The sequence below is a fragment of the Schistosoma haematobium genome, chromosome 3 (genome assembly GCF_000699445.3).
Source record: "Schistosoma haematobium chromosome 3, whole genome shotgun sequence".
Taxonomy (NCBI): Eukaryota; Metazoa; Platyhelminthes; class Trematoda; order Strigeidida; family Schistosomatidae; genus Schistosoma; species Schistosoma haematobium.
This window is the reverse complement of record NC_067198.1, coordinates 32,240,492-32,384,670: the sequence shown is the minus strand read 5'-3', so window position 1 is coordinate 32,384,670 and position 144,179 is coordinate 32,240,492. Positions and strand designations below refer to the sequence as shown.

The following is a 144,179-nucleotide window of genomic DNA, read 5'->3' as shown; positions in this document are numbered from 1 at the left end:
GTGAAAAATTAGCAAGACGTAATAAGGAGGGATGAATGCGAAGTGAGTAGATCATGTACTGGTGAGATTAATAATGGTGTTTAACCAGTAATAATAATAATAATAATAATAATAATAATAATAATAATAATAATAGATAATAATAATAATAATAAAGGTTAAGCGTTCGCGCGCGAGACTAATAGGACCTGTGTTCGAATCTCGCGGGGCGTGATCGTGGATGCGCAGTGCTGAGGAGTCTTATACTAGGATGAAATAGCCGTCCAGTGCTTAAAGTGGCTCATGACTTTAATTATTAAATAAGAATAATAATACAAAGATATGTGAATAAAGATAACAAATGGATTTATGTTTGACTAAGAAAGGTTATTAGCATATTAGTCAAATTAGATCATTCAACAGTTAAGATTATCATTGATTAATTGGCCCTGAGGTTGGCCAATATAAGAGAAGCGGGCAAAGATGTTTCTTTTGTATACATAACTCCGGCTTTTTTATCCGAAAGGCTAATGCTTCTGTCATTTGAAGGACTTTGAGTTTGATAGACTTTGGCAGAAAATTACTGATCCGATAAATAAATGAAAAAGATCGGCATATACTGGCACTTTGACCACTATGGAGTAAATGGTTCAATATTCTGTTGTTCACTTTCTTCTCTAGACCTTTTCTTAATCACTCTAGGAGGTATCCACCAGTAAGAAAATGTAAATTCCTAGAACTTCGACCAATATAACATGATTCACAAGAATAGTTGAATTGATAAATACAATATGAGGTGGTCATTGCAGGTAAATCATCTTTTAGCGTCAGTGTCACTAATGGGAGCGTAGGAAACACTAACCGTAGTTTTCCGGAGTTAAGTGTTTTCTGGATTGTTCTGTATAATTTCTGGATTAATATTTCGCCAGCTGCATTCCTTCCGAATTGTAGGCGGATGAACAGGGATTTCTTATTCACTGTTTGTATTTCGTCTATTCTAACCTTCGTGACCACATATTTGTTTGCAAACCTCCTGAGGTATCCGTTCTCCCTAAGTGTAATACGCAAGACGTTCATCTCTTCTTCAACTATATCCGTAAAACATATAATACTCATTCGATAACTAAGTTCTGATCAGGTTTCTTTTGTACTGTAGGGGTATAAATCTAAAGAAGTGTGTGTATTACCCTGTCCAGGTACCTTTCCTGTTTAAATTCCTTCTTATTGATCCACCAGCTTCATTCTCACTTCTTTCTTCAGAAGTGAACGTAGTGGCTGCATGTACCTCACTTAATTACCTAAGAGCCTCTAGTCATGATATACTATCTTTGCAGGGAGTGAACGTGTCATCCATGTATCGGCAATAAAATATGAATTTGTAAATAAACTTTTCAAATGAACCATTTTACAGTTTGTCTCGAAAAATGTCAACTAGAATGGAGCTTAATGGTGATCCGGTTGCAACTCTATCTGCTTATCTATAGATTTCTCCATTAAACTTGAAATTCATATTCATGATTCATTATAGTAATAACTTTCGTATAACTTTATACACAATATAGTCTTCCACTAGACATTGGATCAAATTTATAATTACACTCTTATTTCTCTCACCCTATTTGGTCCATATTTGTTCTGTTCAATAATCATTGACTGAAATTCAATGAAAACTATATTTCAATTTAATAAGTTATTAATATTTAACTGAAAGTCTTTCTCTAAATAGTGACTTATGGACACATATATCAGTGTTTCTTTTTAATGATATCCTTCGTATATGTTCATCTGACGATTAACAATGTGAATATCAAAGCATATTATGTAAATTATAGCAGATAGATTAACTTAGAAATGTTTACCGAAAAAAAATATCCCACTTGAAGTATAGTATAACGGTATGATATCGAAGTTGATTTTCTCATAATTTACAGAGTTCAGTATGTGTGTAATCTGTGGTTAACACATAGAAGAAGAGAAAGAGATAGTGTATCTAAGTCTATGAAATTACATAAACTGGAGAAAATTTGTTTGAACAGTTCGTCATGAAGGTAAAGAAACAGATCGTCGAAACTTCAACTGACTACTAGAAATTTTAAAATAAACTGGATTACAGTTCTATGTTTAACTGAAATACGTCATAAAATTAACTTTGACTGAATTAAAAACTTTTTCAGTCATGTGAAGTAAGGCCGAGAGCCAAACTTCTTCATACTTAGGCAGATCTCAATCGACACGATGGATAGTAATAATCAGTTGATATTTGATAATTACTATTTGGTAAATCGGAACAAAACGACAGGACTGGATCTTCATCTCCCTCCCTACCTTAAATTTCATTATCATCTAAGTGAATATGTGTAAATCAGTGGACACCTATTTCATGGTCAACATGGTAACTTACTCATCTCAACATGAAAGTACTAGGTTCCACCACTGGTGTTGTTAGTATCCACTGTGGATAAGTCGCTTATAAAGGCAGAATAATGATTCAGAGCCCCATGGTTTTTCTGGTTAAAGGCGATTCATAATATAAATTATCTCCATATCAAATAATCCCCGCATATTTTTAATCTGAAGACTATTTTGTTACCAATTTATATTGATTTAATCAGTATCCGTAGTTTCCTAACACTGAAGCCCTAATACCTCCAAATAAAAATGCTGACTAAACTGTTTTATTTCGAACCAAGATTATTTACATAGAACGATTAATATGAGGTAAACAACCAATATATATGAATTAAAAAGGTTAATACGACCGTTTAAACCTTAGTATCATTTGTAACAATGTACTTCAATTAATTTATTCCGATTTTGTGTGTTTAATTTGGTTTGACGAATCCAGACATGCAAAAGGTCATTTAACGGAGAACTATCACAGGCACAATCCATTTTATTATGTTTATGTCTCCTATATTCAATGAAGTCAGACAAGAGTAACACAATGAATATGTATTTACTATCATATGATCATAATAAGAAAGGAATGACCCACTAAGAAGGTGGAATTATTTATTTTCAAGTACTTTTAAAGTCAATGATTGTCATTATTCTTTATTGTTATGTTACTGTTATTCACTTATCTTCACAGTGATATGTTAAATTATATTAAAGTTCAAACCCATAAGAATGTTTCAAGAGTATAAAATCCTTACTAACACACTACTTAATTCATAAATATTACCTTTTCACTAAATAACGAATAATCAGTGATTTAATCGATTCTAGGAAAATCGATCTTTATTATTTGTCTGAAGTATTAACTGTAAATAACTCAATCTTATACACAAAATTCATTCATTTCCACATGATCCACATATCGCTGATTCATGTTATCCTACTTGCCAAAGTCAACATCTAAATATGATTGGATAAACACAATATAGATTTGATTTGACTGCTAAGCATTATATATTCAAAGACTAACATTTGAACGAAGAATATTCTTTTCGATAAATTCTCTCCAGGTTCTACAATTATTTATCTAAATTAGTAATCCAAAAAAATGGCCAGGTTAAGGGCAAAGTGCATCGTTTAAATCATGTGAATTTAGGATTGTCAAACAAAATAGGATAAGATTGTTAATTTTGATGTGACTCACATAGAATGCTAACTTGAATCTATATATATGTTGAGTGAAAATTTTGGATCCATGATCAGAATAAATATGGGCCAGATAGAGTGAGAGAAATAATAGTGAAGAAGACATGGACCTCAATGAAATTTTGATTAGTTTCAATAACTTTCATCCCTTAATTCAATTCACCTTAGAAACAGAGGCAAACAATAAATTTCATTTTCTTGATATCCGGTTGTGTTAGCGGGACATAGACTGGATTAAAGCATGCTCAATGCACGATTGCTTTGGTGCACGCTGATTGGCTAATTCTTATCCAATCAGCACTAGTTAATACTTGGAGAATACTCTAGAATCTTCTCATGTAAAAACTATAAATATACTAACGTTTTCCCTATTGTGCTTCTTACTTGCATCTTACTTCCATCTAACCTTGTTATTTGGAATATAATCTCTTTCCTGTTCAACCGTGTTCTGATTTGGGGACTTATCGAGTGAATCGGTGTCCGAGAATACTAAGCAATAGGAATAGCTGAGTCATAACCGTAAGAAAGAGATTATATCAGGTTGTGAAAAGGATGCCGGATGGTTCTTTACAGAGATCTATATATAGAAAATCTACGTGGAATGGGCAGCACACGAATTTCCATAGCTGGGTCCCACTGAGTAGAAAGAGGAACTTAATTCACTTCTTATCCTCAAGGATCACAATAGATGAGGAACTATTTCAACTTCGATAGACTCTCATCAGAAATGATTATCCAACTAGATTCGTCGATAGCAACTTAACACCTAGACTCTATCATGAAAAAGCATCGGCAGTACAAAAGAAAACCCTGTTTATGAATATGGAATTTAAAGGAGACACGGCTGCTGAAATCTTAAATAAACGGGTTTCAAAATCGTTGAATGAAACGTTTTACGCAGCTAAGCTCCGAATTGTTTTCTCAAGCCGGCCTACCATTCATGGATGTGTTAAGAATAAACTTCCGCTTTGGGCCACATCAATAAATTTACTTGCTCATATGGAGCAGGTTACATTAGCCACACAAAGCAATCACTTTCCAAACGCATCTCAGAACACTATCAGGCTGGCATTTTAAAAGGAGAATGTAAAACAATTACTATTTCTATACAGGAGCATTTAATCAACTGTGGACACATCGCTCCAAAGGATTTTTCTTTTAAAGAAATGTATTGAGGCACTGGCAATCCACGAACTCAAGCTCGAACTTTGCGTGTAGAAACGATTCGTTCAACCTCTCATCCTTCCTTGTCTCTAATTCCCTTTATTGGTATGTTTTGGGGTTTTTTCGTTCCTTACTTTGATTTGATTATTATTGAAATTTTTTAAATTGTCTTTTCGATTTTAAACTCTAATCAGTCATTATTAGTTTGCTTGACTACCATTCAGTTTATTATGACCTTTATGCTTGTCTTTTTTCTTCATATCTGTCAATTGGACTATTATATATTATCAGTACGTAACCTCATTTGATATTTAGTCTCCAATCCATTTATGATGCAATCTTTTCCATCCTCCTATAGACATATATCTTCCATGTAACTATATATACGAATGTACAACTTAAGTAAATGATTCCATCGAAAAGAAAATTTTTCTGCGCTGAATTCTCTCTTTTCTTAAATAATAGTGCAATTATAATTCGGTCAAATGTTTAGTGGGAGACTATATTCTGCAAAAAATTATTAGTAAAACTTAATAAGGTAGGATGAATGAGAAGTAAATAAATCATGTATTGGGGAGGTTGGTACTGATGTTTAATCAATAGAAACAGTAATAAGAATGCTAATAATAATACAAAGATTTGTGAATAAAGATAACAGAGATAATTACATTTGACTACGAAACGTAAGTACAATAGTCAAATTAGGTCATTCAATAGCTATATTACTATTGATTAATTGGCCTTGAGGTTGGCCAGGGGAGGAGGAGTGGTCGGATATATTTCTTTTGTACGCATAGCTCCGGTTTTTCATCCGAACGGCTAGCATTTCAGCCGTTTGAAGGACTTTAAGTCCGACAAGCTTTTGAAAAAATTTACTGACCCTATATATAATTGAAAATGATTGGTTTATACTGGAACTATGACCAGTTTGTACTAAATGGGTCAATATCGAGCTGTTCACCTTCTTCACCAAACCTTTGTTTGACCATGCTGGGAGGTGTTCGCGAGCACGAAAATGTAAATACCTAGAACTTCGACCAATATATCCTAAATTTACAAGCTTTAGACGATGCATTTTGCCCTTAGCCGGGCCATTTTTCGGATTATTAATTTGGATATATAATTGTAGAACCTGAAGGGAATTTATCGAAAAGAATATTCTTCGTTCAAATATTAATCTTTCATATATATATATATATATATATATATATATATATATATATATATATATATATATATATATATATATACCTTAAAGAAGTTCAGACAAGTTTGCTGGACGAAACGTTGGAATTATTAAAATTCCAATTGCTAAGATTATTTCAAATATATGATTTTCACAAATTATATTCCAATGTAGTTCTACAAAGGATAGAGGAAAACAGTTAGGGTTCTATCCTTGAATTTTTAACTGATTCTGATTACTCTAGTGCTCCAAACGTTGATTTTAAGATTGTTTATGGTATATGTCTCAGTCAGTCAGTCAGCTACAACGTAGGACCAGGCACATATATGCCTCGGTTCAAGTCACCATACCTCATTAGCGCAACAAGATGAACACCGAATTCATAAAAATAGTTACTTCAATGGTAGTAATATATAAAAGAAAGATTGTGTATAAGGACATAGTACAGGAAGAAAGGTATAAAGTAATTTTAATCTTACGATTTAAGGGAAGACAAAGAGTGTATACACCTACGCCATTGTGACCGATTCTGGGCCACGTCACCCCGAGTCTCCAACGATTGATTACGATAGTCACGCGGACCCCAACCAAGTAGTCTGCATCTACCAACATGACTCAGACTAGAAGTTAGTGACTTCAAGCACTGATGCCACGTTTTGGTTTGGCCGCCCCTAACTTTCTTCCAACCATCTCCAACACTAGTTAGCATTACGCGTCGTGGTAATCGGTGTTCAGGAATGTGTAACACGTGGTCCGACCATCTCAGTCGATAAAGATTCACAACCTAATCGACTTATTTGCCATCATTCCATAATACCCTGTGTCTAACCTCACTATTACTTACCCAGTGATCCTGGCAGATGCTGACAATATTTCTAAGACATCTGTTATCGAATACCAGCAACTTACAAGTATCTTCTACTCTTAATGGCCACGTTTCGCAGACATAAAATAGAACAGAACGAACTACTGTGCAGCATACTCGTCCTTTAATTGATAGACGGATATCTCGCCTTCACCATAGGTGACGTAAGTTGGTAAAAGTCAAACGAGCTTTTCGAATCCGTGCTGAAATTTCGTTAGACACTAACCCATTGTGGTTGGTCAGACTTCCAAGATAAGTGAAGTTGTCAACGCGTTCGACTACTTCACTCCCTATCCTTAGTTCAGGTGTTGACGCAAACCAGTCCAGAAGCAACAACTTGCATTAAGAGGGAGAAAAGCGCATTCCAAACATTCTGGCATTGTTGCTTAGTGCTACCAAAGGACTTTGCATTTTATCAGCGTCTTCACTAAACATGACTATAGCATCTGCGTATTCTAAGTCGATAAGTGGACTTCCTGGTAGGAGATCAATATCCGAAAATTCAGTCGACGAGAGCGTTGTTTCCATCATAGGTCTATGATGAAGTTAAACAGAAATGGAGAAAGTGGACAGCCTTGACGGACATCACTTGAGGTTGCAAAAGTAGATGACAGTTCGCCATAAGCTCTGACTCGACTGGTAGTGTTCGAATAAAGAGCCTTCACAAGGTTTATGTACTTCTGAGGTACGCCTTTCAATGATAGACACTGCCACAGAACCTCTTGGTCTACAGAGTCAAGCCATCATTGTTGGACACCGACGAATATGGGGTCGATGCAGCCACGACCAGATCTGAAGCCAGCTTGATTTTATCATGTTCGCAGTTCACGTGTCTTAGTTAGGCGTCCGATAATTATTAAGGCTAGTATTTTAGATGCTATGTTAGTCAAACTAATCCCTATATGGTTATTACAAGATGATTTTGACCAGTCAGATAGGATGAAGTCCAACTCCCAGATTTTAGCTAAAATACTAGTCAACCTAATCGCTAAAATTGGACCACCATCCTTGAAGACCTCTGGAGCCAATCCATTTGGACCAGCTGCCCTTCCTTGTTTCAGATTAGCTATAGCCTTATGAACTTCAGCTAGAGTAGGGGGACCTACTTCAATGTTCCATTTAGGCTGTCTAGGAATGGTAGGTGGATGTAGAGTGGCTGAAGGCCAGCTGAACTGCTCCTTAAAGTGCTCCGACCATCGTTCTAAACGTCTGGGCTTAGAACAGATAAGACTGTCATCTTTTTCCGAGATAGTCTCACATAAGGTGTGTACGTTGAAGGCCCCAATGTGTAGTGTGGAACGAGGTTTCAGTAGACCTGAGGCAGTGTTTCACGTACCAGAATCATTGGCCACGGTAACACTTGAGGAGGAAGCCAAAAAAGAAGCTTAGAGTTGAAAGTCGAAGTAGGAGGAATAAGAGGAATTGAAGAGGGAGATTGAATATGAATGCAGTGATCTTGATTGCCGTTAGAGGTATGAGGGCGATTATCACTTACAGGTTGCCCACACTGTGGAAGGGTTCTTCTGGAGGTACCTGAAAAGGAAATTAGGTTAGGGATGGTATTAATGACCTGAAGGCGTCACCGCAGTGCCTAAGGGACAACTGCTTGAGGTCGGTCACACACGACCTTTTTGTGAGTAATTTTCGTGCTTGCTCTGTACTTATTGGAACCTTACCACCGGAGATGGAAATCCGTGGGATAAGGCGAGGTGCACAATTTTAGGGTCAACCTTTTCTAACTTCACCTCTCCTTTGTGAGAAGGCAGCATCGCAAGTTGTCTGAAGGAAACACCTTACTGCCGTCACACCTCTGTACAGTCAGCAGTATGAATTCGGACCTTGGGTTTGCTGCGTTTAGTCTTACCGTTCTTCAAACGACCTGTCTGACATGGTAGGACCTTGAGGGACTGGCTCATCACGATAGGCAAGCCCGACCACCGCGTCAAGGTAGCAGCAACGGTTGGGATAAGTCTAATTTTACCGAGATTTTTTCGTATTCGACTCCTTAAAACAGAAGCTTTTAACGTTCATGAAATAAAGTCTCAACTGAATGTGCAAAATAATTACGTCTTATATTTGTCTTCATGATGATTTTAAACTATCATTTATCTTTATTTCAACAGTTTCGCATTGGATGCATTAAAAGTATCAATATACTATTCTGAGTGGTTTTAAAAACATATGAACACCATTTCACAAACTGGATGTGCGGAGGAAGATGAGCCTACGGAGAAAAGCCTTATATCCAAAACACAAAGCAATCTAAAAAAATAGTAGGGCAATCGTTGAGTAGAATTGACTAGTGAGTGATACCTCTAAGCCTCATATACTATGGAAATTTGTTTCTTCACGGAAGAATTAGTGACCTGTGAGCTGGTCAGCAGAACTCAAGAGATAAGCTTCCAAAGTCCTGTAGTTCATAAACATGTCCTCCAGTACTAGAAATCTGTAGAGCGAGGGGTGTAAGATATATGTGAATTTTTCTATCCTTTAACTGATGACGAAGCAGGTTCTCAAGAGTAGATGATTATCAGTGAAAAGTAGCTTAGTGTTACCGAATTTCGACTCCGTCAATTGTATAGTTTCGATTTTTTGCCCGAAATTTGTTACTAACATGCCGAAAGGTCGAATATCTTGACAAATGAAAATTCCACTTGTTACAGCTTGATTTCATTTTCAAAATAAGAGAGCTCGATTACCACGTCAAAATAGTAGTCGATCTTGTATTGTCAGAAATATTGAGACAAACAAATAATACTTTATTTACAACAGTTGATACTACTCATTTGTAGCTTAGTACCTTAACACAATCTCTAAAAAAAATATTGGCTTTCATATGTGCTTATCATTTCCAATTTTTCGAAGCATTTGTTACCACAAAGTTTGTATTCGACCAATGTTTTGTGATCTACAAACAGGTTTATTGTAATAGGCAGAAATTCCGTTTCATCTACACAGCTTTTGTCAATCATAAGCACTGATTTTTTATTCATTTATTTTAATAACTTCTATGCAGAATTAAATTGCTCCTAATTAGTTCATCTGTATAATCATATAAAAATGGCTAGATTGATAAAAGTATTTCTCCAGGTTATTTGTGCAGCTTTCTTCTGGAATTTCGTGATATTTACTTCCAAACAAAGCTAATAGTGATCACTGCATTACTGATCAACTAATTTTAAATTTGGTAAATTAAAAACAGTAAAATTATTACGACCTATTATTGGCTTCAGATGGAGTCCTCACAACCAAAACTGATAAGCTATATTAAGTTTATCAAGATAATGGAGGGACACCACAGTCACCCTGTGTCGTAAAGAAGATTCTACATCAGTATGACGCAAGAGTTCATCCCCATGCTTGTTAGTTAAATCTAAGGTTAGGTTACAGATAGAACACTGTCTGTGAAATAATGTGCCATGAGTGTAATGTAGTATATTTGGAAGAGATTTCCTGACGGCTGAATGTGAAGTTGAAGGAAAACAAAAAGTGTTTTAAACATATTACTGATTCCTCAGTAAACTTTGAGCTCAATAATAGATTTGTAATAGAACAACATTCATTAGAAACAAAGCAAAAGATCAGTTTCGAAAGGACCGAAACACTGCAGAAAGGTTTTGACTGACAAAAAAAGATTAACGGTAGAAGCACTGTATATATGTACAGAACAGAACGGAAAAGACGGAGTACAATTAGCCACACCTAAGCAACTGCTAATTAACAAATATTTGGACCTTATTATTACCTACCCTGTTTATATCAACCGGAGCAGGTTTCCGACAAAATTATTATTTTTAATGTTTCATATCATAACTGTCAACCTAACTTTAATTTGACAGGAGAGCAAATTAATAACTTATGCACTGTATGGACGCTAGCGAACCATCTTTTGAAACCTGAACTCTGTAACTAAAGGGACACGAACAAGGCATTATTCTTCCATGACCCTGATAATTTTTATACACGATAATTCGGTTTATAATATGTTCTAATGTTTTTAATTTTTCGTTATAATCACCACATTTATCCTTCACCCTTTTCATAATCATCCATCGAACAATTATCTCATCCACACATTTGATTTGATCATATTATGTCTTCAATTCTCGATTAAGTAATTTTCTTGGCCACCTGATAAAATGTAATCGTCCTATTTTTCGACAGACTTATTTGCAAATTAACTATAAATACAATTGTACAGCCTGAATAAATAATACAGTTGAAAAGATTTCATATGCTTATTATGCGAAGTTTTGACAATACGCTCAAAAATATACCATTTATTCGAAGTTTCATGGATGGTAGTGACCAACAGAAAGATATGCCCATGCTAATGGAAACTACAAAATACCTTGTCGTATTGTACACTTTAGCCACAAAACTGTAATGAATTCATTGATATGTTCCTTTCCCTAGTAATAGTTTATTTTGCGAACGATCTTTTAACAAATATTATAACATGCTGATTTTCACCGACTTGTGAATCATCTTTACCACCTGTCGTGTACTACTGAACCTAAATGGAAATTATCTACTATCAGTCTAATTTCCAGTTAGAGATATTTGGGGATATTGATCCTATGACTGAACTGAATATTATTTTGAAAGAAATTCAATTTGAATAGCATTTATGAGATGAAAACGAATAACTTGAGGTTTCGCTTTAATCTGTACCATACCTTGTTGAGTATTCTTCGTGGCAGATAACTCGAGATTCACAGTGATTTGAGAAACCCTTATTCCAGACTAATAGATTAGAGACCGTAAAATGTAAACGATATGCTTCGTTGAGAAAAACGCAACAACACTAATAGCCCAAGTAAATAATAACTGACTAATGAATTTCACGTAATATATCTATAGTTAAAGTTAATCTGAGCAATGGTCTAACAGCGATGTTGAGATAGCTAACGTATTAATGGCTAACCACTACTTACCCCGATGTGGCATGCTAACTGAAATAGGACTGCATTGAAAGAATCTAAAGGTTAGCAAACCAAGAACATAGCCTCAGTCCACGAAGTTACTGAGTGTCAGTTAGGATCTTTCTATTAAGGTGTAGACTACCCGAGTGAGGTCAACGTAGTACCCATGGTCAATGGCTCGAGATATCATATGAAATGGTGCAAAATCGTCGCGAGTGGAATAGCTTAATTCATTCCCTAAATTTTAATTCATATATCCTTTCCAATTTCCCGTCTTTCGAATGCATTTGTTCCTGCTTTAGTGTACTATTTTTAATGTTAAGATTCCCACTACTTTCGATACTCATTCACATCCTGTTTCTCGTCTGGTTGATTTTTTGTCGATGTGCTGTGGTGACCGATGGACAGCTATACTGGGTTCTACACTGATTATAACCGATTGACCACTCATGTTATTCGTATATATAGTTTGTAAGACAATTTAGATATATATGTTGAATTCTACAATGAAATCCCAAAATGAATGTGGAATTTTTAGCAGGACAAAATCCTGGTAATTTCATGTCCAATGCAAACCCAATCGGAAAATAAAGATTGGTCCTCTTTCAGCCAATCAGTGCCAGAGTGAAATATGGATATACAAGAAGCTCCTATTTTACTAATGCAATATCTTATTGCCCATTTACTTGGAATATATAATGTTTTGATTTAGGGCTTACTGAGTGAAGTACAATGGCCAAGGAACACAAGTTTCAATAAATTTGTTTCATGGAAGGTGTCTAAATCGACATATTGCTTTAAACTAACCTTTTCGCGTAACATATACAATTGGCGTAGTAATTTAGTAGTACTGTAGGGGCTGGTACTATGTCAAACCCACATAGGTTATTCTAGCCTCTGAACAGATTAGTCTATCCATTCTTCGCAAGCTACATCCTAACCTTGTCACTTATTCGTTTACCAACCTTGATTATATTATATAAGCGTATGTGTGTGCATTTCTTATCGTACTCATCACATGTCTGTAACTTATTTTTGTCTGACTATAAATATCGATTCATGCTTGGCTAAATCGAGTTGGCTTACATACGTTCTCCACCGCGCGTCGTTTCGCTTCGTTGTTTGTTTGATCGTTTGTCAGGATCGGTGATTGTATGAAATATCCGTATTCGAAATCCATTCTCGTATTCCGTTATTCACTGACGCGATCTAAGTCGATGATTATATACGAGAAAAGCCGACATGTATATTTCGATAGCAAGCAGCAAACGATCTACCTGGAGTAAGATCTAAGGCCACTAAAGTACTACACAAACTATCGAGAAGTGATCACCAAGTACAAGACTGAAAAAGATGTTTCTGATTATTTGTGAAATACAGAATGGATGAAACAGGAATGTTGAATGTATTCCACTAGAGAAATGGCATCTTACTCATCATTATATAGGACGAAGTGCACAATTTCCATCATGTTTACAACTTATCTGAAATGTAATAGCAACCTTACGAAATAGTTCACCGGGAAGAGCAATTAGTACATAATTAGTGTCAAAAATGATTTTCAGAGAAAATGGTGTTCTATAAAGTCCTTTTACGCAGACTGCGAAATTAAAACTATAATTTAAGTTCGGCACTTATATTCGATCACAAACAAACCTTTACACATTGATAACAAAACCAAACCTAAAAGCAACGTTTATAGTTCATCCACAGAAACACGAATATCGTCAATTTTCAATATCATTTTGCAAAGTTGAACAGCTAGCATGATTTGAGCGCGCTTGGAACTTAACGTTTCGAGGACGTTTTGATGATACATATCATTAGTACCAATATTCAGACAGTCTACTCCAAGACGAGGATTATGGTCGCACAGTTGCCGTGCTTTTAGTTCAGAAACTGTAACAATTGGTGGCAAACCTGAATTCTCAGCTAAAGCCATTGGAATCGCCTCTAAAGCATCAGCAAACGCTCGCATAGCATATTGCTCAAGACCTTCAACTTTGTCAGCTTCAGCAGCAACTGACAAGGAACACGCAATTTCGCAGGCACCACCTCCGGCAATAACTCGAGAGTCGCGAACCTGTGCACAGAAAAGTAATTGGTCACATAAAGAAATAAGTGACTATAAACCAATTTTAAGCGTGACATAAGGTAAGAACATGAACACTAGGGATGTCACAAAATAACTATTATTTACTTAAGTAATATGGGAATATCACACAACTGATGCTCATTTTTAATAACTACTCTAGTGAACACTTGTAAATCTTGCTATAATGTTTACTTGTCTTGATTAATTGTTTGCTGGTAGTACCTGATTTGAGTCACATGCAACTGAAGTAAAAAGTACATAGTCATAAAAAGTGGGACATATAAATTGTAAATAATAAACTAACTGTAATACAACTTGAGATTCTTGTACTTTTTTCTATTACACAAAACGTTTTTGGCAAAATAAAGGATCAAGAAACCTTACAACATTAGAGTACTCAGGTAATAAAGTTAATTAGTTGATGAGGTTACGAATCTTTATTAAACGATTTAGTTGAGAAATGTGTTGCGTATACTAAGTTAACGCTTATGTCGAAGGGAAATCCTGGCTGACGAAGGGGTAGATTAGAAGGAAGCTAGGGACATCCAAATTAGGACTAGCCACGGGTCCATGAAACTAAAAGATACTAAACTGGGCTGCTTAAAGAGGCACGAAATAAACGGAGTTGATGCAATAAAAGTGCTCAATGACTAAAAAACTATGGGTGATGAGCTTTAAAATTGTTTCGAGAGACTAGGTACATGTATCCTCTAGCTCTTCTTAAATACTGAATCTCAACATCATCTTACTTTCCTTAATCGTCGATTGTATTCTTCCTTCTGAAATCATCATTAATACGTTCGATCTTTTTACAACTATAAACAGTAGTATCTCTTCCATAGGTCAATATTCGTCGACGTATTCTAGATGTGGTTTATTATTTTGGAGCAAACAATTTAATAATTCTAAGGATCAAACACACCGTTACAACTAAGTGAAAAATACATTCTTATAAATTTGCTAGACCAAAGATAATATATACTGCTTACCAAATTGCGAACAACACAAAGAGCATCATGTAAAGAACGTTTTGCTTCGTCCACAATCATTCGAGAACTGCCGCGTATAAAACAGGTCACTGCTTTTGAGTTTTCACACTGCTCAATTACAAGCATACGTTCTTTGGTAGTGCCAAATGAAAGTTCACGTACCACACCCGCCTTCCCAAGTTTTTCCTTGGTTAACTCCTCAAATCTGGGGACAATTCTTCCACCGGTGGCAATGGCAATCAACTCGATTTCAGGACCACCAACCCAGCGAACAGCAGGTAGCTTCTCACGTAAAAGTAAATGATTAGCTTCATCATCGAAACCCCATTGACAAATAACCAAATTAGCACCAGTGTCCTTGACCCTGATAAATATAAATGTGACCAGAAACTTAAATATTACTGGAAATGTTTTTATTCTGTGGAAAGGTTGAATTTACTCAATTAAGTAATATTGCTTTCCAAGACATGACATAAAAGACATAAATATACTCTAAGTTTAATATGGTGCTACCAATGGTTGAGCGTGAATGTACAAATGAAACAGAAATCTCGAGATAAAAGAAACAACTTGGAATTAGTGAATTTTTCTCAGCAAGCACTTTAAAGAATATAAAAACAGAAAAGACGCGAAAATAATCGAATCGACAAGAAATTAGATAATTTGAGGGGTTTCAGTAGTTTTATTTCGCTACCTGGTGATTTGTTGTGCCTGAACTCAAGCTAATGGCCTTACAAATAGATGCTATGTGGAAGTCCACAAATGATAGTTTTTACTAACCGTCAAAAACAGAATTTTGTCCTAACTGAAAACAATATAAGATACTACGGTCGAATTTGTTATACTAGAATAAATGTTACCAATTTTGATTAAAAAAACAAACTTGACACATATGCGAAGAGGCCGATGCCTCTTCTATTGTACGTTTTTTGACAGGTGACTGGAGTTTATCCCAGTAGCACCCTTGGTGCATCTATAGACCTGGTAGGAACAAACACTATAGATAGTCACTTAGATTCTGAATATCTACAATAAACAGAAATATTACAGGACCCTAGGCCAATGTGAGTTGGCTCAAGCTGTTACACATTATATCAACAGTAAAGGAAGTTCAATAGAAAATTAACGACTTTTTAACACTGACAAAATAAACTAAGCATTTATATTTGAAAGCAAGCGATCGTCGTAATTTATGGTAGTCACATTCGTATTTACAAGTACGTGACTAGTCAATCAAGTAAATTTTTTTACTTGGATTCGAACATAATCTGTAAAGGAAAGAGGTACTATTCAGCTGCCCAAGCTGTAGTAGGCGCATCAAAGTTGAAAACTGTATTTTAGTCACATAACCAAGAAGAAACCAATTAAAACGGAACATAAAGGTGTTTATCATCTTCAAGATTTGAATCAACACTAAGTGATTAGGTTTTCATATACAACCGATTTAATGGTAACCCAGCTTTATTGGTCACCAACTTTAATTTTCTTATAAATATAACTCAAAATGACCACCATTTTTTGTATAATTTTGGCCAAAAACTAATGACTACTGGATTGACCATCTATTTCTGATTATCGGTCACTCAATAGGTAACCAATTTCCAAGGTTGGAAAACAATTGTGCCTGGACCTTTGTCAATGTTATATCCTAACTTTAACACGGAAAACGAAGTTACTGAAAAGGTGAACTGCTGTACTTATCATTTGAGTCTTCAGTCTTAGTGGGCTGATGAAGTCATATAAGCCGTAAAAGAAGACTAAATTCCATTTATTCAACTAGAATCGTCAGTTGAAGACGGGACATTGTGACAAACCATGGCAGCCAAACATGTTCCCCCAAATTCTAATCGTTTGAATTCATGTCCTTTTTTAAAATTTATTTCACTGGGTTATACTCTTTTAATAACACCTTCAAACCCTAATCTTTCCGATTACTGCTTATACTCTTATTACCTCTACCACTATGGGATTTGAATTGACAATTACATCTGTATGCTAATGTGGTATGGCAACTCGAACTGATGTACGTACGAAGTTCTACGTTATTGATGATTGACTGAAGTAATAAGAATGTTTATATGTATCAAACCATCGGAACACTTGAAGGACTGTTCAAATAAACCTAAAACTTTAGGTGATCAATTCCGATGTAAAACACTACCTGATGATGGTCAGTTATCTGAGGATGCGAACTGTACATCGGAATGGTTGAGGCATGTTAAGCAAACTCAGTCCCTGCTTATGTTATGCCGTTCTCGGGAGTAAAAGCAGATTAGAAAACAAAAAATGCCCAAATGCCCTGGCACGGCCGAGAGTGGGGAGAGTCCGCTCTCCCTCTCGAAATGCTCTCACACGGCCACGCGTATACAGACTCTGCTAGGGAAGTCCTACTCACTGCCTTCTCGTGGTGGGGGTGTTGTTTACGAAAATGAGAGGACGAAAAGCGAATGTCAGGCGCTTTAACCGGATTCCAAACCAATGGTGCACATGGGCTCCAGTATCCTGAGGGAACAAATGGCGTATGAACCGATTTTCGGTCACCGGCTTCCATGGGACTGCATCTCCTTACGATGCTTCACTGCCTTGTGGATCAGACCTTCAGGTCGAAGGCTCGGGGTGTGGCCCCCTAAGAAAACCACCTGCTTCGGTTTGGGAACCCGGGCAGTATCACAGCCCTCACACATATCGGATGATATTTGTGTGGCGCATATGTATTTGGTGCCTCTTTGTACCATTATCTATGTGTTGAAATAAATAAATAATAGAAAACAAAAACTGGTTTGGTTTAGTATGTTTGACAATAGGGGTTGGTTTCAGCTTATAACAGGTATGTTGGAGGATAATAAGGTACCGACAGACAGCTGTAGTAATACATTAGCAAGTACTGATCCGTCAAAACTTTCTACAATATGTCAACAATACAAGTAGTCTAGGACACAGTTTAAGAATATACTAAACCTAAGGACCTAACTCGACTGAAAAAATTGGAACCGCATGGAGTCTCTAAGTACTTTCAGTAATTCACAAGCACCAGTTGCCACTTTTAAATAACAATTAAGTAAGATGGGGGTAGAAAATACGTTTAAAAACCAATGAGTAGCACTAAAGATGAAAAATTTGAGATGATACAATTAAACCGGAGAGCACTAACCTTTTTACCATTTCCTCGAACTTCTTTTGTTCGTAATCTCGTAACTTATGGTAGTCCTCGGTGGAGCTTACAAACAAATTATGTTTTGTTTTTGGTTTAGGTGGTTCAAAAGGGCACGTAAGAATTGCCAGTCTGGCATTTTCTACTGAACGCGGCATTTGAGGATGAGAAAAATCCTTGTCAACAATTACGCCTTTCACCAACAATGAGTCTTCAAGTCTACCACCAACTTTTCCCTCAACTTTGATGAGTTCAAAATCCACATCACGACGTTGCAAGTCAGCAACTGATAAAACGGCATCGACTGCCATTTCGGCAAACATTCTTTGACAACGGTTGACGCTAAATACTTAGTTTTATTATGAGAGACTTACATTTTTGACCCAAGAGTAGTCATAGCAGTTTTGATGAGAGGTTCTCGATTTTCGATAGAAAATTCGAATTGAACACTGATCTCTTCTAGGGTGGAAAGGCAATGTTTTGCAGCTAATTCGTAGCCATCTGCTATGCGAATCGGATGAAGACCTTTGTCAAGCAATTGTTCAGCTTGTTCTAAAAGTGCACCCGCGAGGACAACAACACCCGTAGTACCATCTCCTATCTCATCATCTTGAGACCTACTAAGTTGAACAAGTAATTTTGCAATTTCATGCTCCACATCCATTTTGTCAAGAATTGTTCGTCCATCGTTAGTAACAGTTACATCTCCATCCGGACTAACAAGAAGTTTGTCTAAACCCTTAGGACCCAAAGATGTTCTTAGAGTCCCTGCTACTGTCTTCGCTGCCATTATGTGCGACTAATTTTGCAATCATTGAATATTAATAATACCTACTTTGTGTGCCTGTATGCCACATAGGCGCTTCTTTTTCTCTTGGTCTCTTAATATGATAAAGGGTCTTCCGTATTCATCGAAAGCTAGCTGTCCTTGTGCTCTACCTGGGAATGTTGCCATGCCGCCAAAGCGAGACTCAGAATTCGAACAGGGAACTAAAGTCTTTGTTCAATACATTGAGACTGAAGTGACGATAGAGTTCAATAATTTTCATTTTTTTTATTCGAATACTGTATCTTCAGTTTTTTGTGATGATGTATGTGCATATATATGTTCATACAATATACTTCGTCAAAATGCATTAGTTGTATTATCTATCGCTTGTCAAGTTTACTGATTTCTGTGGTAACCTGCAAAGCACAAAATACATTGTGCCTTATAACCTTTCCTTTCTTCTTCCATGGTCATGGTGTTAGTCGTATATAACCAAATTCATGTACAAATTATGAGCTTGTTACTGCTCATTTGAGAGTTATGAATACTGTTGAATTAAAATTCTTACGTCCTTCATCTAACAATATGAAATGTGACTTTGTTTGCAGTGATGAATAGATACATTACACCTTATATTTTTGGTGGCGAAATCTTGAAACCATTAACTAGATACGTCTGTTATCTCTAGTGGAGTGTAGGTCACTGTCGGAAATCTTCAATTTATTCTGTCCTGAGCTTTTCTTGATAGTTTCCGCCACGTCCTATTCTGTAGCTTTCGATTTTGCCTTCTGGAATCCAAAGTAGAGCTTGATTTGTGATGCAGCTTGGTGATTTTCACAACGTGTGCTCTATCCATCTCTATCGCCTGTTCCTGACTGCCCCCCTCCGTGTGTTCGGGCACAGAGACGATAATCCGATTGGTGTCACCATCTTGAAACACCGAAATCGGTGGCTTGGACATGTTCTACGAATGTCGTCTCAGAGAATTCCACATCGTGCATTATTTGCCGACTCTGGGACTAGTTGGAAGGAGCGGAGAGGTAGTCAGTATATGACATGGTGTCTTGGTATGGAAGAAATCTGCAAAGGGTTGGCTTCCGTTGGTCCTTCACGAATCCTTGGCGAGGGTCCGAGGGATGGTGCTACACAGTGGCTAGAGACGTTATCAGATATGGCTCAGAATAGAAGCCAGTGGCGATCCTGCTGTAACCTTCTTTTACCTTCTCCATAAAAAAATGGTTGTTTCTTCCTTAACTGAAAGATTTCTTCTGATTGTGCCTTTCTGTTTCCCCCATTATTATTATTATGCTACCTTACCTTATTCTGTTCGTTATTTCTTTTTTAACGCTCCTCATCTTTTTTCCTTCTCCTCCTCAAATTCTCATTGTTTTGTGTGGTGCATATATATTTGGTGCCCTCTAGTACCAATATTTATGTGTTCAAATGAATAGATGGATAAATCCCTCCTCGTTGGAGTTTGGTTTGTTCTGTGTCCCAGTAGGTTGTTGCCGATGTTGTCTGGCTAACGGATTTAGAGTATCTTATTAAGGAAGTTAGAGGGCTGTCCTTAAAAGAGGAGATCTAATTGATACCTATACCGAAAACCGGACTGCTTTCACAGATGAGGGGAGGTTTCAGACAAATAGTTGACAACGGTTTATCCAGAAAGCACTTCACTCCAGAAATCCCGAAACAACAGCAATAAAGGAACTAACTACACAAGCTAATAGAATTTTGAAGGTCTAGGAAACCATATATATATTGTGATATACATGCAGCCCCGAATGAAATTGAGGATCACCGCAACACCCTCATTTAAAGATGGGATATCAAAACACATAGCTCTAACTTTGTTTTATCGAATTTCACCTGTTTAGCATCTGTGCGTTGGGTTTAGTTTGCATTTACGTTTTGGTTTTGATTGACGCTAGAGTACTTACTGAGGAGAAGCGAGAATGTAGTGTGTGAACCATACAAATGGGAGCGAAAAGTTGACCATCTAATTTATTATTTCGCGGACAATTGTTTGATCTAACTATCAACTTTTGTCGGCAGTCGGTACTGCTGTCGAAACAAATTTCCTGATTGACCAACTAAGATGTATCATAACGTTAGTATGGATTATACATAATTATCCTACTCAATGTATTAGGCACTTGTTGTGTTTCTCAATACACCTGCGACTTATACGATTTTTAAATTACAAACTTAATTACGAGCGGCCAAGAACTCCAAAAGAAACTCGACTTAAACTATCCCCCTGATTACACGAGAAAGTAAAACCTGACTGATGTTGATACCACAATACGTACAGAAAAGTGTCATCAACGTGCGAAAATTCCTATAGTTAGCTAAAGTCAGACCTTCTGCTACTAATCCACCAGAAAACGACCATGGCAACTGTAGCTGATCTATATCGCTGTCTATTATGCACCACCAATATCATCATAGAGGTCCTAGCAGTACTGATGTGAAATGTAACATCATTCCAGACAATGTGACAGATGGTAGATGAGGAAAGTTGTTCAGTCAACAAATGGGTAAAGTCGATCAGCACTCGCGGGTAAAGGTATTTTTATCGCAACGTCTGCCTAAGTAACCCCATTCTGTAAAAGAATAATATACTGAAAGCCTTGAGCCACTCAATCACATTGCAGGTGGGTTGTTGAAGGTAGGAGCAGATATTTTGATGGAAAAGTTGACGTGCACTCATCTTACCGATGATTTTAATTGTAATGTCATTCCCGAACGTTTAGTGGAGACCGGATCGCTCAGAAGTACCTTAATGTGTTATCTTAGCAATTAGGTGGGTTTAAAGGGATCGAGATGAAGGTTGAATCAGTTTTACGGTCTCAATCTTGCTGGAATAAGACGTCAGCTAAAATCAGTTCATTTTTTAACGTTTTAGGATTATACTGAGACAAATCATGCTAAGTGCTATCCAGTGGATTACAGTATCACCAGTGTCCCAATTAGCTGCCTGACTGATATAACAAAAGCCATACCAGTACAGTAGTATCTATAGTGTGGAGATACTTGTTCCAAAATGCTATCGAACCTGAACTTGTGTTTTAGAGGTATTGGCAAGTTCGTCGAAATTGATAAGTTTCCTGTTCTGAAGAGAAAATACAATAGGTGCACATGTGTAAATACGGATTGAATAAAAAATAGTTTTCTCAATCTTAGTAGTAGGTTTTCAGAATTGTGGATAAACTACCTAAAAAAGATGCTTTCATAAGATGCTTTCGTAACACAAAGACTTTACCTCTCCAGGAAACCATTAAATAGTATGTACAACCAGGAACAACAGTCTATACAGATAGCTGTAGAGTGCATCATTGTCTTCATAGACACGAATGTATTCACTGTACACAAGAAACATTTTGTAGACCCAACAACCGATGCCATCGATTCAGAGAAGCCGAGGTTAGTAGGGAGAAAAACCCAAACATATATTTGCACAGCATCATTTCCTGGGAGATTATCCGCAGTTTGAGTCAGGCAGAAAGATGGCTCGTAATTTCATCCGATAGTCGATTAGTGTCCTGAACTTTGCAAACCATAGTCGAAACTACTATCCGTCTTCTCACAAGCATTCTAACTATTTCCCTAAAAACTAAGGAAGGTGAAGATCGAATTGAACTACAGGCAGGAACTGGCAATATTCCAGTCTTGTCCATTAAAAAGTCAGCAGTAGCCGGTGTCCTACCGACGGTTTTCAGCAAATTTCACCCTAAAACCACTCCAGACTGCTGTCAGCTAACTTATGTTTACAATTTGACGGCCACCAACAACGATTACCATTTTTTTAAAGTTGACTGGGTTAAAGTATCTAACCGAATTCCTATGGTCAGTGTCAACGCCTCTTAAACGGTCATTATCATCTCTTCTAGCTCAACAAAATAAGAAACGCTGTGAGAAATTTCCAGAATTTTAGTGATGTGGTCTCCGCTCGGTATGCGCAAAGGTAACAACCGTCTAATCTCAGGCGACAGCAGAGAAACACATATCCAGTATCTGAACCTTATATCAAGATAAATCTATTAACACTTCAGTAAATAAGCAGTAATGATAGTGGCTAAAAGTGGAATCCACAGCGCGCATGCCTTCCTACTTGGGTCTCGCCAGCCGGATATACATTCATCCCAGAATTGATGTTGGATGAGGGGCTCAAACACAGCACTGGATCGGACATTAACTCTGAGATGCAGGTACATCCAGCCGACAAGTCCAGAGTAGGACGAAACACGCGTCCTGGACTCTACTGATAGTTACCATCATCTCTGTCTATAATGCCTATAACTTAAGGTCATGTCAAGGCGATCTAAAAAGGATGCGTACGTGCCAATAGGAGACTGGTTAGTTTCAATCCTGAAGTCAATGATAAGTTTGTAGTGGCATTTGACCATAACCACACAATCTTCAAAGTTGAACACAAGACTACTCGGAAAATAGATATTCAATATTTAACGCGGAGAAATACCTAACGATGGAGAAGGCGCGAACAATGAATTGAATGGACTGGAGTTGATCGGATGGCATGGCTCGACCATGCAAGCGTGGTCCATCTGAATGTTACCTTATATCTTCTATTCATATTAAATATATTGTTCCTTCACTAGCCTAACCTTGTTCTACATCATGTATTGGTAATTGATACGATACAGTAAGTTGGTGTAGTCGATGGTGTGACTTCTACGTAAGATCTTATAGATTAGGCAGTTATATCATGACAAATCTACAATTTTAGGATTAGGTCTATTATTAGAGCAGTACTAATATAATAGTAGACCATAATTCTTTCGTGCCTTGAAGTAACCCTCGTGCTATTGATAGAAGAAACCAGAGAAGTAGTGAATAGGTCTTTATTTCGATCTTAGCGCGGTGACAGTGGAGCATAGGATTATCTGTTCAGACAAACAAAGGCTTTCAACATTCAATATAAGATAATAGGGAATATAACGCTTATACAAAATAAGGAAGTGAATGAATACTTGAACAATACTGTTTTGACATATGCTTGGTTGTTTGGGGTCAACTCTTAACCAACCAACCTAAGCTGTTACATTAGCTTCCCCCTAGAATCGACTTCCGTAGGAACGTCGGTTGGATTAACCTAACTATCGAAAACGCCTTAGTTCTATTTCTCATCCCAAGGGAAAATTATCAACTCGCTCACTGTTTGATTTACAACCAGTGACGACTGACGCTGTCAACGATAGTCCATGGATGTCTCTTCATTTACTAGCTTGTCATCTCATTTTGTAGCATGTGATTTCTTTTACAACTACCGCCGATGGTTTGCTGCGTGCTTTCAAGAGAAAGTTTGAGAATGTGGAATAAGAATATCTGAGTAAGTGCCGCGAGCGGGCTACCCAACACCATGTTGGTGAGGTACGATTTTTCCGTGCTCAGACCGGCTATCAGGTGTTTACTCACCTGCCTCTTGAGTCGCCCTCAAGTAAAAAGTAAAGAAGAATCTACTTCAAAGGTAATGGTGAAAATCAAGCAAACCTGAAGAACTGCTCCACTGCCTGCATAAAATAATAAGATACAAAATGGAAATACATAAATGTAATTGATAGTTGTTCGGTTCCATGTAAGTGCTTGGTCTCCAAAACGGATTGGTATTCTGGAAGAGAATAGACATAGTGTAGATATCTTGTGCACGAAAAACCATGAAAACAAAAAAATACTCTTTTGTAATGCATATATGTAAAAGGGTAAACTTACTAGAAGTTGGACTCTTTAACAAAATCGATCAAACGCGTGACCTTGAGCCTGTGACGACCGCGTTTTACAACTAGGTGCGTAACCAAGGGTGCATCAGAATACTCCACGAAAAGGAAAGGAATATACGGTTAAGAAGCAAAAAAAAATTGTGTAGAGTATGCGGATCAAGTACAGTTGTGTCAAATACCCTTTTCTTGTTTGATTTAGGTATGCATGATATATTGAAGCAATATATCGTCAATTCATCCAAGTAACGAATTGGTTTGCACCTCAGAAGTGTGTAAGTCCTATTACTCATTAGTATTATGAGTGATTAATTGGTGTAAGGAAACATTGAAGTGAATGAATACTTGAACAATACTGTTTTGACATATGCTTGGTTGTTTGGGGTCAACTCTTAACCAACCAACCTAAGCTGTTACAATTCTACATTGGTGAGCCCAACTAAAGAAACGCAACCTATTATCGTTATTCTTTACTTCCACTTCAAATTTCTCGATCGATTTTGTATTTATGTTAACCCAGTATACTAATAGTCCTCTGAATAATGCTCACATGCAGCAAACGCTCTACGAGTCTACTTTATAACAACTATAAAATTAATAAGTTAGAAAGCATGCTGTGCGCCAACAAATGTTGTGATTTGAAGATCGTGCCTGAAAAAATGGAGTGTACCTGCTCATGCAGAAATATATTATTATTATAGGTCAAATAATTTATTGTACGCTGACTGTGATTTGATTGATTATTATGTGAGATTTGATTACATATGTCGTGCGAATAGATACGTCGCTGCAAAAGGAAAGATATTGACACTTGTAGGATACACCTAGGAATTTTTATTATTTCGTTAAGAGAACTTGTTTTCTAAAAAATAAATTTTTTTATATCCAAATGAGCAGAAAAATTGTATTTCTGACCATTCGTGACTTAATATAAAACATTTTTCCAGAGTAAATAAATAGCCGAAATTAAATTGACACAAGTTTAAATAGTACAAAGCAATAATTGCAAAACATTTTTAGCACAATCAAAACCATAATAAGTCTGAATATGTCAATGCCAAGTAATGTTTGGTCAAGGAGAATTTGTATGGCCTTTCACTACATTAATTGACACCAAAAATATCAAAATAACTCATAAAAGCTTTTCCCACTACAAAGAGAAGCGAGCAGTCGAAGCGTTTCACATAGTTCTAAATTCTGCTGCCCCGAATAGGATAGAAGGTCGAATGTCCATTGGAACTAGACTGCTTTTCCAAACAACCACATTTAACCTTATTATTCATACACACACATACGGACATGCAACCTCAACCCACTACTTCGTGTTGTAAATGCGTCCACTTTTCATCCCCACATTCTGACACACAAATTAATACATTATACTAGATGGGACAAGTGAACTGTTAACAACTTTGTATTTTCTACATGGACAACAAAAATCTTAATATTCAAGTTCCAATAATAATACAGTGAAGTCACATCCGCCCTGTTTATGATGTCTCTAGGTTTGCCTGTCATATTGCTTGGGAAATGAAATACCCTAATGAAAAACAAATAGAGGTTGATATTTATCAATAAAATGATATAGAAGAAACGGCCTTCACAGACTAAGTAATATATTCGTAAGAAATTATCCTTGGTCAACTTTGATTTCAAGGTGTTGCTAATGGTACATCGAGAAATCGTCTAGAGAGGTAAATTGAAAAGATATTCAAGTAATAAGCCTTCATATTATTGATTATGTTCCCTCGCGTATGTCTCCATGTGAAAACTAATTTGTCACAGGTGAACAACTCAGTGTGTATATTCCCACCCATCAGCACCTGTACAGTCAGTTATGTAGATCATTCGACTAAGCATCTTATTCATCACATTTCGGAGGATCTGTAAGTGTAGTTTAACAAAGGCGACTGTCGGTCAGTGACGTCACTTGCTCTTTAACTTTAGATAGATACAGAACATCCCCGTTCATCCATTGACTTTTGAGTGGCCCGTAATCTGACTCCAATTTCAATGAATATATGAATGTCATGAATATAAATCTACCGTTTGAACTCCATATATTACACCTGGGATAACCTTGTTTGTGCAACGGAGGTAATGGAAAGCCAAATAAGGGCTGGGTTGAATGAATTTACTTCAAGCACTCGTTTATCCAGACAGGCAGTAAGAGTGAGAAGTGGGAAAGTAAATCGAGGTGAAACGTAGAAGGCAAGTATGCAACTCATTTTGATAAAGCGTGACTCAATATCTATAACCAAACAAAATAAGCCAAAGATACTTGATAAACAGACTAAGCGAAATACACACATACCCTCATATAAGAACAGTCAAAGTTGATAAGCAAAAAATTAACAAGCCAATATTTGACTCAAGGAGAATGAATTGATCTTTCCGGAAGCTAGAATAACCCATATGGACTTGACAGTAATAGAATCAACATCGTCTAAATAAGCGGACTACGGATGTCAAGGTATGTGTCCGTAAAACTTTTGTATATTGCAGAAGCTTCGGTCATCAGCAATTTTTTGGCTGCACATAAAGCCTCTGGAATCTTTTCCATATCAGTGGATCAACGTCAAGATATTCAACTCCATAATAGCCGGCTACCAAGGTCAGATATATACACGACTTGTTCTATAGGGATCTTGAAGCCTGTATGCACTATTTGTTTAGAATAGGCTCTCAACTCCATATAAATCAACCCAATTTAAGTACAGGACGTTCGGTTTTCCTGCTCTCACTTCCGTAAACAACACTCTGTAGAAAGGTAGTGAGTAGGACTTCCCTGACAATGACTGTAAAGAATGCTTTATGAGGGCACTTTGAGCCGAGCGAACGTCCCACCTTCTTTCGTGCCAGGATATTCTGGCCTCATTTGTGGTGAAGATGCCACAGGTATTTGGAGTTTGACAACGCTTTAGCCAGTAACACCTAATATGAATCGCATCCACCAAGTGAAATCAAGAGACAGGAGCGAGGAGGTTCAAAGATATATTTGATAGGCTATCAATATATCAAGGATCGACTGATCTAATCTGGCAAGCGATTGCAGGGGATGTCGAGCACGACGTTCCCACTCGTGACGTGGTGTGGATGCATGACCGAGCGCCTTCAGCTAGGCGAGTCGATTAAAACTAATGTGGTCAGCATCCAATGTCGAAGACTTAGAGAGCTATTTATTTTTGGGATTTATTTACTGCTTCAGTGGGTTCTTTCTTATTCTTTTAACACTTGATTTCTACGTCTGCAAAAATGGTTCTATTTTCACCTAGTTCCCTTACCATTATTGAGGCATGTTTGTTTCATATGAATGATACTCATAATTGCTCTATTTACTCTTCTGATCATACTGAAGATGACACAGGTATTCAGTGTTTGATAGCGCTTTTACCAGTAACACCTTCTAATAAAACTCGTAAACATCAAGATAAATCAAAAGACAGAATCGAGGAGATCAGAAGTTGTATTTGAAGATTGTCAATATATCAGAATTCTCTGATCTAATCTGGCTAGCGATTGCGGTAGATGTTGAGCACGGCGTTACCACACGTGATCTGGTGCGGATGCCTGACCGAGCGCCTTCAGCTAGGTGAGTCCACTAAAACATATGGTCAGCATCCAATGTCGAAAACTTACAGGGCTATTTATCTTGGGGATTTATTTACCGCTACAGATCACTCCCCCCCTAGTGGGGTAGTGATGACCCTAGGACGTGGCCAGCCAGAAGTTTAAATCCAACGAGTTTGTCGTTGGTAAACACTCTTCTGATAGCTTGCTAGGTTTAGCAGCATCTGGTCGTCTTTCCTTACTATATGAGACCGAGGTGCAACATAGTAAAAAAAGAAAAAATTACAATGAAAATTTCGACTCCTCGTAAACTGTATCGTTCTTTTCCAGCCGTCCTGGAAAAGAAAAAAGGAAATGTAAGTGCATGTCGAAATACACTCGTATGTGCGTAAAAACACAATGTCGGCTAAAAAAAAGTGGAAAGTAAACTCAAGCACACGTAATAGCGTTAAAAAAATTTATATTGTTTTTTTTGTTTTTGAAATAAAAATATAAATGTATAAGCATACTAAAATTTTTTCAATGTTATAAATCGTAAAAAGAAAGATCGAGATAATATAAAATGTCGAGTAGTGCCTTACGTGCAATAGTCGTTTAAATGTTCTGGAAATCTCACCCTTCTTCCAGAACGCGTCGTTTTAAGTTTATTTTCAGATACATTCGGAGTATCATCACTAGTGTTGGTTGTCGGTTGAGGAATTATGAGTGTAGGAGTCGTGTTGTGCGATTGTACCGAAGGAAAATCGACGTGGATAGGATTTCCTTCTAAATACGCTGCTTTTAAGCGATCGATGCTGATGCTATCGTTTGTTCCGTTCTTATCGACTATATAGTACTTAGATTCACGTTGAAGAACTTTGAAGGGTCCTTCGTATGCTGATTCGAATGGTCGTCGATGCGAGTCTCGACGAACGAAAACGTGTGTACTATATCGTAAGCCAGGTTGAACGAAAACATCGGTAGATTGTGATCGAGTGGAGGCAGGTTTAACTGAACGCATTGAGTTTGTAAGCCTGTTCGTGTAGGGGGTTAGATCCGTGTTCATTGAAGAAGATGAAGGATCCACGAATTCTCCTGGAAGTCGAAGTGTCGTTCCATAAACGAGTTGAGACGCAGTGTATCCAATGTCAGCTTTCACTGCATTGCGAATACCTAGTAAGACGAGTGGAAGAGCGTCGGTCCACTGTGAAACGTTTGCAGCTGATAGTGAAGCTTTTAGTTGTCGGTGAGAACGTTCTACCAACCCGTTTGCTTGTGGGTGGTAGGCGGTCGTTCGGAAGCGAGTGATTCCTAAAAGTGTGGTCAGACGACGGAAAAGATCAGATTCAAACTGACGTCCGCGGTCTGTAGTGATGGTTGAAGGGCAACCGAAGTTTGCTACCCATCGTTCGACGAAGGTGCGGGCCACTGTTTCAGCAGTGATGTCCTTAATAGGTACTGCTTCTGGCCATCGAGTGAAACGGCTAACGCAGGTTAAGAGTATCCATTTGAATCTGGTAAAGGTCCTACCAAATCCAAATGAACATGGTCGAAACGAGCGTCGGGAGTTTTAAATGAGCCTAAGGGACATTTATTGTGTCTGATAACCTTAGATTTTTGGCAGCTTACACAGGAGCGTGCCCACTCCCTCACGTCTTTATTCATTCCAGGCCAGCGAAACCGTTCTGCTATAAGCTTGATGGTTGCACGAACGCCTGGATGAGAAAGTTTGTGCAATGTATTGAAGACGTCGCATCGATAATGTTTCGGCACGATTGGGCGATCCCTACCTGTAGATGTGTCACACAGTAAAGTTTCTTTACCTGTTCCCATCTGTTTGATGCGTAGTTTAAGTGTTGTGGACGATAACTCGTGCTGAAGATCACTGTCTTCTTTTTGAAGCTGCGCGAGTTTAAGAAGGTCAATTCCTTGGAGGCTGTTCAAGGAAGTTATGCGAGATAAGGTGTCTGCAACTACATTGTTTGCTCCAGAGATGTGTTGAATGTCTGAAGTAGTCCAGTTGTCGAGACCTGTAGTGGCATTAGACCATAACCACACAATCTTCAAAGTTGAACACAAGACTACTCGGAAAATAGATATTCAATATTTAACGCGGAGAAATACCTAACGATGGAGAAGGCGCGAACAATGAATTGAATGGACTGGAGTTGATCGGATGGCATGGCTCGACCATGCAAGCGTGGTCCATCTGAATGTTACCTTATATCTTCTATTCATATTAAATATATTGTTCCTTCACTAGCCTAACCTTGTTCTACATCATGTATTGGTAATTGATACGATACAGTAAGTTGGTGTAGTCGATGGTGTGACTTCTACGTAAGATCTTATAGATTAGGCAGTTATATCATGACAAATCTACAATTTTAGGATTAGGTCTATTATTAGAGCAGTACTAATATAATAGTAGACCATAATTCTACAGACTCATGGGGAGGGTAATTGTCTGAAGGAGAGCTTAACGAGAAAGTGAGCGGTTTATGGTCCGTGAAAAGAGTGAATTCACGACCTTCGATGTAGTGTTGGAAATGCCGTACAGCACAATACATAGCTAGGAGTTCCCTACCGAATGTGCTGTACCTCGATTCGGTGTCTAGCAACCGTCTAGAGAAGAATGCCAAGGGTTGCCAGGAGTTGCTAACCCATTGTTGTAAGACTCCTCCGATTGCTGAGTCGGATGCATCTTCTGCGTTGCTAATGGGTGCTTGAGTGTCCTGATGTGCAAGCATTGTTGCTTTAGCAATCAGTTCCTTAACTGTGGAGAATGCTTTCCGTGCGGTGTCGTCCAAAACAATGGATTTCGCATTTCCACGAAGTTGATTGGTTAGCGGTTTCATGAGTAAAGCGCATTTAGCTATGAATCGTCTATAGAAACTTACAAGGCCGTTAAACTTTCGTAGTTGCTTGACGGTGGTCGGTTCTGGGTAATCCAGAATTGCCGCCACTTTGGTCTTAAGGGGTCGAACGCCTTGAGCATCGATAGTGTGTCCCAGAAAGTCTAACAAGTCGGTTCCGAATTGGCATTTCTGAACGTTTACAGTAATGCCATGTTTTTGAAGTCGTTCGAAAACAAGATCCAGATGCTTGAGATGTGTTTCTCTGTCCGGACTTGCGACTAGGCAGTCGTCAACATACGCATGTACGAAGTTGAGACCTCGAAAAACGTCGTCTATGAACCTTTGGAATGTTTGAGCAGCATTTCTTAGACCGAAAGGCATTCACAAAAATTCATAGAGTCCGAAGGGAGTTATGATAGCTGTTTTCGGTATGTCGTCAGTAGCCATAGGGATTTGGTTATACGCTTTAACCAAGTCGATTTTCGAAAAGACAGTTGTACCTTTCAAGGTAGCTGTCAAATCGTGAATGTGAGGCAACGGGTAACGATCGGGAATGGTTTGGGCATTCAATCGCCGATAGTCACCAGTTGGACGCCAATCGTTGCTGTCCTTTTTAGGGACCATGTGCAACGGAGATGCATATGGGCTATTTGACGGTCGTATGATTCCTAAGTCTATCATGTGATCGAATTCGTTTTTCGCTAACCTTAGCTTTTCAGGAGCTAGTCGTCGTGCTTTAGAGAATACAGGTGGTCCTGTAGTCGTGATGTGATGTGTAACGTTGATGGTTACGCACGGTAGTTTCGGTTGAGTTTGTTGTATCCCAGGGTACTTATCGAGTAGTGGTTGATAGAGTGGGTCTATCATATGTTTAACTGTGTCTGGGGATACTCTACAACCAGTAAAAGAAGTTACGCAAACGGACAAATTAGTGTTCCCGTCTACTAGCCTCCGTTTGCGCGTATCGATGATCAGATTGTGGTGTTGTAGAAGATCCATAACAATGATTGGTACAGAAACATCTGCAACAACGAAAATCCAGTGTATGGGTTTGCGTAAACCCACGTTAAGGTAAACGTACCTTTTGCCATACGTAGCGATCGGTTTTCCGTTTGACGCCTGTAAGTTTAGAGCCGATTCGTTAAGCCGGTCGTTGGTATTTGCTGGGAGAACGCTAACTTCTGCGCCAGTGTCGACGAGGTAACGAACTCTCGTTGTCACATCTGTGACGTATAACAGACGGCTTTGTTCGCCGGCTATGGTTGTCGTTAACGCGTGCCGGCTTGGAAGTTTCCCGAGTTGTTTTTCGAGTCAGTCGGTTTTGAGTTGGGAAAATTGTAGGGTTTTCTGCAATTTCTGGAAGACTTTCCATACTGGTTATGATACCAGCAGCAGTCGGGATTATCCGTCTCTCGCGGTCTAGAGACAGATCGCTTACGTGAAGTGCTTCTACGTGTGGTGTGTTAGCGCTTACGGTCGTTACGAAGATTAAGATAACACATGAGTGTATGACATAACTCGGTAATGTCGTTCTGAGACGTTTGAGGCTTTTCTCTGACTGAAAAATCCTCGGCAGTAGAGGATTTCGTAATCTCCAAGATACGATCGGCAGATGCAGCTAGCTCGCCTAAGGCGTTGTTCTGGAACGAGACCAGAACCGCTTGCACCTGTTGGGGAAGTTTAGACAAGAAAAGCTGTTTGAATAGGCCTTCGTCGAAAGTTCTTAGGCCTATAATCTCTCTCATCCTTTGCGACATGTCCGTCGCAGAACCGTGCTGTAGGTCTATGTTATTAAAGAGTTGATCTAACCTTTGTCGATCGGTTAGGTCTCCTTGTTTAAGAATCGAATGTTTCAAGGTTTCGTAAGGTTCAGAAACATCACTAGTTAACATACTAGGTGTTACGTACCTGTTGAATTCCCGCTGTAGTGCCTTGACTACTGCGAGGAATTGTTCACGTGTGTCGTTCACGTCGTGCTCGTGAAAGTCGGCTTCTGCGCAGCAGAACCAGGCTTCGATATTGTCGGGCCAGAAGGGCATGAGTTGGAACGAGGTTGGGGGCATGGTCTTAATCTTAAATACCTTAGGAGTCTGTTCGGTCATAGGGGAATATTAAGTACGAGACTACGAGGGAAAAATATATAGATATCCTGAAACACGGGAAAAAATATCACAATGTATAAAAAATGAAAAATAAGGCAATAATATATAAAAAATTCCCAAAAAGGAACAGACTCTCAGTTGCATTTCAATGTACCAGACCACGTCGGTCTCACCAATGAAGAAGACACATGTATTCAGTGTTTGATAGCGCTTTTACCAGTAACACCTTCTAATATAATTTGTACCCACCGAGAGAAATCAAAAGACAGAGTCGAGGAGATCGAAGAGTGTATATATCGGAATTCTCTGATCTAATCTGGCTAGCGATTGCGGTAGATGTTGAGCACGGCGTTACCACACGTGATCTGGTGCGGATGCCTGACCGAGCGCCTTCAGCTAGGTGAGTCCACTAAAACATATGGTCAGCATCCAATGTCAAAAACTTACAGGGCTATTTGTTTTGGGGATTTATTTACCGCTATAATATCTTTCTTATATTTCATATATTCTCCCCAGCAGCTTTTTGCTTAGTTAATAATAACGAGACGGATTTCATGTAACTAAACAAGTCTTATAGAACATTATTCGTCAAACCATAATTTATTGTGTATATACAATTTTAGTGTTGAATATGAACTTTTTGATCATAATCTACTTTATCCTTGAGATTTACATCACAGACATTGTGACTTTTTAATATGCGTATCTTGATGTTCTGAAAAATTGTAAGTAATGAACGCTTGTCTACAGAGCTAAGCACAGAATGATACAGCAAATATCTCAGTGTACTATTGAACTAAAGTATGTCAGTTACACCATACAACACTTAAAATTAGGCGATACTAGGTATGACCTTGGAGTTTTCAGACTGACTTTTGACCAATGAGAACGGCCAAAATCAGGAGTTTCTCTTTTAAATAACATAAGAATCAAATGTTTATGTTTAGAAGTTTTCTAAAGGGGCGTAAACCCTTGGTTGCTTTATTTCTTGAAGTCTGGGATTTTTTCACACAACCGTTTGGAATAGTCGCTGAAATGACCAACTGAGACAATTGTTTCGGTATTAATGCTCTTAAAACAAAATAGTAAATTATTGGTGCCCTTCGTCGACTCGTATGACACCATCAAGTTGTCTATTCTGAATATAAAAAACGTGATGAAATTTTACAAAATTTTGTTTCATGTAAAATTTGCAATGAAGGGAATAAGCGTTGTGTTGTTTTCCTTTTACATTATGTCCCCACCGTACAATGCCACAAAAAGCCTCCAATTTTTAATCTGAGGGGACTTAAGGTCGAACAAAGTAGTTTGAAAACTACTGGTCAGTGCTTAAATGATATTCAACATTATCGTCTAAAGTTTGTTTGACCCGGCAGTTTAGTAATTAGACACACTTGTCAGGCCTATTACTGAAGGGTTAAATTGACTATGATACTACTATGTAATCGAAATACCTAACGACTGAATAATGTTAAATACCGGTACTTAAGATGGACTATGGCCATAGTCCATTTTCATAGATGCAGTCAAGTGGATGAAAAATATGCACTGAGATCTAACAAGGAAGTGTTAGTAAGAAACTATGCGTAATTTATCCGTTTGAAGGCTCTCCTGCAAGCCTAAGTTCTGTTCGCTTTCGTATGACTGTTGACTACGGAGTGTACACAAATAAGTATGATTTACCTTGCTAATCGAACCTTTAAACAACATTTCGAGAAGACATTTTTATCGTTAAGTTAGTTTTATAACCTGAAAGCTATGATAACTGGGCGAGTGGGAATCTTTCACTTAGAGCATCTCATAATAACAATACAGAATCTCTGTTGCTTATATTCAAGCCTATTTGAGTGCAAAATTGACGTACAAAGTAAAGGTTAAGGGGTGTGATCCGTAAAGTACTATCACTTCAGTAGAGAATAAGACTTATTAGGTAATCTAAAACAACTCACCATACAACATTTTTGAATGGTAAGATATATATTTTTCGAAATTCATTGTTAGGTTGGAGGTGGATACATTACATTATGGTTTATTTCTTAAGTAGTTGATTCTAAGTACTGCTTTGCAAAGTAACACGGTCGTGTCAGCCGTTTATAAGCAATTTTGTGAAATGTCTTCAACCCTTGATGTATTTCAATTATTTCTAGCACGATGACAGAAAATTAGAATAAGCTCAATAGAGGCTAATTAAAAAATCTGAGTCTCTTGCTTTCAGTTAACGGTAAAAGATATATTCTTAAAGTCAGACTCTGACTTGGCTTCGGAGGTTACGCTCAACTTCCAATACTATATATGGGGTTTATACAGCATACAACTAGCCAAGCCAAATAGGGCCTCGGTTTGTGCTCTAATCAAATAAGTAGGATCAATTAAACACAAACTGTGCCACTTTTGTTTTGTCAAAAATGTTCAATCTTCTTTTAAAACTATTCAAACTGCAGTAAGATTATTATTATATCTGTAGGAACCCAATACTTCCTAAATAATGAAGATTGTGATTATCAGTCTGTTAGTGATAACTAGCCGTTTATCCCAATATTTTTCTTCATCTACCACGTTGAAGTACTTATTATTGCTCAGATTTCCTTTTTAGACAAACCTTAAATCTTAGCGATTTATAATCCGAATGTCTGAAATTGCAACGCATCGAACGCCAATCAGCATTTTACAAGAAGTGTGCGTAAAGAAAGGAATAACTCCGATCTACGAACTTGTGTCAAGTGAAGGACCGATCCATGAGCCACTTTATGTATTTTTGTGCACAGCCGGTCCATTCAGTGCCACTTCTAAAGGTAACTGGTTTACTTAGCCGTTCAGTTTTCTAATCAGGAGCGAGTAAGAAGAGAGCCAAACATCAAGCATCATATTTAATTTTACTAAAGATGCTGAACAGCAGGCTTTTGACAGAGTCGGAAAAATATACTCTGCGGGATATACATATTGCCGCGGTCAACGTTCTAGGATCTGACTTTATGGACTCACTTGATGATATAGAACTGGATGGCCTACCAAATAAAATAAAACAGGAAGAGGAAGGTAACTTTGTTGGACAGCTACAAGATTTGTGTCAGAAAAATACCTGGCCACCGCCATCCTATGAATTCTTAACCATACCGCAGTCTACCCCATCGGGTAATGAATACAGTTGCAAAGTCAGGTTGTGGAAATGGACTCATACAGGTAAAATTAACATTTTTGTGGGAATATTACAGGATTTGGAAATTCCAAAAAATCTGCAAAGCGACGCGCAGCCCTAGGACTTTTAGATAATATTATCAAAAATAATCTGACTATACCTCAAGAGGCTTTGGATGATATGGAAGAAGAAACCCTTTCTTTAGTAAGTTATCGATGTCCTAATTTAGCAAAAACTAGCTTGACAAACAGGACCAGTCTGATCTGAAGGAAAATAAATTAGAAAATGAGGCAACTGCTCGTATTTCTTCCAAAGCTCTTCGTGGTTTATGGAATAGAAAAGGTGGTAAAATACGTGTTCCACCCATAGATAACCCTGATAAGGTGGATAACGCATGTGAATATCTCCAGGAGATTTGTGATTGTGCAAAAATTACTGTTGTATATACATACGTTCCTGCAAACAGTCAGGGTATGCCATTCATTCGTTTACTTTTCAAAATTGTTTGTATCTAATCAAACTTCAGTAAGTTTCGTTACAGAATAGTCTTCACTGACTTGACAAATTATGTAGTGACGATCTATGAGTCAAGATATGGGTCGCCGTTTTAAGCGAAGGGTGATGATGGTAGGCAGCCTTTGTAGCCCTTAAGTTCCAAACATAAGACCTAATAGAAAAGCGAGTTTCCACACCAGTTAGAGCAGCATAAAGGTTAAATGTCCTGATTTTGACTGCCAATATTGTTATCCAGTCTCCATCAATGAGTTCTTTTATATTAATGACCTGACACTACGACTATTTTAAAATGGGATATACTAGACTGTACTTTCTAAAAGGTCGGATTTTAGATGTCTTGAGCATTATTACAATTTGACTACATTAACGATATTTTTTCTAAACCAATACATTGGAATGTACACAGGTGTCAGCAAAATGGTTACAATTAATTAGTATGTTTTCTAAAAGTATATCGATTTGGAACGTTATTTGTGTAACGTTTGGAGTTACGCTATAAATATCCACTATTATTTTACGCTTTTTAAATTTCAAGTGGCGTTTAGCACAATGTCCGATTTATGAATGTTAAGATGTATTGATTATTCTACTTTACGAAATTCTTCAATTAATACTGAACTATTTATATACTTTTTAGGGATGATCTGCTGCTTTGCGGAACTTTCCACTCTACCACCACATGTAATCAAAAGTCAATTGTCACCAAACCTGGCAAGTGCACGTAAAGATGCTGCTCGCAGATGTATACTATTTCTAAAGGCTATGTCATCTACAACACCTTGTCTTAACTACAGTGAATGGTTTTCTGCTTCTCCTGATAATTATTTGAAATAGATTTAAGTAATTAATTCTATATATATGTACATACATTTGCCCATCTTGTTTTCGATTACGCTCGTGAGGATCAAATTCAAGATAATCTAGGGCAATGAAAAAAGTATATCTCTTGTAGCAGAAATATTTGATGACCCTTACAGTATAACCTCCCTAAAATGTTGTTTCACGGTGCACTCTGAAAATTCAAATGGTAAGATAAGGGATATTTATGAATATATATTTGCAAGGATAAATCTTAGCAAGCTGAAAAAAATAAATACAACATTTTACTTTACAATTTTAATGTTAGAATTCGGTCGGTGTGCCATTTTGGTTACTTTGGCCATGGCCATTTGCTGTTCATCTACTTTCCCCTTCTTCGGGGGATTAAGTTGTTTCGATCTTATCCTCATTAGTTTTCGACGATGTCGCCGACGGTCAGCAAGAGTGCGCTCATTTTTACCAATAAGTATTTCACCTCTTGGTGGGCAAATCTCTTCTGGAGCTAGAAGATTGGCTGTTGAGACGACTGTGGGTCCAGGTTCTTCTAATTTTGATGCTGCATCATTCTTAGCAGACGTGGAAGCGGGTATGTACTAAATTCAGAATTAAGGTAGAAAGGCAAGTAATAAAATAAGCATTTCATCATATTTGTTAAAGTGGAAGAACCGCAACATAGAAAGTATGGTTAAAAAATATTCCTTATCAGCGTGTTTCATAAGTTTTCAGTCTATCAGTTCATCTGTAATAAATTTAATATTACTAAATGCTCACGCACATACTTGAACGTCTGTTAAAAAACGTTACTATCAAGACCATTTCCGTTAACGAAAGTTGGAAAATATAATCATATGTGATTACATTTCAAATTGGAAGGTCTGTATATGTTGAAGGTAATTAGCCATCAGATATCTACCAAGCATTACTTGCGTAATGTATAACTGCTTAATAAACAAAGATGGTGTTAGGCATAAAGTACTAAGGTAATAAGTTATTAAATTCTATTCTTTACCAGATGGTCTGAGTGAATACTCTTCTGACAACCTTTATTTGGATGGAAACAAGAGGGTACTAAGTTAACCTTTCTATGTTATGTGTGAGACACAAAGATTCTGGCCAACCAGGTCAGCAATAATTGTTTGTCCAAAAACATGAAAAAGGATAAACAATGTGGAGATCAACGCTAATGTTTATTAGTCTTAATTATCACATTACATCAGCAGAGCGAGAGCATGTGTAAATAATATCAACTGTAGTGGTAAAATACTTCATGAGGAATAAGTCAAATCAAGGAGTAAGATGTGTGAAATAACTTAGCTCAGGATTTACAAGATGTAAAATGCATGTATCTGTACCACTCCGACTATAGACTATGCCACGTGACGTCTCCAGATGAGAAGTCTGAACTTTTTGATATATATATATATAGCGATTTTCTGGGTTGGTGTCATTTCTTTGCCTGGCCGTTACTTTCCAATTATCTTATATGATACCCGGTAACCCACCACGAGATACTCAATAGCAGGTCGTCTTGTGACTAGCTTAGTCGATGAAGGTTCTCAACGGATTTACCACTAGTACCCTACACATAGTATTGCCATTAATCACCTCGTTCTAAAACTATGCAGGAGCTGTTATGAATGCAATATTAACTGACATCTATAGTAGATCCCCCAATCAAAATCCCACTTGTACTATCTGGTCTATAGCCTAACGTCTTAAGCTCTAACCAAACATACTCTTCGACTGGCAAGGTTAGTCTTGAGTTGCGGTTGAGGTAATGTTAGCTTTCATTCGGAAGCCGATACGCACTTCTTTTTCCATCTCATCCTAAGTTCCAATGAGAGAACACTGCAGACGAACTTCTATTACCAAATTTCAGACACCCAATCTTTTTAATTCGAACACTCGGCTTGTATACGTAAATTATCATACCCAACACATTCTAGATAAGAGAGCATCCTTCACAAAATCAAGACATAAATCCCCGAGAACGGAGCAAACGATAAATAACTAATTAACAACAAAGAATGGCAAGATATATTATGTTAGTTAATTTGTTGAACGGGACGTAGAAATACAATAATCTGTTTGATAAGTGCGATAAAAACAAACAATATTAGTCTATAAGATGGTTCCGAAAGTTATAATATTCCAAGCATTCACTTCATCACAATAGGTAAGATCTATATGAACAATTAGTAGCAACATACATGTCCTTAATATTTATAGACAATACTTCACACTTGTAACGCACTAGAGGCTAAAATATAGCACATCATATGTACTCTGACAAACAGAACATCTTGCCTGCACAACATATCTCAAGACCTCTAAATTATTAAGTTAGTTTCCATATTGAGATGGACAAGATACTAAACATTTTGGAAACCATGATAATTGAAGTAATCCTTTTATCGTCAAAAAGTACACCCAGAGGTCATTTTAGGCTACCACAAGGAGTTTTACGTGGGTCTTTAAACAAAGAGCAGAACAGTCCTGTTATTTAGCTGAGATCAAGTGAGTGATCGCACATGTCCTCTGTATCTGCGTTTCGGGCACCATACAATAATGGGACGAGGCTTCAAAATCTTGAACAATAAGACTTACTTCTACAACTGATAGAATTTAAGCATTTTGAAGTAACATCAAGTAATGTGTAGAGTAGTTCTAAGAAATCACTAGTGACGTATCGTAAGGATGAGTTGTTAGAACCAGTGAGACATAAGGAATATAAAAATACGTAGGAAAGTTTGGTGATAGAAAAATAAGGAGGCAAAGAAGAGGTCTCAGAGTCAACAAGAACTTTAGCGCTCCTGAGGATATGATGGTGGTTGGTTTTCTCAGGTTTTTAACAAGGAAAGGTATTTATCGATAGGGAACAATCAGATCAAAAGGTGGTACTGTTACACATAACTTATCTATGTTAATAAACAACAGTGACGTCGATCTTGCTTAATCCGAGTTTACAATTTGAAATGAGAGAATAGTCAGACACACCTTATGTGGCACAAAATGCAGACTAGAAAGTCTATCTAACTTGTCGAAGAGCTCCAACATTTCAGCTTGGATTGCATTCTTTTGAGGGTCTCCTTGGTCTTCTTCAAGAATCTAGAAATAAGATGTCAAATGTAGTTTCTACCTGATTTCTCTTGAGAAAACTTTCATACTCCTCTACCAGTGACTTCTGAACAACATTTTGTAATGGGATTTCCTTAGAAGGCCCTTTAACTTCCTTAACTTTGAAAACAGGACTGTCAAACATCTGGAAAGAAAATCACTATTTGTATTTCACTAACTCTTTCTTTGATGGCTTTTATAATGTAGTCATTTATAGCAGCTTCGTCATGAACATCTGGCTCTAAAGAAATCTTAGAATGTATAGCATTAAACTTACTGAAAAGACCGTGGCGTTGTACGTCAAAGTGTTCTTCAAGCAAGGTATTCTCATTTCGTCTAGTAGCTGCAACTTCACCTTGTAAATACCACGGCTTTACATCTAACATTTTACGTTCCAATGCATCCGTCTGTTTATCAAGCTGTTTAGTGTGCATTTAACTAAAAAAAGCCACCATACCTTCTCTTGAAGAAGTTCGAAATTATGTCTGCTGTTTGCTTTTACCATCCTCATTAAGTGAATTAAATGAAAAATATCTAAGTATTTCGTCAACGACAAGGTTGAACTTCTGAAAGGTAAATGAATGCTTCATTTGAAACGTGTTGCGTCATAACGAGTTCATGAAATCGATTAAAACCTTGCATCACTTGGTTTAACAAGGAATTATTAGAAGATACATTTGGTTTACTTTGTTTTCTGGATCTTGTTCGCAATTAGAGGATGATGACTATTTGGAAATCGGGAGTGATAAACAATATTTTACCAAAGCTATACATGATTTCTCAGTAACTAACCTACATATGTCCTTAGAAACTCGTCTCCATTCAGTTAAAAGGCTTAGATTCATATGATACTGGGATATATAAGGTAGGCTACACAATCCAAACAACTATCGCAGGACTTCGAGTGATTTTGTTATATTATGAACGGGGCTCTTAAAATTATAAGTTGGGCAGCTCTGGTATGAGACGTTACAAAGCGGAGTCCAGGATATAAATCAGTTTCAATTCTATCAGAGTTTTGTACTATCTTCGGAGACAATCGAATTCTTTTTCTAACAGAACAAGATATTTCTTGATCATACTAGTACTTAAACTATATCGTTTAATAAGCACTACCGTTGTTTTATACGATTGTTTTATTTCCCACTGAGTACTTTGTTATATAGTCATATCGTTTCTTATTATATTTCTAGATGATGTGAGACCAGCTATTCGGTTGGAAACAAGACTTAAATATTTAAAATTCCAACTCAATTTGAAGACAGGATTTATGAGATGATGGAACACGTTTCGTAAACTAGTGTTTAACACTGGTCTCATGCAGGAAATAAAGCTATTACCAGAAAAGATGATACCGTAAAGCACCAAAGCATGGGAGGACACGGAAGTCTTTGGTAATAATCAAAATGTGGACAGTCAGATTGTTTCTTCCCTGTGGGGGAAGGAATGCTATGTGACGAGTGCAAAAAGTGGTTCCAAAAGATGAGTACCCGTTTAAATCCTATCGCATGCAAAAGATGCTCGAAGCCCAACTCCCGTAGGTCTTGCATGTTTTGTTTTTAAAGTAAGACATTACCGATCCAAGAGGCAAGTAGTCTTCTGGAATTAGCCAGCAAGAAAGTTTATGAGGGCTGGACCGGTAACATGGGTACTGTCAGCGAATGTATTAGTGTAGTAAATAATGTTACGGGACGAGTCAAACATCCGACTGAGAAACACGCAAAGTGGAAATCTCTTTTGAAATAAAGAGTGAAATGCCAATGGATATTGGTGGTCACGATTCTACAGTAGTACCTGATAACCCAGATAAAACTCTCACCGTCATAAGTAGTCCTGGCTGACAGGAAATGGGGGCTAGTACGAAAACACAGAAGAGAAAGAAACATAGTCACAAACAGCACTTAATTGGTTGATAAGTCTTTGGTAGACTCACACTGAGTCACAAAATAATCCGTTAAAGTCCCAAAGTAAGACAATACTTAACCCTAGCGTTGTTGGAAAAAGTGTGATCTCATCGAATATTGAGAGTAATTCGCTCAAATCAAATGACTCTAACCGAAGAACAACTAAAGAAAAGTTCCTAGTAGTTAACAACAAGAAATGGCAACACAATCGAAAGTTGTGAACATGACTTTAAATAAGACAAATCCGTTCCTATTTTACTTAATTGGAATCTGGAGGAGTCAAAAAGAAATGATCGTGCTATAAGGCATGTACACGATTTGGAGTTTGCAGAATTTGTCATCAGAAATGTACTGTCTGAAGAGGTTTTGGGATTACATATTACTTGAGTAATAAGACTGGGTAAGTGGGTTGGAGGCGAGACCCAACCAAGAAGAATCTTGAAGTTATTACTCGAAAAGGGAAGTTATACTAAGTAACGCATACAAAACTCGTTATTCGAATACGACCAGATTGGCTACTTGAGGATTGAATAACGTCGAAGAATGCCCTTACTGAGTTCAAAACTTGAAAGTAAAGTGGAAAAAAGAACCTTAATATCCAGAGTTTTTGGGTAGCCAGGTCTTGGAAGCCAATGCTTTCGAAACCAGTATGGGTAGAACGAGCTATTCTCAAAACACCTTAAATGTATGCTACATAAACGCTCGTAGTCTCAGAAATAAAACGCCCGAGCTAAACTCGATGAATTAGGTCCCGATATAATTGTTACCAAAGAAACGTGACTCATCGTAGATATAGACTGTCCTCCAAGCATTGCGGGATACATTTGCATTATAAGTGATAGGGTTATAAATCGCACTAAAGACTATTATACGTTGGATCACTTTCGTGTACAATCGAGCACATCAGAAGCACATGATAATGGTGTATGTGAGATAGCTTGTTATACAATTGAATCTAGACACGGGTTAATGACTATAAGAGGAATATACTGTAGTACACATTGTCTTGCTGACGAATTTGTCTTAAGTCATATCTGTTCTTGGGGTAAGGCCGACTGCTATCTCAGCGTTGAAGATTTCAACGCGCTGCATATCAAGTAGATAGAGCTTACAGCTTCAGATGGATGTTCTGATAGCAGCATACTGTCAACCATTATTCGGTGTGCATTTATACAATGTATTGCGAAACCGACATATTGACTTGGAACACGAACCGTCACTACCGGACCTTGTATTTACACACCACTGTGATGACGTCACTGACATTCAGTATGGTAGGTAAGCCTAACCGCCAAATAAAAGTGGCACTAACGTACATTATTCTCGAAGACAGAAAATAGTACCACATTATTTCTCCTTAGGTTAGAAATGTCTGGCTTCTATAGGCAGTTATGAAATCCTGAGAAAAAACTTAAGTGATTAGTTAACAACGACTAATCTTACCCAAAATAGTACTCAGATCATTATAGCAAAGTTAGATATTTGGAAGGAGACATATCACAAATTTACTAGTTATTCACGCGGTTATACATGTTATGCAAGAAATGGAAGCTTTTCTTTGATTTCCCTAAGTTTAGGTGTCTTTGTAGAGATATTTTAGTATAGGCCTAGGCAAATAAACTGAAGTACAAACGGAAGACATTTTGTGGAAACAAAAACACTTTTCTAAGGTGACTAGGAAATCCTGGAAAAAGTAACGAGGACAGGTACCTATGAAATTCCAGAATTTCCAGGTTTATTATAAACAGGACGGCTTGATAATTGGGACCTCTTTATTTCGTTTTACAGTAGATGTTTTCAATATATGAAATACTCAGAAATGCTTTTGGACCTAAAATGCTTTCTTTATCCTTCCAGATCACAACAATTTGAGAAACATACTAGGCGAGTTCAAAAGTAAAGCACTAACAGAATATCAATGACATACAGGTTCCCACATTAAGTCATCAACTTTTGGAACATTTATTTAACTTACTCAAGCGAAGACTAAACAGTGACAGAAGATTACCAGAAAAGAGCAAACACAGGCCGTCAGTCTTCTATCCTCAATACAGAGATAGTTGTCATATCGTTATGTCAAACTAACGGTTCAGGCTCACCTACGAACCAGTAATATGCAATATCACCTACATATACGTATAGAATGTGAATATTTTAGTTCAAAAGGGACTTTAGTACAAAGACATTACTGAACTAACTCATATGTGACTAATCCAAAGACTAATATTATAAGCAAGAACCTTAGATACATGACAAAAATCGCATTCCAAGCTTCTACATTATAAACTAGTTGGCCTTCAATGAAATCAGTACAAATTAAAAGAAGGAAACTAATGTGATTCTAACGATCTAGTCGCTAACATCACACACAGCTACGTTATTAATCAATTTTATCAAAGAATTGTTATATGTTAACATTTTTATTAAGAAAATTCAGAGGTTCATAAGTGCATTTAATTTTGGTTAGCTTTCAAGACCTTAATGTTGTTTCACAGAAACCTGACTCGACTGTGTAGTAGTTAAGTCAGAGCAGGAAAACATGTAATCCCGGTAGCGTATTATTGATACTTTGCGCCTTCCAGTTGTACCCGAAAGGCAATTAAAATGGTTCAATCAGTTGTGGACGTAATAGAAGAAGCTTTCATTTAACGGGCTCTCGTATCTAGTAGAGGTGGATCACCAATACCTCCAGGCAGGAACCTTGGTATATTAACGATAATAGAGGAAAAAGAAATTGGTGAATCATAGTAAGATATTATCCTTAGTCCTTAAGAATATGTCAAGTTGCCTTTTGAAGGACTCCTAGGAAGTCTCTTGGACTAGAGGAGCTAGCAGAGAATTTCAGCAGTTGAATCCCCTTAAGGAGTGGAATTTGTCTACAGTCCGTTCTACTGTGTTGTGTCTCTAGTTTCTGGGTGTTACTCCTAAGTTTTGTGTTTGAGCTAAACCTAAGTAAGCGTTTGAAGGGATGTCCAGAAGTGTTAAGGATATTGTAAGCCATAAGTAGGTCACATCTAAGACGCTTACACTCTAATGAGTAAAGTTTTAGTGAATGGAGGTGCTCTTCATAAGGCGTGAATTTGAGTCCCCGGACTGATCTCATGGCTCGCCGTTGGGTACGTTACAGTGTCTTTATCCTCTTAGAGAGAGGGAGGAAATACTGTGTTTCCGCATTTTAAGTAAGTACAAATGAAACTGTTGAGGATTACGTGAAAAGTTCTACCGTCAAACTGGCCAAAAATGCGCTTCAATGTTACCAGTGCAAGGTTCGTTTGAAAGGCATTTATCGTATTGATGATGTCACAGGTATTCAGTGTTTGACAACGCTTCTACCAGTAACACCTTCTAATATATTGCGTTCCCACCAAGAGAAATCAAAAGACAGAGTCGAGGAGATCGGAAGAGTATATTTGGCGATGACCAATATATCGGAATTCTCTGATCTAATCTGGCTAGCGATTGCGGTAGATGTTGGGCACGGCGTTACCACACGTGATCTGGTGCGGATGCCTGACCGAGCGCCTTCAGCTAGGTGAGTCCACTAAAACATATGGTCAGCATCCAATGTCGAAAACTTAGTGCTATTTATTTTGAGGATTTATTTACCGCTACAGATCACTCCCCCCCCTAGTGGGGCAGTGATGACCCTAGGACGTGGCCAGCCAGAAGTTTAAATCCAACGAGTTTGTCGTTGGTAAACACTCTTCTGATAGCTTGCTAGGTTTAGCAGCATCTGGTCGTCTTTCCTTACTATATGAGACCGAGGTGCAACATAGTAAAAAAAGAAAAAATTACAATGAAAATTTCGACTCCTCGTAAACTGTATCGTTCTTTTCCAGCCGTCCTGGAAAAGAAAAAAGGAAATGTAAGTGCATGTCGAAATACACTCGTATGTGTGTAAAAGCACAATGTCAGAGAAAAAAATGGAAAATAAACTCATGAACACGTAATAGCGTTAAAAAAATTGTTTTTTTGTTTTGTTTTTTTTAAATAGAAATAAAAATATATAAGCATATTAAAATTGTTTTTTTTAAAAAAAAATAATATACAATGTCGAGAAGTGCCTTACGTGCAATAGTCGTTTAAATGTTCTGGAAATCTCACCCTTCTTCCAGAACGCGTCGTTTTAAGTTTATTTTCAGATACATTCGGAGTATCATCACTAGTGTTGGTTGTCGGTTGAGGAATTATGAGTGTAGGAGTCGTGTTGTGCGATTGTACCGAAGGAAAATCGACGTGGATAGGATTTCCTTCTAAATACGCTGCTTTTAAGCGATCGATGCTGATGCTATCGTTTGTTCCGTTCTTATCGACTATATAGTACTTAGATTCACGTTGAAGAACTTTGAAGGGTCCTTCGTATGCTGATTCGAATGGTCGTCGATGCGAGTCTCGACGAATGAAAACGTGTGTACTATATCGTAAGCCAGGTTGAACGAAAACATCAGTTGATTGAGGTCGAGTGGAAGCAGGTTTAACTGAACGCATTGAGTTTGTAAGCCTGTTCGTGTAGGGGGTTAGATCCATGTTCATTGAAGAAGATGAAGGATCCACGAATTCTCCTGGAAGTCGAAGTGTCGTTCCATAAACGAGTTGAGACGCAGTGTATCCAATGTCAGCTTTCACTGCATTGCGAATACCTAGTAAGACGAGTGGAAGAGCGTCGGTCCACTGTGAAACGTTTGCAGCTGATAGTGAAGCTTTTAGTTGTCGGTGAGAACGTTCTACCAACCCGTTTGCTTGTGGGTGGTAGGCGGTCGTTCGGAAGCGAGTGATTCCTAAAAGTGTGGTCAGACGACGGAAAAGATCAGATTCAAACTGACGTCCGCGGTCTGTAGTGATGGTTGAAGGGCAACCGAAGTTTGCTACCCATCGTTCGACGAAGGTGCGGGCCACTGTTTCAGCAGTGATGTCCTTAATAGGTACTGCTTCTGGCCATCGAGTGAAACGGCTAACGCAGGTTAAGAGTATCCATTTGAATCTGGTAAAGGTCCTACCAAATCCAAATGAACATGGTCGAAACGAGCGTCGGGAGTTTTAAATGAGCCTAAGGGACATTTATTGTGTCTGATAACCTTAGATTTTTGGCAGCTTACACAGGAGCGTGCCCACTCCCTCACGTCTTTATTCATTCCAGGCCAGCAAAACCGTTCTGCTATAAGCTTGATGGTTGCACGAACGCCTGGATGAGAAAGTTTGTGCAATGTATTGAAGACGTCGCATCGATAATGTTTCGGCACGATTGGGCGATCCCTACCTGTAGATGTGTCACACAGTAAAGTTTCTTTACCTGTTCCCATCTGTTTGATGCGTAGTTTAAGTGTTGTGGACGATAACTCGTGCTGAAGATCACTGTCTTCTTTTTGAAGCTGGGCGAGTTTAAGAAGGTCGATTCCTTGGAAACTGTTCAAGGAAGTTATACGAGATAAAGCGTCTGCAACTACATTGTTTGCTCCAGAGATGTGTTGAATATCTGAAGTAAACTGCGAAATGTAGTCCGGTTGTCGAGACTCACGGGGAGAGTACTTGTCAGAAGGAGAGCTTAACGAGAAAGTGAGCGGTTTATGGTCCGTGAAAAGAGTGAATTCACGACCTTCGATGTAGTGTTGGAAATGCCGTACAGCACAATACATAGCTAGGAGTTCCCTACCGAATGTGCTGTACCTCGATTCGGTGTCTAGCAACCTTCTAGAGAAAAATGCCAAGGGTTGCCAGGAGTTGTTAACCCATTGTTGTAAGACTCCTCCGATTGCTGAGTCGGATGCGTCTACTGCGATGCCAATGGTTTCTCGGGTGTCCTGATGTGCAAGCATTGTTGCTTTAGCAATCAGTTCCTTAACTGTGGAGAATGCTTTTCGTGCGGTGTCGTCCAAATTAATGGATTTCGCATTTCCACGAAGTTGGTCGGTCAGAGGTTTCATAAGTAATGCGCATTTGGGTATGAAACGTCTATAGAAACTTACAAGGCCGTTAAACTTTCGTAGTTGCTTGACGGTGGTCGGTTCTGGGTAATCCAGAATGGCCGCCACTTTGGTCCTAAGAGGTCGAACGCCTTGAGCATCGATAGTGTGTCCCAGAAAGTCTAACAAGTCGGTTCCGAATTGGCATTTCTGAACGTTTACAGTAATGCTATGTTTTTGAAGTCGTTCGAAAACAAGATCCAGATGCTTGAGATGTGTTTCTCTGTCCGGACTTGCGATTAGGCAGTCGTCAACATACGCATGTACGAAGTTGAGACCTCGAAAAACGTCGTCTATGAACCTTTGGAATGTTTGAGCAGCATTTCTTAGACCGAAAGGCATTCACAAAAATTCATAGAGTCCGAAGGGAGTTATGATAGCTGTTTTCGGTATGTCGTCAGTAGCCATAGGGATTTGGTTATACGCTTTAACCAAGTCGATTTTCGAAAAGACAGTTGTACCTTTCAAGGTAGCTGTCAAATCGTGAATGTGAGGCAACGGGTAACGATCGGGAATGGTTTGGGCATTCAATCGCCGATAGTCACCAGTTGGACGCCAATCGTTGCTGTCCTTTTTAGGGACCATGTGCAACGGAGATGCATATGGGCTATTTGACGGTCGTATGATTCCTAAGTCTATCATGTGATCGAATTCGTTTTTCGCTAACCTTAGCTTTTCAGGAGCTAGTCGTCGTGCTTTAGAGAATACAGGTGGTCCTGTAGTCGTGATGTGATGTGTAACGTTGATGGTTACACACGGTAGTTTCGGTTGAGTTTGTTGTATCCCAGGGTACTTATCGAGTAGTGGTTGATAGAGTGGGTCTATCATATGTTTAACTGTGTCTGGGGATACTCTACAACCAGTAAAAGAAGTTACGCAAACGGACAAATTAGTGTTCCCGTCTACTAGCCTCCGTTTGCGCGTATCGATGATCAGATTGTGGTGTTGTAGAAGATCCATAACAATGATTGGTACAGAAACATCTGCAACAACGAAAATCCAGTGTATGGGTTTGCGTAAACCCACGTTAAGGTAAACGTACCTTTTGCCATACGTAGCGATCGGTTTTCCGTTTGACGCCTGTAAGTTTAGAGCCGATTCGTTAAGCCGGTCGTTGGTATTTGCTGGGAGAACGCTAACTTCTGCGCCAGTGTCGACGAGGTAACGAACTCTCGTTGTCGCATCTGTGACGAATAACAGACGGCTTTGTTCGCCGGCTACGGTTGCCGTTAACGCGTGCCGGCCTGGAAGTTTCCTGAATTGTTTTTCGAATCAGTCGGTTTCGTGTTGGGAAAATTGCAGGGTTTTCTGCAATTTCTGGAAGACTTTCCATACTGGTTATGATACCAGCACCAGTCGGGGTTATCTGTCTCTCGTGGTCTAGAGACAGATCGCTTACGAGAAATGCTTCTACGTGGTGTGCGCGATCTCTTACGGTCGGTACGAAGACTAGGATAACGCGTGAGTGTGTGACATAAGTCGGTTATATCATTCTGAGTCGTGTGAGGCTTTTCTTTGACTGAAAATACCTCGGTAGTAGAAGGTTTCGTACTTTCTAGAATGCGGTCGGCAGATGCAGCTAGTTCGTCTAAGGCGTTGTTCTGGAACGAGACCAGAACCGCTTGCACCTGTTGGGGAAGTTTTGACAAGAAGAGTTGTTTGAATAGACCTTCGTCGAAAGTTCTTGGGCCTATTACCTCTCTCATCCGTTGCAACATGTCCGTCGCAGAACCGTGTTGCAGGTCGATGTTGTTGAAGAGTTGATCTAACCTTTGTCGATCGGTTAGGTCTCCTCGTTTAAGAATCGAGCGTTTCAAGATTTCGTAAGGATCGGAAACATCACTAGTAAACATACTAGGTGTTACGTACCTGTTGAATTCGCGCGGTAGTGCCTTGACTACTGCGATTAATCGTGCACGTGTGTCGACCACGCCGTGCTCGGAGAAGTCGGCTTCTGCGTGGCAAAACCAGGCTTCGATGTTGTCGGGCCAGAAAGGCATCAGTTGAAACGAAGGCGGGGACAAAGTCTTAAGCTTGAGTACTTTAGGTGTCTGTTCAGTCATGATGAAGTATGAAGTACGATAATGAACGAGGGGAAAAAATATATATATCCAAGAAAAAACACGAAAAAAAATCACAATGTTTAAAAAAAATAAAAAATAAGGCAATGATATATAAAAATCCCAAAAAGGAACAGACTCACAGTTGCAATTAGGTGTACCAGATCACGTCGGGTTCACCAATGATGATGTCACAGGTATTCAGTGTTTGACAACGCTTCTACCAGTAACACCTTCTAATATATTGCGTTCCCACCAAGAGAAATCAAAAGACAGAGTCGAGGAGATCGGAAGAGTATATTTGGCGATGACCAATATACCGGAATTCTCTGATCTAATCTGGCTAGCGATTGCGGTAGATGTTGAGCACGGCGTTACCACACGTGATCTGGTGCGGATGCCTGACCGAGCGCCTTCAGCTAGGTGAGTCCACTAAAACATATGGTCAGCATCCAATGTCGAAAACTTAGTGCTATTTATTTTGGGGATTTATTTACCGCTACAGTATCGTAGGACACGAGGTGACCTTATACTGGCATTTCGTATCCTTAATTATGATTTGGGTGTTAATATGTCTTATCTTTTTGCTCCCTCCAGCACTAATAATCTCCGTGGTCATAGCAAGAAGGTTCATAAACCAAAATCTAATAAACTTAAATTGGGGTCCCGTTTTTCTCATCGAGTAGTCAATCATTAGAACGCCTTAACCGAACAAGTGGTATCAGCCCCATCAGTGAATACTTTCAAGGAGAAGCTGGACCTTCACTGGAAAGCAGTGTGTCAGGATTAATACAGATTCATCAACCTAAGACTAAAGACTAATAATTTTGTCAAATTTGGCGTAAGACTTCAAATTGTAAGGTACCAGCACTCCTAAAACATTTTTACCTTGCGATACTTCTAGAGAGGAATTTTTTAAGTCGTAACTGTAGTCCGCAACATGTCTCAGACTGATTACTTCACACTTTGAAGTGTTAAAGGTGAGTCCGTCATCGTCTGCCTAACTTTAAAGTCGAGTCCGATCCTCCTGAAGTGCCAGTTTATCCTCTCGGTTGCGTATCTCTCTTTTCAAAGTTTCACATCACCAGCAAAAAGTAATTAGTCAGATGACACCTGTTGTGGGAGACCTTTTATAAAGATCAAGAGAAGAAGAGGTCGTAGTACTGAACCCTGGAGTACCACACTAGCGAAGTTAACCCTGACCCCGTAATGTCAATATTTTAGATGTAAACTGAGCCGATCAATCAGAGGTGATCTGATACCCAATCGTTTGAGCTTATTGATAAGACATATATGATTGACCTTATCAAAAGGTTTTGAGAAATCAATGCAAATGACGTCAACCATCCCCTTGCGATCAAAGATGTTTGTCCATCTGTCCACCGCAGTCAGCAGGTTGGTTATTATTCGAGTGACCCCTCCTCAGACCATGCTGTTGGGGTGAAAATAAGTTCAGGAATAATAAACAACCGCGTATACCGTCGCATATCAGGGACTCCATAATTTCGAAGGTATAGAGAGAAGGGCCACAAGTCGGTAGCTTTAATGTTCGCCACATCGATCTCCTTTGAAAATTGGTGTGATGTGAGCCAACTTACAAATTTCCGGTAGTTTGTCTCGGATTAGTGAGTGCGAGAACATCACGCTAAGCGGTGTTGCCGCGATCGAAGATGAAGAATGATCCATATCCGGGCTAGTAGTGTCTTTTCTTAGATGCTGCAGTTTCTGGAACACCAAGTCAGCGCTCAAGTTCACTTCGAAAATTCCTGTTCAGTTGCAGATGAAGCGTTCATAAATATAGTTAATGTGGGTCAGCCGAGATGCCCGAAAGTATTGTTCAGCCGAAAATTTACTGGCGTCACCGTCGCTATTGGTCGAGCCATTAGGACCTATCAGTTCGGAAACTCCAGTTTTTGCTTGCCGAAAAGAGGCTGCGTAAATGAATAGGCTGTTCGGATTGGAAACAAACTGGTCGATAAGCTTTATCTGATACTGAAGCCTGTCTTTTCTAATGCCTTTGTGCATATGCTCCTTATATGTTTGTATTGTATGTACGCGCTCTTGTTATCATTTCGGTTGTATTCTTCCCAACAGTAACTTCTGAGGCTTACCAAACGAAGAGTGCGGTTCTTGATGTTTGTAGGTTGCCTGTACATTTTGTGGGGCATGTTTTTAAGCTTCAAGTATTGCTTTATGAATTTCCATTACCTAATATCAAAGTTTGTGTGACCAGGGTCCCTACACCTTGCACAATGATATTTCTTCCGCGGAGAAACTTCTCGCGAGGTTCCTTAGGGATGTTTTGGATGAGATCGGGCTAAGAATACGGTATGTTAGGCTGTATTATTACGTTCCTATCAGATTTCAGAAATTGACTAACTAGTAAGATATCCTGTGTGACAAAATCACCAGTTGGTTTTCCTACAATTCTTGAGACGTTCAACTTCTTAGACAACGACGGCTGGTCCTTTTCAACTTTTGTAACGTAGTCCAATCATCTTCAGAGCTTTTGGGAACCACCGTTGCATCTAGGGACCCTGTGCTGGGAGACCCAAGTCTGCTTAGGAAGCCTATTACCGTCGACGTTTTGATGGTGCTGAGTTTCACCATGTCATCATTAGTGTTATGGATGCTAGCAAAAGCCTAAGCCCGCAAAGTAACAGCACACTAAAAACGGGTTACGATAAACCAAATTTAGCGTTCACGTGAAAAAACGGAAAAAAACCGAATAGTAAGCTGAGGCAAAACCATAGATAACTATTAGGTTGTATAAAACTCAAAAAAGTAATCTGTCAAACGTATTACTCAGAACAGATTCTTCAGATCAGAACTTGTACTCTTTTGTGTAAGAACACAGCAAAAGTTTGAGAAATGCAAATCACGTTAGGTCTAAACTTCCTGTTCGAACCAACCAATGAACCTTAACACATTAGAGTACAGGCGTCTTAGAGGTGACCTTCTAATAGCTTACGGCAACCTGAATACTTATGGTTACCCCTTTAAACACCTACTTGAGCTTAGTTCCAACACGAACCTTAGGGGCAACACCCAGAAACTAGAGATACAACACAGTAGAACGGACTGTAGACAAATTCCACTCCTTAAGGGGATTCAACTGCTGAAATTCTCTGCTAGCTCCTCTAGTCCAAGAGACTTCCTAGGAGTCTTTCAAAAGGCAACTTGACATATTCTTAAGGACTAAGGATAATATCTTACTATGATTCACCAATTTCTTTTTCCTCTATTATCGTTAATATACCAAGGTTCCTGCCTGGAGGTATTGGTGATCCACCTCTACTAGATACGAGAGCCCATCAAATTCTTCTATTGCGTTGAAAACCGTTTGAGTCGTTTGAATTTTTGGTTACACGACGCTCAAAAGCTATTCAATATAATATGAGTGATCGATTAATATATAAACAATTCAGCTTGAACAGTTCGTTCAAAGCTGTGTGACAGTTCACTGGCTGTACCCAACTGCAGTTCTATATTGTCACATACCTGGAACTGTACCGAAACAACGAGAAGCGATGGCAAAGAAATCAGTTGGTCATACAAACTTTTGATAAAGATATTGGGGATTGAGTGAAAAGCGGGTGTTTTGTGGCTTGCGTTATATGTAAGCATTGTTTGTTCAGTTTGTCAGATTAAAAAGAATTTTAATGAGCGACGACCTGTGATGTGAATGTGATTAAGGGACAAAACAGAGTTGTTGTTAGTCATGATCGTCTTTCGACTGCTATATTTTTCTACTTGGTGTTTTGATCTAATTCTTGGGCCCTGTTACCCGAAGCAGTGGTGTCCGCACCATCAATCGACTCATTCAAGAAGAGACCAGACACTAACAAAATCACACTAAAAAAAGGAATAACATATGTTGTAACCCTTTTCTTCCTGACGCGTTAGTCTAAATGTGATTTGTATCATCACAATCCCCTGATTTTGGGGAGGACGCATTAGAGATTTTTGGGAAAATGTGACTACTCTAAAATTTGCATAAACACCTGGGAAAGACAAGAATTTTCGTATCATGATTTCAGTTTCAGTTTGGGAAGGACAGGAGGCCTGATGGCCTGTGTTAGTCCTGGCAATGGTGGTCTCTCAGTTGATCCAACTTTCTTTTGAAAGAATCGACGGATGGAGCCTCAACCACGTGTTGAGGTAATGAGTTCCACTCGTTGATGATTCGATGGGAAAGTCGATAGTCAGCTGACAAGTAATTTGTTCTTGGCTTGTGAACTTTTTTGGAGTGTCCTCGTAAATTCTCTGTTTTGGAAGACAAGAAAAATGAGGGCATATCAGGTGCGAATTCGGCAATAAGCAATTTGAAAACTGTAATCAAGTCGCGACTAGTTCTACGATATGACAACGGGAAAAGGTTCAGCTTGGCCAGTCGAGCTTCATATGGAAGCTTCGCTATTCCGGGAATCAGCTTAGTTGCCATTCTCTGAACCTTTTCCAGAAGCTCACTGTTTTTTTAAGCAGGGGCTGGCCGCTTGTATGCAGTACTCAAGTTTAGGACGTACGAACACTGTATATAAAGTCAAAAACGTCTTAACGTCGACATGACTAGAAAGCCCTACGTATTGACCATAACGTTCTAAAACCTTTGGCGGCTATTGCACGGCAGTGTGCAGTAGTCTTTAAGTCTTGACTAACGATGACTCCTAAGTCATTATATGTCTGGACGACAGGTAGCTCAGTGTCATTCATCGTGTATGTATCTTTAACTTGATGACCGATATGCATCACAACACACTTGGAAGTATTTATCGGCAACTACCAGGTTTGAGACCGTTCAGATAACTTCTTCAGGTAATTTTGAAGTTCTAAGCTATCACCCTCACATCGTATCGTTCTCCATATCTAGACATCGTCAGCATATAGCAAGACCGATGATGATAGGAGACGAGGAAGGTCATTTACATACAAGAGGAATAGCACTGGCCCCAAAACTGTACCCTGAGGCACTCCACTAAGCACAGTTCCCCAGCTAGATAACTTTGAATTCACCCGAACTCTTTGTTGACGCCCAACTAAGAAGTCTTTTATCCACATAAATAGATTGCCTCCAATCCCTAAATTTCTTAACTTATATAACAACCGGTTGTGCGGAACCTTGTCAAAAGCTTTACTGAAATCAATGAAGGCTACGTCTACAGGTGACTTTTGGTCCTTAAGAGCGCACCAGCTTTCACGAGCCACTAATAAGTTAGTGAGACAAGAGTAACATATTCTGAAACCGTGCTGCTTCTCCGAAAGGATCCGGTTTTCATCGAGGTACTTAAACAGCTCCTTCCAAATAATCTTTTCTAAGATTTTAACAACCACACTAGTTAGGCTAACGGGGCGGTAATTCTCAGGTTTGTGTTTCGTACCTGTTTTGAAGACAGGACTTACTATGGCGTTTTTCCAGTCTTTGGGTAAACGACCCTGCGTTACGGATAGGTTAAAGCATATACTTAAAGGGTTCGCAACGAAGTTAGATAATTCCTTCAGTAGCCTAGGATGTAATTCATCGGGCCCCGTGGATTTACCTATGTCGAGCTTATTTAGTAGACCAAAGACATCGAGTTCTTTAATGGTCACGCTATCCAGTGTATGTGTGGGTGGGGATCTGTATGCGCTGATGGAAAGGGTGCTTCTATAGTGTATACATTGCTGAAGTAGTTAGAACACTTGAGCCTTACCAAAGTCGTCCTCCACTAGCGACGCGGCAGTGTTGTCTCCCCATAGAGCAGGAATATTTCCTCTTCTCTTTGTCCTTTGGTTTATATAAGAATACAAGCGTTTAGGACATTCTATGGATTCCTTAACAGTATTTTCTTCGTACAACTTTCTAGACTTACGGAGGGTCGAGGCACAGGTATTCCGGACTTTTCTATACTGGGATTTAGTTTCATCAGTTCCCAGTAACCTAAATCTATCCCACATTTTTCTTCTCTTACGGAGAAGGATGCGAACCTCCCTACTGAACCATGGTGGGGAGTTTCTCGGCCCCCTTGGTATAGTCCAAGGGATGTGGGGTGTGGTAACTTTTAAGTATGAATTTCGAAATGCGTCCCAGGCCGTTTCAACTGAGGACTCTGGGTCTATTGTCCAATCTACTAACGATGCTGAGTGCGTGATACCTGGTATATTTGCTTTCCAGACGTTAGGTCTAGATTGGGCTGACGTGTGCTCGTGACTGACAGTTATATGGAAGTCGAAAATTAAAACTGCGTGATCACTTTTACCTAGGGGTGGCATATAATGAAGGTTAGCAACGTCATCCACATAGTGAGTGAGTATCAGATCTAGTAAGGATGATTCAGTGTCCGGGTCGTACCTAGTCGCTTCTTTCACATGTTGCACTAAACCACATGTGATAACCGCATCAACTAGTTCCTGCTCGAAGGAATTTTCTGACGATTCAGTTTGCAGATTTTCCCAGTCTACCACAAGTGCATTAAAGTCCCTTAGGATTAGACATCGACCACTTTGGGACCAAGTATTGAGACTGCTTAACAGGATCACCTGGCCCAGATGACTTACCTCCGGTTCTTTTTAAAGATGGTGGTGACTTTTTGACTAAGGAATTGACGACGTTGTTTACAAAGGTTTGGGAACTAGAGAGTGTGCCAACGTCATGGAATGAGTCGATAGTTGTCCCTATCTTTAAAAAGGGTTCACGTCGTTCCTGTAACAACTATCGGGGGATAAGTCTACTTCCGATTGCGTCCAAGCTATTGGCTTCCGTCATACTTCGTAGGTTGTTCAAAACCCGAGAAAGATTGACTCGCGAGGAGCAGGCTGGGTTTCGTTCTGGTCGAGGATGTATTGATCATATATTCACCCTCCGCCAAATGTTAGAACACCGCCATACTTATCAAAGGCCAACAATCGTAGTGTTTCTTGACATCAGGGCTGCCTTCGATTCGTTGGACAGAACTGTTCTCTGGGATTGTCTATTGAAGAAGGGTGTGCCTGAGAAGTTTATTAACATCCTAAAAGCCCTATATAAAAACACCTCAGGCAGAGTGAGGGCATACAACCACCTTTCTCCATTGTTCCATTCGAGTAGTGGGGTTAGGCAGGGTTGCCCAATCTCACCATTCCTCTTCAACTTTGCCATCGATGACATTCTCGAAACAGCTCTGATGGATGTAAGTAATGGTGGTGTGGATCTGTTGCCTGGAGAAAGACTTCTCGACCTTGAGTATGCGGACGATATTGTCTTACTGTGCGATAATGCCCAAGCCATGCAATCCGCACTTAATCAGTTGGCAATCAGTGTCCGTAGGTATGGTATGTGCTTTGCACCTTCTAAGTGCAAAGTACTCCTACAAGACTGGCAGGATTCCAATCCTGTACTCACCCTGGATGGTGAACAGATAGACGTAGTCGAAAAGTTCGTGTATCTGGGTAGCTGCATAAGTGCTGGTGGGGGTGTGAGTGATGAGGTCAATGCACGTATAGTGAAAGCCAGAGCGGCTTATGCCAATCTGGGCCATCTATGGCGCCTTCGTGATGTTAGTCTGGCCGTAAAGGTCGGATCTACAACGCGTCGGTGAGAGCAGTTTTGCTCTATGCTTGTGAAACCTGGCCTCTCCGAGTTGAGGATGTTAGACGACTCTCTGTGTTCGATCATCGCTGTCTCCGAAGGATTGCTGACATTCAGTGGCAACACCATGTCAGTAATGCAGAGGTTCGGCATCGTGTGTTCGGGCACAGAGATGATAATTCAATTGGTGTCACCATCTTGAAACACCGACTTCGGTGGCTTGGACATGTTCTCCGAATGTCGTCCCAGAGAATTCCACGTCGTGCATTATTTGCCGACTCTGGGACTGGTTGGAAGAAGCGGAGAGGTGGTCAGTGCATGACATGGTGTCGTGGCATGAAAGAAAGCTGCAAAGGACTGGCTTGTGTTGGTCCTTCACGACTCCCTGGTTGGGGTCTGAGAGATGGTGCTACACAGTGGCTAGAGACGTTATCAGATATGGCTCAGAATAGAAGCCAGTGGCGATCCTGCTGTAACCTTCTTTTACTTTCTTCATAAAAAGTGGTTCTGTCTCCCTTACCTGAAAGATTTCTTCCGATTGTACCTTTGCGTTCCCTGATTACTAGCACATTACCTTACACCAATATCTTCGTTATTGTTCTCTTTTTTTTTGTTGCGCTCCTTAGCTTTTTTTTTCTTTCTTTGTATTCCTCTCGAATTTTCATTGTTTTGTGTGGCGCATATATATTGGCGCTCTCTTGTACCAATATTCATGTGTCCAAATAAATAAATTCCCCCTCCTTTACGCTTTTGTATTCTGTCGGCCCTTACTAACGTAAAACCCCCGAAAACAAGTTCCATACTATCTATAGCCTGTGTCAGCCAGGTTTCTGTAACTGCGATTATGTCTGGCTTTGTAGAGTCAATCTGTACACCTAGTTCCGATCGCTTATTAAGTAAGCTCCGGGCATTTGTGTAGCAGATCCGAAGCCTATTTAATTGGCTTCGAGCTTCACCCAGAGTGGCTTCGGCATCATTCCCTGTCGAAGCCTCACAACCCGAAAATTTACAATTTTTAGGTCTTTTTCGCCAGCGTCTAACCTAAGTTGTAGTTCTTTTTCGGCTTCCTGTCTTTTTACACGGTCTGCCAACGGTAAGTCCTTTCGTATAAAGACTCCTGAACCCTTTAATTTGTGTCTATTCTGTAAAATTAGGTCACGTTCGTTCGAAGAGTTGAATACTACTTTAAGCAGTCTGGAATGATTTAGTTTCAAGTCTGCTAGACTCCCTAGTCTGTACACCTTTAGCAAGGTGACCCCGGTGATATTTTGAGGCATGAGTTGATTGAGCAGCTGCTTAGTCAGCACAATGTCATGCTCAAAACGAGCTTTAGGTTCAGAGCTCTCGCTCTCCTTGATTCTATGAAAAATAGCTGATCTGTCGCTATGATCAGCCTTCGATTTTACGACTACTTTCGCGGGGGTAGGATTACCTTTTATATCGCTACTTTTTTTCTTCCTTACAACCTGTACCCACTCATCAACCGTGCTGGGAGAAGCAACAACAGTTGCATCAAACCTAGTGTTGGATTCTGGGGGGTTGTCGACGACCTGAGAGGTCAGGTTATGTTTACCGCTTGAAACTGACCGAGCCTTGTGATCGCGGCTTCTAGGCGTTTCCGGCGGGATCCCATCTGGGAGACGGGGAACAGAAGAACCTACTTTCCTTGATCTTTTGTTTAAGACAGGCCCCTTTGGAGACTGCTTTTCCTTCTTTAACCGGCGTGAGTCATCTACCATCGAAGTAACCTTAGTTTGCCTCATGTCGATTTGTGTGTCGACAGATCGAGTGCTGTTTGACGTGTTCCGACTACGCTTGCTAAAACACTTCTTTGCAGCATCAACCAGTGAGATGGCCTCGGTTAACAGGCTGTTTGCATCCGAACAGCACTGTTGACAAAGCCATACGCAACCTTTCTTACTGAACCGTCTGAAAGCCGCAGGCGCTAAGTTCGTGCAAACTTCGTGGTACCAGCTTTTGCACTCGTCGCACTGCATGCCGCTTTCAACGGGATAACGACAACCCGGACGTTGGCAACTGCTTTTTTTACACTGTCGGTCATTTTAGAAAAAGTCCTTTTCAAAAAGGAACGAGATGCGATGATACTTAGAAACAAAAAAATAATCAATGACCAAAAAGTGAAGAACTGTAGATTGTTAGGACCAAAAGTACTAACAGATACAATTGAAAATGAGGTACTTAAGAGTACCAACGACAAAACTAATTGAGAGAACGGTAAAAACGGTACTCTAGTCGAATACTTTAACTGAAATGAATTCAATTAAAGTGAAAACAGTAGTCTTGATACGTAATAAACGATCAAAACAATGAAATTTACTCAACGAGGAAAAATACCACTGTATTTTTTAAAAAAAAAAATGCTTTTTGGGGGAAAATCTCAAAATAACCCTAAAATCGGGCATATATCTCTCAATTGATATGTCTCTCACATAGGGTCTATTTTATATAATCGTAAATCTATTTTAAGCTGTTTTTTGTGTGGATCGGGATTTTTTCCGCAACAGTCATTGCCTCCATTTCTAACTTCATCGTATTCCATACATATATATGTATGGAATACGCATGTGTGGCTACACATATGTGTATCTATCCAAGGGCAACCAATGTCAATAATTTAGTGGACATACGTCGTACTGTTCCCTTTTTCGCTAACTTGCAGAAGTGTAAACTCAACCTGTAGTTGCCAAGATGACGCACGGATGTTACTATGCACGTATTAGAATAAGCTCTTCTGGTTATTAGTATACAAAGATAGGTTTCAGATGTCAGTGCTAACGCTCACGCTACCCAAATTTACAAATTCAGTTGTGATTGATGATTCATCACTGGGAAATAATGCAAATGAAACAGTAATTTAATTAACATTAACTATGTGACATTTTGGTCAATTAAGGCTTGTCGTTAAGGCTCCTAAACCCTAGGTAGGTTTTGTTTATGTTTTCTAAAAATAGTACTCTTAGTAAGTCAAAAGAAATCAACAGATCTCGAAAGCCATTTGAAATGCAATATGTCCTAATTAGATACTTTAAAAGTAGCGTGCGACTTGCCTCACCATTAAATTACTTATTCAAAGGCATTTTCCTATTCCACAATTTTCTTGTCTTTATTCTGGAGGATTCAGATTATGACTAATCTTTGAACTTAGAAGTGACGTTCGCAATACCTAGGTCTTAGTTATTGGTAAATTATTCTGTTCTTAGGTCTGTAGAGGAGTCCCTGATAGTACAGACTGGTTTTCAAATTTACCGCTTGTCATGTAGTGATGGGGCCTTATAACGAACGATCCATTTCGCCAGTTTCAACTTATCTCTCTTTAGTCGTGGTAATATGGTGCAGTTCCATAATATGTCAACCGCCTGATTGTTTAGACATGTTGAATCTCGTATAAGGTCTGGAATTGTGATGTTTGTTCTCAGTAGTTAGTCTTTGTCATATTTGAGTCAAAATGATCCAGTCAGTCAACATTGTTAACGAAGAGTGCGTTTGTAATAGAAATAATGACATTTGTAAAATTTCAATCAGTAAAACATTGTATTTGTGACGTCCTCCAACCTAGTTGGTTCTTCAGAAAATAAATCAAGTTAAACTGACTCAAGTCCAAATAGAACAGAGTAAACAAGGCAGAGTATTTGTATTACAATCAAAGTTAAGACTTATCCAAGCATGTTACGGTTATGTAGTTTCAGGCACGGTAATTCTTCGTGAGAATTACTTGTATGTACATTAATTAGCGGGGAAAATGTGAAACTTGTTATGTGAAAGTATGCTCACTTTTTAACTGCTCGTTTTCAGCAATTTCTTCATGAAAAGTAAGCTTAATAATTTATTTTTGTGAATAAGTCATTACAAGCTGCTCTATAATTCTAGGGATTTATCATATCTGGAGTTGTAACGCGTATAGTTTACAGTTGACATTAACTATACATGCCCATTCAATTTTTATCACTACATTCCAAGAACTATTTGTCTAACAATTATTCAAACTCTTAAATCTTCGTGCCATAGTATTTATCTTGGTCAAAAATAAACGTCAAGCTGTGAAGACATTAAATGTTGAGTTGAGCCGCTTAAGGATATTAAGATATCTATGCGAATCAGCTACTGTTATTGCTTAATATTCTCCGGACACTGCTTCACCAGACAAGTTTTCAAATCAGAACACGGTTGAATAGGAACGAGATTATATTCCACATAACGAAGTTAAGTATAAGTGACAGTCATACTGTGAAAACGTTTAGTAATTTTATAATTTATATAATTTATATACCTTTTAACTCTGGTCGGCCAAAAACAGGTCAATCAGCGTGTCGTAACATCGTTCTGCTTGGAACATGCATTAATCCAAACTATGGTCTGCGGACGGGGAATGTATAAATTCCTTAGTTATTTTTGGAAGCATAAATATTATCAATAGTGAAAAATGTAAATTAGTGCAAGTGGCTAAGATATACGGGTTATCCTTTGGTTAATTTTGAACTTTATGCTTATCCATGCTTTCCTCTTATTTCTTCTGAACTACTATTCTTATTTTTAGTTTTGATTTGCCGTTAGTATCATTTTTATTGTTTGCACCTTTTTCGCAATCTGTTAGTTTCTTCTCACTCCATTGATATGTGATAACTTTAATTGATAAACATTTGCATCAGTTCATGCATTTATGCTTGCTCATCTGTTCGTTGATCTTCACCAATTGCGTAACAATTTGAATAGTCTCACATTTGTGTTTCAAGACGGAGTTTCTTCTCAGCAATATTCGTTATTCAGAATTAAAGTTAATATTTGTACTATTTTCGCCGTTTGCTTTTTCACTAACCGCCTTCATCATTTATGTTTTTCAGGACGTCATATTAGTCACCAGTAGTTCTTTATCTATCACCAATGTATTGTTTATTTTTTCTTGTTCCAGATTCCTTGATATTCAAACTTATCATATTAAAGTGTTGTTCAAGATTCCCTGAGACAAGAATATTCCAACTATCCTATTTAGTTAATTTATTCGATTGTAATTAAGTAGAACTATGGGTTGTGTTTAAAGTTTGTTGATTGTAATTGCCATTTACAATAAATTAATTTCTTTGTATGAATTATCCAATTAAGATTATTCTTATATAAAACTATCATCCTTTTGTTTGTAAGACATGAGACTTCCGTTTGCTTAAAAAGTACCTTAGTTACTGTCGATTAGCTGAACTTAGTCCTCAGTTCCGCCTATGTCAACTGTCAGCAGAAGTTAGACGAACTATGTTTGTGTCGCGGTTAGCACTTGTATCAAAGGGAGTGCCCAAAATTATTCGTCTATGTGGCAAGAAATTTGCGTACAAAATAAATACAAAAGAACAACAGTGTTATAAAGCATTACTTTCCGAAACCTGGGAATCGGTTTCTCATCAGCACTTTCCAAATGCAGAATCCTCAACAGTTTTAGAAGACAGAAATGTAGATGATCTTCCTGTTCAGAGTTCCAGGAGTAAAACTACGGACTTTACAAGGACCCTTGCCCCAGAGGATTTGAACAAAATTTATTCTGACGAAGATCCATCATTGCCACCTTTGTCTATTACATGCTCAGGATGTGGATCACCGTTACATAGTAAAGCTGCAGGATATCCAGGTTTCATACCCTCGACTGAATATAAAAGCATTATGTCCAGTACGGGGCGGTCACTTTCTCGTTCTAAATACAGAAAACCTGTGCTCACTCTTTGTGTACGTTGTAATCTACTTCAAAAACACACTGAAGCGTCGAAAGTATATACTTTTGCATATTAATCCTAAATAGAATTTAGGAAACAATAAATGAGTCATCTTTTCTGACTAAAGTAACCCAGGAAATACAAAAATACGAAGATGCGGTTTTAATCGTTATTGCCGATGTGGTTAACCTTCCACATTCTTTGATTCCGGAATTACATACAGAATTAAAGGGCAAAAGGTTAGTTCTAGCTAATTATTGTTTTCAATCCTAGGTATGTGCTCGTTGGTAACAAGGCTGACCAGTTACCAGGTGATGGACCGCATTTCATAGAGAGGTGGTGTTCAGCGTTGTTGGAAGCAGCGATTTCGAGGAGCAAAATACCAGAAGAGAATATTAATCACATCTCCATCATTAGTGCATTGACTGGTTATGGTATACCAGAACTAATCGACTTCCTGTTATCTAAACGTTTTCATTGTAAAAGTGAGCAGTATTTACGACTTACTTTTATTATTAATATTAGTGATATTTGTTGATAGGTCTTTGATAATTGTGCTTATCCACTGCATTCAGAGTAAACAATAAACCGATCTCCACCAAATATTTAAACAGTATCTGAGTAATCCTTAGATACACTAGTCCTTTACATTGAATACAGTTTTTGTCATAACTTCTATGACAGTATACCCTGGAAACAATACTTCATTCAACTAGTCCCAAACCAGTATACGGATTAGAGTCGAGCGAAAATACACACCAAACGGCGAAAGATAATCTGGCAAAACGTGGAGATTTATATAAAATTTATGCGGAAGTTCTCTAGTATCTTCTCAATCCATCCGCTAGCGCTTATTTGTTGAAGATGAATCAATCTACGTGCTTTAACCTGATATTCACTAAAGCGTAGGTGTTTTCTAATGAATCTATCAGATGATATTTTTGATCGTTAAAATCAGTGAATATAATGCTAATCGACAAATGAACGCATTGGTATATTGTGATCGAGTGATGGCTACTCACGAGACCATATAATTGACTTAAACCCTTGAAAAATTAGGAATCAAAGACAAGGTCATTAGCCGGATAAGTAGCTTTTCATGCGACGAAATAAACCTGGTTATATACGGAATATGAACACAAAATAAACCTGATAAAATGTGATAGGTGTTCGAATGAAATAAGTTTATGGGCCAGGCATTCTTTAATCAATTAAAACCTGACTGTTAAGTCTTATCTTAATGCATTGTATCAAGCAGTCAAAACCTTATCCTGCTAACATTAGGTTTACCTCTGGACACCATCTGAAATGACGTTGTATCGTACTATTGTTAGTAATAAAGTTATTTTAACATTTTTGTTATTCATGTAAATTTTATCTCACCATGCTGATATGGTAGAACAACTTGGGTTAGGGCACATTTGTTCAGTCACATTATTAACTATAACAGACTGATATAATTAAATTTATATATAGTCATCCAACAGTGATATATATATATATATATATATATATATATATATATATATATATATCGTTTCAATCTATGATGTCAATTTGTCCTCATAATCCTATTTCCACCTTCTTTTTTTGCAAATTTACCAATTAATTAGTTCAGATAAAGCATATTTTTTATTCTTTTCTTCATAAGGTCCAATATATTTGATAGGTTCTACAAATGTCGGAAAGTCTAGTTTATTCAATCGTTTATTATTGTCAGATTTATGTAAATCAGAAGCCAAAGAATCTATTCATCGAGCTACAATATCTTCGTGGCCAGGTAATTAATTTTTTATCCTATGTTCATATGTAATATATTTCATATTTCTAATTATGTAACAATAATTTTTCAATGGATTTCTTGCGTTATATATGTCAAAAAAGTATATTAATTTACTGATGTGCGATTAGTTTTCGGTTTGAATTTTATCAAAGTGGATTGTCTTTATCGCAGTTAGATATTAATCGCTAAAATAATACATATTGCAGAGTAACTTACTAGCTGTTTTGTACTATTCTAGAATTCAACAGTAATGAATATCTCTTTTTGCCGAGATTAAACTTGATTTTTCTTAAAACTTTGTGATGAGATTTCAGTTTGTTGCATCCGATTCTAATGCTTTATAAAAAGTAACTAGCTTAGATCGATTCATGTGTTTAACTATTAAAATTACTACAATCTCCACAAATCCTCATTCTGATAATAATAATAATAATAATAATAATAATAATAATAATAATCATGTTTTCACTAGTGACTGGCTTCAAAATGTAACCCCTGGAATTCTAGTAAGAATTCGTGACCAGTGAAGTTCAATCCGTGTCGGTTGTGAAACATTTGTCCACCTCAGGCAGTAAACGGAGAGCTGCGCAATATCATGGATTGATAGGAATTAGATATTAACACCGTTAGATCCCAGTTCAGTGAGTTGGAGACTAAGCGTCTGTGCGCGAAATCGAAGGTCCTGGGTTCGATTCCCGATTATGGTATCGTGGATGTGCATAGCTGAGTCCCATTTTAGGAATAAACAGTCACCTAGTGTTTCCAGATTTTAAATAGTGGTCTAGCTTAGATTGACTCATGATTTCAACTATGAAAATAAGAAAATTGTTCAATTCTGAAGTGCTTAAATGATTATGATTTAAAAAAATAAAAAAATACACGAGGAAAATATGTAATTAAGAAGTAAATAGGAGCAAAAGAGTGAACAAGCGTACAAGGGAGGAGAACAAATAAGAAGAATACATTAAAATGAAGATTATGATGAGGAGGTTGAATAAATAGCTTTTGCTAATTTATTTTTGGTAGAAACTTGAGAAAACTCGTTAATCATTGAGCATTATAAACAAAGATGGATGGTGACTAGCAGTGGAATCCACAACGCGCGTGTCTTCCTGTTTGGGACTTGTCAGCTAAATGTACATGCATACGAGAATTGTTTACTCCGAGACTCAAACCCAGTACCGCTTGCTTCATATCCCATCACAGTCCCGGAGTGACCATCAACCCCGATATACAGGTACATCCAGGTGACGAGTCCCAAATAGGACGATATGCACTTTCTGGATTCCACTGCTAGCCACCATCCAACTCTGTTAATAATGCATGTGAGTCAATAACTACGTCGAGTCAGTTCACACAGAATCCGCATATGCCAGAAGAGACTGATCAATTTCAGTCCTAAATATCAATGGGGAGATCCAAACAGCCAATACAAATAAATTACTAAGATCTTTGTTAGACATAACCGATGAATTTAAACTTTTCAAATTGCTTCAGAAACTTTAAAAATTGTGATAAAGTTGTGTGATTAGAAATAACCAAATACCAACTTAATGATGTGAATGTTTACCCTTCTTCGCGATGTCCGAAGGTCCTAGGTTCGATAATGAGATTGTGAATACGCACTGCTTAGAAGTCTCATACTGGGATGGAACGGCTGTTAAGAGTTTCTTTGTTTTTAATTTTTATTGAACTGAGATCAGTCCGTGATGTGATACTAGTCGACAATCTCCACAACCTCTTATACTAACAAATGTAGACATTCAACATAAGGTAGGCTTAATCTATCGTTTTGTCATGATGGGAGAGCATGTCAACCAGGCTCTTATACATTGGAAAATGAGCGATATACAAAGCCGTTTTTATCCAATTGTTTATAACATTTGATCTTATTATTTCTATACACAAGAGTTGTCTTTTATTATAAGATCAACTTATTCTTCTGGTTATTGGTTTTGTCTTTGATTTCAAATCATTTGGGGTCCTTGAGTCAATAATCTGGTCCCGTAAGCAGTTAGTCTTCACTAGACGGCCACTTCGTATCATCACCTTTCATATGTCGACTAACATTCGATTCATCAACCTAGCTATCCGAAAACCTATTAGCTTGTCAAATTCTACTCCATAACAGATTTACACCAATTGTTACGAGATTATAATACACTATATTTTCTTAAAATAACTACTGTTCTCCTGCGATCATGTGATTTCATTTTCATAAATTGTGTAGATTATAGGCAAAACTTCATAAAAAATCAACATCAACGGGAACAGAATATTATGTTTTAATTTAACTCGTGAAAAATTCTTGTCAACTGTAGTAATCGTTGGGTATCAGATTAGTTATAATAAAAATTTATGGTTTGATAAAGTATTTTAAAGTTATAAAAAACGTTCGTGATTGGAATTTGATGCCAAAGCAGAAATATGTGTGGGATTTATTTCATTTACCTATCAACTAACTAAATAAATGTGCATAGAATTAACTTTATTTTACGTTGGCTAAAATGAATCACGCCTACATAAATTACCTTGAATTATTTTCTATTGCAATCGATTGTAAAAGAAATTTGACCGTGACCAGTACAGTTTCACTTCAGTGTTAAGAACTTTAAGGAATATCAAATGGTTTCATCTTAATCAAAATGATCTTGCTTTGTTTCTTGACCAAATGACTATTCGAATGTGACTTCTTCAAACAGGGGTCCATATAGAAGGAACCATAAAAAAACTGGGAATTATAGGCCATTCGTTTTGTTGTGATATTGAACTACTCAGCAGCGCACATGTACGACCCCAGATGAGATGAAACGTAGGTCTTGTAGCAAAAAAATACAATAAACCCAATGAGTCACAGTCCTATGGACCTTATTTTGGACTCCACCCGATTCGCAATATAGCACAGAAGTTGTAAACTAAAACGAAATAGCCGTTTTATGTGTTCTTTGGTTTTTAGTAGTTTTCTAATGATAAATCGTGATGTAAACCCTTAACAAATTATTCACGAATCCATATCACAACGTAAAACCTGGCACATGTGTGCGCTAGTCCAAGTTATCAACTCTCCGTTGGCGCAGCGACATGAAATTTTCAGGGTAAATCCCAAACTAGTAGAGGTAGTCACAGTATTAGTAGTAACAAACAAGATTGGGCATCAAAAATAGGGTTCGAGAGGAAAATATGTATCAGTGGAATAAAAAAAGTTTTATCAAGTAATCTACAAAGTCAGGATCTAAGGGAAGACAAAGAGTGAATGTGCCTGGATCATTGTGTAAGATTTTGAGCTGTATCATCCAGTCTATAACTACTGGTTACGATAATCACACGGACCTCAGGCTTTTGATGTTCATCAATCACCATATGTTGTGAAATTTTGTGACTAATGAAGATTGTTTGGGTTGACCTTGCAATTAAAATGGTACTTATTAACCGTCATATTAAATGATTGCGAAGCTATTTTTTGTTAAAGTTAGACGTTTTGAGAAAACTCTGATGATGTAAGCAGAGAAATAAAGCTATGACAAACAACGAAAGCTATATTTGGGGACGCAACTTCACTTAACTCGAAGTTTGTAAAATACTAACACTTAAGTTATTGCATAAACCAAACATATTCTAATTTAAACGTAACCTGTACACTATTTTATACCTTAATGCCCAGTTTGAACATAATTGTATTTTTTTTAGTTGTTTGTGCGTTGTGGTAGCGTTAGTCATGTATTTATTCACATATCTTTTTACACTAATCTGAATCAGTTATCACGAATAAATCTGGTATTTTCCCAGTTAGCTCATCTTCTCTCCTGTTCTCTCGCTTGTCAACTGATCAGGTGGTAAAATAGTTTTCGTCTCTCTGCCCAAGGCCGTTAGTCTCAATTCGAATTCACACATTTCTAGCCTCCAAGTTGAACCAGTTAACCTATCGTGTCAAGGCCTTAATCTAGATAGATTAAGGACATAATACTTGAATTAAAATATCTCATTGTACTTCAATGGGTTAAATAAGCATTTTTGTCATAACCAAAAAGTCCTGTAAAATACTATGTAGGATTCAAATTAGTGGACTCATAGATCTTATTTATTTTCCTGTTTATGTGCACCTCAGTCCATTACAAACTAGTCTATGCATAAGCATGAGATAAATACTAATATTTTAAAGTTCAAAGCTGTCTTATAATTCAGGGAAGAACTCCCATAATTTTTCTTGTGGAAAAATGTTTATCATCTAAATTGTCCATGACTAGATGCAATTGTTTCCTGAACTAAAACTTCCCGATAACAAAATATTTTACTGTCAGTTTGAATATTATCAGTGAAGTGTTAAATAAATTAAATAACAAGTTTATTTAGAACAACTATTATTTATGACCAGTAATCATACTTTTATTAAAATTCAGTCCAATAACTATATACATGTTGTGTATTCGAGTTTGAGTATGTTTTTATTTCTATAAATGCTTCCAAACCAATGTCATTGAACTGTGGTCCGAACCAACATAAAACAATCAAACCTTGACTTAATCTGGTCCTCCTAATTTGCATTATGTGGTCATGATTGATCTTCTTTACATAAATTATTGGAATTATTGCGATTGTCCATATTGCCTACATACATCAATACTCTTTCTTTCAGTTATCCTCAACAAAGGTCATCATTATTAATTCAGATGTCAGCTTTATTGATTCATGTCATGTTTACAGTTAACAACTGGTATACCAATTCCAGTCAACATAGTTCAAAACAACTTAGAAATAATTAGTGGAAATAAAATACTCACGGTCAAGAAATAGCAGAAATTTGTGTTGTCATGGTCAATTTTCACTGTGTTAACATGTAATTTGTATTTCTATCTTGATTGTTGATTATTTATCCGTTATTTCAATCGGGGGTTAGTAAATACCCCATTGATAACTACTATTCAGTACATAACTTTCTTATAATAGTCTATGCTTGCACTATAATTCTACTGTTCAGGTACTACAATGGGCCTCTTAAGTTTTCCATTAACCTTAATGAATTCAGCTAAACGTGGTCAGCGTATACAATCACGTTATGAACAATCATATCAAAAGACTATACAAAATAGAGAATGCAGTTCATCACATGGTTTCCGATATTTGAAACGTAAGTTTGTTTATAGACAAATAGACTATATATTCTAATATAATTGCAATATTATATGTATCGAGGATGTTTAATTCCTAAAAAATATCACTTACTCGTTTTCTGTTCGTCTTTTTTACGCAAAAACTAACCACGAGAGCAATCGTTGATGTTTACCGCGGATAATAATATTTTCCCTATTATTCGGTTTTTAATAATATAATTTTTCACCTTAACCATAATTTAAAATACAAGTTACGCTGTTTTTGTAAAAAATATTCTGTTCTCAAATCTAATTAGTTAGTATTATTTTAGGGGAATTCTTTAAAATTTAGTCAAAAGCTGACTGATATTTGTAATGATAAAATTAGTGTTTAGTGAATGAATTTACAGCAAACCTTTAAATGTAAAACGGTTGTACGTTCTAACTACACTCCATCTACTTCGGTCTGGGCGGTTGAGTATTATCATTGGTCTTCATATAAACTATATATTGTTCAAATCTCAGAACATAAACCTTCAGTTAGCCATTGGCTTATGCCTAAGCCTCTGAGCTATATTCTCCACCTCGTTTCACTTCGAAGTCCATAAGACAAATAAACGTTCTGGACTCATTTATTGTTCCGTTTGAATGTTCGTTAAAAAGATAATTTATTCAGAAATCAATGCACAAAAATGCTGACCGTGTACTTTTTTTAATTTTTTTTTTCTAGCAAAAGAAATTGTTTCTGGTATTTGTGACAAACGGTCGGCAAACTATTATGCAGCAAAAAAGGCTCGTGAAACGCTGCCGGATTTGTCTACTATGCCAACATACACATGGAAACCTAATGAAAATTCAAATTCCAACAAATCTGGGATTTGTGTTGGTAGTGAGTTCGGATTAGAACAGTTGGCTTCTGAGTTATTTTCTGGAGATATTTTCATTGACAAAGCTTCTTGGGATGGAGATCAAAGTACTCGATTACTAACAAATATATTGAATCCAAGATATTTCAATGATCATGCATGGTGTTATGATACTCCAGGTGTTTTTTGTAAAGACCAGGTAATTCTTATTCTTGTAAACATTTTGATTTGATATAATAAGTTTAAATATTAGTCACTAGATGATTAGATATACATATCAAAATGTGTAGATTTACTATAGGATTGACCCAATCTGGACTTAGAAAACAACTTTTGAAGTTTTGCGCAAAAGTAGATGATTCTTACGTTATATTCTATGAAAAGCCTTTGAATAATTGATAAGAAAAAACTTTTTTTACTGTCATACATGAGAAACGACAATGTAGGAAAAAAAGCACAAGAAATACATACTTTTGACGATCCAACTCTCCAGGAAACTACTTTATAAGTGAGTTCACCGAACTACAACGAGCTGGCAGCTTGGTATTGCTAAAATCTATCACTATTTCCACCCAAATATTGGTATCTGATATCTCCATCTTACTTACTGTAGAGAATTTATTCATTCAAGATTTTGTGGACGATGTGGAATTCCATCTAAATTTATTTGCAAAAAGAAGCATTCGCACTCAAATAAGTGAGATTCTGCGATGGTATTTCTCTTAAATATATAATTAGAAAACTGATAATAGACCTTGAAAATCTAGCAAGTCTTCCAATACCGCTGTACTCTTACAGGTTAAAATACTTCTCTGAGGGGAGTTTCGATTTATATAGACTCTCTCTATATTGATTGAAAAGTGCCTTCAAAATCACACGATCATTGTTAACATTACTACCGAACCAACCCTATGGTATATTGTCACCGTTACTATAATCTCTTTTTACCCTATGCTGACCAGCACAGGGATTGGTTGGTGTTAGTGAAACATAGATTGGATTAAAGCATGCTTCGTGCGCGATTGTGTTGGTGTACGCTGATTGGCTATTTCTTATTCAATCAGTGCTAGTCTATAAATATACTAACGTTTCTCTTATTGTGCTTCTTATTTGGGATGTAATTTCTTTCCTGTTAAACCGTGTTCTGATTTTGGGACTTGTCGAGTGAATAGGTGTCCAAGAATACTAAGCAATAGGAATAGCTGGGTCGTAAAAAGAGAAAATTATAACAGTTGGGAAAGGACTATGTAAAGCAAAATCAAGATGTGAAATCAGTGCATACAGTTTTTGACTGATAGTATTAACTAGCTAGAGGGGTTAACAAGACAAACACATAGTTGGAGAATTTAAGTGATGCAGTTCAAAATCAGTCGCAGTGACACGGGAATATTCATTCTTTCAGTATCCTTTGAATTTCAAACCAAGTAATATTTCATACTTATGTACTATTTTGCTAAGTCGGACACTTGTTAAGTATGATGACGAAATGAAAGTTTTATATATCATATCAATGTAATTAATATTTAACTAATCACCTCTTATCATACCACGTACTTGTTTATATGACCTGAAAACACATTTCTATCAGACAATTTAGTTGTGTCCTTGTGGATGTGTCAAGCGTTGTTGTTTGTTTTTTTCGTCTCGTTCTTTCAAATAAGTAACCCAGTTTATTCTCTTTATCATTTACCTAACACATACAAGCACATTTTGACTTGTAATTGAGTTATAAAGGAAAAAAAATAGATAAGCAAATTTCCGAAATTTTAAGTTAATTATAAAATGTACCATTGATAATTAGTAAAATTATTAGTTCACAACAATTAAGGAAAATTATTTTGCACCAAAAATTTAATTACCTGAAACTCTTAGTTCACCATTAATATATCTTTGACTTGAGCTCTATAGTTTGCAAACATTTGCTCTTGTGTTAATTAAAAGACTTAATTTGATAGTAATCTTTAATACGCGCAGAAGTAATTTAAAGAAAAAAAATATATTAAAACTGCTCAGTTATGAGTTATTTTCTTTTGGAGTAATTTTTTCTCACAAAGTCTAAAGGGAAATAAATCTTGTTCCACTATTTACCCCATGCTTATCGTTTCACTGAATTCGATCAGTCGCAGTTGATATACTGATTCCCTGATATTGAACGCAGTTACAAGTATGTTTTCGGGAAGTGACTAACAGCAAGATTCGGAATGGGAGGAATTTCGTTCTGTGTGGGTTATTTTACCGACAAAACAAGCTATTGTCTGTCTGGATTCAATAGCTTAATAGATAGTGAGTTACATTTTAAAATTATTAGCAGTGGATTAATGATCAACATTAAGGTGTAGATACATTCAACCGATGAATCCCTAGAAGGTTAGAGTGTGCATTAGGGCTCCCACTGTAAATTGCCTGACATATTGTTTGATTTTATGGTGCTATTTTCACGCAAAATTAGGTATTGTGTGTTTAGAAGATCTTTTTTATAACTTTCTTGTGTTGAACTATTCTAACAGCCATAATAGTACTTTATTTCACTAGTCGTCTTATTGTACTACTAAACGTCTGTATAACTTTACACACAAATAAAAAGAAATTTTTATGTAACAGGGTCATGTTTGTCTTGGACAAAGATAATTCTAAATGAATATATTATAATAATATTCTCTCCTTTTAATGTAAATCTCTAAGAGTTAATTGTAAGCCAATAAATACATAAAGTTCTTGGTAAACTTCATTTTGTTATGTCTATTATAGTTAATATGTTTATAAGCTGATAAACTGATTTCTGCTTATACTGGTTTAATAAACTTATGCTTCATTTAAATAAAGTAAAAAGAACAAGATTTGTAGAATAATATGAATTCATTGTATTTCAAGGTTTCCTGGACAGCTACAGACAACCCGAATTTACATTAGTAATATCACTATAAAACGTTTGTTATTCGATTACTACTGCCATAACTGGGACATTTGAATAATAGGACAGGATCAATTGTAAACATAAGCTATTTTGATGTATTTGAATTTTGATATTTACAAGCGTATGGAAACAAATTCCTATTTGTCATAGACAATGGAGTTAAGATCTTTACACCCTTTTTTCATCGGTTTAACGCAGTGTGACAGAAACGTGATAGGAAATTCTGGGCTTACTACTTAGGAATCAGAATTAATAAATTGAATAGTCTAATTCAGGCCCCAAAATACCCTAGAACGTTCGGCCTCTGCCAGGAAAGCCCTACTCACTGCCTTCTCGTGGTGGGGGTGTTGTTTATGAAAATGAGAGGATGAAAAGCGAATGTCCGGCGCTTTAACCGGATTCCAAACCAATGGTGCACATGGGCTCCAGTATCCTTCGGGAACAAATGGCGTATGAACCAATTGTTGGTCACCGGCTTCCATGGGACTGCATCTCCTTGCGATGCTCCACCGCCTTGTGGATCAGACCCTCAGTTCGAATGCTCGGGGTGTGGCCCCCTAAGAAAACCATCTGCTTCGGTTTGGGCACCTGAGCAGTATCACAGCCCACACACAAGCCAAGTGACTTGTTTGGCGCATATGTATTCGGTGCCCCTTTGTACCAATATTTATGTATTCAAATAAATAAATAAAACAAGATTTGAATACAAGACCTAATTATTAGCCCGAAATCAAGTGCTTTATTTAACCAATTAACTATCACTCTAAAGGCACCTAACTTGAGAACAAATCAATATAGCATTTATTCAACTGATTTTGATTTTGGAACTCGACTTTCAAAGTAGCCAATTATTCGAAATTTCATTTTACGCATCGTTGGACCTTTGGTGATGTTTATTCTTTTCTAAATAACTTGCCCGAAATATACGCCTAATCACATAACTTGATACTATTTTGATTTACGCATGTTGTTGATATTTTCTTGTTATGTATGTTACATTTTCCCTAGATTCTTAACTATCTCTCATCAAACTTATTACATTCTATGACTAATTACAAATCAGAGGGAACTGGTATTTTCCACTTACCGAATGGTGTAAATAATAAAGTTTTAATTCCTCGTACATTCGTCATGCGGCCAGGTTTGACACTTTTAATGGGATCACTTGGTCGTTTAGATGTTTTGAAAGTAAGTTCTTGTATTCTGTTATCATTTCTAAGTATGATATTTGACATTCAATATCATTTAATTAATACACAATTCACTAAACATTATTAATGTTAAGAAAAGTATTTTTAACTCACTTTCTAAGTTTGAATGATTCAATTTGTTCTACTAGACCTCATATAAAAAAAAGTCCAAATCTCTAGATTGATCACTATAAGTAACATTAATTATCTTGGTAAATACTTCTAATATTGAATATGCAACTCATATAGTTCGTTTCAACTTCTTCGTCATGATATCAATGATTAAAATATGCTTAAGCAGTAAAAAATAATGACAATTTTCCCGTTTTCATTTTTTTCACTAACAAACGATGAAATGTAATTGTCACAATTTGTATCACATTTTAATTTCTTTTTGCTTATTTTGTTTATTTTTTTAAGGCTCCAAGTTCTGTTTATCTTACCACTTTTTCTCATCTTCCAATTCATATTGTATCTACAAAAGAAGTTGATGAGTATAAAAGTCGATTCTTCAAATTTCTTATGCCAAAAATTAAAAATAATTCTGTATATACTGATAATAATTACAATAATACAGCTGGACCTTGTGGTTTACTACCACCAATGCAATCAAAAAATCTTGATCCTATTGAAACTTTACCTAATTTAGATCAGTCCAACATAGATGTTGTTTTATCCGGAGCAGGTGAGTTATTTCTTATTCTCATGAATTTAAATTACATTACACGTTACTTATATAGGCATTTAATCTATATATTTTTAATTAACAGAATGAGGATTTGTGGAGATTGTAGTAATTTTAATAGTTGAATTCATGAGTCGATCTGCGCTACTCCACCATTTAAAACTTGGAAGCACTGGATAGCCGTTTCGTCCCGGTATAGGACTCCTCATTAGTGCATGCCCAAAATCCCACACCAAGCGAACTCGAACCCAGGACCTTCGGTCTTGCGTGCGAACGCTTAACCTCTGGACCGCTGAGCTGGCATCCAATGGTGTTAATATCTCTTTAATCGATTTCGACCATGTATATTTTACTTACAACTATTGTGTGATGGGGATTTGAAGACGAGAAATGAAAGTTACTGGAATAACGTATTTTGTTTGTTGGAAGTGATTGTAAATGCATGTCTAAAATATCAAGGGACCAGATGCTTACCCTTTTTTCTTGAATCCTTGTCACACAGTTAGATACACTCAACTGAAACAATTTGGAACAGAAGTGATTTCCTGTAGAACTCAAATATTTTAATCAACTGATCATTAAAGTCATCAATACCATCCTATTCAACTACTCACTGTGTCCACTGGATACGGATTTGACTCCACTGGTCATGAGTTCTCATAGATCGATTGAAGCTAGACATTGACACCGTTGGATGCCGGCTCAGTGGTCCAGAGGTTAGGCGGTTGCACATAAGCCCGAAGGTCCTGGATTTGAGTCCCTTTGGCGCGGGGTCGTGAATGTGCACCAATGAGGAGTCCCATACCAGGACTAAAGGGCCGTTCAGTACTTCCAGGTTTTTAATGATGGTCTAGATTAGACTGACTCGTTTTTAGTCCTTATACTTCTTCTGGGAAGTGTAATAGTTAACTATGCTAACTAACTATTCAAGCAAAATATAGTCTACATGTAATCTTAAATTCAAAATCTCAATGTCTTGTGAAAGTCAATAAATGGTAATGGATATCTGTTGATTCAACTGTTTTTGGATAAAATTAATTATTGAAGTAAATCTTTATATAGTTCCACTGTTTTCCATTGATATTTCGGAAGCACGAAATCATAAAGTGAATTAATAAAATCTAACTAATTTTTAAAATTACGTCAGCGATAATTTGGTGAGACAAATTATCCAGAGTTATTACTTGTCTATCATGTGGATAGGTGATATGCAGATGATTGTACTTTGTCTAGACAGTTATTATCCAACAAATCTACGCGCATTAATATAAAGTGAGTTTAGTTAAGAAAGATGACCTAAGAAAGCCTATTCATAATGTCCCATTACTTACACGTGTTTTGAATCCAGTTTGTTCCGTTCTGCTTTATCGTTGTGAAAGATACCCTTTAAAAATAGAGAATATTTGCAAATGACCAGTAAATGATTATCGATGTTTTCCAAGGATCGCTCACGTATGCCAGGACCACCAAGTAAATAATGCTAAAACTATATTTATTGTACTGAATTAAGATGATTAATAGGTTGATGAGGTGGTGAATCTCCATCCACTGTAGTGGTTGGGACGTATAGTACATATGCCGAATCATCATCTACCTCAACTTACGATGTTTGTTGATAGAAGAGTGGGTTGAAGGAAAGCTAGGTGCTATCAAACTAAAACATGTAATTAGTTCATGAAGTTATTAGCTGTTGGTCTGAGCCATATTTATGGATGCGGACTCTAATCAGTTCAGATCCATACGGCTATCGTAACTAATAGTTGATGGCCTTGAGTAACATCACTTAAAATCGTTAACAATTCCCTCAGAGGCATTTGCTCCTTGCTTTCCCGTGGCTTTTTAATTTTAAAATGATCTTATACTCTATTCCACCGGTTCATTCATTTCTTCGTTAGGCACATTTAAATCAATGAAAACAATCTTCATAGGGAAGATAACATTGGTTACTGATGTTAAAATAAATAAAAATCACTTTTTTGTCTTAACCTGAATCACGTATTCATACAAATATTTGTGTTAAACAAATTGTGTATTTATATTTTCTGATCTACTATTTACTCATTAAAAGAATATTATCAATTGACTTACATATGAACATCTGGTTATCAGTGATCGTTTAGATCATTGTATAATCCTCATTTCAACAGAAATATTGTCAACATGGAATGTTTTTACTGTGATCGATTCGTTAAGAAGTTCACTCATTTGTTACGTTTTATTTGTTTCTTACTTGCTCTTCATCAGTAACACATCCATGAAATTACAAATAAAGGAACAGTTTTTCTTTATTTTTGGGTTACAAATGAATTCAGATGAATAGAATACAAACATAGGGATGAAATTGTAGAAAGGTTAAGGAGAGGAAAAAGGGGGGCATGAATGTAGTTAAAAATAAATAAATGGATAAAAATAAGCGGACAAGAATAGTATGTTATTCGAAATACAGTTCGGTTAAAGATATAATCAAGAGAGACTTTTTTCAGTTAGTAGAGTTCTCGCTTTCATGAAAAATGTAGGAGGAAACTACATCAGGACCTCCATTAGCTTCTGTTCTGAGCTATGTCTGATAGCCATTACGTTGCATCAACTCTTCGATCTCTGTAAGTGAGCCATAATTGACCAATTTATCCTAATCGTAAACAGCTTTCTTTCATACTACCTCAACTTTCTCCATCTCGCCCCAGTGTCTGTTAAGAACGCAATAAGTAAAAGACTCCGGTATAACATTCTCAGAATATGACCAAGTCATTCAAGTTAGTGTTTCATGACGGTAATGCCGGTTGAATTATCATCATTGCACCTGAACACATTGTCAAATCCCAACACTAATAACATAGTATCGCCATTAAATGTCAGTAATCGTTTAGTAGTAATAATCGAACATGGAGAGTTTCTGAACGTCCTCAACTGGAAGAAACCAGGTTTCACAAATATAAAGTAAAACTCTTACCGACGAGTTGTAGGCATGACACTTAATATATTATTATTGCTTTGTTTATGATTGTTTTTCGTAAGGTTTCCAAAAATACATCTGTACCTGGTTTCATTTGTTTAGTAACAATATCATAACTGAAATATGATGTGGTATTTTGTGTTATGAGTGCTTGATGTAACTGTTCTAATTTCATTTTATAGTTATCAATGCCGAAGTTGGACTTGATAGTTTCCTTTGTACTATTCGAACTTGTGTTAATTTTATTTCGGTTATTTATTTACTCTGAAGCAATGGCTCACATTAAGTAACGAAACGTCAGAAATACAATTTTTCTACTCATTGAAATATCACAAATGGTATATTTATTATTGATTTAATTTCAGTTTCAAAATGACTTGCTATGTTGTTTTTTTTATAATCCTAGGATGGATCAGTGTAGCTGGTTTATCAAAGACCAATAAGAAATTACTAGATGAGAAAGATTCAGAAGAAATATCTACTGAAAACAGTGTTGTTGATGATGATAACGATAATAATAATAATGATGAATTGTTTTGTGCTGATATCTTATTAGCAGCATGGACTCCTGGAGCTTTAGGTATTTCATTAAGAAAGCCTTTAATTCCATATGCAATTAAACGTCGCGGTCATCGTTTAAAATGGTTAAGAGAATTCTCAGGTATTCGATGATCTTTATAGTTGTGATTAGTTTTTCTGCTGACTCTGGAAAATAAATAAATAAACTTCTTTCACTCAGAATTTAGTTTTTTTTATTGTTTTAAGATTAGTAAGTATTTGGTTGGAGACATTTTTTTCTTTAGTTGTAGGCGTTTCAGTAACATGCTCAAAAGTTGTTCCCAGATTATCGACTCATGAATAGCTATTTGTGTTATAGTATTCTAATTACTTTGGAATTTGTTGATTATTTAAATGTCTCTTTATTTCCTAAATTCATTTCATTCTATCGAGTTTATGAAAGAAATGCGTGTATTTTACGTGTTTGGTGAAACAACTGGCAGATCTGTCTAAAATGCGATCTGGGTCAATACATGAGGACTGGAAGAAATCATAGACACACACGAGTGTAATATATTCAAATATATGAATCGAGTACGTAATCATGTACTTAACATTTATCCTTTAATTCAAATACCACAGTCTTGGAAACCGAATACCGTGTGATGTCTAACTAAAAATGATAAATAACATAGCATCTAATTAGAAGTATTACAATTGTAACACTACTAATAATAATGTATTTTCTAAAAACAATTACGGAATACATCTGAATTTTCATTCACAATTACCGTAATGCCATAAAAAATTTGCTGATATTTCATCATTCATCTTGTACACAATTAAATAAATGAGAGATTGTAAATACGAGAAGTATTATTGCTTATAGTGGGGTATTTGTAGAATATAAGAAGATAACCAGGAAAGTCGTACGTGACGTTCAGCAGTATCTATAAACTTTTCCTATTTTGAAAACCGTTGACTCATTAAAAAAATTGCTTTTATAGTAATGGTTGAATGTTTTTCTTCGAGAATCCTTCGGAAGTTTATGTAGAGGTGGAAATTTGATAGGAGCAACAAATGCATCAAACGATCGTTAAGTTAATTCATCTCATTTAAGCCACTGATAACCAGAATACTGGTGCGAATGTAGTATTCTGTAACTTAGCTTGCGTTCCAGTGAACAACTAAACATGATTATTACAATGATAAGCAAAATACTGTAAAGTATATTCTTTAACCCTAGAAACCTCTATTTTGTGTTCCATAGTCCTTTAATATCATGCCTATTCATGAAATAAATCATGCTCAAACAGGAACTCCAAGTACACATCTCGTTTGCGGTATTGGGTTCAAATAACTATAAATTTTATGAATATACCCAGAAATAGTACCTATGAAGGTTACGCTTTAATTGTCAAGACATCGTTTATATCGGCATGTGAAACTGATTAGAAGAGAAGATAGACGTACAAATCTGGGAGTGACAAATTTACAACGCAACACTAGTTTCTAGGTTCTCTTACTGTTGCTGTTATGTAGTGCAAAATACTTCCAGAGTAAACTACCCGAGCTGATAGGAACCAGTAGTCGCGGATTTTTTTATGTTACGTTTAAATTTCTATCACAATCGTGCAAATACATTCTTCGTTTTAAATCCTCAGTAGCTCACTCCTATTCTCCTTTTCTTCAACTAATGTCGTTTGTCTTTTCTCGGATAAATGATTTTTTTTCAATGTTTTTGCAAGTTATAACACAATGAACTAATATCCCATAAATTTACGTTCTTTAGTACTATCTATCAGATTTTGTCAGCCTTTCTGATAACTCTTGCTAATTGAACGCTGTATTCGCTTCCTGAACTATTCTCGTAACCCCCAAGCTAGAACTACACAGCGACCTGAACACGAGAGAAAAGGTGCGAAATATGCGAGAAGCACTCTACTCCAGAGGTTCGTTTTAGTACAGAAAATATAGGGTTTTTATAGTATTTTAGAAGTGTTTGGGTTTCCCGAAAATTTTGAAATGCTACTAAACATAGAAGCAGCATAGCAATCAGCCAATCAGGAACCCTATATGTGACTTTTTACTTTCGTGATGTTTCTGGCTAAACTTCTAGTGAATGCTGATTGGATAAAGTGCTTCTTAGTGTTTCCTGAGCCTTTCTTGTCTTTTGCGAGAAGTTTTCTGGATCACCCCAACACTTCCTACTTTCGATGTTTTCTGTACACAATTCCATGTTTTCGCAATGAAACAGGTAGACAAAAATCATATAGGACGACATGGAATTCGGTCGGTTGTAGGGTGTATGAAAACTGAATGCTTTAATCACTAATTCCTAATGAAATGAGATTACGCATTGCACAACAATGCTTTATTATTTTTGTTATTATTATTATTACTGTCACCATTAATTCATTGTGTTTCACTACCATCTCTTTGACCATATTTATGACATGAAATAATACATTATTTTAACAATGAATGAGAAAGAAATGTTTTTCTGAAACTCAAAGTGAGACAGATGAACGTATTAATAACAAAATTATAAAACAATTCGTGGCATATTATCACTAAGTATTATTCAACATACATCTATATGTGAATATTATAGTATTTTTGGGAAATTATATCAATGAATAATATTTGGTTCTAAGATTGTTTTCATCAAGATCGGTTGAAAAATAAAAGAACTGATAAGCTGTTTCAAACTTCTCAACAGTGTGGATTCATGGCATACATTCAACTGGAATTTAGCCACTTTATTGAAATCAATAGATTACTGAAATTCTGCAGATGTTATATGTAAAGATCGACATTCGATCCACTGATGAACATTTGTCTTCGTACCCAACTTGGATCTAAAGATCATAGGTTGTTGTGACATGCACTCCTAAAGAAATCACTATTAGGCATGGAATTTTAATGTTGCAGAAGTTTAATTGATACGCTATTTACATTCATCAAGGAAAAATATTAGTTGTGAAAGCGCTGAAAACTAGAAAGCTTTAAAAAGCGTTGATTTACAAACGATCTGTTATTTTTAATCGAATTCCTAAGACAGACCAACTCATATATAAATTAAGAATAAAGCTAAGCGTTACTTTCAACTGATTATGCACTCGTTAGCTATAATCTCAACAATTTCAATAAACTGATAGTTTGGCATGGATGTATTCAGTATCCTTAATAATCTGTATAAGTAGATTTACAGTTAATATGTATAAACAAAAGTCAGAGGGTTTTATTTCATTGTTCATTTTTAGAATAAATACATCAAAGAATTAATTAAAGTCGTAAATTATAGTTTTCATAAATCTATTTATATTCGTGCCACAATCTTCGGTGCTTTAACAACTCTTGAAGAATAATACAATCCTGAGTTACTACAGTGTGAAAACTGGTGATAGTTTGGTTGTTAAAGCCTTGCTTATGAATATAAGATAAAATAGGTGTTGGCTTCCAATCACTGCGATTAATTACTAATTGATTGAATATTTTAATCAAAGTTTCCCATATTTTTATACTGTTAATTGTACAGGATTATTCCCTGGACATAGATGTATTCATATACTGTTTTAATTCACTTGAATGCACTTTAGTCACCATGACAATAAGTGCGCTTGTTTTTTTCTGTTAATTATATTATGTTACTATCCCTTTTTCTTGTAAACTTCTCACAACTATTTTCTATTTCTTATAAATTGAATTATAACTGTGATGTATAGTCGATGTATTCTTCTTGAAGTATGCCTTTTTCTTCTGCTCCTTACAATACCCTTATTTCCTTCCTCTTGTATTTTTTTTCCAATAAACGAACGTGTTAGTGTTTACCCTATCGTTTTACTTCATTTCGTGTATTGATTTACCTGAAGAGTAGGAAAACAATACAATGATGTATATATATGCGTCTCGAGGGGTTTAGTTTTACCATTAAAAGTTTGGTGGACTGTGAAAGTTAGCGAAAACTAATAGAATATGAACAAATAATATCACTGCTTAGATTGGAATAAGCTTCAGCACCTTCGATTTGACAGAAGACAATTCTATTCACTGAAATCAATCGTAGAATTATGTTGGGGACGAAAACCATCTAGATGTTCGTATATAAGATTATTATTACAGTGTTATTATTTCTTTTTGTCTTAGTAGAGTGTAGTCAGATAAGTTGAAGTATGAATTAAGTAGTACAAATAACTTATCATGACCTTGATTACGAGTTCAAATCGAATGTATCATTGAATACCAGCAATCATAATCAACGTTAATAAACGAATTTTTTTCAAGTTTGCCATGAATTAAGGAAACAAAAGTTGGATAAAAATTATAAAAGTAGAATAATTGAGACAGTATCTGTTTATTTTGCTGTATCAATGTTTCAATTATCGTAGAAATGCAAAAAAACACATGAATGAAGATGACTGTAAATTATCCATAAGTAATATTTAAGTTTATTTATGTATTTTTACATCGATATTTTTCAATGTATTTTAACAATTTCTCCCACTTATTAGTTAACACCTAAAAGAAGTGATAACTATCTCAAATAACATTTTAATATAGGTAACCTGAGAAGATTGTTCAATCTGTGATTAGTTTTTATCATGGATTGATATACAATAGAGAATCATTAAAAATCAAGAAGTAGAAAACCTTCCTAACAAATGCCGACTAACATGAAACGTAGGTTTAGGCTTTCTTGTCAATTACCTATAAACACCTAGCATTGTTTATATTGTTCTACAATCATTTTTAAGAATTAATTTTGAATGAAATGTAAAGATTTGGATGCCGGCTCAGTGGTCTAGTTAGGTAGACGACTGGCGCGAGACTGATAGGTCCCGGGTTCGAATCCCGCGAGGCGGGGTCGTGGATGTGCACTGCTGAGGAGTCCCACAATAGGACGAGACGGTCGTCCAGTGCTTCCAGGTTTCCCATAGTGGTCTAGCTTCAATTGACTCATGATCTCAGCTGTTGAAATTTTACTGATCTTTACAACCAAAAGAAAAATTTCTAATTTGTTGATTCCTAAACATATATACAATTCAATGTTATTTAATAATTCAAAACAGTATATGACTGATCAAAAGATTGATAATAACTTTAGCGATCTTCAAACGTTTGTTTATTTTTTGGATCATTATTTTTGGTCTGTAATTTCCTGGATATTAAAGTAAACAAACATTACAAATCTCCAAGATATATATATATATATATATATATATATATATATATATATAGTGTATGCCACTTATATCGAGAGACATAAGTAGCACATAACATCAATCACAAATGGAATGCCTGTCAAAAGAAGGTTAATAAGATAGAATTGAAGACAACAGAAAGTCAAACATAAAGGAATTGAGAACTGGAATAATCGTGAAAGATTTAAAGGACAATTAATAGAAGATTTGCAAATCTATTAATAACTGTATGAGTTTTACAATTTCAATACCTTCCATGAATCAGTTATAAGTATGAATTGTAGATCATATACACTAAATGTAAACATTTCCATTACTTCTTTTATATTTTAAATACCTATACAAATATTAAAAAAAGAAGAGTTTAACACGAATATGCATAATATCCAACTGGGTTAATTTCAACTACTACTTTCGAAATAATAGGAAACTGAATAATTATCAAAACGAGGAAAAAATTGTTCTCTTTTTTTAATTATTCAACTGACCAGAATTGAAGATTGACATGGAGTAAATCAATTATATTCAACTTTGTATTCATTATCGAGTTACACGTTACATTTTCAAATGCAAATATGTGTATAGTTTAATTGTTTGCAATTGTGTTTAAATTGACTTATTTTAAAGAGTAAAACAAAAATTCGATTTTTCAAAATAATTTCTTTTAAATTTTTATATTATTCTGTTACCTTAGTAACTTAATACGCCCTGATAATTAAAATTGTCTTTTTCTAGTGTCCAATGTTATGAACTAAATATATGAGAATTGTTTAAAAAGTGTTTTCTAACTAGTTATTACCTTTGTCTTCTACCACATGATGTACATATGTTAGTGTTAATGTAATAATATCTTTGATGTATTTTTTTTAGTCTGATCAAAGTTTAATTTTCTAGCATTAATTAAATTTTCTTGTTTATTTTGAACTAATATTCTCAGTCTTAATATTGAATAGTTTCAACTGATTAGAGAAAACGAATACTTTTCATTGTAACTAATTAGGAAAGTTCTTCACTAGTTATTTCTCGATCTATATTCAATGCTTTCATGTCAGTTGCTCTACATTCTCTGATTTGAACTCAGTACTTTGTTAACAAGTCAATAATCAGGATAAGAGCTCAATATATGTCTGTTCGAAATACTATACCTCACACGTACACAGCGACAGACAGTGAATTAACACCTAAACAAGTAAAGGAGAAAAAAGTATTATCGAGAGCAACAGAAAGTCAAACATCAGAAACAAATTTCAAGCAGAACAAATGGCTTCGATAAAAAAGTTTAAGAATGATGACCCACTTAATATTTAAAAAGGGTATGGAGAATGACGTCGACTGCCTCACAGTGATTGGTTTAGGACCATATCACCCAACAGCTACAACCATTGATCGGAAGTATTGAATGGGTAACCACCGGGAAGTTTTCTTTTACCAACATGACTCTGGCCTTCAATCAATAACCTCATGAAATAATATTATGTTCTGACATATCCACTTGTAGTACTTCTACAATATGCTCTTATGTCACCCAACACTATATTGGAGTAGATAGTGACATCAAGATATTTCATTAGGAACAGAAAAATAATTACTCACTGAATATTTTAGTTCAACTAAACTACTGATTATAAATTTTAAGGAGTGATTTTTTATGGAAAATTGAACAATGACCTTACTTTATTAAAGTTATAAATATTAGAATAATCATGTGAAAAAAGTTAAATTTTTAAACTAGTGAATTAAATTATTTTAACTAATCACAGTATAATTTTATCGTATTTCCGTTGTTATTATCATTTTTATTACATTACTTACGCCTGTTACTCCCAATGGAGTATAGGCCACCGACCAGCATTCTACAATCCACTCCGTCCTGGGCCTTCCCTTCTAGTTCTATCCAATTTTTGTTTTTTTCTCATGTCTATTTCCATTTCTCGGCGTAATGTGTTCTTTGGTCTTCCTCTTCTCCTTTGGCCTTGCGGATTGCATGTGAGGGCTCGCCTTGTGACGTGGTTAGGTGCTTTCCCAAATGTGTATCCTATCCACTTCCAGCTCTTTTTCCTGATTTCTTACATCTTCCAAATCTTCTCCGTCAAGTGTGATTGGATTGGTCCATGCCGTGTTGTATCGGAGAATCCTGCTTTCCTTTTGTGTATATTGAGACCTACTGCTGCTGAGGCTGCTGCCACACTGTTCGTCTTCTCCTGCATTTGTTGTTGCGTTTGGGATAGAAGAGCCAGGTCATCTGCGAAGTCTAGATCGTCCAACTGCATCCTAGATGTCCATTGTATCCCGTGTTTCCCTTCAGATGTTGACGTCTTCATGATCCAGTCGATCACCAGGAGAAAGAGAAAGGGTGAGAGTAAGCAACCTTGCCTAACACCGGTCTTCTTTCGGACGACTTTGTCAACTGTCCTCCATGCACGATTTTGCAGTGTAATCCATCATATGAACTCTGTATGATATTGACTATCTTCTGAGGCACGCCGTAGTGTCGAAGAAGCTTCCATAGTGTTGTTCTGTTCACGCTATCAAATGCCTTTTCGTAGTCAATGAAGTTGATGTAGAGTGATGAATTCCATTCAATTGATTGTTGCAGTCCGTTGGTACTTGTTCCTCATCCCAAATCTTATTGAAGAGAATGTGGAGTATCCTTGCAGTTGCCGCTACGTCTGCTTTCAGTGCCTCTGCTGGAATGTTGTCTGGTCCTGCTGCTTTGCCACTCTTGATTTGTCTGATGGCCATGCTTATCTCTCCAATTGTTGGTGGGCCAACATCGATTGGGAGGTCCGTGGGTGCTGCTTCGATGTTGGGTGGGTTCGGTGGAGCTGGTCGATTCAAGAGTTCATTGAAGTGTTCTACCCACCTGTTTTGTTGTTCTTCAATATTGGTGATTACCTCGCCTTCCTTGCTTTTCACTGGTCGTTCTGGTTTGCGGCGATTTCCAGAGAGTTTCTTTGTCGTGTCATACAATTGTCTCATGTTTCCTTCTCTTGCAGCCTTTTCCGCCGTCATTGGTAAATCTTCCACATATTTACGTTTGTCAGTTCTTATGCTCCTCTTCAATTGCTTGTTTATTTCTGTGTATTGAGCCTGTGCCTTGGCTTTTTCTGCTCTTGTTCGACTAGTATTGATTGCTGACTTCTTTTTCCTTTTTTCTTGAATCTTATCCAGTGTATCAACAGTGATCCGTTCCTTGTGATGGTGTTTCTTGTGACCCAGGACCTCATGACATGTTGAAGTGATTGCCTCTTTGATGTACTTCCAGTTGCTCTCCATAGTAGTTCGTTCTCCATTGGGTAGATCATGAAAGGCCTGGAACTTGTTGCTGAGGACTATTTTGGATTTGTTGAGTTTGTCAGTATGCTGAAGAAATGCCGTATTGAACTTTTGTGATGTTGTCCAGTGCTTCTTGAGTTTTAATTTCATCTTGACTTGTTATTATCAGTAAGTAAATAGAGTGCATATCACTGATTAGCAACAACCTCATGGTTATTTCAAACTTTAAGTTTCTTTATAGGCAAAGATGGATGGTAGCTAGCAGTGGAATCCAGGACTCACGTTTCGTCCTATTCGGGACTCGTCAGCTGGATGTACCTGCATCTCAGAATTGATGTTCACTCCGGGACTCGAACCTAGTATTGTTTGCATTATCCACTTAGCTACTGAGTTCTGATAGTCACTAGCTTATGCAGTGAGGTGAAGTTTTAATTCATCTTGTGTTGGTTGTTTGAATCCTCCCAATGATGTTTAGGACTGCAACTGATCAGTCTCTTATTGGCATGTGTGAATCCTGTGCGGATTACCTCGCTATTGCCTTAAGTCACAAGTATTATCAGCAAAGATGGATGGTCTTCTCTTTTATGTTGATATATATTCTGACATCCTATTTTTACGATACAAACTAATGACCATACAATCCCAACGATTAATCACTGTTATATTTCTAATGTCTTTGACGTGAATGTTGTTTAACTGAATTTTTCTTAAAAATCCACAAAATTTGAAAATAATTGTGTGAAAGTGAAATTCATATGAATCACCACTAAATAGTGAAGAATATTATATATTACACTAAATCAATGAAGTTACCATTTTGTTACCCATCTGTTTTAGTGAGTGTCAAAACAATGAATAAAGACAAAAACCAATATTTCACTTGTGAAGGTGTGAATTTTTCACGTTTTTTGATATTAAGGACTATAACTGATTAGTTTCTTTTTTGTTACATATGCACCCTGAGTGGATTGACTGATTATGGCTATTGTATTGCAGGAATCTCTATGCAAAGTTCGATATTAGCGATCAGTGTGAATATCAACACTGTGATAATTGTTCACCCAGCTGACGAGTCCCAAATAGGATTAAATACATTTCTTGTATTCCACTACTGGCTATTATTAAACTGTTTTTTTTAAATATGGGTCTTTTTATAGTTAATTATCATTAATTTTCATCAACTCTTGATTAGATTCTTTAATAGTTCGTTTTACTTCGCTTCATTTTACCATTTACACTTAGAAAGCAATCGTTACAGGATGTATAGTAATAATGGTAATAATAATAATAATATTAATAGTAATAATGAAATGAAGTATTTCTATTCTCTTCACATTTTATGTTACAATTAAATAGAAACTATTACTTTGATTAAAAATCTATTTTTCATTTGACGACTACAAAATAAGTAGTATACTGTTCAGTTTATAAAATGAAAAAACTTTGTTAAATTAGCCTATAATTAACAAGAACCAATCATATTGAATTGATTAACTCTAATGTATTTAATTCACTTTAAAAAACAAAACAAACAACAGTATTTGTTTTTTTTTTATTCAAAGGAAATTACATTTCCCATTCGCAATAGAACACTTTACATATAAAGTAAAAAAAAAAGTACATGTGAATAAAACAACAAACAAACGAAAGAAGATCAACTTCAAGAACAAAAGAAAGAAAATTTAAATGTATGTTCAATTTGTTTCAATGACAAATAAATGTGTTTCTGTATAGTTTCATGATATTATTTCCTTTATTATTTATAACTTTAGTTAAACATATTTATGATGATAATGCTGATGATGGTGATGATGAGGATGATGATGATGAAACAACGCCCTATTTTGTAAATCCATATAAATATTTCAATCATTTCATTTTGTTTTTTCCTATTCGTTTCATCATTGTACTTTATAATTTAATAATATTGTCAAGTATTATATTGTAATATGACAACCGTTTCACCAATGAATAATGAAACAAATGATTATGAAGAATTTTTAAAACAATTCAAATTACTGAATACTATATCAGCTGAATTTCGTAATGTATGTACAATACTTGGTACAGAATTAGATTGTTCATTAGTAAGAAAAAATCTTATTAATTTACAAAGATATATGATGTATGAATTACAAAATACTCAATATCAATTAATTAAATGTTGGCGTAATGCTAATATTGGTCTATCAACCAATATAACAAGTGAACAATCTGATCAATTATTTTCTGTATTTACAACTTATATTGAATATCATATGAGAGCATTATTAAAAACACTTCATTTAATAACATTGTTTCCTTCAATAAATTTACAATTTAATTCTAATACTACTAATATAAATAAAAATGATGATCAGGTAGAAGATAAAAAATCTGAGAACCATGAATTTATCAATCATGAAGTTGTAATACAAAATGATTCATCATGGATATTAGCATCTAATAAATTATTACAAACTAATATTAGTTCATTAATTAATACTGGATATACTAAATCATTAGAATTAGGAATAGATCAAAATGATATTTCATTGTTATTAGCTGATAAAACTAATATAGACAATAATGATGTTGATGATAATAATGATAATGATCAAAAGATCACAAGGAATTCAACTCTCTCTGAAATTGATATATTGAAAAATGAATATTGTACTTTACAAACTGCATTACATGATATTTCGGTATGCTTGTTTTTTTTTTCATTGAAATTTTCGTTTAATAAGACTATTTATTTTATTCAACGTGTTTTTATGATAAATGTTTGTCAACTAAGAATACTCAAGTATAATCAGTGGAGTTCAGTAAATGTTTAAGTATGCAAGATTTTGACTGCTAGTTATAACATGAAATAACTGCAAAGAGATTATCAATAAATGATCTGATCAGTTTTAATCAAACGATTACATCATTAAATGATATCTTCATAAAATATAATCTATGCAATCTATCGACATAACTACAAGGCTTAGAATGTTTTTAAACATTCCTTTGACTTGATTAGATAGATTTGAAATAATCAAATAAACAAAAAAATTATGAACTTCATAAAATTGGTGAAGAACTATCAACTGATTTAATGATAAAGATTTACTTCAATAGTCAGCTTAAACTTCTGGATCATTTGAAGTGTGACAAATCTTTTTTTAAATAAAACCAAACATACATCCTGGATTCTACTGATAGCTAAATTCCATCCAATCTATATAAACTTTCTAACTTATGTTTCTATTGAATAATCTTGGATGCTAACCTTATTATCTATTTACACGCTACTATAAAAGTTTTACAACTTATGTTGAAGGTGAATACTGTAAACCTCGAACAAAACGACCAGAATTTGCAGCATTTTCTGAGCTTAACATATTATTAACAAAAATAAGAATTAATTAAATTATGGGTATTAAATATATCATAGATGAGAATATCGCTGAAACTACATTTGTAACAATGTTTATTTTCCTTAAAGGTTTTTCCCATAGCAAAATTTATGGTACATAATAAAGAGATTATCATAAGTACAGACCATATATATATATATATATATATATATATATATATATATATATATATATATTCAAACATCTTAGAAAACAGTGATAGTTAAGTTACTACAGAAACGATTCAGTTAAAGTTTCAATAAGTCAACTAATTAATCCTAATAATACATTATATAAAACTGTCGTTTCAACACATTAAAAAAACCACATGTGTCGATTCATATTTAAGTTTAGTAGAAATAAATGATACAAAAAATGAATCCACAGTAGAGATTTTGAACTACAAAAACAAATAATAAGCGGTTAACTGCTCCACCTCTTTTAGAGCTTCTCTATCAAGTGTGGATAGGTTGGTGTTCTCCATGTTGTATTTGAGGATCTTCCTTTTCCCTTATGTATATTTATATTTAAAGCTGCAGAGACTTCTGCTTTACTGGCTGTCTTCAGCTGCATTTGTCCTTGTGTATGGGATAGAAAGACCAGGTCGTCTGCGAAGTCCAAATCGTCTAGTTGCATCCAACCTGTTCATTTTATTCCGTGCTTCCCTTCAGATGTAGAGGCCTTCATGATCCAGTAGACCATCAGAAAAAAGAGAAAGGGTAAGAGTAAGCAGCCGGTCCTTACTTGGAATGCGTCTGTCAGCTGTCATCCATGCACCAATTTGCAATGTAGTCCATCGTGTGAATTCCGTATGATGTTGATGATTTTTCCAGGTACACCATATTGCCGAAGAAGGTTCCATAAAGTTCTTCTATCCACATTGTCAAACACCTTCAAGAAAGTTGATGTATAGTGACGAGTTCCATTCATTCGATTGTTAAACGATGATCCATAGTGTTACGATTTGGTCTGTGTACGACCGATACTTACAGAATTCGACCTGTCGATCTCGAGGCCGTGTGTCTACTGAATCTTTCAGCTGATTCGTCAACCCTCTGTTGAAAACTTTTCCTGGTACCGCTAGTACTGTGATATCTCTGTAGTTTTCACATGTGCTCAGGTCTATTTCGTTTTGTATCTTGATGACGTATCCTCCTTTCCAGTCTGTCGGCACTTGTTCTTCCTCCCAAATCCTCCTAAATAGAACGTGGAGCATTTTTGCAGTTTCTTCTATGCCTAGTCGAAGACTAACTTTGATAGGTAATTCCTAGGATTCTATTGAGAGGGCATGACTGATAGAGCTCAGCCGTATCGGGAGTAAGCTAGATGTAACCAGTAGCAATAATCGTTATTTATTCAATACTAAGAATTGATTGAAGTTAGAAATAAAACTTACTTGAGTTTAACTCAGTGATCTGAAAGTGAAGTGCTCATCACAAGGCCTAAATGTCCTACATTCGGTCCTCCTTAGGATTATGGATGCGTAAAGCTACGAAATTCCATATTAGAGTGAAATATACACCTAGCAATTTATGATTCCCATTAGTTCACTAAATAAATTCAGTTCGCGATAAAAGAAACTACAAATCCAAATGTTTCAAACCGAATCTATTACTTTAGAAAAAAATTATATATCAAGATAATCATGATACAGGATATAAATAAATTAATATATTTGTAATATCCCAATAAATAGAAAAATTAAATTTTCCGACATTTCGTGACTCACTTCTTCAGAGAATAAATAACCAAATCAAAATTAATCCAAGTTTAAATAGGTACTATTTTCTATTCATTAGGATATTACAAATATACTAATTTATTTGTAACAATCTACCCTAATGCTCAATTTATTCGAAATTATCAAGCCAAACCTTGGTAATGATACCTAAATGATATCGAATGTTACAATACAAAACAATTCTTGATTGAAATTATGAGTCAATTGAAGCTAGACAACCATGAAAAACCTGGGAACACTGGACGGTGCAGCAGTGTGCATCCACGATCCCGCCCGCCGCGAGATTCGAACCCAGGACCTATCAGTCTCGCGCCAGGCGCTTAACCACCTAGATCACTGAACCGGCATTAAATAGTGTTAATGTCTAACCTCAACCAATCCACGAAATCGCGCAACCATCTTCCATTGTACTGAGGTAGACACCTGTTTCTGCCCGAGGCGGATTAGCTCCACTGGTCACGGCTTCTCAGCAGAACTCCGAGGATTTTCTCACGAAGCTAGTCACTGCTGAGGAGTCCCACAATAGAACGAAACGGCCGTCCAGTGTTTCCAGGTTTTCCATGGTGGTCTAGCTTCAATTGACTCATGATTTCAATCAAAAACTTAACAATCTCCACAACACCTAAATTGACAAAACAATTCATTCTATTAAATGTTATCAAATAAAATTTGTTTGTTTCTTTTTCAGTTATTTTTTTATTATTTTTTATTAATTCATTTCTTCTAGTCATTAGTTTGTGTTACACCATGGAATGTATTGGCATTTCCTGTTGATATAGAACAACGTTTATCTTTACAAGAATCAACATCAACTATACATCCACGTAAAAGTCAATTAAGTAATCGTTTACAAACTTTTAATAAAAAAAGTACATTAAGTAGTATAAATTCATTAAATCTAAGTACATCATTTGGACAAAATAAAATACATATTTTACCTACTATAAATGAATTACCAATTCATTATAAATTATGTGATATATTAAAGAATTATATAAAAAGAAAAAGAATTTTTGCATTTCTATTCATTGGTACTTTTATAATTACAGTTTTAATTATTCTAATAATATTATTCATTGTCATATTTCCTAATATAAATAAATAAATAAACCAAGATTAAATACACTTTTATTTTACACTTAAGTAGTAAAGTAGAAATAGAAATTATTATTCTCTTTAATTTTTCTTTTACTTTAATTAATCTCATGTAACTTTAGGTAATATTTTATGGATTAGAATTTTTAAACAAAAAAAAATTGTTAATAATTTTTAAATAAAATTCTTTTCTTTTTCTCTTCTTCTTTTACTATGTTCTTTGTGATTTGACATTTAATTTCAATGATTAAGATCATGAGTCAATTGAAGCTAGACCACCATGGAAAACCTGGAAACACTGGACGGCCGTTTCGTTCTATTGTAGGACTCCTCAGCAGTGCGCAACCATGACCTCACTACTGCGAGATTCGGACCCAGGACCTACTGGTTTCGCGCGCGAGCACATAACCAGTGAGCCGGCATCCAACGGTGTTAATGTCTAACTTCAACTAATCCACGAAAATGAGTGACTTATCCATCATTGTCATCAGTGAGTTACTATCTCACAACAGACCTGGTTGAACTCCACTGGTCACTACTTCTCACTAGAACTCCATGATATACCTCGTGAAGCCAGTCACTAGTGAGTATATGTTGATTAATATCAGATGGGTTTTGTGGAGAAGCTAGACCACCATGGAAAATCTGGAAGCATATTTAATTTTTTATTGATAATAGTTAACAAGATTATGGGATGAATTATCATCAGGTTAATGAATATTATAAATAAGTTATAAAAACCAATTTGCTATAAGCTTAGATATAATGGTTACTAATTAGTAACTAATATTGATACTTTATGGGGTTGCGGATACAGTCAGTCAGTCAGCTACAACGTACCACCAGGCACATATATGCATCGGTCCAAGTTGCCACACCTCATTAACACAACAAGATGGACACCGGATTCGTAAAAGTAGTTAATTCAGAGGTGGTAACATATAAAAGAAAGATTGCAATAAGGATATAGTACAGGAAGGAAGAATTGATTCATAGAAAGAAAGATATGAAGCGATTTTAATCTCTTAGTTTAAGGGAAGACAGAGAGTGTATACACCGACGCCATTGTGATCGATTCTGAGCCATGTCACCAAGAGTCTCCAACCATTGGTTGCAATAGTCACGCGGACCCCAACCAAGTAGTCTGCATCTACCAACATGGCTCAGACTAGAAGTTAGTGACTTCATGCACTGATGCCACGTTTTGGTTTGGCCGCCCCTAACGTTCTTCCAATCACCTCCAACACCGGTTAGCATTGGACATCGTGGTAATCGGTGTTCAGGCATACGTAACACGCGGCCCAACCATCTCAGTCGATGAAGATTCATAACCTCATCAACTGATTTACCATCACTACCTAATACTCTGCGTCTAACCCCACTATTGCTTACCCGGTGATCCCAGCAGATGCCAGCAATATTTCTAAGACATCTGTGGTCAAATGCTAGTAGCTTACGAGTGTCTTCTACTCTTAATGGCCATGTTTCGCTACCGTAAATTAAAACAGAACGGACTGTCGCGCAGTATACTGATAGTATATTGATAGACGGATATCTCGCCTTCGCCATAGGTGACGTAAGTTGGTAAAAGTCAAACGAGCTTTTCGAATCCGTGCTTTGTGGATATAGATTACTGTAAAGTTCCATACTAGGACAAAACAGTTGTCCGGTGTTTTTTTGTGTGGTTTGTAATGGTCGTATAACTTAAGTTTGTTTGTCATCTCATTAACAGCTGGAAAACTTTGCAAGCCAACGTACAGATAATCGTCATGTGCTTACTAGTGACTAATTTTGAGAGGAAGCTGTGACCGGTGAAATTCAACCGTATCCGGGTTAAGGCAGTCAAACAATGAAGATAGTGAAAGATTATTGAGAAATATCATGAACTATTTGAAGTTGGATATGTAAACCATTGGATGCCAGCTAAGTGATCCGAAGGTCCATGGGACATATCCCCGATGGTTGCGTCGTGGATGAGCATTGCTAAACAGGCCTATACTAGGACAAAACAGAATTCTATCGATCAAGCTACGAAATGCAGATATTTTCTATGTGACACAACATGTACTGATGCTAGATAATTGGAAGAAAACCTTTGATCTATGTTTAGTTTTTGCACCACTTGGTCGCAGTTCGTACAGAATATGACAGACAAAATATGAAAGATCATCGGTGAATGATTTATGACTTTAAATTTCATACATAATTACTAATATATTAGTTGATAAATAATTATTAATAATAGAATCTTGGTTAAACAAATGTCTATAAATAGCACTTTGATTTCTCGATATAATCACTCAGTTGTCCAATTGTTTGGCTCAATCAAAGACTTGAGGTTGAAATTAAGGGATCAATTCTGTGAACGATATAACAATGTAATCACCATTTTCATTCCATTTTAGTATTAAATCAACAGTGTTATAACAATGCTAACTAGTTAAATCCTCTCTTTCCACTCACAAACAAATAAGACAGAAGTTTTCTTCAGTGATCCACATGTAACATGTGCTCGTAAACGAAGTGGATGAGATGAATTCCCTATAACTTCCCAAGAGCAATTTTAATAACATTTTCTTCAAACTTAAGAATGCGTTTTCTATATATGCTTAGATGTCAGATTATCTGCTAATTTAACTTGACTTATAATTGTATAAACAATAAGTATTGACAGCTTTGCTAAATTTCTTAATGTTTTTTTTTTTTTGACAGTCACAAGTAGGGAATTCAGATGACTTACTGTGCACTTGCCATCAAAAATATGATATACAGATGACACTTGGTATATTACAATCTCAAACTAAATCCTATGTAATCACTACTTATTTGAACAACTGAACCGGTTAACAACAGTTTATATTTTACAGAGCCTATGTGATTTCGAATAATCAGTTTTCCTTCTCTTTTCGATATAATACCAACGGAGTATTTAATGAATTATGGAATATTACATTCCCAAAATAATAATTACAGAATTTATGCTAGTGTACAGGCATGATTATCCTGATATAGATAGTAATATTAAATGTAGAGGACATATGCGATATTAGATTGCTTGAAGTGCTCTAGTTCAAAATTGTTTAGATAGTACATTCTTCACATGTATTACAGAAATGAAAGGTGTCAACCAGGAACTTTTAATTCTTTTTAAGTGGACATCTTGTTGATGCATGGATGGTGTACTTAAGGTCATTTCCTGAGCCATAACGACCAGACTATAATAATCTGCAGTCTGTCGAATATTAAGTCTGCTTCTACCAAGGTCATGGAGGGTGTTTTGCGAATCAGTTACGCAAAGTATAATTCGTTGGTTTAGAAAGCGGGGTTTCGATAAATCACCTATTGTTTTTGGGTTTAGCTGGGATGATGAAACGGTGGATCAGTCAGTTCTTGTTTGTGTGGCCATGTAAACACCCCCATGATAGGAAAAGTCAAACCTGTTGGGCAGTATATGGTAAATAAAATGCTTCCATGATATCGAATATGCTACACATCTACACGGATTTTTAATTACAAGTTGACCAGAGCTCTTGTGGATTATGAATGATTTTAAAAGAAAAAACCTGTAGAAATATGTGAGTAATCTTAAAGAATTACGATTTACTGCTTACATTTTGATTTAGTTGAATGACATACGCAAGAAATTTAGTTCAAAGTGAACAGAGAAATTTAGTTTCTGTTTGGTCTTGATCAAAGTTCATCAGTAAGATAGTTACCTTCATAGTTTTGTGGTAGGAAGTATATATATTCTTATATTCATTATATTTTACTCTTTACGGGAGCATGATGAGAACAATCATCCGATTTCAAGTTACTAAACGCATTGAAATCAAGAAATTAGGGTTGGTATGTTCTTAAAAGTGAGGACAGCCCACAGGAAACCATACAACGTTTTCTACAATTTCGAATGAATGATAATCCTATTTATATTTTACCACTGCAACCAAAGGCATGAAATTTGTGTCACAGAAGTACCAGTCATTCACTTCCTTTATAAAATCTGCAATTGAATTACTATTTTACTGAATTGAAATCATGAACCGATCGATGTTAGACCACTATTGAAAACCTGGACGTCCTAGTATGGGACTCCTCATGAGTGTGCATTCACGACTTTCCATGCAGGAATCGAACCCAGGACCTTCAGTCTCGCTTGCGGATGCCTAAACTGTAGAACAAATTGAGGTGCAGTGGTGTTAATTTCTAACTTCAATTAACCCACGACGATTTTCTTCGATGGGTAACTGTCTCACACCTGACACGGATTAACTCCACTAGTCACGGATCCTGACCAGAATTCCTAAAATTTCCTCTTGAAGCCAGTTATTAGTGAAAGCATGATAACAGTCAGTATGTGGTTGCGAAGATTGTTGAATTACATTGAGATCATGGACCGACTTAGCGGTCTACGTATAAAGCATCCGCGTACGGGATCGAAAGTCCTGAGTCGTGAATGTGCCCTTCTGAGGGGTCCCATACTAGCACGCCCAGTACTTCGAGGTTCTCAATGTTGGTCTAACTTGGATCGATTAATGGTTTTAGTGAAATTCAACAATCTCCACAACCCCATTCTGACTACAACTTTACTGGTCAGCTTATGTTCTACCTTTCATATGTTACTTAATGTATCTTAACAGTTTCTATGTACATGTTACAGCTAAAGTTAGATTAGTGATTTCCATTTCTGAGCTTCCAATTTCACAAGCGTCAGTTTCCTCAGGATTATAAGTGCACATTGGTGATGCGTGCTAGCTAGGGAGAAAATTAGGTTCAGGCTTCCTAGTCGACTATTTGTAGCCACCTGATACACCATCCTGAATTTAAATCTTAGTCAACATACAAAAAAGTAACCTCAAACTATAAATCTAGGAACTAATACTGAGGTACTTGATCTAGAAACTCATAAAACAAGACAATGATAATATATCCGTTCCTAAATATTAACAACTAGAAAAAGATTATAAACCCTTACAAACACTAATAAATAATACTATTTAGGCACATATATATTTTTATAGTAATTCAAATTGTAGTGAAATGCAGTAATTTGTAATAAAAACTATAAAGGGTTTAACAAATAATGGATGAAAATATAGTGAAATGAGAAAAGGTCAGTGATAAATAATAAGCAATTTGACAATGACGGAGAAAACAGAACAATATACTACTGATGAATTTTCATTGTCTGCACATATCTACCGTAAATCCACTGTTTAAAATGGTTTGTTTACAGTATACAGTTTTATTGATTTTATGCTAAAAGTTAGAAAGGGTGAAATTACCACGAAAGCTGATCATCACCATCAAATCAACATTGAAATCGAAAACTTCGAAAGCAAAAATTCAAAACACGTTATATATATGTAGATATTATCCGAGTAGATGAAAACAATAATGACATATTATTCAAGAACACCGAAAATGATGAATTTCATTACAATGAGTGAGTTGTAGCAATATGAATAATAATAGTAACAACACACAATAAATAAATGAATATAATGATAAAAGAAAAAACCCAAGTTAAAAATTATAGTCAAGGAAAAAAAAACAAAAAGGACAACAACAGAAATGACAACTGGAAAGAAAGATAAAAGCACAACAAATATCACGTAATATGTGGATTATGTAAACTTGAACTGTAGACCTTGAAACATTTTACATTTAAGCTGGAAAATGAAAAAAATCTATACAAAAAAATACTATCCTATTAAAAAAGAAACCACAACAAATAAACGAAGAAAAAAACAAGGTTAGACAAATATGCTACCTAAACAAATAAGCTAAGTATATTAGGTAGATATTATTAACGACGCCAGAAACCAAGAAGAGCAGATCGCATAGGTCGATAAAAACGAGAATCAAAATCTAAAAACCATGGATGACCACGAATTGTTGCCATGATTGGTGAATGCACTTCAGCTTCAAGTATAAGTGCTAAACCAAAAATTGAAGCACATGTCATGAAACCAGCAGATACAGCAGCGAAACGCCAAATAGATACAGGTTCAGTAGAAAACTCAGAATCAATATCTGTAACAGAAGTGTCATTATTTGTTAGATTCAGAAGTGATGAATGATTAGCGTTACGACCATTTTCACTTTGAACAGAAGAGGTTTGCTTATCATCCTTTTCAGTATTTGATGAATGGAAAAAACTGAACCATGATTTAGCAGGTGAAAGTGATATTCGTTTTTTGCCCTCCTTTAAAACAGGGACAATTAAAAAACTGCAAGTTAACGGAAGAATAATGACTGAACTTGAGAAAAAATTATATAGAGAAACTTGTAACATATATATAGTAGTGGTATAGCAAATAAAAATATTGTATACAAGGTTTAGTGATTCATTAACAATTTGCAGATGGCATTTGCCATCCATCCAACGACATTTAATGAGAAATCTACCATCGATACTCTTGCTCTTAATCATATTTATCCTGTTCATAAGTCTTACTCAAAATAATTAGTTGTATTGTATCGTATAATGCCACGCAGTACACAATAAACAATAGAGATAATAATGCTTACTTATAAATAAGGAAGCCTTAGTTAACACATACGGCAAAAGTATACTTTATTGACGAATACATCAAGTTTAAGTTAGCGAGTATGGAGTTTTGAGCAGAATTCAAAATGCGATGACGAATAGCTTGTATCGTATTACGCAAAACCTACCAATATTTAGTTACTAAGAAGCTTAACATTGATAAAAAAAACATAACAAGATTGCATAACAGGGATCAACATGAGTGGCTTTCAAAATGGAAATGAGAAAGTGATTAGTTTGCTGCCGAAAATAAAACGGAAAACAAGTAAAATTAAAACTCGATTATAATTGTTTTCTAAACGTTCGGACCACAAAGTGACAAATTCTGAAATTAAACATAGGATGCTAGGTAAATATGACGAGCCAGTTAATGAGGTTGTAAATCTTTAAAAACTAAGGTGATTAAGAGATAGATTACGTATGATGAATCACAGCCCGCTCCTATGAATGGTATCGTCCTGTGTAAAAGCGGGTTGGTGAACAACATTATTTATTATTATTGGTACAAGAGGGTACCAAATATATATGCGCCACACCATATTTGTATGTGTGCGGGCTGTGATACTGCCCGGGTGCCCAAACCGAAGCAGGTGGTTTTCTTAGAAGGCCACACCCCGAGCCTTTGACCTAAAGGTTTGATTCACAAGGCAGTGGAGCATCGTGAGGAGATGCGATCCCACGGTAGCCGGTGACCAACGATTGGTTCATACGCCTTTGTTCCTTCAGGATACTGGGGCCCATGTGCACCATTGATTTGGGATCCGCTTAAGGCGCCGGACATTCACTTTTCGTCCTCTCATTTTCGTAAACAACACCTCCGCCATGAGAAGGCAGTGAGTAGGACTTCCCTTTGGAACCTGATTCCTGAAATCTTCTTGCACCCTTTTCCTTTTTTAGAAATCTAATCCCTTCGACTACAACTGATACTGTCACTACTTGTGATACTTTGGGATTTTTCCTCATAATATTATCTCGCTGTGCCATTATGGTGTGGCAACTTGAATTGATGCAAATATGTGTCAGGGTTTTACAGTGCATATAAATGACTAACTGAAAGTTGAAATGTATACATTTCAAAATGATTTATGAACTTTTCAGTCTTGAGATTTCAGATCAAAGAACTATTTGCATAAGTACTCATCAGTATGGTTACTAAAAGTTCTCCCATTCTAATCCCAACTCATAACGTCTTCCTTTTGTGAGTTGTTATATACTAGAATCATTTTTCGCCTGATTTTGCAGAGGACACTGGCATCAAGCGATTTATACGTGACCTCTGTATGCAGAAAGAAGGTGTGATAAATCTCTTCTTGCATCGATAAAATAATGATATTGTTTTAACGTTTGTAAATTACATAAACTAATCGCTGTATTCTATAATTAAACGAATCTCGCTGATGTTGTTTCACGACGCTAATTTTAATTTTATATTACCTACGTAGCCTTATTACCTCACATTTATTGAAAAATATAGTTTTTGATTTTGTCTGTTTATCATTATCTATGACATTGTTACATCTGAATAAAATGGCTACGAATCGGATTTTTGATTGAGTCTGTGGTTACTACTAATTACAGAACGACTGAACTAATTCTAAAACGAATGAGTTTAATGGAGGATTCGATTAAACATAATGTGGTACACAATAGCATTTCAACACTAATAATCTAGGAAAGCTTTGTTTTTGATCATTGAAGTGGAACAACTCAGTTTATATAACAACACTCAATGACCTGGGGATGTAACAAAATTAGCAAATTAGAAGTGACAACAGCCAATCAGATGATAGAAAAGGTCACTGAAGAAATATTTATTAGAAAAATGTCATTGACCTTATTCTATAAAGAAGGAATCAAGACATAACAACGAACTAAAAGTAAATAACCTGAGCTCTCGTTGGTAGATATTATCCCCTTCTTTATATGACTTTATATCCAACATATAAATACTTGAAATCGATCCTCACCATTATGTTAAATATGTTGTTTCCTATTCATATTTATGTGTGTTTTATTGGTCGTTTTGAACTCACCCTTATTAATCACCGTGTGGAAAAAACTGTTTTTATGATAAAGTAACTGAATGCAACTTTATGCCGTTTGCAGCTAATAATAAGTCTTGAACTATGATGAATTCATGTTATTCCTCAAATCAGATTCTTTTCGATTTATTTAAATATGTTGGGTAGACCCAGAAAGTTCCTGTAAAAAAACAAAGGGGCCCTAAAAACGCTGGCAAACATTCTATCCAATCACCACTGAGAAGTTTCTCAGAAACATCTAGGAAGTGAAGAGTTGTGTGTCGCATTTCTGATTGTATGTTTACCTATCCTGCTAAATACACCCAATTTTCTGTACATAAACTAACCTTGGAGTAAGGCGTTCTTCCCAAATTTCGAGTTTTTTTCTCATGTGTTCAAGTTGACGTGTGGAGTTAGTTTGGGGTTATTAGAAGGGCTTAGGAAACCGATTCAAGCATTCAGTCAAATTTATCATAATATATTACTTGTACTCTGATTAAATGGAAACTGATTATTTTTAAAAATAGCTGAAAGTAATCAGTGAAGTATAATTAGACCGTACGAACTTTTTGTGTTGAACTAAGCCCAGTAAACGCATTTTCGTAGTTATAATTTATTGTAGACAAAATCTTACGTGTAGTTACTATTACAAGTGCAATAAACACTAATGTTTATGAATCACATTAAAAGATGCAAGAAATATTTAGATGTTTTATTTTTACCTTACCTGTCCTAACTCATCGGTTAACCATGCTTCTCCAGCTTTGGCAGCAGAATTCAGAGCTTCCACTGCAGCTTCTGATGATGTATCATCATTGTCACATTCATCATCAGTATCGAATATATCTGAATGATTTTGTTGATATAATCCATATTTCGACTGTTGCTTCACTAATTTTTTGTTTTTGATAGAAAAAATACAAGAAAAACAATAAACAGTATAAATGGATCATACATATCAGTGACCAAATTGTGTTTTGTTCACTATCAAAATACTTTAGAAGAATTTTTATTCTTAGTTTAAAAATGATTTTATAAGAGGATGCCCAATTTCCCAATACATTTAAGAAATTAATTTTTAAACGCCTTGAATCTATTGAAAGTAAATTCTATTGACTGACATTCAATGTACTGTTATTTTACATTGAAGTAATGATTACTCAGTTAATAAATTACGTAATTAAACTTTTTTGGTCTCTCTCAATTAACAATTTTTAAAAAGATTTATCTTTGGGAGTAGCTATGGCTAGAAGAGACGATAGAATGTGTATACAATATCGGAGTTGTCGATAGAGTTTTATAAGACGGACTGACTAAATGTTAAAATAATCTTTACTCCAATTCCTCATACACTTAATAGAGTGGACCAAACCTCTTACATTCTTTCAACACTTCTTAGTACTCCTTTTATCCCCCTTATCAACAATTCTGTTATAAACTGACTGGGTGACCGATCAACAAAATATAAATCTTGCGCACAAAGTCCACTGTTATTTGTCTACATGTTTAAAATTTCTGTGGAAGTATGACGAAGTGTCGACATAATAAAAAGTGACAAAAACAAGGGAAAAAAAGAAAGTCTAGCCCAATAAATTTTGATCGTTTACAATGAAAATTGTAGCATCTTCAACATTCACTTATCACCTGTAGTTTCAAAGGTCAATATGTTAATCACATACACATTCGGATTAGAAAAAAAGATCGAGTATGTACTTTCAAATCGAATATAAGTGCATTTAACTGATAAGTGAACTTCTACACTGTACCTTTCTAACGTTAAGAGCAATAAAAACACCTGTAGCTGTGTTTTCGGAAACAGTTTTATAGCTAACAATATACACGTTTTGAAAAAGCCTAAAACACTAAACAGAAACATTTATTGCTAAAATGTAAGCTGATTAACCGTACATATGGAAGTTCAAAGAGCTTATCAAGGGCACAAAGAAAACCAACGCTGGTAACCACTTTCGTATAAAAATGTTTGTATTAAAAAAATCAACCTACAGACCTCTATAGACTATTATACAAAAGACAGTTTCGAGTTACATAGAAAAAATTGGAAGACAATTTTAGCAAAACTCACAAATTTCACGTTGCCTTCTTTTAGCTTCTGTACTGAAACGATGTTTAGGTAGATTAGTAAAAAGTGGAACCAATTGATTTGAATTAACAACAAAGGGACCTGAGAGATTGTGTGAACTGACTTGATTTTCAATACTTTCCTCTATTGAATTATTAGTGATATTACGTGCTACTGAAGGCTCTGATAATGCAGGAGCTCGTGAATAGCCTAACGATGTTGATGATATTGATAATAATCCTGAAGTTGTAGTAGCTGGAGCAGTCTGAGTTGATTCACCATCTTCAATATGTGTATTCGTACTACGACCAGTACCATTTGTGAGAGCACCCATACTTAGACTATATGCATTACTTGAAGTTGGATTATTAAAAGAAAGATTTTCTTCAGCTACAGAAATTCCACTGAATGTAAAGTGCAAATAAAATCAATGAAGATAAGTTAACAGACATAAATAATTCTATGTATATTTGCGTAAATTTCTTTTCGAAATTATGATCATACTTTCAGATATATTAAAAAGAGTACTAACAATTAACTTAATACAAATGAGTACATTCGACAATGTATATATTTATAAATTATATACTTTGCTAATCAGTCATATTCAATTTATAAAACAAAACATTTCTATATTTTGAATTGTAAACTACGAAAAGCACAGCATTAAGAGTTATACAACGTAAAACTGGTGATATATTAATATCTGTTGAATATAATAAGTTTAGCATGAACTGCAGTAAACTAGCTTTCAGTTATAGAGTTTAGTTATTTTTAAATAATCCTAATTCAGAGTGATTTGATAGTCATATTAAAGCCTTTCTACATCAAACATAAGCACACATACTAGATCAACGAAACATTAAAAAAAAGTAAAGATAAGGTAATCGTTATTTAAAATATTACATTATATATCTTTGACACAAAATGACTAATACATTCTATCCAACAGAATTCGAGAACATCGTCCAGCTTGACTGAAAACAGGCAAGAACAAATCAGTAAGAAGTTTCATAATCAAACACTTTGTGAACACAGATGATTAGATCGAAACAGATTCAACATCCAAAGTTATTTATGAGGTAAGTAGAAACCTGACAAGGATAGTTAGCTTCCACCTCAGAATTCCTGAAGCGTCTGCTACACAAACCAAAATTATGTATACAAAAGGAACTTATTCAACCTTTTAATTTATCATGTTCTTAATCTCATTTTCCAAAGTCACCAACCACGCCCTGATATTTTTTTCTATAGACCTTTTACTGCCAACCAACTTATTTCTATTCTCACAATTACTAATCGTTATCTATTTTCTTGATAAATATTCAAACTCTTAACAACCACATTCATAGTTTCTTAAAAAGAATGAAATTTTTGTCTATTTCACCGCTCTGTTGTCAAGTTGAGCAAATGATTATTACTATCATTGATTTAGTAAAGCAAGTATTTATTTTTGAATGCCCAGAATTGAAAATCGATTTGCTAAAAAGAGAACTCTTCGCCAAACCAGTCTTTTTTACTCTTAAATTTCACGAAATCTGCAAAATCAGGCAATATCAATCTTTTGTTAAAAGTATCAATTTCACTTGTTTGTGGCTACCTATTAGGGATGATAGCTGGAACATAGCATAAAATAAAGTCCAAATTTATCAAACAGAAACCATTTTGTAGTGGTTATTTGAATCTCCCTACTGATATCTTGGTTTTGAAAATTCAGATAGGTAATTCAACTGTGCATTTGTAAGCTTACCATATATCAGTGGGTAAACTAGTGGTTAACAGTGGTCTTCCAATAACTTCACGACGACATCGGCCACTGAAATCAAAGGAGAAGTAGTGTAAGATAATAATAATAATAATAATAATAATAATAATAATAATACAATGAATTCAAGTTACTGAAAATAAATTTTAGTAGGATAATTCTTTACTTGTTAGGACCATTAAAATTTTAATGAAGTTTAATCAGTTGATGAATTTATTGTATGTATGACAATAATTTTTGACTTTCTTGATTTACTAAGGAAAAAATGCCCAGACAATAAAACAAATGTGAAATTCGATTAATAAGAACAAAAACTACCACCACCAAAAAACAAAGATAACCCAAACGCACTTACGAGAATGTAAAGGTTCTTGTTCGTTGGAACAGTGTTTTCTTCGATTTAACCGGTTTGACAGATGAAGATTTATCTAAACTACAATTTGAAAAATAGGAGTATATATATGAATAAAGAGAAGTGTAGAGTTAATTATCGTATGAAACTGGAAATTGATAATAGACACAATAGTGATTGTGTTCGCTAAACGCATGCAGAAAAATTTACATTTTTGTCAAACATTCTAATTAAAAGTAAAAGGTATTCTTTCTTCATGATAGCTGGAATTAGGTTAATAAAATACTGGAACCACTGCCCAACTGTGACTGGTTACACAGAAGAGTTCAGCTGTAATTTAATCACAAATTACTCGATCTAGAGAGTATGTTTTAGGAAGGAAACAGTATCCAACCCAATATTTCGGATTTATTTGTCAGCCGAAGCAGTTTAATCTACTGATAGCATAAACTATATACACACATTATGCTATTGGATGATGAATGTCAAGTACTACCTAACTAACTCGTATTCAAATGTGACAGCTGACCAGATGATATGTGAATGATTGATAACCTAGTGCATTTTTTATCAATTGTGGATTCATTGTTGGTGCATAATAAAATCGTTATTAGCAGTCTTACCTTCTTCCCTTGAGTCAAGCTGTGCCAATATTTGTTTGGTTATGACAACTAGCAAGTAACAATAGTCCCATAGTTATGAAAAGTTGTTATTATCAAACTTTTGTCCAGTTATGACCACGAGGTATAAATAGTCGCAGTTAAAGACTATCATCACACTAAACATACATATAAGTTTACACTAAAAGTTAACAAATGACACCACCTGATAATCGATCTGATCCTGAGGTGTATGGATTAATTACATATTAGAAGATTATAACACACCGCCCCCTCTCAGAACAGTAGAAGATCCAACATACATCAATTTGTTTTAAGTTTAAAAAAACAAGTGACTACTGATTCCCGGATAGGTGTATTTGGACCACATAAGAATATAAAAATCAAATGCTTTATATTCCTGAGTTATACTATGAATTACAGTTTCATTAGTAATCTGATTAAACTAAGATTCTTTAAATCAGATGTAGTTTTAAATCCCAAAGCAAAAATACATCGTTTTTACTGATAATTGACCTATGGTATTTATTGGGGTGGTTTCACAAAAACGGCACTAATATGATTATTTATTTCGGAGTTATGATTTTTAAATTTAGGTATTCAAAACATTTATTCAACTCCTATCACTTAGTCTTTTTACTTTGTAGTGGACAATACATTGAGGTTTTAGGTCAAGCTCTTAAACTTCAGAATAACAAGTCAATATTCAACGGTTTACAAGCTTAAATCCAACCACTTTGCAATATTGTTAATAAGCATGTAATGGCTGAGCAGTAACATGAATTGATTGAAATCAAACATTTAAACCACTGGATACGAGTTCGACAGTCTAATGGTTAAGTATGAAATATGGTCCTGGGTTAGGTAGCTTAATGGAGTCTTAGATACGCACTACTGTGAAGTCCCATGGTAAGAAGAAACAGTCGCTTAGAATCTCTTTTTTCTGTGTTGTTTCAATTCACACTACTATTTCTGAACTAATTTTTAATCGACCTACATAAGGTTCACTTAACATTTGTTACACAGTCAATAGCATTAAGAAAAAAGACAGGCAGATTATTAAAAATTAAATAACATAGAGGATATTCACACCAACTACTTATGTGATAATACATTAAAATCAAAACAATAAACATTAGAATATATACACGCAGTTTAAAATGTGTAAAAATCTGATTGATATTAAACATACTACGTACGTGAAAAACAATTGTCGATCTGATGCCCATTCCCATAAAGCTTGTGCAACAGACTTATTATCGCATTTATAATGAATAGTTGTTATTGTCTGTTTGCGTTAATCGAAGCACATAAAGATTTCAGAAAAAGCAAGACAAATAGACAATTGAACAATAATAATAATAATAGTAATAATAATTAAGGAAGCTAAGACCTTACATTAAATGAACATACTAAAAAAAGAGTTAAGTTCGACTATTTTTTAACAACGACATTAGTAAAGAAAAACGCAAATATCTAAGCAAACATAAAACGAAGAGAAAATTGCCCTCACTTTAAATAAGCTACAATGAAATACATAATTTTAAAACAGAGCACAAGTAATAATAATAATTAGTAACGCCCATCAGCATAAAAGTTGTCATTTGCTATGATCACACATGCGCATACCTACAAAATTAATAACAACTGGAAAAAACGTAGCAGTGTTCAGCTATCCTGTAGATTTTCTTTTAACTGTGTTGTTCAAATTCAGACGACAGTATACTACTTTCAATGAATTACATAGACAATTTTTTAGTTTAAAAAAATTAATTTTCATCAATGGGTAAGTCAATCGATCAATCAAATGAAAACAATGATATTTCAAGAAGGTTGAATTTGATTTTGTATACAAACAAACAGTTGATCGAAGAGGATAATTTTCCTCGTTGAAAGAAAAAGCAAACAAGAAAACTACCAACTAAAAAGCACATAAAATGTAAGTGAAACACTGCAAATTCACTCGTCATAACAATTTTATAGAACTTACTTAGTGTAAGCAATTATTTTATGATGACAAAAGAAATCTTGCATACAACAACAACAACAGATGCACTAGGATAGTTTGAAAGAAGGAAAATATAAAAAGATACGAGAGAAAACTTTCTATATCACCTTTTCAACAAGAAAGTTACGAAGTAATTTTGTGTATGAATTAAAACAAAAAAGAACCGTTGTGATAGTCCAGTTTAAATATATCGTTTCAAGCATTCAGTCTAGACACAAACAAATATACCCTTTGAACTATTGCTCAATTTATGAATTCATAATATCAGTGTGCCACAGAGCATAAGTTGCGACAAGATGTTTATTATCGCAACGGTATATAAATAATTTTGTTTTGGAAATGTTGTTATAACTGATTATCTACAAAGTACTGAAAGCTTTGTTGAAAAAATCTGACGTGCGATTGTATGCAACATATGATGAAGGGGAATGGTTATTAAAAGAAGTAAGCTTTCAGTCATGTCAGCAAAGACAATCATTAAAAATGAATTCATTTTTTTCAGTGATTTCAAGCTATTTAATAAAAAAATTGTCAATGCAATGAACTGACTTGCAGATGTTTTTGTGGACCAATGCAACCATACTTATGAATGTGATTAGAAGGTAGTGGTTCCAGGATAATATAAATTATTATTATCATTATTAATAAAGGGAAGAAAATTGAAAGTTTAACAGGTGAGTAGTTTTTTTATCTAGCTATCGTAGAGTTTTGAACTATGGATAGCAATCTATGTAAAGAACAGTTTGAAAAAAAGCAATAAAGAAAGGGTTCTGTTCATATTTTTATAATACTCATGCTTTTATCAAGTATTTGACATAAAACTATTAAAGTGAATGAGACATTCCAATATCTTTACACAACATTTACTTATATACAGCTCACGTATGACAACGTTATAATATATACATTCCATGATTCCATTATTAAGGTCATACATTCAAACAAAATAAAATGACCAGTAAAGTTAGTTACCTTTTTCTTTCGTCCAGGATGCTATTAAAATGCCAAACAAAATAAAATTGAAATATAAGGAAAATTACCTATCATAAAACAAATATTAACTTCAACTATTAACTCATTGTGCTTCCTATTCAAGTGGTCGCTAACTCGAACGACAGGACAGAGAAAAAATTATCAACAACCAAGAATACCAAAAAGATAAGATAAGAGTACTGACTAACATGTATGTAATTTCGGTGATCGAAAGTGTATATACGATCGTAAAAATGCACTAGTCAGTCTTTGTTCATGTTGTAATAAAGTGTTTTTAATTACTAATTTCCCTATGATTTCTTAAGAACTGGAACTTGAGAATTTAACACTGAACACAATTATTTATTTTACAAAGGTTGTTGAACAAATTAATTTTATAGAAAATGCAAATCTATAGGAACACAATACGCAAAGAAACTTGATACTGATATGCTGGACTGGAAAAACTACCTATCATTGAAAAAAACACAGGAAATTGTATAGACTTTTTTGAATACTGATAAATCCATGACATCTAGCTGATAGTCACTATAGATACATGTATTATGTCTCATTATCTCTTGGGTGAATGGATAGCTATGTAATAGGATAATATTGAATAGAAACCTTTAACCAATCTACTACTCTAATTTTGAACAAAGATCATAAATACATAAGTAAATTGATAATTTTCTGGTCTGAATTTTTACTGAATATTATTGAACACTAACTGCTATGACCATGTCAAAGACTGGTAAGTAGACTATTTATAACTATACTGATCAGAAAATGTTACAATTAGGGACTGTACACAAACTAGGAAAATTGGTAGTTTCCAAGCAAATTAATAACAAAAGTTAGAGAAATATAAGTCAAGCGAGTTTCTCAGGTGAATAATGACATCCAGTTAAAAATCGAATCTAAAACTCTCCCCATTTTAACAGCTTTTAAGTGATGGAGATGTCCAACAATTCACAGTTCAGGTTAATAAATAGATTAAAAAAGGGTGTTTTATCGTGATCTACTGTTAACAAAACTAGTCAACGGCGGAATAAGTGCTTAGTAGATCAAACAAGATAAGATTAGCAATAAACATTAAGACAAGAAGAAAAGTAACACTATGAAAATGAAAAACTTTTCCGACAAAACGGTTAGTATTTTATCACCTTTGTGTTTACGTGACAAACACACGGTATTGATACACACGAAAACCTATAATGGTCAGGAAGTACGCTTGACAGCATAAAGTTATTTTATGTTGATGTACAGGAAGATTCCTAAGACTTGAAATCTACTTATGAGAAGACCATTATCCAACCCACGAAGTTATCACTCAAATTAGATTAAAACAAATAGCGTTATATATATATATATCGTAATGCGTAACATTGCTTTCACTATTATTTAACACATAAAAACTAAGAATGAAGTTTAATCACATCAGAATTAGTTTATGAGTTCTACATAGTGCATAACTTGAAGACAGTTAAAATAATAAATAAATTTCTCGGTTAACATCCTTATCGTGAAAGCAGTGGTCCTATGAGATCGACAATAAAAAATAGAAAAAATTGAAATAATAAAATGAAGAAACTTACCTGATATGAAGTTGCAACAACAAAATCTCTGCCATTACAAGTCATCCAAGAGATAGCTGACCTGAAAGTCAAATATAAAATATTGATGATCAGTAAAAGAACTATTGTAGATCGACACATAATTTACAAGACCAACAAAAAGTTTTAATGAAAACGATGTTCGACAGATACAAAACAAAATGTTTACAAACATAATATAAAACTAATAATAAAATGCAACTTCTCGTTGGAAATAAGACATTTTTGAAAAATATTTTCTGAGATTTTTCTTAAGAATAATGCCTTAATTAAAAAAGAGGGAGGATATTTTCTATTATAAAGTATATACTAGGTAAACATGAAACGAATGAATCTAAATCACTTTAGTTAGTTCTACTTAACCCACGACATGATGTGGTTTGTGCCACTGGCAGTTATAAGTAGTATGTATCAACAATTGAAAGTGGAATGCCTGGAGGCAGAAGGTTGAGAAGATCGAACAGAAGAGAACGGGAACAGAGTAATTGATGTGGAAATGAAGGAACAATAAAGTTCGAGACAATTGATGGACATTTTGCAAATGAAGTATTTACTATATGGTTCTCAGATTTTACTAAAAGATTCTGTCCCCACTTGTGTTCTCGTTCACTACAACGACACAGATATGAATCTATTCACTTTAATAATTAATAATATTTTTGATGTTGAAAATGGGAATTATGGGAATGAGTAAACCATTATTTTAAGCTAGTTCACAGATAAATATTACGCTAACATCTGTTACAGATACGACTGAGAACTTCAAGGAACAAGTAAACTGTAGTTCAATCAACAAAACGATCAAAAGATGACAATAAATGAAAATTTATTTGAGATATCACACTAATTTGATTTCTCATTCACGAAAAATGTACACGAGAACAAAAGAATCAAACTTTGATTTACGATTTCCCATTAGTGCTTTCGTTAAGTGGATGATAAATGGTGATATTACAATTACTTCACCAGAAATACGAACGAGGAGGATAAATTCCTAATGACTGGATGCTCGGTGTAAAGCAAATATAAAGATACTATTCGTTATAGAGGCAGGTGAAATGTAGAAGTTTTCAGTCTTTTTTTGTAACTACTAATCCTACTTCTAGTTCGAGTCCTGGAGTGAACATTAACCCTCGGATGCAGGCACGTTCGGACGACGAGTACCGAAGAGGACGAAACGTGCGTCCGGAATTCCACCGCTACCTATCACGTATCTCTGTTTTCGTTTAATGCTAATGCTTTTGTGTACAGAACATTCATTTCGACATGTAACATCGATGTGTGGGCGAGAATGATTGGTTGTTTCCTTAGTCAGACTTGTAGATAGTTTGACAGGCGTTAGATGAGTTATATATTCTCCTGTCCTTATTATTACTGTGATTTTTGTTGGATTATGTCTGATTGTTGTCGGTATTTTGGTGTGGAAATATATCACGTGTTATTGACCCGAGTTGTGTTGAAATTTTGTAGAACAGACACTGGGAGGGAATCTAGTGTAGATATTTGTCTAAGGCAAATTAACGTCCATTTCGTGTAGACGTGCAAAACTGAGCGTTATAACAGATATATTAGTTAGATTATCTGTTTTTGTTTTTTGTTCATATATAAAAATCAATCTATTCACTATTTACAATAAAACCAATGAATTGGATGATTATGCAAAATTATGCATCCTAGAAATCAATAAAATAATTCAAAAAAATAATAGTGATAAAACTAGAGATAATCTACCATGGATATAACTTTTGGCGCCGGTTGCCTATAAATTCAGCTACACCTTGATGAGTAAGACCCAAATGTATGTGTCGTGAGCCATAAGCTTTAGTCTGAAGCAGCAAAAAAGAAAATAAAGAGAATCCAAAGAAATATATTACTTTCACTACTTTATTAACGAAAACTGAACCTGTATGTTACTGTACTAAGCATCTAACAATAAATCCTACACTGAAAACAAACAGTACAATTTTATAAATATATTGTATTTTTTAGAAAATAACAGGAGTACATGATTCATGAAGAATAAATTGTTGAAATCTATATGGGGACTTGTCAAACTCTAATACTCAACGCATTGTCAATGAAACATTTCAGGTAGTTAAAGTATTTTAAACAACGTTTTTTTCAGAAAAGGAAATCACTAGGCATAAAATAACGGATGAAAACTACTGACATTACACTTTATGATCATGACGGAAACAATAATCAGCACCTTAAATTTAAACTGTAAGCATTAATGACAGTACGCCCATATTAAGATCTTAAATGTCAAATACATGGTGGATTAGTTTCAACAGAGTTAATAATTTTTCAAGAGTGCAATACCAGTCACTTACACATTGAAGCTATCACTATAAGTAAACATATTAAATACTGATACATTACGTACAGTTGTTAAACAGAGATAGAATGTGATATTATTCTTCCTACCTAGTATGTCCAGTGTGTATGTACGAAATGAGCTATTATTACATTTTTATGAAGCTTGAAAAAAGTTCAACCCAATGAAGAAAATATCTCCCTTCAAGTTCATAAGGCACTTCAATTGAGGTCATGGTATCATAGGGAATATACAAGATCAGGATCATTATCGACCTTCTGCTTTAATCAAAACAACAAAAACCTTCGATCTCTTATGTTTGCCGATCGCCAATCTACTATCCAGATGAATAATGATTTACTAAATTTCGAAAAATCATCTGTTTATATGATTTCAGTAAAAGGTGAAACGTTGAAACAGCTGAAAAACAAATGATTTCTGAGTCCGTCGACGGAAATTTTGAACAGTGAAGATGGAGATAAAACAAATGCATTGCCAAATACGGGGAGTAGTTTGAAGAGGATAATATTAATTTACCTTTAAATTTTTCTTAATTTCAAATGCTTATAATATCACTTTGAGTATTTAATAGACAAATTACCCATTCATATAGGATGAAAATTTCGAAAAAAAACCCAAATGAAAACAATATCTAATGTGATTTGTTTAGTTTTGTTATCCATGTGATATTAAAAATGAATTAAACCATTACTAGTCTATAAAATCTTCATAAGTTTCATTAGTAAAACACAAAAGATTATAAAACTAATAAATGAAAGAAAAAATTCTAATGAATTATAATTTTTCTCTTAAATTGACCATATAAATAAAAACTTAATTATAGTTCAATTAAAGAACAAAATCAGATTAAAAATAAGAAAGTAACTATATTTGGAAAAAAAACAACAAAACTAGACAAAATTAGGATTATTTTATTTAAGTCTAGAAATTCTAAACAAATTGAACGAAATTGTCAATTAATAATAAACCACATTATTATCGTATCATTTTGTATATAACCCGATTAATTAAGGAAGTGGAAACATTTAAAAAATTTTGTAATATGATACATATAATCTTTATGCATAATTAAAAAGAATTTGTAAAGGAATAAGAATAGAAATAGATATATTATTCAAAAGTTAATTAATCAAAGATGATTGAATACAATACATTAATGAAATTAATCAACTCGGATACGGGAACATATCCCAGCTTGGTTCTATAAGGGTGAATGGAAAGCAGTTAGGAGTTCTATACTTGAACATCTAATTGACTGTAACCAGTCTACAGATCCACAGTTTGATTTTAAGGTTGTTTATATGATTCGTTCAAATCTATCCAGATTTCTTCGTATCCAACTCTTAAAAATAGCCGAAGCTCTTACCATTCACGAACTTAAACCAGAACTATGCATACAAAAGAAGTACGTCTTATCATTATCGCTACCTTGGCCTTAATTATTTTGATTATCCTATTATTATTATTTTTACTGCATCTGTCTTATATTCTCATTATTTTATTCGTAAATGCTCATCATATCACTTTATTTATTTCTTACACCTCTGTGACCTTTAATTATTATAACAGAAACATTTAAATAATCGTATTATATTCACTAAATCTATTGTTATTATTCGTATTACGTAATCTAGTATTATAATCTTTTTATTACGTCATGGTTAATTGCGTTCACATTTCCTCACGGAATTAGTACTTTTACAAAAAACAAAAAAAATTTCATATATACACGATTGTACTGCTTGATAATAAATTCGTTGAAAAGAGATCCCTTCACTGAACTTCGTGTTTTAATTTTAAATTATTCAAGTGTTATTTGTTAAAAGAAAAAGAAAAAATCAAGAACAAAGCCAGGACTAACACAGGCCATCAAGCCGCCTGTCCTTTCCAAACTGAAACTGATAATAGTTTAAACCATCATAATAATCAGTAGAGATTGAAAACAAAAACAGCAGGACACATCAGATTTGTGTTCGTACCAAATAACCAACAATATAACAGGTTTGGAATAGAAAAAAGTAGAAAGTTGAATAAAGGAAAATATTCACCAGTTGTAAAAGAGGATAATGTGTATATTTGTTTAAAAAATTTGCACAGTATTGCATTCTTTGGTAATGTGCACATTAATGACCATTAATAAAAACAATCGAGTAACCCACATATATAAGTTCGTAAATTCCGAATGACCATAAGCATTTACAGTCATTGTTCTTATAGTATAGTCAAAACTAACCTAGAGAGATTGGAACTTAACCAGGGAAGTAAAAGTAACAGAAATAGATTTTTAGATAAGATAAACACGGACTATGAGGAAGAATCATAGGTACCTGGAACCTGTTGACCAAGGAGTATATTTAGTGTAGAAGGAATAAGAGAAATTAATTATTAATGCCATTTCATTAATCATTGGCTGAAGAAAAAAAAACAACTAGAATCCCAAAACTTTTATTCCTTTAATAACTAATTTTTTCTGTTTTTGAAATAAATATTTCCCTATCAAGTGCACCCCCCCTCTCACCATGTCACTGATATACACAAGTTTTTAGAAAATTATGATAAAATATCAAATAAATGGTGAAATGATTGTTTAGTTTTAATTTAATTATCCAAAGAAATTAGGATAACAGAGGAAAATCTTGAATTCCTTAAAGATCATTCCATAAATAATAGTTTGTATAATAACAAATTAAAAGACGGATGAATTATTTCGTCAAACAGCCAATTGTTAACATTATCTGCACAAAGTAAAAGATTAGAAATCTAAGTTAAACAACGAGGTCTCTTATATATGTATATTATTATCTAAACACACAAATATTGGTATAAAGGGGCGCCAAAGTAAATATGCACCACACGATAAGAAAATAAGGTTGTGAGGAGATAGTGGAGAGCTCAATAAAGAAACAAATGAGTCGAAATGAGTAAACCAATAAAAAAAGTATTCTTCCAGTCAAAGAAGTTACTCTCACTTTTAGGAACGAAGTGAAAAAAAGTTACAGCAGGACTGTCACTGACTTCTGTTCTGAACCATGTCACTGTGCCCAAACATACGTTGCTGAACATCTGCATTACTAAAATGATGTTGCCACTGAGTATCAGCAATCCTTCGGAGACAACGATAATCAAACACAGGGAGTCGACTGATATTTTCAATTCAGATAGGCCAAGTTTTACAAACAAGGTGAAACTACTCTCATCGATACGTTGTAAACCCGAAATGAAGGCCAGACAGCGCCGAAGATGGCCCAGATTGGCATAGATCGCTCTGGTTTCCATTGTACGCAAATTGGTCTCATCAGTCATATGAGGATCACCAATTACGCAGCTACCCAAATAAACGAGCTTTTCGATCATATATATATAATGTAGATCATTTCGCTTTTGCGCGAACACTAGTAATATTATAGTTACTGAGATGTTTCATGCGAATTACCGAATTGGATAACTATATGTAATAACATTCACTAATCTTGTAAGAACACTTATTTTGATTTAAATAGTTTGATAAGGCAATAAAATGTCAATTGTTTAGATGAGCTAATTTTATGGAGATTATTATGTTCGGTAGATCATACTGATCTCAAATGGACAGCTATTTCTTCCTAATAAGAGACTCTTCGATCTCCAACTTTAAGTATCAAAACGAATGAGGATCGCCGATATGTTGGTGTAATTTGTTCCAGAAACAGCTTTATTTTACCATAAAAAGAATATGTATGTTACAGTACATTGAAGAAAATAATAACTGCTAACTTATTGGCGGTTGTAAATAGTTGTATAAGTTAGACCAAAGTAGTTCGTACAGCAAAGATAAAAGACACATAAAACAAAAATGGTGAGGCGTTTTGAAATTTAAATGTAACTGATTCATTTTATTACTGAGTACAATTTACTCCGTATGAACTCTTTGAAGAACTACAGGAACCCAGAAATACTTTTTATGATGATCTACTATATGAAGTGGGAAAAACGTATAAGAATAATCTTTGCAAAGAAATGCATGTTTTAGAAACTATCTGTAACCACCTGTCATCTTCGATAGTTTAGTGATAAAGTCATTAAGCTTTTATTCATTTAGCTCTCGTCCTGTGTAGTTTAGTTTGGGCAACCGATTAGCACTACTGTTTCTTATATCAGAAGTATAGCTTCAAGTTAAGTATATCAACAAGTAATTGGCTATTGGGTTATATTATATTGTTTTTATCAATTATTATATTTAAGTTTTACTAAACAAAAACTGGAGAACTTTACATGATAATAACGACATCCCCCTATATCTTAAGGGGAAGGGATACAGGTTTTGTCAAGGTAACGCTTACTTTTAAATGACGTTTATCAATTAAAAGCAAAACTGCAATCAGATGATTGATTTGATTTCATAAAAAAATTAATAGTAAAACAGTGATAATTCTATGAAAGTTTAACAAACCAAACTGATAGCAAATACGAACTGAATATAGAGATTTCTACAGGTGCCCTACAAAATACATGTGTATGTCCATATACGATTATACTAAAAGTTAGTAACAAACAACGAAAACACTACTTATTTTCTAACGGCATATATACATATATATATATATATATATATATATATATATATATATATATATATATATATATATATATATAAACGCCTACTTCATTTGATAAAAGTAATGTTTATACAGAATGAGAGATGACAGTGCTGTCAAATTATCACTAGCTTCCAGTCACAAAAAGTATAAACTTTCTTTAGCGAAAATCCTTTCCGATAAATTCCAATCTATTATCATTCATTAATTATAATATCATGTACGAAATTTTAGCGGTCTAGTGAACATAAATCATTAGATCATAACACAGATGAACAGTGAACAAGAAAACTAAACTATAGATCAAAAATTTTAAAACTGAACAAGAAAAAAGAGATCAATCTGTGTGAATAGAAATAGTAATGAGTAAAAATTTTTGGATCTTTTATTGAACTGATCAATAAGATCAAATGCCCCAGTACGGTGGAGGTTGAGGAGAGTCCACTCTCCCTCTCGAAATGCTCTTATACGGCCACCGCCAGAAAAGTCCTACTCTCTGACTTCTCGTGGCGGCGGTGTTGTTTAGGAAATTGAGAGGACGAAAGGAGAATGTCCGGTGCTATAACCGGATTTATGGGTCCAGATGGTCAACCTAGGGGAGTTGGGAAACCCTGATTCCAAAACGATGGTGAACATAGTCTCTAGGATCGCGAGGGAACAAATGGTGTATGAACCTATTGTTGGTTAGCGGATACCATGAGACTGTATCATCTAACGCTGCTCCACTCCCTTGTAGATTAGACCTTTAGGTCAAAGATTCGGAGTGTGACCCCCTAAGAAGACAGAAGCTGCTTCTGGTAACTGTCTAAAGCCCTTTTAACTCATTCGAGGCAGACAGTAAGAAGTTTGGTATGAGTGAAACAATCTGTGGGGATGATGAGAGGCCAACCAATAACATCTACCGGCGTCTTGGACGATAGGCAGAGTTTTTTTAGGAGCAGTTCAACTGGTCTGGTGCTCTGGCAGCATCGACCAGACTTCCCTGCCCTCCATGACTTGTGACAATGGATCCACCTAATCAGGCGGAAGTCCACAAGGAACTCCAACTCAGACCCAGTCGACTTACCTCCGGCTCTTTATAAATATGGTGGTGACTTTCTGGTTAAGAAACTGATTTAGTTGTTTACAAAGATCTGACAATTAGTGTTCCAACATCGTGGAATGAGACGATAGATGTCCCTGTCTTTGAAAAGGGTTCACTTTGTTTCTGCAACAACTATCAGGAGATAGGTCTACTTCCGTCATACTCCGTAAATTGTTCAAAATCCGAAGAAGATTGACTGACGAGGATCAGACTGGTTTTCGTTATGATCAAGGATGCACTGATCATATCTTCACCCTCCGCCAAATGTTAGAACACCGTCATACTTATCACAAGCCAACAATAGTGTTTCTTGACATAAGTATTGCCTTTGATTCGTTGGACAAGATTGTACTCTGGTATTGTCTACTGAAGAACGGTGTGTCTGGGAAGTTTATTAACATCTTGAAAGCCCTATATGAAAACACCTCAAGCAGAGTGAGGGCATACAACCACCTCTCTCCACTGTTCCATTCAAGCAATGGGGTTAGACAGGGTTACCCAATCCCACCATTTCTCTTCAACTTTGCTGTCGATGACGTTCTGTAAACAGTTCTGATGGATGTAGGTAATGGTGATATGGATCTGCTGCCTGGAGAAACACTTCTCAACTTTGAGCATGCTGATGATATTGTCTTACTGCGCAATGATACCCAGGCCATGCAATCCGCACTTAGTCAGTTATCAATTAGTGCCCGTAGGTATGGTAAATGCTTTGCACTTTCCAAGTGCAACGTAATTTTACAAGACTGACAGGACTCTAAACCTGCACTCACCCTGGATGGTGAGCAGATAGAAGTAGTCGAGAAGTTCGTGTATCTGCGCAGCTGCATAAGTGCTGATGGTTGCTTGAGAGGTGAGATCAATTCACGTATAATGAAAGCCAGAGCGGCTTATGCCAATCTGGGCCACCTTTGGCGCCTTCGTGATGTTAGCCAGGCTGTAAAAGGTCGGATCTACAATGTGTCGGTGAGAGCGATTTTGCTCTATGCTTGTGAAACCTGGCCTCTCCGAGTTGAGGACGTTAAACGACTTTCTCTGTTTGACCGTCGTCTCTGAAGGATTGCTGACATTCAGTGGCAACACCATGCTAGTAATGTAGAGGTTCGACATTGTGTGTTCGGACACAACGACGATAATTCGATTGATGCTACCATTTTGGAATATCGACTTTGGTGACTTGGACATGTTCTCCGAATGTCATCCCAGAGAATTCCACATCGTGCATTATTTACCGATGCTTGGACTGGTTAGAGAAAGCCGAGAGGTGGTCACTGCATGACATGGTGTGGTATGAAGGAAAGCTGTACGGGACCGGCCTCTGTTGGTCCTTTATGACTTCTTGGTTGGGGTCCTAGAGATGGTACAACACGATGGCTTGAGACGTTATCAAACATGGCTCAGAATAGGAGCCGGTAGAGATCATGCTGTAACTTTCTTCTACCATCTTATCTAAAGTTAACGTAACTTTTTTAACTGAATTTCTGGTTGTATTTTTCATAACGGAACTGGTTCTCCCATTATTATTGGTAGTAGTATCAGTATTTGTGTTAGTACCATTATTTCACTTTTGTACACTAATTTCTGTTCATTTATATTACACTCACCCTTGTGTGTTAAAATAAATAAATAAAAGATCAAAATAAATTTATACGGTACATAAACACTGATAGATCTTCCTGATGAGTAAAAAACGTACAGGCAAACACGGAAAGAAATTCATAGTGAACTAAAGTGACGAAAAAGAACATATCAAACTTCTAGATTCAGAAAATAAAAAGTAACTTACACGAAGCTCGCCAAAAAGCATTTCGACAAAATTTTAATTTACTGTTTACTTTTTAACTATAACATTTTAAGAAATCCTTGATAGAGAAAAAACACTGACATACGAATGGCACAGAAATAAGTCATCGGTATTGTGAATAAATAGGAGGAAAATCACAAAATAATAACAAGATGCATTACAGCTGGTCGTAAATATTAATGCAACTAAGGGATACTTCGATCGCGTTAAAAGTGTGTTATTATCCTGAACGATATCTGAAAAGTGTCTAAATCATTGTGCTGCGCCATTCCTAAGGGCTTAACCATAGCATGGTGGTGTGTCGAAAGTAATCATCTTTTAATATGCAATAAGTGTGTCTAGACCATCGAATCCAGTGTTCCAGGACGAAACTAATTATTGAGCAGTGACTTACATTCTACAAAAAACATATAGTCACACTTAAACTGCACAACATTGTCAATGTACGCTAAGAATACTCCTGAAACAGCAGCATTTGAAGATTTTTGACCGGAGAAAATTTATTATATACAGAATACGACTTGCTCTATTAGGTTGTATATCGTCATTAAGGGCTCTAAGTGTATCATGACGGTGTTAACGACATTCAAGATTAGAAGCCACTTCAGTTTTTCATATGCAAAGACTGATTTCGTATTACTGAATTAAAGGCAGTTGATTAACTAGTGATCAACTTTATAGATTCCTTCACTGGCATTACACTTCTTCTCATTGGTACTGCGGTTGAGATGCAACATGAAACAAGGATTTGTAAGGAGCCTAGTGAAACCCAACATTTAAAACTAGGGCATTTTTTTATTATGTAAACGACTTAATGTGTCTTTTTTATCGCATAATGTAAATCCGGTCACTGCTACGCTTTGCTTTTCAGGAGAGGGTTAAAGTTGATAGTTGAGGTAGAAATAATATTTAGCGATAAAGATGGAGATTGAATATGAATGACGCGATCTCACAGGCTACTAAAGGTATGAAAATGGTTTTTGCTTCCCGACTACGTACACTATGGAACGATATCCCTCCCTAGGGCACTTGAGGAAACTGGATTGATGGTGGTCCTAGTGACTTGTGAGCATGACCTCAGAGCACAAGAAAAAATTGCCAGAGGTCAGCCACAGTCTTTCTGTGAGAATTTTGTGGAGCGTTAACACTGTAATTCAAAAGGCCTTACTGCCAGAAACGGAAATCCGTGGGGTAAAGTGGGGTCAGCAAAGTTGTAGAGTCAATGTTTTCTGACCTCTTCCTTCCATCGTGAAAAGGTAGTATCGCTGCAGATGTTGGGTATCCGAGGGGAACATCTTACTGCTCCCAAACCCATGGACAGTCAGCAATACGACTTTGTCCTCGGACCTTGAAATGCTGCCTTGTCATACCGTCCTCCAACCGCTATTCGACATGGCAGAACCTAAAGGAGCAAGTGTCTAAGTCAGTATATCTCGGTTGAGTCATTATGATAGGCAAGCTCAACCACCATGTTGGGGTAACAGCTAGTCGGGAGAGGGTTATAGTTCCCCCGAACTTTCCTAGGCAGTATTCAGCTTAGTTGGCACAAAGTATCTTATTGAAGATTAGTTTATTGACTTTTGAAACGAAAGATATATTTGATAGTTACTGAAACGTGATTGAAATCCAATCAATAAGTTTTGAAATTTACATATCTTAACAAGTCCACATTATCGGTAGCTGACTGTAAGGAGAGTTGAGTTTATGGTTTGGAAAAGGTAATATAGCTTGAATACCAGTGGTAGCGTCTCAAACTCTGATGCTTGGTGGCAAAGATTCCGATCTTTCAAGGAGCACCAATTTTCTCAAGAAAATAGACATACTTTGCTGACGTGTCAAATAGCACGAAACCTAGGTCAAGGGTTTAAGTCCACCACCTCCAATTAACTAACACAATATAGCTTGTGGCAAATTCGCACACGTCAACAGATATAATAAAATCATGTAGACAAATAGAAAATTCATGTTAAACAGCATGAACCTATCACTCAAATAGTTAAGATTATGCCAGATGTTAAAAGGCTAATTTTTTTATGAATACCAAAAATCGTGACTTTCCCAATTAAAGATATTGACATTAATTATTTTTATGCTATAAATAACAAAGTACCTCGAAAAGCGCGAAAACCATACAAATTTTGTAGGTCGTTAACAAGAAAGAAAGTCAAAAGTAATGAGTTTATGCTAGTTACAATCGTCCTAAACTAACAGACATCGTTATATCTCTAAATCGATAAACGGACATTAATTAGTAGACTAGTATTTTGGAGTACGTTTCGCTTAAACTTTTCTACAGAAAAGATGAATGTAAGCAGTATGTTGCTGTATACTCATTCAAATAAGCATGAAATTGTATAATGAAGATTTGGTGCTTAAGATGATGAATATTTGATGGTTTAATGATCTTTTTAGGACTATGTGATTTGCTATGAGTGGTATTTTTTACAATAACTTAAACTAACACGTTATTCACCGTAGCATGCCTACTGAATTACTATTAGTTCGACTACATAAGCAATTCTAGTAATTTCAATAGTCAGTTGTTCCGTCATAATACAAAAATACTTTTTTTCAGAAATATTGACTTGATGGTTCAAAAGTGAGGTCTCTGACTCTAGTTTAAACAAACTAAGAAAACCTCCCAGTATTTTGGTCTGACAGGGAACATTTTGACGTCGTTACTAAGGAATTTATCAGAACCGAGAGTATACAATTTAGTACTGTAAAGTCGTATGAATATCCTTTTTGTAAGCTTGAAAAAAACACTTATTTTGTAAAGGTACATGACATTTATCTGTACTACCATTCAGTCAGTCATTCACATGCAACGTAGAACTTCAAGCATATGCGCATCGGTCCAAGTTGCCACAACACACTGGCACAGCGAGATAATATTATCAGGAAAATTATCAAGGTATCACAAGTAGTGACAGTATCAGTTGTAGTCGAAGGGATTAGATTTCGAAAAAAGGAAAAGGGTGTAAGAAGATTTCAGGAATCAGGTTCCAAAGGAAGGAAGAGTGTGAATGCACCTGCATGATTGGAAACTATTCTGATCCATGTGACCTCAAAACTCTAACCATTGGTTACGACAACCCTGTCTGCCCTAACAATACAGTCCTCATTAATTAACATGGCTAAGTGCAATTGTTGATGACTTCATGGGTTTGATTTGGCCACTGCAATACCATTGACCTATTATTACTACGGTAAATATGCATATATACTGGCTGCCGTAATGATAATAATGATAGTACGAATATATTTTGAAAAAACTAACATTTAAGAAAGAACATCCGGAATCACTCATACCTTAACACGAATCGGGTCAATACCATATGTATCCAGACTGCTGGCAAGGTGTATCAATTCACTAGCAGCTTCAGAAGGTAAAAAATTCCTTCAAGAAAAAACAAAATAAAAATTTACTACAGATATATGTATAAAACCAATAAATTATGCAAGCTAGATAGTAAATTATTAGGCGACCAAAAGCATGCATTAAAATACCACTCATTTTGATAAGTAATCGTGAACATTTTTTTGAAATATCAAATACAATGAGCAACTGATAGTTTTCACTTGCATGTTTCTAACCACCAGTTAGCCACGAATAGAAAACTAATCCAAATTAACAAGATGATGTAGACATATAGTTATTGTGTATGAGTAGAATTATAATGTCTTTACGAAAATAGAACAATTAATTATCACATTAAAAGATAAGCTGGCTGGTGGGAAGACAGACGTATCAGACGTGACAACTTGAAAGTGTAAAAGCGTAGAATGAAATTGCAGAAACGTATGAATAACAGATTGATTTTATACATGACATGGATGAATTGAAACAATTAAATACAAAAGGAATTAAATCATTCGCCAAATGCTTTGAGTATGAACCACACCCTAAGTGTCAGGGTTTATAATGCTACCCTGTTGCCCGAACCGAAGTAGATATAAAGGGACTAGAGGCTGCTATCTAGTGGTTGAAAGTCCAACACTTAAACCACCACCATCGATGAAGTACCATAAGCAAACGAAGGAAAACGATCAGATAGTATCCAACTAGTCAGAATTAAAGTTTTTAAAAATTGAATTTCAAAAACGTAATAGTTACTTACTCCAGTTTTTCATGTTCTTTTATGATAAGCGATTCAAGGCGTTCAGTCTGATTGTGCAGCACACGAAATTCACGTAAATATTGATGTTTGTCATTCTTTACGGATGTCTCAAGCGGTTCCTGCGCTGAAATGTCTCCAAGTTCCACTGATAACAAATTATGTAATACGATTAACATTACATTTACAATTAAGCAATTATAAAACCAAAAGTAAATTAATAATTACAGGTACATCAAAGAAATGCTTGTTACTAGAGCAATATATAGGAAATACCTACTTACCTTGAACTACAAGTGCAGCAAGTCGGACTAGGACATCAGTCTGTACAACTAATCTCCCACTTATTAAATCACGACGCAATTGATGATAGAGGAGGTAGCTGAAAGAGTAGGATAGAGACCAAAAATTATGTTTTATCCAAGAAAAATCTCTCTAACAAATAACCCTACTTTAAGCAGAATAATTAACAAAACAGTCAACTACCTGTTGTGGATGCGGAGGAATAGACCAATAATTATCATGTTAAGTCCAATGGTGTCCTTGGACTTTAGATGGACATTTCCTATTGGTCTATATCTGTTCACTTGTTGAATATTGTACAAAATGTTGTTTTCTATTTTTATGGTACGATGTGGTATGTTTGATTGGTATATAAACAAAGTATGTTTGAAATATAATGATTCATATCTCAGAGGTTGTGACTTGCGTTCTAGACTCAACTGACTGGGCTAGACAGGGAAGTGGGACCAATCGAGACTCTAGGCCGTCCGTTCGTGTTTACGTGTCACTGTAATCGATCGATAAGTACGCTGCTCTCTAATTTTCCAGTCAAGGACACAACAATTAGCACAGGGTAAAAATCGACCGCAACTTAAATTCATAACACTACCGAACATCAACCTTTTTTAAATATATTACTACCATTGAAGTAACTACTATGAATTTGGTGTTCATCTTGTTGTGCTAATCAGGTATGATAACTTGGACTGAGGTATATGTGTGCCTGATTCTACATTGTAGATGACTGACTGACTAAACTAAATGAGAAAAAAGATTTGTGTAGAAAATGAGTTTAAATAGCTGATAGAATTGTTCAACAGAGAAAACTACCGATTCAAGACGTGAGAAATAACCATACACCTTTATAGCATGCAAATCAACTTATTACCTAAAACATGATTAAAGTCCCAGTTATAACGAAGATAATTAGATTTCTTTATCTCAATATAGAATAAAGAGATCAGTGAAAAGAATTCGGAATGTTGATAAGTATATCTAAAACCTTTAACTTTTTTTAACCTTACAGAGACAACAGTCAGTAACTTGCCTCGCTAAACATGACGAAAATATGGAAATACACTGGATTCCTAACAATTAACGAAGGCAGTATACAGCTCAATCAAGTACATAACAATGAATTTCAAAACCCTAAATGTTATTTAAATGAATCTTTCATTAAGTGAAATATACTACAGACAAATCGTTTATGCAACGTTCCGTCTCCTAGTCAAACATTATTCCTGACTAAATTATGCTAAACTGTCCTTCAGAAGTCTATCTAACTATAAACAATATTCACTTCAAACATTTTCAATTACCGATTACAGGAGATGCTTTACCTCTATAAACCTTGGGTTTAACTTCTTGCTAAATGAAAAAATCATTTATAAATAAACAGATAGATTACGTTGAGTCAAGAAAAAAAGCAATTGGAACTTAAGACATAAATAATCATCAAATATAACCAATTTCTATAAAGCGAATCATAGACAATAATTCATAGGTATAATTCCCAAGGTTAAACTTGATAGTTTCAAACAAATTGAGCATTGGGTATGAAGTTAATAATAAATATGTTTTTATGACATCCCAGTAAGTAGAAAATTATATTTCTGGCGTTTTGTGACTTAGTGTAAGTCACTTATTTACTTGAAGAACAAAACTACATCGAAATTTTGAACCGTGTCATTCAAAGTCTCTAACCATTGGTTAAGATAATTACGTGGACCTTAACCAGTTAGTCTATACCTATTAACATGACTCAGTCCAATAACCAATGACTTTACTAACTGATACCACATCTTTGTTTGGTCGCCCCTACCTTTCTTCCAACCTAATCCTACACCAGAAAACATGGTTGGGCATGCGTAAAACATATCCCAACCACCTCAGTTGATGGTTTACTACCTCGCCAATCGAGTTCCTATCTTTACCTATTACTCTATGCCTAACTTAGGCATTGCTTACCCCGTAGTCCCAAAATAGACAACTATGATCGAATGCGATTAACCATTAAGTTAGACGATGAAAGTGTTGCCTCTAAAACCATGCCTGTGACAAAGTTTAGTAATGATAGGGAAAGTGGACAATTCTGATGAACACCACCTGAAGAAACCAATTCTGATGAATGTTCGCCATAACCTTCTGAATCAACCAATAGTAGTAGCACTTCACCAAGTTCAGCAAAATGAAGCGTAACCTGGTTATCAGAATGCATTGCTAAGATTAAATTGAAGGTTTTGCGCGGAAAATTATTGTAACTCAGTCAAATTACTAGTAGCAAGAAACTTAGTACCAGTAAAACAATCTATGAACTTGATGAGCCGATTAACAATCTATAACGAACACCAACCTGCCCAAGGATGAATTTCAGAAAATGTTCGGTTAAAAAATCCATTTTAACGAAGGTCCTGAGTTTTTCATAGTGCGTCGGTAATTTTATAAATTAATGAGCTGTGTAATATAGATTTCCATTTGAAAAAATAAAAGACTTTGTTGAAAAGAGATAACACATTCGAAAGAAATATATATGTAAACTCACTGGGATTTAGGTAACCTCAAATCAACAATCGGGTCAGCTGGGTAATGCTTAACACGAAAGCTTACTTGACGAGGATAAGTGTCTGGAAAAAAAAGAGAGTAGGTAGAAATGAAAGTAAAAGACAATATTAATAAGTACTTAGTTCTAGAACAATCCTTTAAATTATTCTGATTTAAAATGCTGCAGACTAAAAGTAAATCAAGTTACTTGGAATTACGTTGACCAAAATACTGTTATTTTAACACAGTTTGTGTTATTTAAAGCTTAGTCAGGAGTTTACAATAAAAGACTCTCATCATTTACGGTTATCTCTGAGATCAGTAAGGACTCACTGAACCCATGAAGTTTGATAATCACACCCAAACAATTGTCCGAGTCAAACCAAGTCCGGCAAAAAAGGGTCGAGTGTCACTGACTTTAAATAAACCAATTAAAACCATTATTATCTGTAGGTATCATTACCAAGGTTTGATTTGATAATTTCGAATAAATTGAGCATTGGGTTGATTGTTATAAATAAAAATAGTATATTTGTAATATCCCAATGAGTAGAAAATTAGATTTTCTGACGTTTCGTGACTTAGTGTAAGCCACCTCCTCAGGAGTGGGATATTACAAATATATTATTTTTATTTTCATTATTATTATTATCACTTTTCTTTAACGTAACATAAAAAATAGATATTAAGGATTAGTAAATCAAGCTACAAGAATGTAAACAGTTACAAACTTCCTATTGTTGATTAGAGATTTATTACATTACATTTAACTTACGCTTGAGTTGTGATGACAAATTTCTCGTAAGGTCGATCCAACGCTGTAAATAAATTTGGAGTTTTAAAATGTATCGAAATAGTTCGACGTACATAAAAGCAACATATGAAACTAATTAATGTTTAATCGTAAAAGCATTAATATTATGAGACTAAAATATTAAGATTCACTATTACCCAATGCTTCTCACTTAAATTTACTGGCTGTTTGATAAAACAGATTATTAAACTCCTTATTTAATAAATAACTACCTACTGTGATATTATGTTTGAATAGCTAGTATGGAAATACGTTTTGTCTAAGATAACCAGTCGGTTGTTCAAGTGTTTAATTTTTTAAATCTAATAATTGATGACTTGGAGCCAAGTACTATGAGTGTTTATGTGTTGAACCACTTCGATCCTTCACTTCACTCCAGAAAACTGTATAAACATACTGAAGTGATCATGTGGTGTCACTATAGTTCACCAAATCAGATGGTATATAGTGTCTAGTTTCTAAATTGACTTTACTGTACTGTCTTCTGGCATGTAGCTTCCTAGGTACTTATATATAATACATGGGTCTCCGATAAACCTAAAATACAAGAAATGTATTCAACTTGTAGTTCGACAGAGATAATATTGAAATTTATGTATTTAGTCAAATAATGAAGGTGACAGTTATTGTACACTACGTTTAAAAGGGATCATGACGAGTTATTTCTAAATTACATGTATCTAATCAGTTGCTTTACCTTTGTTGGAGACGAAAGCATTTCATGTTCCAGGTAACGAAGGCCGAAATATTCACGTTCCTGCATCACTCCTTGTTGACAACAGATTTCTTCAAAAAGCCATTTTCCAGAGGCATCTTCCTATAAAATAAAAGTGGAGGAAAACTTAGAGTAATGGGGATCTACCCATAGTTTATCTGATACTATAATTTTCAAAAGGACATATGCATCCACAAAAACTTATATTCAACATCGCACTTAATGGAATAAAAGTAGTGAGTTCGCGATGACATAGATATCTGAACCCTAATAAATGTGACGAAGCTCCAATAACTATGTGTCTCCTAACTATTGCTTCTATGACTAAAGCGTCTGGTTATAATTGGTAACCAGTCAAGTAAAAATGAATTTCATTATCGCTGTAAAACAACTGAACATCAGATACCAGACCACCCTATTCGTAACTGTCACATATTATACATGTTCTAAAACAAAACTATTTTTAGATACGGGCGTCGGTTGAATTAAATATGGAGTAACTTTCCAAAATTATAGGGCTTATTATCTCCCTAGGAGTTTTATATGCCAACGCTCGTAGTCTAAGAAATATATTCTATGAACTGGAAGCATTCGAGGACAAATTAAGACCACTCATTGTAGCTGTGACAGAAACTTGGTTAATCCATAACTTCAACATTATTCCAGAATTATCCGGATACTACTACCTAAGAAGTGATAGACATAGATATAGGAAACGAGGTGGCGTCCTTTTATACATAGCCAATAATATAAGTATCTGCTTCTCTGTTTGTGAATCAAATGACAGTGAAACTTGTGAAGTCATTAGCTGTGAGCTCACTCATTTATTTATTTATTTGAACTCATAAATATTGGTACAAAGAGGCACCGAACACATATGCGCCACACAAGTCACTTGATTCGTGTGTGGGCTGTGATACTGCCCGAGTGCCCAGACCGGAGCAGGTGGTTTTCTTAGGGGGCCACACCCGAAGCCCACAAAGCAGTGGAGCAACGTCAGAAGATCCAGTCCCATGGTAGATGGTGGCCAGTAATTGGTTCATACGTTATTTATTCCCTTAGGATCCTGGAGCCCATGTACACGATTGGTTTAGAATCAGGGTTTTCCAACTCTTCTAAGTGAATCCTCCATATCCACCACTTTCGGATGTTGTACATTTATACTCGGTGTCATCTTTCGCAGCCCAACCTGCTTAGCTGATGACTTTATTTTAGAGCACATCCAACCATGAAATGCAAATAACAGTTGCTTGATGTTAGGAGAATTTAATGCACCTAATATTAGTTGGACTGAGATGGTTTCGGTACGATCTACAAACTCCTTTGATGGTAGGTTCATGATAACGGTAATGGAGCATGTATTAGTATAGCATATATCCAAACCCACACGTTTTGGTACAAACAAAGGTTCTTCTCTGTTGGACGTAGTAATCACTCATGCGACTGAGGATATTCCCAACCTAAATGTTCTTCCACCGTTAGCGAATAGCGATCACACTGTTTTGTCATTCACGTTTAGAGCTAGTGACATGATATACGATCAGGTTAAGTTTCACCCAAATGTATGGAGAGCAAACATATCAGCCATTCAGAAGTGCGCTGCTAAGACATCGGTCAATAGATACTAGCTCATCAGTAGAAGAAGCATAGTCTATATTTAAAGGCAAGTTTAGTTCAGTTACGTCGTCGTTCATACCTGGTACCACGTAGACCGAATAACAGTCCACCATGGATAAGTAAACAAGTCAAGAAACTTCTTAGACGCAGGAAAAAGCACTGGAATATGTTCATCTCTACTAGCTTAGAACAGTACAGATCCAGTTATTGTATGATTAGGAATGCCTGTAAAGTGTTAGTAAGTAAGACTAGACGGTCATATGAAAAACAATTGGTTAGGGATTGTAAATATAGTCCGAAACAGTTATTCTCGTACATAAAAAGGCAAACCCAGAGAAGCGATGGAATTCCATCACTTTTGATACAATAAAATCCGTTAATATTGGCAAGAAATGATACCGAAAAAGCTGAAGCTTTATCGGAATATTTCAGTAAAGTGTTTTCGATCAGTAATCAGGAACAACCAACGATTCATTGAGATTATGGCGGCTTGTTGATGGACCCTGTAGTTATTGAGAAAGGTACTGTCTTAAGACTACTTCAGCATCTCAAACCTGATAAGTCCAGTGGTCCAGATGATATTCATCCTAGGATTATGAAATCCGTATCAGATGTAATTGCTGAACCTTTAGCGATATTGTTTGATATGTCTGTGATAGTCCAGACTGCCCATAGACTGGAAACACGCGATAATTAGTCCGGTGTATAAGGCTGGGAATAGAGATTCAGTTATTAACTATCGACGGGTTAGCTTAACTACCACAGTTGTAAAAGTACTGGAGAAGATTATCCAGATGGCTGTTATAAACTATGTGAAAGGGCAAAATCTTTTATCCAGGGAACAACATGGTTTTCGGAGAAGCTTATCATGTTTGATATATCTCATTGCAATAGAAGATTGGGCTGTGGAAAAAGATCGAAATATTCCTGTAGATGTGATTTTCATAGATCTAAGTAAGGCATTCGATGAGGTCTCTCATTCTGGTTCTAAATTAAAACTGGGAAGTTTTGGAGTCCATTTTACAGTCATAGACTGGATAAGTGACTTTCTCCATGGCAGGAGGCAAACAGTACGGGTAAATGGAGCTTTCTCACCATGGGAACCTGTAAAAACGGGAGTTTCCCGAGACGCAATCCTCGGTCGTCTTCTCTTTTACTTCATGTAAATGGACTACCAACTGTAGCGAAATCATCCGTTCTACTCTTAGCCCATGACATGAAGCTTTCGAGACCCATACACAGCATGTCAGATAGAATAGTATTACAGGATGATCTCAGCTTATTGGTGGCATGAATGGACAGATGGTCACTAGAAGTAATTCCTAACAAGAGTGTGGTGATGCAATTAAATAACTATGGTTACTCATATCACTACACAATATGTGGATTCGTTTACCCAAAGTAAGAAACCCTTAGGATTTAGGAGTCGTACTAAGCAGTGATCTCAAAGCTACCAGTCACTGTAAGGCTGCTGCTGCAAAAGGTTATAGGGCATTATGGTCTATTCGTAGGTCTTTTCAGTATTTGAATGAAGAAATTTTCAGATTATTATACCCGACTTTCGTGCGCCCACATTTAAAATATGGGATTCAAGCAGCGAGTCCTTGTTTCAAGTACGAGGCGGATATGCTGGGATGAGTCCGACGACGAGGGACAAAGATGGTAAAAGGTCTATCTGGCCTATCTTATGAAGATAAACTGAGACACCTTATTCCCGTTATCTTACCGTAGAACACGGGGTGATCTAACATTGGCTTATCGTATACTGAACGATGACCTTGGTATTAATGTCTTATTTTTTCCTTCCGTCAAGGACTGATCATTTGAGAGGACACTCAAAAAAGTTCAAAAACCGAAATCAAATCGTCTACGTTTGGAGTTCCGCTTCTCGCATCGAGTGGTGAATTACTGGATTTCTCTACCAGAACACGCAATATCAGCACCTTCTGTTGATATATTCAAAACGAGATTGGATCTCGTGTTACAAACTGCAAGGATTAATATAGGTCGATAGACCTATCCTTATTACTGAAGACTGAAGATATACCTCAACTTGTAAAAGACATATGTAAATCACTTTTCAAAGTTAACAAAACTTTGAAACCTATGATGTCTACTTATCCTTGAATTATATACCAGTTACTAACAAACAGTGAGCAGTTAGATTTTGAAAAAACGAGTGTTAGATCGAAAGTTGTTGAAAGTTAGATATACTTTTTAACAAGTGTATGTGGATTTAAAACTATATATAAGTGGTCCTCAGTGTGAAATTTAACGAACCGGTGTGCACATAGTAGAAAGACTTAGATCTGAAGTTATGCACATATAAAAATGAGTAAAATCAAATCTTACCGGCACGTTTATTTCTTCCATTTTTTCGTCTTCTAATAGTCTCACCGAGACAACAAAGTATCCTTGTGACATTACTACTGTAAAGCAGAATATGCCGGAAGTGCAGAACGTAAAATTATGTTATTTAATCGTTCAGTAGCTAGTTTAAGAGGATAACTGTTAGATGTTGATCTAATTGTTTATCGATTTTCATACTCTTCCAAGTGTGTTAACATGAAAAGGTTGTGGAAATGTTGATGGTAATCATTTCAATAATTGAATGTGAAACTCACTGAATGTGACTTATCAAAAAGCAATAAGGACAACTTCGGCAGAAATGTAGCGCACTATCGCATTAACGAACGCAAAAATGTACGAAGAACCCCAAGTTTAAGGTACGACGTACGATGTCCAACAACTTCATCTCGACTGTTCTGAACTACTTTTTAGATTTTAATTACTTGTATTTGTTCACTTGACCGCTCCTGTAATAATAAAAGACCTGAGTTTTAGCAATAAGAACCACTCTATGTCTTACAGATAATTTGCGTTTCAAGAGTTCGTTTGTATAAATGTTTGTACTAGGTTTGACTCCCGATTAGATTTTACTCAACAAACTTGCTGCCTCGAAAAAGTAATTAGGCACGTAATTGACGTGGGGATCATTAAACAACTTAACAACTCCTCGGACTATCCATTTCATACTAAATCTAAAAATGATCTGGCACTTGATACGGATATTCAGATTTTGACAACGCTTTATCCGTAAACCTGAATGATGGAAGTGTGCCGAACACTCATATCAGAAGTCAGGAAACAACCACTTTAAACAACTACTTGGAAGGTTACAGGTATGTTGAGGAGCGTTTGATTTAATCTGGCTAGTAGTTGCAAGGTATGTATGACCCACCCACTCGTGATCTGGCATGGATGAGCAACCAAGTGTCTTTAGCTAGAGTATGTCCAGTAAAACTAATGAGGCTAGCATCAATATTGAAAACCTACAGGAAAATTAATTTTGTAAATTTACATACAATCCCCCCCATTATGGGGTAGTGATGAGCCTAGAACGTGATCGGCTATAAATTTAAGGCCGATGAGCTTGCCGCCGATGATCGCTTTTTCAAAAGTATAGTGACTCACGTGCAATCGAGTTTAGTTCAGTCAAGGTCTGTTGTTGACCTATTTAATGGACAAAGTCATCCATGATATAACAATTTGTTGTACTATCTTTATTATTATGCTTGTATGAAATACATATGCTTGAACATTGTTTAGCGCCTACGCATGTATTCATTCTGCTAGCTTCATTATTAACTGCTTAGTCTATTCGCTGACTCATCCATTTTCCTATACATATATATGTGTACATTTGCACCCATTCACTACAACTACTACTGCTACTGCTACAATCGTAGTTCGCTTGCTCATTCATTTTGCCTCTCTGCTGTCTGGTCCGAATTATCTACTAAATAAACTGTAGTAGCTGCTTCTTTTTGCCTTCTGATTTCAAACATCGTTGAAGACTATACGATAACGGTTCGAGGGTGATTAATTATCGAAGCACAGTTACTACAAAAGCTTGTCATATTCAGCAGCATCTGATCGTCTTTTCTCATATTAAGTTACCATTACAATGAAGTCTGTATCACCGGTAACAATTAGACATTACCTGTAAACTGATATGCTTCATATGACATATTGTTATTTGTGAATACATATTATTACTAATATTAAAGGTTTCTGTTGAAACTTGAATATAAATTATTACTTCTGGAAAAATCAAGTACAGTTTTTTCAAAAGGTAATATTTAACCCAATATAAATATCAATAACAAAGGTTTTGAAAACGGCTTGTTACGACATTGTTTTTATTTCAAGAAGCGTGCTTCAATTCTGTGTGAAAAAGTAAGACATTTCTGGCATGTTAAAGCAACAAGGTCAGAAAATAGTAACAAACCAGTATGGAAGTAGATGTAATCAAAATGTAGCTTATGAGAATCACAGAACTACAGTAGAAACATGAAAAATTGCGATAAAAAAGTAAATTGTAACCGTCTAACCTAAAATCTAATGATGAATGAAAATCACAACCGAAAGGTTGGAGAAGAATAAATTAAAGGTGTTTACGTGGAAGGCTTTTTACATAAGACCATAAAAATTTTTCCAGAGCAATTCTACCAATAATTGTCAGGTATAACTCTACAAATACATCGCAGCCATCCAGCTAGTGTTTCTTCTTGCTTGAGAAAAATCCTTCTGAATCCAGTCATTAGCTACTGAGTTTCATAGTCGAATCCGGTCCGTGAACAACAGATCTCCGTCAATTTACTGTCTGCTGAAAATGTACTTGCTGACTGGTCAATGCTATCTTGTGCCAACTTTAATACGTCAGAACATCGTGGTTCGACATCATCCTCTTCCATCCTATTGCTGACTTTCACACAAAAATGGATGAGGAGATTCATCTTAATTTTTTCTAATACTGACATCGAATTTACACAGCGAAAAATTATCCTAGAAGCTAGTCAAATATTTGACGTCATCCTTGATTTGACATTCCCTCACTTTTTTCACTTCACTCTTCGAACACTCAAATGTGGCCTACAAAAAATGCGAGCATGAATGTTCCTTGCTTCTTCACGACTCTGGTTGAGAGGTAAAAGACTGGAATACCTGGCAGCACTTACCGCAATACCCAATATACTGACGAGGCAGTTACGTTAATTTTGGTTCCTCACTTTAATCTTCCCCTGATAACATCATGTCTGTCTCCCACACAAAACTTTAATCTAACTGACAAACACGTGTGTACATGCTTTACGAGCACCATTAATGCATTACCTAGACAAACTACAGGATCTATCCCGGCCAGTGTGACATAACACTCAAGTTTACTGTCAAACACATCAATGCAACTATTATAGAAAAAAATGCGACTCTCCATAAAGACAGCCATACGAACACATTCCTCCGAAGATACGGGATTTGTAGCGAAGGCAGATAAGTACCGGTATTCAACCGTTCCAAAAATTACCGCTGATTCATATTAAAATCGAAATGAATAGTAAAATGGGTTAGTTAGGACAAACCAAGGCTTAAGTCCGATTAGGAAATAAAGTTAGGTACAGATGAGACTAAAACAAATTGAACTGTTGTGTTTGGAGTGTGAGCGTCCATGTCATATTTACGTCGAGACTCCAAATTGTTTATTTTGTGACTTTCTAGGGTAACATACTATATATATATACTTCTTGCACTTTACTATCATAATTTTTTTGACGTATGCTTCTAAGAAATGACATTCTCTGAAATATACATTATTCTACAAGAGAGCTTATTTGTAACGGTTCATTGGTTCTCGATTTGCAAAGCAGTCAACCTTATGAACGCATCGCGCAATAATAAGACAGGCTTTTTCAGACTCTTCTCTGACCTTCCCTAACCCTGCCATGTAAAACAGTAAGAATATCAGCTGTACTGTGCATGTAAAGACCGAAATTCCAACGTTCTGTGTCAACGCAGATCTTGATAGCAAAAATCAAAGTTAAGTTGATTATGTCAAACCACGTTTTTCTGCGTAGCTTATTTACTCTTTTTGAGCTACTAATATTAGACTACACAAGCTTCACTCGAAAAAAGTACGGAGAACTTACAACCAAAGTACAAAATACCTTAGGATCACAGTCTGTACCATATAGTCGAAGGTTAATCTAGCACAAATTAGCGCACTATTTGGTTGAAAAGGGCCGATAAAAGACCGATAAGTTGTAATTGTATAGGTTCTAACCATATGATACTCAAAGCTGAACGTCAAATAATCGAGGAAATTCATGTTCAAAATTTAATACGGAGGGAAAGTCAGTAATTGTGAACGCAGATGTAAAAGATAGAAATGGAATCGCTCAAACACGCATGCGTGGTAACCTATTGCAAATACTTGCTTTTAGTGCCAAATATATTACTCTCTTCTCAGCTTTAATATGTCCTTCAAAAGTGATAGACGTCATATTGCTGATTTTCAGTGTAGACTATGATGTGACTTCCACGTTAGATCTTGCAGAATTTGTGGTCATATAAAGACAAATCTACAATTTTGTGATTGGTCCTAGTAGTATAATAGCAAATATAAGTGTACCAATATCGAAGTAGACCATATTTTTACAAAGTACTCAATGATCAAAAAAGTGTTGCCAACAAAGCGGAATCACGTATCTATCCTCAAGGATTTGAACAACAATTTCTAGCAATCAAAATACAACAGAGATCTGTGATATTGAAGTTGTTCTCCTACGCTCACCACTCAGACTCATGTTTTCAATTCTATGCTGGATTAACTATTCTGCCAAGACAAACTATAACATGCTAACTCAGACTTTTACATTAAGACTGTGTGGCAGGCATCGGATGAGGAAACAAATCACACAATACAAGACATAGTTATTAGTTTTCTAAACACTTTACTCTCTCTATACGCACTTTCTGTGCTAATAAACAGTATTGCTCATTCAAAACCTGACTCTCCTTCCTTCATTTGAACTTACTCCACCTTGGTAAATATCACAACTTATTATTATTACTGCATTCTTTCATTTGGAGACTCAGATCATATTTCACTCCAGCTATGTCGGCCTGCTTGAATATCTGGGCTACCTGTTTCTGCCATCTGATTATTTCAACAAATTATCCGTTTTTTCATTTGTTTTAACGTATCATTATGTCCATTAATCGCATAACCTATTCAAGCGCTTTTATGAAAAGCCTACGACAAGTTACAAAAAAGTACAATAAAAGACATCGTGGTGGTTGGCAATATGCGCTAAAGAGAATGAACATTAATCGTATGTCGATTCCCGAGCTGCTAAATTCTAACTGCCGACCACTAATTAACAAAGTGGACTATCTGCAATTCCTACCAAGTCAAAATCTTTATCGAAATTGTGGTGTCATCACAATTCAAGAATCTTGGTTAAATGACTTACAGGACGACTGCCTAGTATCACTACGTGATTTCGAAATTTATCGTCACGATCGATCAAACAATAAAAAGAGGTGTGGCGGCGATGTAGCTACGTTTGTAAACGTGAACTGGTGTCGATCTTCGTTTACTTGTTTCAAGTTTTCAAATGACTTTATCGACTGTCTAACTCTAAAACGTCGTCCAAAATATCTGAATAAATACAAATATGTTTATGTTACCAATATCTGCGTGACTCCAGACTGCACATCATCTGCGCTATCTGTTTTCGCTGATGAATTCACTGAGTTCGCTGTTACTGCCTTCAGTGATTCACTTTCAGTTGTATGTGGTGATTTCAATTCATGTGACTGTAGCTTCCTTACGTCACTAGATCACCAAAATGTAGCGGATTTTCCCACCCGTTTGGATGCTCATTTAGACCTCATTTTCATTAATGATGTGGGTATATATGCGACTCATAAACGTGCTCCATTGTCTAGCTCAGATCACTGTATAACTCGTGTTCTACCTAAAGTATATGGAATGCATGGGAAGAGTACACTCTTACATCAAACCAAGAAAGTCAAATATAGGAATTACTCGGAAGAAAATATCCGAAATCTGAAAAACATGTTTCATACGACTAACTGGGAACTATTTACAGATGACTCACTGGTCATCACTACTGATGTTATCACTTGTTATCTTAAATTCTGTTTTGATATTTGTTGTCTCATTGAAACCATTTTTGTAGGTTTTGATCGACTTATATCTTCACAACTAAAACGACTACGGAGGATGAAAAAAAGAATGTACAAGGAGAAAAACTCTAGTGAAGTTCTTAAGCTAAATGGTCTGATAAACCTAGAGATTAAACGTTTCAACTCTATGTTTACTCAAAAACTCTTGTCTTGCAAAAACTCTCCGAATATGTGAAAACTCTTTAAAGAACTTACAGGTGACAGACATTTTAGAAGCGATAACCAGCTGAATGTTTGTGACTTAAATAAGTCTTTTGTACGTCAATCATCTGACGTGATGCTCCCTTTATCCACAGGTTTGAAGAATAGCTGTGTTCCTACTTTCACTGAAACTGATGCCAGAAGATGTTTCCAGGCGTTTGGGACCTGATGGCATCACAAACCTCCTTTTTAAAAAATGTGCTGACGTCCTATGTTATCCGTTCACAGCTATCTTTAACAGATCCTTCTCATCTAATCTCATGCCGAAAATGTGGAGAAAGATGAAGATAACCCCTGTACCAAAGAAAGTATCTGGTGATAGGAGTGTGAAATTTAGACCCATTGCAATAACTTCACCCTCCCTCAAAACAGTGGAAAAATTATTAATACTTCCACTCCAGCCTGCGATAAAAGAGCATATTGATCCGTATCAGTTTGCTTACAGATGTAAGAGAGGCACCTTAGATGCTGTTGCTGTTCTGTATCACAATATAGTGTTCAACTTAGAGAAGGGAAAGAAGTATGTTCGATGTGCTTTTCTGGACTATACTTCAGCTTTTGATCCTATACCAAGACAACGTTTAATTAAAAAGTTAATCAGCGTCAACACTGACAGCTAGATAACCAACTGGCCATGTTCCTACCTCTCTGGAAGGGAACAGTACACTGTGTTTGGAGGAAAGTGTTCAGAGTCTCTACTGTCTCATGAATGTGTACCACAAGGAGGTATTCTTTCACCTCTTCTTTTCTTTTTTTTTCTTCATGATCTCCCATCTTCCACAGAAGTCACTTTAGTGAAATATGCGGATGATCTCACTGTATGCATGCCTATCTCTTCCTCTTTACATCCCACAGAAATGAATGGGCTTTTGTCTCGCATTGATTGTTGGTCTGCTGGTAATGGTCTCATACTTAATCCGTCTAAATATCAAGCTGTTAACTTTAGCATGAGACATGAACGGAATCTAAACACCATTTTGAGATCCCATAATGCTTGTACCATCGGAGACCCTTTGATAAACACAGTGTCGAAGGTCAATTATCTTGGTGTCACCTTTTCCTCTGATCTGTCTTGGTCTTCCCACGTTTTATTGTTATCGAAGATTTTCCGTCTGACTTGCTACATAAAGAGATTGCATGCTCTTGGGATTACTCGTCATTTACTCTTACAATTTGTCAATTCTTGCATATTACCTATTATTCTTTACTGTGCTCCATTATACTTTCCTGGGCTTTTGAGAAAGACTTTGCTGTATTGCGAAGAGTGCTGAAAGCAGTTAGCAAAATGTGTGGTGAATCTTTCGAGGTCATAATTAATGTGGTTGTGGATAGACATCTAAAGTCATGCAAACTCCTGGTAGATGTTATTTTGTCAGATACTAACCATCCCCTTCACTCTTATCTTTCTCCTTGTATAACTTCTGGTAGAACGAGACGTAATTAAATTAAAATCCATGCACGCAAACAAAAGTATAAAAGTTCTATAATACCTTACCTAGCAAATATACTGTGTGACGAACAGGTTGTTAGAGTTAACCTAGTCAACAACCTGCATTCTGAACATGTCTTTAATTTGGAAAGTTGTGCAGTTTTTCAATTTTTTTTAAAAACCATTTTTTTTGTCTTTGTTACTGTTTTTTGCGTAAGTAATTTGTTGAAATACCCTGTGCTGTGAATTCTATATTGTACCAAAATATAATATTGAATTTATCATACCTCTGTGTGTTCCACTACAAAATGTTAAGTATTGTTTATTGTTCATGTCCAAGTACGTTGCTGTTCCTTGGTCTCCCTTTTTTCAGAATCATGCTCTTATGGCACAGCTATGGAACTTCTGACATTTGGAAGAAACTAGGCGTATGTGTTTTCCCATGATCATAGTTCGCACCAAGCGCTCTACAAGCCCACTTCATAACAATTATAAACTTAAAAAGTTTCATTGTATAATTACTTAGCACGACCAAAATCCTAACACAATTATGCCGAGATTGGATCTGGTGTGTAACGTCGACGCGATGCCACTTGAAAGGATATTTTGAAGATTACTCAGTATACCTAAAAGAATGAACTGATACTCACTTTTACAAGAGGGGGGGAGTGATCTGTAGCGGCAGATAAACCCCCAAAAAGGAACAGACTCACAGTTGCAATTAGGTGTACCAGATCATGTCGAGCTCACTAATGAAGGAATGACACAGGTATTCAGTGTTTGACAACGCTTCTACCAGTAACACCTAATCTGATTCTTTCCCACCCAGAGAGATCAAAAGACAGAGTCGAGGAGATCGGAAGAGTATAATTGGCGATAACCAAAATATCGGAATTCTCTGATCTAATCTGGCTAGCGATTGCGGTAGATGTTGAGCACGGCGTTACCACACGTGATCTGGTGCGGATGCCTGACCGAGCGCCTTCAGCCAGATGAGTCCACTAAAACATATGGTCAGCATCCAATGTCGAAGACTTACAGAGCTATTTATTTTGGGGATTTATTTACCGCTACAGGCTATATTTATTTAATATGCATACTGTGAAACAATAAATGTTGTAGTTTATAGATCATGCCTGTAAAAACGGCGTGTACATGCCATTGCAGAAATATAATATATTATCAGCCGCTCCACAATATAACCCAGAGCTGGGTCAAGCAGAAACTTACTTCCAATGGTCCAGCATCGTGAGTCGACAAAAATACTAAAGTTAAAACTTAACCGAAGTTAAATAACAATAACTAGATCAGAGAAAATTGAGAAAAACAAATCATGGTTAGATTATGTCCTAGAGAAAACTGAAAGTACAAAGAAGGGTAAAAAATTAAAGGATTAACGATACACCTGAATAAAACACCTTGGAGGCATCCTCAAAGTGTTACTTTTGTTACAGAAGTTATTCACATATGAAAACTTTAATCCTACATGAATGTACGTATTTTTACTCATGGAGATTTGTCTGTCTGTACTGACATAAATTATTATTAAGCAGAGACATAACTGTTTGTTAGATAGTTGCGATGAAGTAAACCTTCAAGTTTCATTTCATTATTCGTACTGCTTGTATAAAAATCCCCTAAGTAAATCCTAATGGAAAATCTTATGTTAAACCCCTGTTTCCAGCTCCGCATGATAGAGCTGGACTAGACATAACAAACGAAACCAACTGGCAACTTATATTCAACTACTACAACCATATTCAAAATGTACAGGTATTTATAAACACTTGTCTACACAATATACTCAATTTCCGTTGGCCAGATACCAACAGTCTACTGTAGGAGAGAACAAACCAACTTCCAACTGTAGAGGGACTTAAGGAAAGACGTTAGAAGTGGGTATGAGATAGGTTGAGGAAATCATCAAACTGCATCACTAGGCAAGCACTAACTTGCAATCCTGAAGGGGAACGGTAAAGACAAAGACAAAAGAACACACAGCGTCGAGAACTGGAAGCAGGTGTCAAAAGAATTAATAAGGACTAGAAATAACTTGAAAGGATTGTCCAGAACAGAGTTGGATGGATAACGCTAATAGGCGGCCTTAGCTCATCTATGTGCGGTAACAGGTGTAAGGAAGTTGATTCATTGATACTTAGTTGCAATGTGTAACAGAACTCGTTTTTCGTCATACTCGGGCAGGATCGAG

At 35.9% G+C, this 144,179-nt stretch overlaps 5 protein-coding genes across 14 annotated transcripts; 2 read left to right on the top strand and 3 right to left on the bottom strand.

Moving 5' to 3' along the window:
* Positions 1–11,746: 11,746 nt before the first annotated feature.
* Positions 11,747–18,966, bottom strand: CCT5_1 (T-complex protein 1 subunit epsilon). Of its 2 annotated transcripts, XM_012939140.3 has the most exons (5): positions 18,793–18,951; positions 18,332–18,756; positions 17,958–18,299; positions 14,807–15,170; positions 11,747–13,805 (listed from the first exon to the last, which is right to left on the bottom strand). In XM_012939140.3, the coding sequence occupies exons 1-5, from the start codon at positions 18,910–18,912 to the stop codon at positions 13,419–13,421; spliced, it is 1,638 nt and encodes a 545-aa protein (XP_012794594.3). In that variant the 5' UTR covers positions 18,913–18,951; the 3' UTR covers positions 11,747–13,418. The 2 variants fall into 2 exon arrangements, with proteins under 2 accessions (XP_012794594.3, XP_051069637.1); XM_051213648.1 differs by having other exon boundaries at positions 11,747–18,299; positions 18,793–18,966.
* A 14,849-nt stretch (positions 18,967–33,815) lies between these two features.
* MS3_00005556 (uncharacterized protein) lies at positions 33,816–37,637 on the top strand. Of its 2 annotated transcripts, XM_051213647.1 has the most exons (6): positions 33,816–34,033; positions 35,567–35,765; positions 35,803–36,153; positions 36,186–36,313; positions 36,349–36,580; positions 37,263–37,637. In XM_051213647.1, exons 2-6 carry the CDS (start codon positions 35,600–35,602, stop codon positions 37,457–37,459), a joined length of 1,074 nt encoding a protein of 357 aa, XP_051069636.1. In that variant the 5' UTR covers positions 33,816–34,033; positions 35,567–35,599; the 3' UTR covers positions 37,460–37,637. The 2 variants fall into 2 exon arrangements, with proteins under 2 accessions (XP_051069636.1, XP_051069635.1); XM_051213646.1 differs by having other exon boundaries at positions 33,816–35,765; positions 35,803–36,009; positions 36,045–36,313.
* Positions 37,638–37,663: 26 nt separating this feature from the next.
* On the bottom strand, positions 37,664–45,071 carry MS3_00005555 (u3 small nucleolar ribonucleoprotein MPP10). 3 transcript variants are annotated; one of them, XM_051213643.1, is made up of 7 exons: positions 44,943–45,071; positions 41,019–41,127; positions 40,839–40,980; positions 40,741–40,802; positions 40,584–40,706; positions 40,442–40,552; positions 37,664–38,037 (listed from the first exon to the last, which is right to left on the bottom strand). In XM_051213643.1, exons 2-7 carry the CDS (start codon positions 41,070–41,072, stop codon positions 37,729–37,731), a joined length of 801 nt encoding a protein of 266 aa, XP_051069632.1. In that variant the 5' UTR covers positions 41,073–41,127; positions 44,943–45,071; the 3' UTR covers positions 37,664–37,728. The 3 variants fall into 3 exon arrangements, with proteins under 3 accessions (XP_051069632.1, XP_051069634.1, XP_051069633.1); XM_051213645.1 differs by having other exon boundaries at positions 40,584–40,802; positions 44,943–45,036; XM_051213644.1 differs by having other exon boundaries at positions 40,442–40,542; positions 40,584–40,802; positions 44,943–45,036.
* An 8,822-nt stretch (positions 45,072–53,893) lies between these two features.
* NOA1_1 (nitric oxide associated protein 1) lies at positions 53,894–94,427 on the top strand (the record flags this gene model as incomplete). Of its 4 annotated transcripts, XM_012939141.3 has the most annotated exons (12): positions 53,894–54,104; positions 62,956–63,797; positions 63,836–63,981; positions 64,016–64,227; positions 65,394–65,522; positions 70,501–70,650; positions 71,343–71,677; positions 75,401–75,580; positions 76,003–76,267; positions 79,627–79,881; positions 90,134–90,885; positions 94,050–94,427. In XM_012939141.3, the coding sequence occupies exons 2-12, from the start codon at positions 63,291–63,293 to the stop codon at positions 94,425–94,427; spliced, it is 3,309 nt and encodes a 1,102-aa protein (XP_012794595.2). In that variant the 5' UTR covers positions 53,894–54,104; positions 62,956–63,290. The 4 variants fall into 4 exon arrangements, with proteins under 4 accessions (XP_012794595.2, XP_051069629.1, XP_051069630.1 ...); XM_051213641.1 differs by lacking the exons at positions 90,134–90,885; positions 94,050–94,427 and having other exon boundaries at positions 63,836–64,227; positions 79,627–79,961; XM_051213642.1 differs by lacking the exons at positions 62,956–63,797; positions 63,836–63,981; positions 90,134–90,885; positions 94,050–94,427 and having other exon boundaries at positions 79,627–79,961.
* A 4,975-nt stretch (positions 94,428–99,402) lies between these two features.
* Positions 99,403–135,039, bottom strand: FRMD3_1 (FERM domain-containing protein 3). 3 transcript variants are annotated; one of them, XM_051213637.1, is made up of 16 exons: positions 134,641–135,039; positions 130,654–130,773; positions 129,918–129,960; positions 129,144–129,225; positions 126,604–126,701; positions 126,323–126,467; positions 125,514–125,601; positions 114,133–114,227; positions 112,384–112,444; positions 110,786–110,806; positions 109,796–109,860; positions 109,005–109,093; positions 107,189–107,266; positions 106,819–106,884; positions 105,072–105,472; positions 99,403–103,879 (listed from the first exon to the last, which is right to left on the bottom strand). In XM_051213637.1, the coding sequence occupies exons 1-12, from the start codon at positions 134,710–134,712 to the stop codon at positions 109,087–109,089; spliced, it is 897 nt and encodes a 298-aa protein (XP_051069627.1). In that variant the 5' UTR covers positions 134,713–135,039; the 3' UTR covers positions 99,403–103,879; positions 105,072–105,472; positions 106,819–106,884; positions 107,189–107,266; positions 109,005–109,086. The 3 variants fall into 3 exon arrangements, with proteins under 3 accessions (XP_051069627.1, XP_051069626.1, XP_051069628.1); XM_051213636.1 differs by lacking the exon at positions 109,796–109,860 and having other exon boundaries at positions 99,403–100,622; positions 103,716–103,879; XM_051213638.1 differs by having other exon boundaries at positions 99,403–100,622; positions 103,716–103,879; positions 109,005–110,806; positions 134,641–135,028.
* Positions 135,040–144,179: the final 9,140 nt, after the last annotated feature.

Coding starts and splice junctions, on each gene's coding strand:
- CCT5_1 (XM_012939140.3), bottom strand. CDS start 18,912: ATGGCAACATTCCCAGGTAGAGCACAAGGACAGCTAGCTTTCGATGAA. Junction 18,757..18,792: donor GTGGCATACAGGCACACAAA/GTAGGTATTATT, acceptor TTGCAAAATTAG/TCGCACATAATGGCAGCGAA. Junction 18,300..18,331: donor ACTACTCTTGGGTCAAAAAT/GTAAGTCTCTCA, acceptor CTAAGTATTTAG/CGTCAACCGTTGTCAAAGAA.
- MS3_00005556 (XM_051213647.1), top strand. CDS start 35,600: ATGTCTGAAATTGCAACGCATCGAACGCCAATCAGCATTTTACAAGAA. Junction 36,154..36,185: donor GTGGAAATGGACTCATACAG/GTAAAATTAACA, acceptor GGAATATTACAG/GATTTGGAAATTCCAAAAAA. Junction 36,314..36,348: donor AAGAAGAAACCCTTTCTTTA/GTAAGTTATCGA, acceptor AGCAAAAACTAG/CTTGACAAACAGGACCAGTC.
- MS3_00005555 (XM_051213643.1), bottom strand. CDS start 41,072: ATGAGGATGGTAAAAGCAAACAGCAGACATAATTTCGAACTTCTTCAA. Junction 40,981..41,018: donor TCGAACTTCTTCAAGAGAAG/GTATGGTGGCTT, acceptor CACACTAAACAG/CTTGATAAACAGACGGATGC. Junction 40,707..40,740: donor TAAAAGCCATCAAAGAAAGA/GTTAGTGAAATA, acceptor TTTTCTTTCCAG/ATGTTTGACAGTCCTGTTTT.
- FRMD3_1 (XM_051213636.1), bottom strand. CDS start 134,712: ATGTCACAAGGATACTTTGTTGTCTCGGTGAGACTATTAGAAGACGAA. Junction 107,267..109,004: donor GATCGACAATTGTTTTTCAC/GTACGTAGTATG, acceptor TTCAAATTGTAG/TTTAGATAAATCTTCATCTG. Junction 103,880..105,071: donor AAGAAGGCAACGTGAAATTT/GTGAGTTTTGCT, acceptor ACAAAAAATTAG/TGAAGCAACAGTCGAAATAT.